Genomic DNA, 144179 nt, shown 5'->3' on the forward strand with positions numbered 1-144179 from the left:
ACAAAAACCACATCTCAATAGACACAGAAAAATCATTTGACAAAGTCCAACATCTTTCACGATAAAACTCAACAAGATAGCAATAAAAGGAAATGTCCTCAACATGATAAAGGTTAACTGTGACAAACCTAAGTTAATTTCATACTTGATGGTGAAAGACTGAAAGCTTCTCCCTAAAATAAGGAAAAAGTCCAGGATTTCTACTTTCACCACTTCTATTCAACACCATACTTGGATTTCTAGCCAGGACAATTAGTGAAATGAAATACAGTCATCCAGATTGGAAAGAAAGGAGTAAAACTATCTCTATTTGTAGATCTTATATATAGAAAATCCCAAGGAATCCACTAATCAACTATTAGAACTAATAAACAATCTCAGCAAGACATCCCTGGCAGTCCAGTGGTTAAGACTGTGCTTCCACTGCAGGGGGCACAGGTTCCATCCCTGGCTGGGGAACTAAGATCCTGCATACCACATGGTGCAGTGAGAAAAACAAAACCAAAAAAGCCCAATATCAGCAAGCTTACAGTATAAAAGCTTCATATACAAAGATCAATTGTATGTTTATGCAGTAGCAAGAAACAATCTGATAACAAAATTAGGAAACAATTCTATTTACAATAGCATAAAAATAATATACTTAGGTATAAATTTAATAAAAGAAGCACAAGAAGTATATACTGGAAACTACAAAACATTTGTGAAAGAAATCGAAGAAGATTTAAATAAGTGGAAAGATACTGTGTGTTCATGGACTGGAAGACTTAATATTGCTAAGATAGCAATACTTCCCAAGTTGATCTATAGATTCAACACAGTCCCTATCAGAATTCTAGCTGACTTTATAGAAGTGAAGTGAAAGTCATTCAGCCACATCCAACTCTTTGCAACCCCATGGACTATACTCCATGGAATTCTCCAGGCAAGAATACTGGAGTGGGTTGCTGTTCCCATCTCCAGGGGATCTTCCCAACCTAGGAATCGAACTCAGGTCTCCTGCATTGGAGGTGGATTCTTTACCAGCTGAGCCACAAGTAGAAACTAACAAGGTAATTCAAAAATTCACATGGAATCAGGAGATCCAGAATAACCAAAACAATCTTAAAAAGATCAAAGTAGGAGGACTCATATGTCCTGATTTTAAAACTCACTATGAAGCAATGGTAATTAAAACTGTGGTACTGGCATAAGCTTAGACATTATAGGTCATACGGAATAGAACTGAGAGTCCAGAAAAAAAATCCCTTTTTTATGGTAAAATAGGCCAATTTAAGAGCTTCCCTGGTGGCTCAGAGGTTTAAAAAAATCTGCCTGCCAATGCAGGAGACATGAGTTCAATCCCTGTGTCAGGAAGATCCCCTGGAGAAGGGCATAGCAACCCACTCCAGTATTCTTGCCTGGAGAATTCCCTGGACAGAGGAGCCTGGTGGGCTACAGTCCATGGTGTTGAAAAGAGGTGGACACGACTGAGCACACACACACATGCTGCCTCTCTAAATATATAGTCATGTAACCACATTGAGTGGGTTCAATTTAGATCATAGTGGCTGATTCTAGGGAACTCTGGGTCAGCGGGGGAATGGTATGTAATGACCTCTGTGCTTTAGGTAAAAAGTGTTCTCGGGGAGCAGCGAGCCAGGAGCACGAACTAGCAGTTCAGGAGGTCTCTACCCACAGGCACTGTCCACAGGACCCAGCCATGTACCAGGTGCTAACTCTCTGTGAGGCAGATGAATAATCAATCAGCATAGCCAGCCTGGCAACAAGCTGCCATCAGAGGTGGGTCCCAGGGGCATGTGCACTAAGCAGATGGTGACTTCTCTCAGCCAAGGTCCTGATGTCCAAAGGTGGCTTCCCTCCCTGCAAGATGGAAACATCTCCCAGCACCAGGTTGTCAAGGCCAGGTGACACACAGCCTGCCACTTGGTGCTGTGGTGTGCAGATCCAAGGAGCAGCATGGGGCTGTGTGGCAGAGACAGTATGCCTGGAAAAGCCCACGTCTCCGGACAGAAGGTTTCAGATGCCAGTAAAGTCAGCTATGATATGCTGACGGCTGGGACAGCGTGCCTCTCAGACTGAATCTGCTGTAAATTGCTCATCAGATTTCCCCAAGAGGGATGCCCTAGTCTAGCCCCCTGTACTCAGCTATTCTTAAATGCTTACAAATAAATAGGATGGTGATTCAACTGTGCTGTGCTTAGTTGCTCAGCTGTGTCGGACTCTTCATGACCCCATGGGCTGTAACCTGCAAGGATTCTCTGTCCATGGGGATTCTCCAGGCAAGAATACTGGAGTGGATTGCCATGCCCTCCTCCAGGGGATCTGCCCAACCCAGTGATTGAACCCAGGTCTCCCGCATTGGTGGCGGTTTGTTTGCCGTCTGAGCCACCAGGGAACCCCGGTGATCCAACTAGATCACTATATAAGTATATGTGTGTGTGTGCTCAGTTGTGTCCAACCCTTTGCAACCCCACAGACTGTAGCCTTCCAGGCTCATCTGTCCACGGACTTCTTCAGGAGAGCATGCTGGAACAGATTGCTATTTCCTCCTCCAGGGGATCTTCCTGACCCAGGGATCAAACTCGCATCTCTTGCGTCTCCTGCATTGGCAGGCGGGCTCTTTACCTACATATGCTCAAGTATATCTCACACACATATACACACACACAGCAGGATGTTGACTTAGCTAGCCTCCTATTACTTGTCCTTGCTATATTCTACAGTCCAATAATCATTACTGATTATAATAATGACCTAGAGGCTTTGGAATAAGTTCATGTTCTTTCTGACTCATCATTAAAAAAGCCTGTTACATTCAATCTAGCTTTAGCACTCTGTGCATGTCATGGAGTTTTAACTTCATGAAAATCAGTAAGCCATGCATGGGCTATGTAGTAGCCATTAAGCATAATACTTAATTCACTAGACCAAACTGCTTTATAACCATGGGAGAAAACGTAGAGTGAGTTCCTCCAACTGTCATCCCAGTTGGGGCCCCCAAACCTTATTTTCATGGATTTCCCCAGGATAGAAGGGAATACAAGGCTGGAGAGAGAAGGTGTCTGCCTCTGGATTTCCCACAGCTGCAGAACTGGGATTTGTCTGAGTCTTTCTCAAGCCCAGGTATTGTCCTGTTGTGTCAGCTGAATTTCCCCGAAATAAATGCAAAGGCACTAACTGCACTGCGAAGACAAGCACCATGTCTGTTACTCCTGGCTCTATCCACACTGCCTGGCACATAGTGAATACTAGAGAAATAATTGTTGAGTGAATAAATGAAATACCTCCTGTGGGGAAACTACTGACAAAACCCAAGAGGTAATCCCTTCCTTCCCACATCCCCATTTTCCTTTTTCATGCAGTCTCAGAGGAGAGGAGGTGCTTTCTCTTTTCAACTCTTTTCTCTTTTCTACTTTTCTACTTCTCTTTTCTACTGCTGTGGGTTTAACAGCATCCTTTTGGCCCAGCCAGCTGAGAACTGAATCGAGCTAGTTGGCAGTGAGTAACTGCCAAGGGACAAGAATAGAGAGCAGGCCAGGGAGACCAGGCCCTGAGTGGTCTGGAGCTTTGGTTCCTGAAGGTAAAGCCCAGCTGAAGTTGGCAGGATTCCTTTTCCCTATAGGCCTTGGCTAAGTAACACAGCACTGGGCCTTCTGTTCTGAAATGAAAGTGCAGGCCAACAGAGGAAAGCCATCTCAGCTTTGTACCAGGGACTGATGGCCCCTCACTGTAACCTGGGCAGAGGGCTCCTCAGTGGTACCCATTGCTGTCTTTCTAGCTTGTCCTTGGGGCCAAGGGAGAAATGCACACCAGCATCTGACAGGCAGAGCCAGGAGGCTCGCCCTGTGCCACTGGCTGAGAACACTGGGTGGCTGCTATTGAACCCAGCATCTGACAGTCCCAAAGGCCATACAACTAGGCCCTGCTGTGGACTCAAGGCCTTGGGGAGGTGAAGCACTGCAAACAGCAGGGATACCACTGTTGTCTGTGTGGCTCCTACATGGATAAGTGAGGCCCTATGGTAGAGACAGCCTGAACCCCCATCACTCTGCAGGCCCAAGGGGGCTCTCAGGAATCGGGGAAGGACCAAAAAGCCACGTCCAGTGTTTTTGGAAACCTCCTTCCAGGCTGCAACACCTCCATGAGAAATGGATTTGCCTTTGGAATAGCAGCAGGGTTGCAACATACAATGTGCTCAGTGGAACTGCCAGGACACAGAAGCCTGTGCCGCTTACTTGGTGCCATTGTTCCCACAGCAAGGAGAGTACTTAAGGACAGCACTGGCTAGGGTGAGATGACAGAAACACTTTGGCAGGCCGGGTGGGACTGGCAGAGTCACTCCCAGGGTCTTGTGAAAGTGGATCCCTTTAAACAACCGTCATTTCCACACCTGGTCCTCAGCTGGGTTCCAGGCTTTTCTTTCTGGCTTTCCTTTTCCATTTCTCCCTCTTGGTGCTGTTCAGTAAGAGGTATCACTGGATGTGATGACAGAGAAGAAGACCACAGGCGACAATGACAAGGTTAATGCTGGCCTTGGCATCCTTTGGCCATCAGAGGTTTGATAGTGCAGATGGCAGCTCAGTGCCTCGGCTCCTTCTATTCTAAGTCAGGTCCTATGCTTCTCTACGTAGAACCTCCTTCATGTGCCTTGAGGCCACTGATCCTTTCCTACATCTGTGTTTGGTGGATTGCCTTCTAATTCCTTTGGACAGGGGCTTCCCCGGTGGTCCAATGGCTAAGACTCCGAGCTCCCAATGAAAGGGTTTGATCCCTGGTCAGGGGACTAGATCCCACATGCCATAACTCAGAGTTCACATGCCACAACTTAAAAAAAAAAAAAAAGATCCTGCATGCTACACAAAGATGGAATATCCTGCATGCTGCAACTAAAACCTGGCACAACCAAATAAAATAATAATAATTCCTGTGAACAATGTGATGAGATGTAAATACAGGCTTGTCACCACGTTCGTGATGAAGAGATTATGAAGTGAGAGGGTGGGTGTGAGTGTACACAGCCCACAGGCTGCTGGTTCATCCCCTGGAAGTGTGTTTCTACTCCTCACTCTGCATCACAGGTAACCAGACTGCAAACCAAGACAGCCTTAAAGAGAAAAGAGGCAAGCAGCAAGGCAAGCGGATGGAGCCGTCAGCATGTGAGGAAGGCAACTCCTGGACAGTCAGTCTCAACTTCGGCCCACGATGTTTGGGTGCTGGGACAAGGCAGGCCTCGGGGGTAATACATGGAATGTCTGTTGTTTTGGTCTCCTCCCTCTCCTCCTACTGTGGTTCAGGACAGCAGTATCTGGACTGGGTTGATCTGTCCTAAGGCCCCTATGTGTTGCATCACCAGCACAGCTCTGGGTGATACACTGAGTTGCCTCACTGAGAAGCCTTCTGTTGGGGGCCAGCCCTTGACTCTGTCTGATTCTAGTGATCATTCCCTCCTATCTCTGAGCCTCTTGCTGGGCTTGCATAGCCCCTGCCTTCCATGGCCTTTTACTCCAGGCGGCTCTGGCAGTGCCCACTCTGATGAACAAAAGACAGGTTTTAGCTTCATTTTCAACTGAGCCAGGACATCTGTGCATCTCTCCTAGATCACTGTACCTCTAAAGCTTTGCCTTAGATCCCATGTGATTCTCCAATTGGTTCTATGGATTGCTCGTTTGCTGTTTTTATGTTATGCTTGTTGACCAACTCAGACACAATGTATTGTCACTGGCATCCTTTGTGGGACAGGCCTATATGAAGGCCAGCTGTCTTTTCCACTGGCTTGGGCCAGGTGAGACACAGTGGTGTATCATGGACTCCTGGTAAACCAGGAGCTGGAAGAAAGGGGTGAGCCTTCCTCCATGTCTGCAGGGTCCAAAGGGCCTCTGAGACACTGAAAACTCAGGCTGAGCCCTACCTGCCTTGATCATTGGAGGTGGAAGAGGCTGGCTGGCGGGCCTGGAGAAGACCATCTTCTTGGAATCCAGCAGGAGGCGGCAGTAGCCCGCAATCAGGCAGGCAAAGTTGGTGGCTTCGGGCCACTCCATCAACAGCACCAGAGGCTGGGGGAGAGACAGGAGAAAACGTGAGGAGGCAGGAGGGAGGGGAACAGGTGCATGTCCAGGAGAACAACAACAAAGACGAGATGACTTGCATAGTTATGAGAACATCCTTTCTGAACCCCACATTAAGGCACCTAGGCTGACAGATAATTTCTTCTGATTTGAGAATTTATTTATAGTCAACTCTTCCCCAGGTATCAAAACTAAATCAACCTTTAATTACACATTTAATGAACCACTTTTACTGAAACAGACTAAAATTATAGAACATCACATGACTGCCGTGTGGCTGTTTGGGTTTATTGAGGCTCGGCAGATGGGCAAGCCTGCTGAGAGAACAAGGCTGAACCTGGGAGTCTAGGCTAGTTTGGGGAAGATCCTTGACAGGAAGTTCCTCAGATGAATGAACTATCTCTTACTCAACAGTATAACCTGCTATGATACCCAGAACAGCTCCCCGGACAGGGACACTCTGAGCAATCCAGTCCTCACTGTGTCTTCTGGGCCACAAAATCTTTCTGGTCTGTAGTCCTGCTCAGACCTGCATGCTGTTCCCCCCATTTCCCTCTATTTCCCAAAGTGCCCTCACAGTGTTAACTTGTGCCACTTAAAAGAGTTTCTTAGTCAAATATGTATGTGAAACACTGAGTTAAACAAAGCTATGCACACAATTATACTTACGGGAATTCTCAGATCCTTTAATATATTAATGTGCGCTGTGAAACTTCAAGAGGAGGGCTTTAATACTGTAACTTTTCCCAAGTATTTGATCAAAAACTCTATTTTTATAGAACATCTCATAGTAGCAGGGGTGCTTTTTTGGGGGGGGGGTTGTTTCACTTAACCCACACTGGAAAATACTAGCATACTCTGTTGACTTCTGTTCCTGACCCTAAATCAGTCAAATTAATCTTGGGGTTAGCCAGCTAACTACTTCAAAGACCTGGCAATGATATACCAAAAAACAAACAAACAAACAAACAAAAAAACACAAAAAAACCCCCCAAAAAACATCAACAACTTTTCCAGAAAACTTCCCAATATCTGTATTCTTCAAGTGTGGCTTGAAAATAAATTTGAAGCAGACTGAAGCCAGCCATGAGAGTATTTTCCCTGCCATAGTGAAGTGGCCTCCAGGTAAAGACCACTGAAGACTAGCTGAAGAGGAAGCCATGGGGTCTGAGTCATCTTGTCTTTTGAGGGTTTCTGGACCAAGCATTAAGAGCAAAAAGAATTAAGAGGAGGCAATGAGCCTCCTCTGACTAGTGAAGAAACTACTCCAACAGTCCAGGTGAGGGGTGATTAGGACCCTACTAGGTGGTGTTGGAGAAGACTCTTGAGAGTCCCTTGGACTGCAAGGAGATCCAATCAGTCCATTCTGAAGGAGATCAGCCCTGGGATTTCTTTGGAAGGAACGATGCTGAAGCTGAAACTCCAGTACTTTGGCCACCTCATGCGAAGAGTTGACTCATTGGAAAAGACTCTGATGCTGGGAGGGATTGGGGGCAGGAGGAGAAGGGGACGACAGAGGATGAGATGGCTGGATGGCATCACTGACTCAATGTGAGTCTGAGTGAACTCCGGGAGTTGGTGATGGACAGGGAGGCCTGGCGTGCTGCAATTCATGGGGTCGCAAAGAGTCGGACATGACTGAGCGACTGAACTGAACTGAACTGAACTGAGGGGCTTTCTTGATAGCTCAGACAGTAAAGAATCTGCCTGCAATGCAGGAGACCTGGGTCCGATCCCTGGGTCAGGAAGATCCCCTGGAGAAAGGAGTGGCTACCCATTCTCATATTGTTGCCTGGAGAAACCCCACGGACAGAGGAGCCTGGTTGGCTACAGTCCATGGGGTCACAGAGTTGGACACGAATGAGCAACTAACACTTCTACTTTCATGGCAGTAGCAGTAGAAAGGCACATCACAAACACTTGATGGAACTTGGTCACCAACTTGACTAGCCCTATTTGACTGGACCATCATCTTGGGAACAATTCTGAATCCAAACCAGCCCAGCTTTTAGCTAAAGTTGTACCAGTCGGTTTTTTGCTATCTCTCAGGATCCTGAAACATAGCTTGCATTGAATATTTTCAGTTCATATAGACCAGGGATTGGCAAACTTTTTCTGCAAAAGGCTGCTGCTGCTGCTGCTAAGTCACTTCAGTTGTGTCCAACTACGTGCCAACCCATAGCCGGCAGCCCACCAGGCTCCACAGTCCCTGGGATTCTCCAGGCAAGAACACTGGAGTGGGTTGCCATTTCCTTCTCCAATGCATGAAAGTGAAAAGTGAAAGTGAAGTCGCTCAGTTGTGTCTGACTCTAGACAGTAAATATTTTAGGCCTGGGAGGCCACACAGGCTGTGTTGCAGCTCTGCTATTGCAATGTGAAAAAAGCCATAGATAATCTGGAGGCTAAACAAATGGTTGTGGCAGTCTTCTCCAAAAACTATTTCTAGAAACAAGTGCTGGTGGGTCAGGTTTGCTTCATAGTTGGCCACCTAATCTATGAGTAAAGCTACTTTCCAACTAAATACAATAGTCTGTATTCACATTCACACCTCTCAGCTTGTTTCATTTGTCAACAGTGATCTCATAGTCCTTTGAAATTCTTCTCTGGACTTGTTTCCGAGAGATGACACTGTGCTTTAGTTCTATAAGCTCTGACCACGTTTGTCTCTTTCTCTCTCTCTCTGGGTCTCTTCTTGTGTAACCTCCTTGAGACCTGATGTCTCAGGCTCAGTCTTCAGGCATCAACTTTCATTTTTGAGCTAGGGATCCCAAAGTCACTATTTCTAGTCCATTCCCCTCTTGAACTCTTCTCCTATCTCAGAGCTTGTACCGTGCTGGGTCTATATCACACAGTCTGGTGCTGGATCGAATCCTACCTTAAGTTGTTTAATAGTTATTGTTCATCCAATTATACTGCATGCCATAGTAAGGCATTTTGCATTCTGCCCCACAGGCAGTGAGTCAGTGATGCTCCTATGGAACTCATTCAACACCATCAGGAAAAAAAAAACAAAAAGGAACCATCTTTACCCAGAAGAGCAATGACTATTCTCCAGTGATAAAGGGACAAGGGATGAGACACTACCTTTGAATCACTGTTTGGAAGGGGTAGAGGAGATGTTTGTACCTCCAGTTAAGACATGCTTCTCAATCACCACAGAATGGTCAACTTTGTGTACAACAAAGTAGAGACAGAGGGGAATGGGATGGCGTGGTGAGGCAGGGGGAGCATAAGATCCCCTTCCTTTCTGCCTCACCCCCTGCCACCAACAGCAGAAGGATACATAGAGTGGGTGTGGATAACTGCTACTGCCATTACTGAGGCCTCTTGCCATTACTACAAGCTAGGCTGGCCTCTGGAGCATTCACAGACATCATGGCCATTGCTTCATTCTGGACCCTCATAATCTTCCTCTAAGACCAAATCTTCTCAAGGTACATGTAAATGGGTCACAAGTGTGCTGAGATCCTGAGCCCCTCAGCCTCTGGCCAAAACTGCCTCATCTGTTTATTCCAGTGGGCCATACAAATTGTGATATTTTCACGATTAGGAAAAGGTGAGGATACAATAACCTGAGGACCTTTGATAGCCTCCTGATTGGCCTGCCTTTTTTTGTTTGTTCGTTTTCCGGCTATGCTGCACAGCATATGGGATCTCAGTTCCTGACCAGGGGGCAAACCTGTGCCCCTGTAGTGGAAGCATAGAGTCCTAACTACTGGACCACCAGGGAAGTCCCGGCCTCTCTGCTTCTAGTCTCTACTCACTTCACCTCCATCTCGCTGCCTGAGCATCTGTCTAAAACACAACTCTCACTTAAAATCTTTACTATCTCATCACCTAAAATCTGCTGCCTTCCAACGTCACACAAAGCCTCTCGTGACCCAACCTGCAGCTCCAAGCACATCTCCCACTAACTCTGACTCCTCTCATCACTGTCCTTCACCATATGTTTCAGCAACACCACATCATTTACAGGGTGCTAGACAGGCCCTGTGTCTTTACCCTCTCATACCTTAACCTATGCCGTTTCCTCTGGCTGAAATGCTCCCATGCCCTGTCCACCTAGCAAGCCACTACACACTGGCTAAATGGCTCAAGGACCACACGACCCCCTGATAGATGCAGCCGTTCATCCTAGAGCAGGGCCAGCGTAGGTCCTGCCCTCATGGAGCTTATAATCCATCGGAAAATAAGACATAAATGAAGGGAACTTCCTCAGTGACTAGGACTCAGCACTTTCACTGTGGTGGTCTCGGTTCAATACCTGGTTGGGGAACTAAGATACCACAAGCCTCTCAGTGCAGCCAAAAAAAATAAATGAAGTAATCATACAAAGGAATATGATTGCAAGGTGTGATAAGCACTATGAAGGGAAAGTGTGTGTGCACGCTAAGTCACTTCAGTCATATCTGACTCTTTCCAACCTCATGGACTGTAGCCTGCCAGGCTCCTCTATGCGTGGGATTCCCCAGGCAAGAATACTGGAGTGGGTTGCCATTCCCTTCCCCAGGGGATCTTCCTGAGCCAGGGATTGAACCCTTGTCTCTATGTATCCTGCCTTGGCAGGCGGGTTCTTTACAACTAGGGCCACCCAATATGAAGGCAAAGTTGAGAGACCTATCATAACATAGAAGGTACTGGACTGGTGGGTAGGTGGGTGTGAATGTGTGCATGGGTGACTACTTTGGGTTCAGAAGCTGGAGAGAGCTTCTTTGCGGAAATGGCATTGACTGACAAATAGAATGAGAGGCCACTGGACCAAAGCACAGGCTGACTGACTGATGGACAGACTAGCTGGCTGCAAGCAGTCTGACTCACTGATGCCCTGACTGATGAGCTGGCTGCAGGACAGGCAGAATGCCTAACAGCCTGACATCTTGACTGGTTAGCTGGCTGGCTGGCCAATGGATAGATCAGAGGCTGAGTGCCTAACTGGCTGATTGACTGAACTGTCTGCCTTCAATGTCCCCTCTTCTCTCCTACCCCCACTATGGCCCAATGTCAGTAATAAAACAGTATGAAGCAAAATCTTATGCCCAGAGAGGGCCAAGCGTAGCCTGAGTTGGCTCAGCAAAGCACATCAGCAGCCTCTCATCTGCATCCCCATACAACCCAATCAGCTCCAGCATGGGCCAAATGTAGCTCGTGAAAGGAACACAGAGGCAGTTTTTGCCAGCAGGGGTAAAAAAAAAAAAAATCAAATCAGAGGCAGGCAAGCAGAGAGATTGGATAGGTTTTCTTAGAAACCTTCAAAAACAACATTTTATTTCAAATAGGATTTTAATGATCATGACGCCTAATGTAATGCTTGTCCCGACAGAAACCACTAGAGCAATAAGGCTCAAACATGAGAACAGGAGACACACTGGGCCACAAGAGATCCTTTGGGACTTTTGTGTGATGATTTCTTTCTCCCCCTTATAGGTTTCCGTGGTAATGGGGTATGGTAATGGCCCAGAGCCATCTCAGTCCCAGACTGCTGTCTCCTGGAGAAAGATATTTGCAGACTACCTCATGTTCACCTCACTCAGAGCAAGTAAACTGAGTGAAAACTGTAACTAAATAGGCCTAGTGAAAAAGTGAAAGTGACAGTCACGTCCAACTCTTTGCAACCCCATGGATGTAGCCTGCCAGGCTCCTCTGTCCATGGGATTCTCCAGGCAAGAATACTGGAGTGGGCGACCATTCCCTTCTCCAGGGAATCTTCCTGACCCAGGGATTGAACCCAGGTCTCCGACATTGCAGGTGGATTCTTCACTGTGTGAGCCACTGGGGAAGCACTTAAATAGGCCCAAGCCATCTTCAAATGGAAAAGAAGAGGAGAATGGAGTTGGAGGCATGGCCAGCCCTGAGAAGGTACAGCAGGGATTCATCGGACATGCTCTAGCACCAACTTCCTGGGGTGCCCTGGGAGTGTGAAGGCATCCAGCACTTGGGGATGCCAGTTAGGGAGGGGACTGGCCTTGGGGGAGCCTCAGCTCACACTAGCATCCCTGAAAACAGGAAAAAAATGGGAATTTAGAGGCCTGGAGGAGTAATGAACAAGATGGTTGTCCTTGAGTCCCAGGGGGCTGTCCCTTTGCATTCTTGCCTCCACAGCACCAGGAAAGGCTAATTGTAATAGTCAGTTAATTCGGGGGCAAGGCAAAATATCACTTTAAGGCAGTGGTTCTCAGGCCAGATGCACATTAAAATCACCTGGGAAGCTTTAAAAACTTATCTACTCCTGACCTCATCCTCAGAAATTCTGGTTTTTAAATGGTTTGAAAAGAAGGGTCTGGGCAGCCAGTGGTTTTTAAATCTCCATATGTGAATCAAATGTGCAGTCAGAGCTGACTGCCGTAAGTGGACAGTCTCAGTTATTAAGGCCCTTCCAGAATATTCCCAAACCAGAATAGCACATCTAGGGGGAAATGGCCAACTCAGGTTTCTAACTTCATGTTCGTTCTTCAGTAAGTTCAAAGAGTCTTTCCTCAGTGTACCTCATGCAGTGGTGTGCTGGTAAACATTGAACAACCAGGTCTCCAAAGTCCTGATTTGTAGCGTTTGCTAACTTCCCCGGCATACATACTCTCACCATGGCTGTGTTCCAGTTATCAACATGACCTCACTGAATGCAGAGCTGGGAGGGATATATATGCCCAATCAGCTCTTATGTGCCTGTGTGAGTTGGGTCCAGCACAACACTGGCCCTACAGAGAGACTCCTACTGAGCCCAGGAAGTCACCCTCCAGTGCAGAGCTTCCCAGACTGTCTTCCCAAATCCTCCTCCTTGTGCACATATATGGCAGAGGCATTGCTCAGTAACCACAGATACTGCTAATATAAAGTGCCTCCTGGAAGCGTCCTTAATCCCCCAGCCAAAATTAATTTTACCCTCCTCTGTATTCTAACATGGTCTTCCCATGTTAAGAACCTGGCAGCCAATACAGCAGACTCAAGAGACACAGTTTCAGTCTCGGCATCGAGGAGGAAATGGTAACCCATCCCAGTATTCTTGCCTGGGAAATCCCATGGACAGAGGAGCCTGGTGGGCTGCAGTCCATGGGGTCACACAGAGTTGGATGTGACTGAGCATGCATGCACTCTAACACGATCTTGCTACCTCTTCTAAGGTATCTCCTTTGGTGTGCATATAAAGGTGTACTTCTTTCTTTCCTACAAGACAGTAGGCTTCTTGACGGCTAGGAGCCATGTTTTCTTTTCTTTTTTTTTTCATCTTTGTATCCCCCATTGGGTTTAGTGTCCTTCCAAGCAACAGTAAATTCATAGTAAATGACTGTCTAATGAAACCTGGATCATTTTGTCCCTCAGCCTTCCTCTTTTCCTCCCACCAGTATATCACCAATTCTGCCAGTTTACCTGAAAAAGGAACACTTCCCTGTCCATTTCACAGGGCACTGACTTGTAAATAGAGATGCTCATGTCAGACATCTGTGAACACAGATGTGCCAGATTTTATGTTAACAGAAGTTGGGTTGTAGATGGAACATTTATCAGAGAAATGACACTTGAACGGAGTGAATGAGAGCTTCCTATTTGAAGGAATCTTAGTTTCCTGTTGCTTCTGTAACAAATTAAACTTAGTGATTTAAACAGTACATGCGTATTCTCTTATAGTTCTGGATATCAGAAGTTTGACACAAGTCTCATGGGCTAAAATCAAGGGTAGGCAGGCCTGTGTCCCTTCTGGAGGCTTTAGGGGAGAACAGGTTTCCTTGCCTTCTCTGGCTTCTAGAGGCTGTCCACATTCCTTGGTTCATGGTCCCTTCTTCCATACTCAAGGCCAGCCAGGTCGGGCTGATTCCTTCTCAGATCACATCACTCTGACCTTCTCTTCTGTCTCCCTCTTCCACTTACAAGGACCTTTATGTTGACACTGGGCTCACCTGGCTAATCCAGGCTAATCTATTTATTTTAAAGTCAGCTGACTGGCAATCTTAATTCCATCTATCACCACAATTCCCCTTGCCATATAACATAGTGTATCCATAGGATCTTGGGCTTAGGGCATGGGAATGTTAGGGGAGGTGTATGATTCTGCTTACCACACATGATAAACCTTTTGACAAAATGGAAACATTTTAATAGAAATTAGAATTCTCCCATGGTTTCTCATATGCATTTTATCAGTGCCTTTAAGTAGAGCCAATCTGATCTATCTACCACTTGACGGTTGTATCATCTACCTAACGATTTGCTGCTTCTCACTCAGCAAAGCATAACCTTCTCATACCCTCCTCCTTGCACCAACAAGATGTCCTGTTTACCCTGCGATGTAGTGTCTCACCACTTCAGCCAGCCATAGTGTGGACCGTCTGCGAGCCGTCTGCACGGCACCGTGCTTCAGTGCATTCAGTATACAGGCAGCAGGCAGCAAGGGGTAGGTATAAGACCTCTGCACTGTGTGTGTAACAGAGAAATGTGTATGGGGATACGCAAGCAAACTCTTAGTGATTCTATGTTTCACCCTCGCTCTTGCCCTTTATCACAGCTATTCCTCCAGTTCAGGCCCTGCCCTGGTCACGTTACCCTTGTACTTGCGCTACTTTCCCTCTCTGCCTCCCTGACTTCGCATCAGCCTTGCAAACATCCATCTGGTACGCTGCTCTCAGTCAGCTTTTGGCTTGTCATTCCTCTCTTCAAGGGCCTACAGTGGATTCCTAGTATTCAAACACATTGAATCTCAGTTCCTCAGACTGGCCTTTGAAACTTTTCACCAGCTTATTCTGCCCACCCCCAATCTCTCTCCAATCTCTTTTCTCATTATTCTCCTCTCCAGCCAAGCAACTATGCTTATCGACCCGCACATATGGCTTACTTATTTCCGTGCTTGCTCTCTGTCTGTGAACACATCCCACTTCTCCTTGCTAATCCATGCCTATCACTTCAAGATCCAGCTTCAAACACTCTCCTGTGGGAAGCAAGTTTTGGTTAACCCCTTCCTCTTCTTTTGTTCCAGATTCCACACCACACTTAACCACAAAATTGACTTCATATGAACTTTTCTCAATGCTGTTTTGCATTGGCAAAAATAACAGGTTGCATTTGTTGAGTACTTACTCTGTGTCAGACAGTGTCCTAAGACATTTTACCTCATTTTCTCATTTAATCCTGAATGACGACCTTTGGAGACAGGCTCTCCATTTTGCAGTTGAGGAAATCAGTGTTCAGAAAGGTTAAGACACTTTCTCAAGGCCACACAGCTAGGAAGTGGCAGAGCTGAGATTTGAACCTGGTCCGTCTGATTCCAGAGGTCCATACATGTTCTGATGTGGTATGATTAAGGCAGGTCATGTGCCTTTGTGAGTCTCCCCAATAAGAATGTGACCCCTCCTGGGCGGCATTCATGCCCACAACTGTGGCCAGATCACTCCTAGAAATGAGAGGAGGGTTCCTCATTCAGGCAACACCCAGCAACTCTGCTGGGGCTGGTTCCTCCCAGAACCACGGATGCAGAGGTCAGTGGTTCTCAAACTTGACTGTACTACAGAATCACCAGGGAACTGAAAAAGAAAGAAATCCTGATGCTCGGGCTGCAGCCTGACCAATTAAATCACAAACTCTGGGAACAGGGTTCAGTCATCTGTATTTTTTTTTAAAAAAACTCTAAAGGAAATTCTGTTGTGTAGCCAATGTTGAGAATCACTCGCCAAACAGAGGACACTCAGTTGGAAACCCATTTCTCAGTTTTAAACCCTTTTAATTTCTCAGGAAGCCATATCTTCCCTGTATGTCTTGTCTTTCCTCCCCCACTTCCCTGTCTGTTTGGCTTTTCACCCAACAACATCTGAGGAGGGCAGCAATCATTGGTCGAGGCCACAAGCCAATTAAATACCGGCTCCAGGAAGGTTCCTAAACCAATGGAAAGCCTGTGAATCACAGGTGGAAAAAAATTAACATATTAAAGCTTCCTGGGTTTCACAAAGACAAAAATAAATAATTTGCTCTTTTAGAAACAGCAAACATTCCACCTCTTAATCTGCTAACAATATCCCCCCCAGGGAAATCCTTTAAGATTAAGAAAGGAAACTTGCACCTCCTCTAACAGTTTCCCCCAGCTGGCAGGCAGGCCTGCCCCCCATCCACACTGGTCACTGGGTGTTCAAACAGGAGAGCCATAGAGGGGGGCGGCTGATCACGGCTGCCAGATTCTGTACAGGTGACAGCTGCTTGCCAGTCTGAAGGAGCTGATCTATGGGAAAGGTTGTAAGATCCTAGAAGAACTTGACTCTGGAAGGTGAAATGGGGACGAAGCTCTGCCTGCTCCCTGTCCCCCCAGGACCCCTTGGTTCTGTCCACACACTCAGACACTCCTCTCCTCCATGAATCCAAGTGTGTCCACATATGGCACCCAACTGGTGTGCACACATCCCTTCAGCCTCAGGGGAAGCCAGGGGGGCCTGGGGAGGCCAGAGTCCCAGGGGCTGGTCCATTTACCCCAATTCCCCACATGAATATCAAGTCCTATGTGTGCTGTGACATGAGAAGGATTGGGAAGAGATGGCCTGGGGGTAATTCCAAGTTCCCCAATCTCTGTGCCCATTGCTAAAAAACTCTCACAGGTAGATTAGACACTTTCTAGCCTTCCCTAGCATGGGCTGACCTTAATAGGGGGTCAAGGGCCTCCCTGGCGGCTCAGTGGTAAAGAACCTGCCTGCCAATGCAGGAGACTCCAGTTGAATCTCTGATCTGGGAAGATCCCACAACTGCTGAGCCTGTACTCTTGAGTCCAGAAGCTGCAACTACTGTGCCCTCGAGCCCATGTTCCACAATGAGAGGTAATGAGAAGCCCGTGCACCAAAATGAAGAGTAGCCCCCACTCATCGCAACTAGAGGAAAGCCCATGCAGGAAAGCCCGTGCAGCAGTGAAGACCCAGTACAGCCCGTAAATAAATAAATGCATCAAAATTTTAATTGCAAAGGTGATTTAAAAAAATGAGGTCAAGATAGCATGTCCCAGAGGGTTCAAAAGAAGAAGAAAGATAAGCCCCCAAAGGCCCAGGATCTGAACCACTTCAGAATCACTGAACCTCACCTCATGGGCTAAAACTGTTCGTCAAGTTTACTTCTTCCTCTCTTCCCCAGGCCTGTTCCTGGGAAGGAACCCCTCGAAGCTGGACTTACCTTGGCATCCATGATGCTGGTCTCCACCCGGGCCACACCCTGGTTCTCCCGGAACAGCTGGATCTTGCTGATCTTGCTGAACTCGGACAGCACAGTGGTGAGGTTGGTTTTGAGGTCAATAACATGGCTGATGCCGTGACGGGGTCCCACCAGGAGGGTGGTGGCTGACTGCTTCTCATCCTGGGGCCCCAGCGTGGTGCACAGCATTCGCAGAAAGAAGGGCAGAGGAAGTGGGGCAGAAGAGGTGGAAGACGGAAAGAGAAAACAGGCATTGGACTGGTTCTGCTGGGAGATCTGGAAATATCTGGAGCTCAGGGTCAGGGCAAGAAGACAAACTAGAGGGGAAAATAGTCTGGGATGCCCCTGTTCCCAGGACAGGGCCCTGGATCGTTGGTCTAAATGGACACATTAGCTTCAGTAGCAGGGAGAGTGAAGTGGGCAGCAACAGGGCTAGTTCTAGCAAAATCAAATAGGTGAGGTCTGTTTTGGTGCCTTTGAAGTACCCTTGTCCTACTAAACCCCAGAGATTTTCCCATTGGTTGCCTTGGGCCACTCAAGGCTCCCATGGTGCTCTGTCTGAACAGGTGGCATCCTGTGTTTGGTCATTACCCTCCCCCCCAACAGCTTGCACTTCTCACCTGGCGCTAAAAGCTAAACTGACAAAGTAACCTGGAGGGGGATCTCCCTCCCTAAGAAGCTATTTGCCCTCTATAATAGGCACTATGGGCTTCCCCAGTTGACTCAACAGTAAAGAATCCACCTGCAATGCAGGAGATATGGGTTTGACCCGTGGGTCAGGAAGATCCCCTGGGGAAGGGAATGGCAACCCACTCCAGTACTCTTGTCTGGGAAATCCCATGGACAGAGGAGCCTGGTGGGCTACAGTCTATTGGGTCGAAAGAGTCGGACACGACTAAGTGCACACACACGTAATAGTGACCACGGTAGTCTCACCCCAGAGGAATGATCTATAAGAATTTCAGCAGTAGACTTCCTAGGACCCTCAAATCCCAGTACGTAAATGGTCACCTCTGTTCCTGCGGGACTGGATTCCCTTAAGTGGTCCTGACAGGCTCCTTGGTGCTATCAAGCCTGAGCCCTCTGCCGGCCCATTCCCTGGCATTGGCATCACCCCAAGGAACCTCTTCCATCTGTTCTAGACACTTTGATAAGTGGCTTTCCATCAGTGTGCCCCATGAGCATGACAGCGTGTTCCCCAGAGCATGACAAACACCTGGATCCAGTAAGCAAATGATTTGAATTTCCTTTCACGGAAACACACGAGGGTAAACTAGCCTGGGGCACAGTCTTAGGGGGACCACTTATGCCCTACCTCAGAGGAGCATTCCTATACTGAAGGCCCTGGGTGGGGCTGGTGCAAGGGGCATCCAGGCTGGGGGATTGAGGGAATATGGGTAAGAACAATGAAATAGGGCAGGGGTTGGCAAATTCTGGCCCACAGGCCAAATCCAGTCCTCTGCTAATTTTTGTCCAATCCACGAACTGAGAATGGTTTTGTACATTCTTAAATGGTTGGAAACAATTGCAAAGAACCATATTTTGTGACACATAAAAATCATATGAAATTCACGTTTCAGTGTCCGTAAACAAAGAGCTGTTGGAACAGAGCCAGGTCCGTTTGTTTAGGCTTTGTTGACGGCCACTCTTGTGCCACAATGGCAGGGCTGAGTGCTTGCGACAGGGACCCCTGTGGCCTGCCTGCCAAGCCTAGGCAATTCACTTATCTGGCCCTTTACAAAAAGAGTTTGCTGACCCCTGAAATTGAGAAAAGGAGGCACAAAAGAGCCTGGAGGGATACTGAAAATAAATATTGTCTCCTCCTTTACATTTTATTTTTTGGCTGCACCACATGGCCTGTGGGATCTTAGTTCCCCAACCAGGGATTGAACCCAGGGCCTTGGCAGCAACAGCACCATGTTCTAACCACTGGACTTCCAGGGAATTCCCAAAAGTTTCTACATTTTACTTCATTTATTATTATTATTTTTTGCCTCCTACTTTAACCATTTTACCAGAGGTGGGACCAGAACACCACAGGACCCAATAGGGAAAAGGAAGAATGGGAGGGAAGTCTTTTAGAAATATTCACTGACAGGGAATGCCACCCAAAAGATCTAATGGAGTCCCTTCTGTCCCCCCAACCCAAGGACAAGTGCCCCTAAAGAGCTCCAACCCCCTCACTGGCCTCACTTACCAGGCCCACAGTGTTGAACAAAACGCCCGTGAACGTTGGAAGTTCATTCAGAATTCGAAGATACTGGAGTTTGGCCTGAATTGCAGAGCCCTGTGGAAACAACCCACCCAGAAGTGTGAGAAACTTGAAGTGCAGAGGAAAGGCAAACCCATGTTTTCAGGAAGGAGGCTCAACAGTTTTGGATAGGCACTAGTCAGACCAGTCAGCAAGCCCCACTGCGGGACCTTTGGGAGAAAAATCACAGGAAGGTTCCAGTTTGGACAGCTCTTGCCAGACTTTAGCATCCCACCTCCCTTCCAAAACCCTCCTGCTACCTCCAGGTCCTCATTCCTGAAGAATTGAGCTTACTCATTTTGTTCCTGGGTTAATCTCAATGCATTTCCCCAACTTCAACACCCCATGACATCTATACTTCTCTCCTGAGATCCTTGATGACCACTAGGTGCTGGCCATCCCCAACTCGATACCTTTATCCTGAGCACTCCTAACTCCCCACCCTGCTCTTCCTCTGGCAGAAAATTTCCAGCAGTGGTCCGGGCATTCCCTGGGCATTCAGGCCAGAAACCTACGAGTCACCAAGTCATCTTGATTCTACCTCTTAACTCCCTCTCCACCCTACATCCCTCTTCTCTTGCTCCATGGTCATTGCCTCAAGGTCTGCCATTTGCACCTGGCAGCCAGGTTACCTTTAGTACCAACACTCATTTCCCTTCACATCTTCAGTGAGAGGGAGCAGCCTAAAACTTAAACCACATCAGCTGCCCAATTAAACCCTTTGATGGCTCTGTGCTGCCTACAGGATGAAGGATAATCCCTCTTCACAGCACACGAGGCCCTCCACGAACAGGTTCCTGCCAACCTCTCTGGCCTCTTCTCTTGCTTGCACCCTACCCAGGAAGGTTTCTTGAACCTTCTCTACTGGTTTATGTCAGATTTCTCTGCCTGGGGATGTTCCTCCCTGCAACTCGTCTAGACAAACTCCTATCTGTCCTTTAAGACCTATCTCTGGCATTGGATGGCATCACCAACTCAAGGACAGGGAGGGCTGGCATGCTGCAGTCCATGGGATCTCAGAGTCGGACACGACTGAGAGACTGAACAACTGGCATCAAATGCACCAATTCCTGGCTTTTTTCTATCTCCTTCAGGCTGGGCTGGCTGTTTCTCCTCTAAGCTTCCAGGGAACCTGCATGGGTTGGATTTGTGACTGCCTCTGGTTTTCCCACCAGCCTATGCTTGACTCAGGGCAGAGACTCGGCTTTCTTCATCTTTATGTCTCCAGCCCAAGTGCTGGGGGGGCGGGCGGGAGGGGGGCGGCGGCGCTCTAAAATAATGTTTGCTGAGGAGATGGTTAGGAGCCCTGAAACTCTCCACTGGGAAGAAAACAATCTGATTAAATATGCACAGCAAGGTAGGAATGGCTTAACTCTCCGGGGAAATTTGCATCTTAAAAGAGAAGCTAGTTGGGCATGCAGGGAATGGGTGCGATATAAGAGGGCAACTGTGTCTGTGTCTCCATCTGCGTGTGGATTCTGGGGCCTCTCACCACTGCCTCTTAGGAGGCAAGTGGACTGAGCCTTACAAGTCAGAGAAGGGCCTTCGGGGCTGGGGAGGCAGGGAGTGGGAGTCCCTCAGAGGGCACCCCAGAAAGGGAAGGAAAGTACAGCAGTGACCTGAGCCCTCAAAGTGACCTGGAGTGCCCAGCAGTGATCTGGAGTCCTGTTATCCAGCTCAGACCTTGTCCCGTGGGGCTGGGCTTTTATCTCCCTGTACCAGGACTAATGAACTAGAAAGCTAATGGAGGACAGAGTAGTCGTTTCCATGGGAAATGTGTCTCCTCAGGTTTTGGGGCTTGTCCACACGACAGGTGCTTCACCAACAATGACTAAATCAGTGAAACAACCCAAGAATTTTTTCTGCCTGCATCTTGGTCCCTTTGCTTTGAGGATCCTGGGCTTTCCCAATGACTTGCCACTGAGCTGTCTCTGGGGGAGGCTCAGGCTTAGGGAAAAATCCTCTCCACAATCATCGTCCATATCTGGTCAAGCTGGATGTGTATCCAGGTCAAAAACAGTGGGGAGAGTCCCCAGAAGACCAGACTTGCTGGGAAACCACGCAGGAGTCCCCCAGTGCCACTAGTGCCCCAGCAGGGGGCCCCGGGGCCGACTCTGGATACCTTGGTGCCACTGGAAGGATGTGTTTGGTGTGCCTTCAGCTGCTGAGAGAGAGATTTCCGGAGGGTCTTTTCTTTGATGCCCTGTAGGAGGGAGGGGGGAAGAAAGGGTTCCAGGCCCCACTCCTTCCTAAAAGCAGAAGAAAAGTAGGAAATTAGAGAGACAAAGTGAGACAGGAAAGGAATATGGCAAGATAGAAACGGACTGAAATCGGAGACAGAGGTGGAGGAATGGAGACTAGGGAAGACAGGAGGCGGACAAGTAGAAGCTGGAGCTCAAGGGCATCTTGGTCTAGGGGTTGTGAGGAAGTCCAGTTCTCACTCTCATCCCAGGCCCATGGTCCTGAAAAGCATAGCACAGCTCAACCACTGTACCTTCTCCCTGCGTAGCTATGTGCCCCCCTCCTGAAGGGCCCTGGCACAACTCACTCCACATTCTTGAGTGAGATCTTCTGACTAGGTCGAGTAGCTGAGACAGTGATATAGATGTGGAGGGCAGCAAGGCCCAAAAGCATCTCCGGCTTGGGGTCCATTCCAAAGCGTTCTCGGATGACATCGTTCCGACTCTGCAAGAGAGGGCAGTCCAACCCATCAGTTAGAGATCTTTCAGCCACTGCACCACGGACTCACTTACATCCCAGAAGAGAATCCTGGTGTCAGTAAGCATCCCAGATCAAAGGGAAGAGGAAGGTTCTGCCCTTGGGGAAGAGACACTATTTGCTTCATTCAGCAGGTAGTTGACTGCCCCCTTCTCAGTGCCAGGTACACACAATGGCAAGGCACAAACAGGTAGAATGTCTAGGGCATTACAGAAGTGAGACATGGCACTACTCCCCTTCTTTCCTCCTGTTCCAAAAGACCTTTCTGCCTTTCTGCCTATACTCACCACTGTTCACCCCCAGCCATCTGAGGCTCCTCTACCAGTTCAGATAAGAACAAAATAAGAGAGGCACTGGGAGGGATTCTCTATAGGGCTCTGGCCCAGAAGCCCACAGTGAGAGATGGATGGCAGGCATGGGGCGGATATTCTTTTCCTTGGTGTCTGAAGATCAAAAGCAATAATGAGTCAGTCTCCCCTATGCTATCCTAAAAAGGATCTCCTGGAATTAATGGCCAAAGGTAAGACAACCCTCAGACCCTGAAGGTCAGAATCCCAGCTATCAAGGATCAGCCTAGGTTAGACCAGTTGCCCATTGTGTTGAGGTGGAACCAGAATAAGCTAAGAGACTAGAGAGCCACAGTGGTATCACTACAGCAGAGGAGAGTGTAAAAGGAATGCTTCATCAACGATCATCTATGTAGAAAATCCAACAGAATCAACACAAAAATCTACTAGAACTAATGAGTTAACAAGGTTGCAGGATATAATCAATATTTCAGTATCAACATAATCAATATACAAAACCAACCATATTTCTACATGTTTGCAACCATCAGAAACTAAAATTGAAAATCAAAACCATTTATAATAGCATCAAAAACATGAAATTATTAAGGACAATCTGTCAAAACATGTGAAAGACCTATACACTGAAAAGTACAAAACACTGTTGAGAAAAATTAGAGAAGACCTTAAGAAATATAGAAATGTACTGTCTTCATGGGTTGGAAGATTCAAACCAATGTATAGATTCAACACAATCTCGATCAGAAGCACAGCAGGTTTGAGATAGAAACTAACAAGCTAATTCTAAAATTCACACACAAATGCAAAGGTCCTAGAATGGCCAAAACAGTTTTGAAAAAGAACAAATTTGGAGGACAAACACTACCTGATTTTAAGACTTGTTAAAAAGCTTCAGTAATCAATAAGAATTATAATAATCAATAAAAAGCCTCAGCAATCAAAAAAGTGTGATGGTAGCATAAAGATCAACAAGCAGATCAACAGAATAGAATAGAGACTTCGGAAATGACCCACACATATACAGACAACTGATTTTTCACATAGGCACAAAGGCAACTAATGGGAAGAAAGGCTGCTCTTTTTAATAAATGGTCTGGAACAATTGGATATCCATATGGAAAAAAAAAAGAAATTTGATCAATGCTTTGTACCACATACTAAAGTTAACTCAAAATGGATCATAGACCTAAATGCAGAGCCTAAAATGATAATGCTTTTAGAAAAAAAACAATAGCAAAATCTTTGTGAACTTGGGCTCGGCAAAGATTTCTTAAATATGACACCATAAGCACAATCCATAAAATAAACCAAATTGACAAATTGGACTTCATCAAAATTCAAACTTCTGCTCTGTGAAAGACACTGTTTAGAGACTGGGATGAAATAATTGCAAATAACACATCCAATAAACAACTTGTATCTAGAATACACAAATAACTTTGAAAACTCCGTAATAAGTAAACAAACAACCCCAACTTAAAAAGTGGGCAAAAGATTTGAATAGATACCTCAACAAAAGAGATGCATGATGACAAAGAGGCACATGAAAAGGTGTTCAACATCATTAGTCATTAGGGAAATGCAAATGAAAACCAGAATGAGATACTTCTATACCCTATTAGAATGATGGAAATTTAAAAATACTGCCAAGTGCTGATGAGGGTGTAGAGAAACTGGGACTCTAGCATATGGCTGGTGTGAATGTAAAATGGCATGGCCACCTTGGAAAACAGTATTGGAATTCCTTCAAGAAATTAAGGAAAGATAGATCTACCATATGATCAAGTCATTCCATTCTTAGGTATTCACCCAAGAGAAAAGAAAGCATATATCATAGAAAGACTTGTATATGAATGCTCATAGAACCTTTATTTGTAGTAGCCAAAACCAGACAACCCAAATATCCATCAGCAGGTGGACTGGTTAACAAATTTTTGTATATCCATACCATAGAACAGTACTCAACAATAAAAGGGAATGAATTACTGATACACACAACAACATGAGTGGGCCTCAAAATCATGCTGAGTGAAAGAAGCAAGATCAAAATAAGTGTTTATACTGTATGATTTCATTCCTATAAAACTCTAGAAAATGCAAACTAATCTACAGTGACAGAGAGCAGGTCAGTGGCTGCCTGGGGATGGGGGTATGGATTACAGAGGAGACTGAGGAGACTTTTGGGGGTGTTGGATGTGTTTAATATCTTGATTGTGGTGATGGCTTCATGGATATAAACATATGTCAAAACTTATCAAATGGTCATTTTAAATATGTGCAGTTTGCTATGTGTCAATTAGACCTCACTAAAGCTAACTTCAGCATAAAAAGGGAATACAGCTGAACACATCATCATAAAGGGGAAAGGCAAGGTAGACAAGATCTTGTCAGCAAATTCCAAAATATCTGAATCAAACATCCATCTCTGCACCCAGCAAACATTCATTCATCCTTCAAGGCTAAGAGCATGCATCTATCCCTTCCACTGTGAAGCCTTCACTATGCCTCACCCAGGAAGAGTTGGCAAATTGCTTCCTGAGTACCCCTACTGACATTGTACCCTGCCATCCTCATACTGCCTGTCACACTGTCTTGTATTTATTTGTGCACATATCTGTCTGAGCTCTAGCAATCTGCGACAGTTCTTTGATCATTTTGATTGCCAGCACCTAGCACAGGGCCTGGCCCAGAGTAAGTGCTTCGCAAATGTTTGTGGATGAACTGATTTGAGAACTGTCTCCTTATTGGAGCTTAGAACTGAGGAGTGGGACCTCCTAGTACCCAAATGCACTTGTTAAACCAGGGTATCCTGTGAAGATGCCAGAGTTACCAGGGTTGCTTCCTCCTGAAAGTTGATGGGATCTGTCTAGACAAATAGACAAACAGACTGGTGCCCCAGACAGCCCAAGTTGCCAGGCCAACCAACTTGACCATGCCCTACCATGGTAGCCAAAAAGGAAAGAGCTACCTGAAGGTTGGCAAAATTTACAGAGCGACTCCATTGTGACAGCAGAGCAGCCTGCCTGCTTGTTTGTCCATTGATCTGTTCGTCTGGGTATCCCCAAAACCAGACTCTACCTGGATGTACAGGTACTCGAAAGCAGCAGGATCCCGACGCAGCAGCTCCACGGGGTCTTTGGGAAAGAAGCTTATCCGGAAGAGGCATTTCATTCCATGATAGTGTGTCCGCTGCACTACCTGAATCCCAGAAGTGAGAGGTGGGAGGAAAAGAGATGGGGAATCAGTGGCTGGGGTGGCAGGAGCATGCTCAGGGCCCCCTGGGCAGAGCTAGGTGCTATTTCCTACTCTGTCTTCTGCCTGGCTGATTTCAATTACCCTTGGGGAAAGTGATGAGGAGCCGAGTCTTTTTTTGCCCTTCTGACCCAAAGCGATTAGAATTTTTCAAACCACTGATCCATGACTTGGTCTTTATCAACAACCCAAGGCCCAGGACACAAGGTAGGAAGAAAGGGCTCCCGGCAACTTCTCTGACTCTTCTTGCTGTGGGGCCTTTGCCTTGCAGAGGGGCTCAGCCTCTGGCAGAGGAAGTTGCTGATGAGCAACCAAATCAAGGACTTAAAATCCTATTTGGAGGTGTAGCTGAAACAAGCTGGCAATATACCAGTAACTGCTGAAGCTGAGATGGGTAATGCGGATTCGTTATCCAATTCCTTCTACTTTGGTGTATGTTTGAGATTTTTTTTTTATAATAAAAATGCTTAAAAATCCCATTTGGAACAAGAGACCAATTGGATCCATAAGCTCCCCTGATGAGCAGGGAGGTGATTAGGCCTCCATCCAGGCAGGACATCCACCTTTTTTCCTTCATAGGTGGGAACCTAAGTCTCTGGACTACATTTGGCTGAGAACTACCCTTGAAGAATTCCTCTCTCTTAAATCCTTTCATTTTGGTGTGTCTAATTTAAGCTTTTGCTTTGCTTCCTTTAGACATTTCTTTCTGGCCGTCCCTCTCCAACTCCTTCTCTCCCTCTCTGAGAATATTCTTTTTTTAAAGCAAATGAGAAATTCTTTCTTTCTTTGGCCATGCCATGTGGCATGTGGGATCTTAGTTCCCTGACCAAGGATCGAACCCATGTCCCCTGCATTGGGAGAACAGACTCTTAACCACTGGACCGCCAGGGAAGTCTGCACTTCCTGGGAATACTGATTGGCCCTGGTTGCCTGTCTTCCTCTTCGTGGTGAATCACCATTAGTGAAACATTATCCAGCAATCCTGGATTTCACTGGCTTTTTTCCATAGGCTGGGAAGATAAGACACTTTCTCCTACTCCACTTTGAAACTTGGCATGGGTGTCACATGGGTGACATGGGTGACACACCGTCCATTCTTGGCTTCACTCAGCCCCTCCCCAGTCCACATGTGTCGGCCTCGGGGGTTTCACTAGACTCTACTCGCGGACGCTTCCATATTACAGCCCTAATCTGAAGGCTGAGTGTCCTCTCGGAGGCGGAAAAGTCTAGCAGGCAGGGACTCCATGAGATGGTGGAGTTGACACTGCTCTTCAGCTCAGCCTTCCACACAATGAATTGCCACTCCACGCCTTCCCTACTAGTGACCACCAAGACTAACAACCGTCATGCCTTTTTTAGGTTACAAGAGACATTTTACAGAATTTATTTATTTATTTATTTTGGCTGAGCTGAGTGGCTTGTGGGATCTTAGTTCCCCAAGCAGGGATTGAACCTGGGCTCTCAGCAGTGAAAACACAGGGAGTACTAACCACTGGACCACCAGGGAATTCCCAAGAGACATTTTCTTTAAAATTTTTTTTGGCTATGGACCATTTTTAAAGTCTCTATTGAATTTGTTATAATATGCTTCTATTATGTTCTGTTTTTATTTTATTTTTTCTGGCCATGAGGCATGTGGGATCTTAGCTCCTTGACCAGGGATCAAACCCACACCCCCTATATTGGAAGGTGAAGTCTTAACCGCCAGACTTCCAGGAAAGTCCCCCAAGGGACATTTTTAAAGGCCTCTGTGGGTGGTTGGGACAGACCTTGATTGAGAACTGGGACTTCTAGGAGCTGGCTGAGCAAATCATGATGAATTTTCCAGTAAGAGATTGCCTGGTGGCCTCTTGTCTACTAGAGGCCACTTGCAAAGCTATGAAGCTGTGACAGAGGAATTACTTACATAAGCCAGGGGCTGCTTGTCCTGGAGAAGCAGGAACTTGTGGTTCTGTTCTGGTCCGGCATACTCAAGGACAAGAGCAAAGTGCTCAATGTACCTCAGGGAAAGCCGGTCCTGTAATGTCACCATCACATCCTGTAAAGACAAAAGAGCCTTGAGAGAGAGATCCCTTCCAGCTCTAAGATACCTTCTGCACCCAACATGGCAGAAGGGGACTGAACATCAAGAGAGTCCTGGGGAGAAGGCTGAGGGTGGGAAAGTGGGCCAGACAGAGCCACTGGCCTTCAGGGTGGCCCAGGTGCAGGGCTACAGGATGAGAAGAGTGACCTAGGAGTGTTGCTCAGAGGCCTGGGCCCTGGAGAACACAGAAGGGGTGAAGGGAGGTCTTCCTAAACTTGGCTGGTCCAGGTAGATGGCAAAAGAAGGTCCTGGCCCTTCCTCCCCCTCCCCCCTCCATTCAACCAATGATCTCCTGAGCCTGTCCTTAGTGCCATGTGTGGGGTGGGTTCTTCCCTCAGCTTCTAATGTAAATGAGGATGTTCCCTCTGGTTTGTCCAGCAACTCTTTACTTAGGAATCAACAAAAGCCAAGGCCACAATTACATGATTTCAAAGGTACATGACTTCTGGATTCATAATCTAAATTGAATGACTTGCAGTTACTGGCAAAATATTCATCTCTGTCACCGGCTTTTAGAGATGATCAATTTAGCAACTTGAAAAATGTGTCCGTGCAGAGGAACAACATCACATGTTCTATGTACAGTCAGGAATCTGATGACTTCCAAGCTCCATCTGCTCTGCTGCCCTCCTTTTAATATTAGGGTGTCTGGAACAGATCTGTGGGGGCTGCCCACATGTCAGTTCTGACACTTCCCATCTATCTTCTGTGACTTCGGCATACACCGGCCTCTAACATGTGTGTTCCTAGAGTCAGTGTGGCTCAAGCCTCCAAGGGCCAGAGAGAAGCAGGCTTGGGAATGCAAAGCTCCCTTCTAGCCAGGGTTGCCAAACAAGCCCCTCCTCAGTGAACACTGAAAGCCAGTTTGCTATTCAAATGCTAGGCTGGAAACTGGCGAGTACTTGAGAGTATCTCTTTGTATTATGCAAGTAGCCACAGAGGCCCCAGTGTTGCTGGAGTGCTGGCACGGACAAATGAGGTCGTCTTTGCTGTTCAGCTGCAGTGGGACTGTGGATGGCCAAGCTGGTGATTGCCAAATTGTGTTACAAGTGTAATGGCCCCTGTGCCAGGCTGTCTATTCACTCAGGTACCTCTCCGGGACAAGTGGCTTGGCAGCCTGTCCAAGTTCCAATGAACAGCCAGTGCACCCTGAAGTCAGGGTATGGTCACCAGCCAGGGGCCACCATTGTTTTGGAAAGCTGGGGCTACCTGGAAGCACCGACGGTGGTGCCATTGTGAAGGGAGAAGCTACTCAGGCAAAAGAAAGTGGTAAATGCTCCAGTGTGGGAACAGATCAACAATGGCCATACCAGTCCATGATGTAACACACAGGAAGATTCTGACACACATGGACCCACTTCTTGGACTTGGACTTGGGAGGGCACTCGGACATCACTGGGTGGCTTAGTTTTAATGTCTGTCCCATAGATGGAAGCCTTCAACAGTCAAGAGACCACCTCAGGGCAGCTTTGGGAGTGTGTTTCAGTCCTAGGTTCCCTGGGGAATCCACCCAGGCCTAAGCCTTCCAAAGAAACTCTCAGTTCAATCAACACAGGTTAAATAAAGCCTAGAGTTTTGCAACTCGGCCGCTACTAGCACTTTGGACAGGACAATTCTTCATCATTTGGGGACTATTCCATTTCTTGTGGGACACTTGGCATCTCTGACCCTGAGACACTAAATGCCAGTAGCACGCCAAACCATGGGGATGACCCCACATACCCTCAGACATTCCCAAAAACTACCTGGGAGGGGGCAATGCTGACCCAGGCTGAGAATCGCTGGCAAAGGCAATTCTGAACACCTGGTAACTCCTCTTAGGGAAAGTTTCCTGGCCCACAGCTTGCTTTAGTATAGGGTTGTATTGGTCCCAGCAGGGGTACCTCAGGAGAGCCCTGGGCCAAGTGGGTTTTCTGGGCAGGTGCTGTAGCTGCCTGGCAGTCTTGTTCAGTCACTAAGTCATATCTGACTCTTGTGACTCCATGGACTGCAGCCTGCCAGGCTCTGGGAAGCATTAACTGCATGGAAACATTCACTCTGAGGATGGCATTCTCTTTCTGGAGAGAATCCAGAAGCAGCAGGAACAGATATTTCTGTCCCAGAGCAGAGTAGATCCTGGTGGTTAATGGTACATGCCTCTCCTCCTCAGGACTAAGGGAATCACTACAACTTCCAGATGCCTGGCTGAGCTGTTAAGAATCAGAGCTCTTTAGTTGCTCTTCCTGTGAAAGGAATAGCCAAAGGGACTGTTGGTGGACTTTTTTCAATCTTGGTTCAGTGCTTAAGAGCTGGTTGTTATTTAAAAAGCAAGGCATGGCTAAGCTAATCTCCTGAGAGATGGTTTGTTGATTTCTGTGTGTAAATTTGCATAGGTGTTATTGTATCAATACAAATCACTTTTGCTTTATAAATGGTTTAATGATCATCACACTCCTTAGCTCCTAAAAGTCATGAAGGACACAGGGTAACATGACACAAAGCAGTTTGTTAACAGATGTGTGCACACACGCATGCCTACACACATCCATGCACATGTACATGTATGCACACACACACACATTTACGATCACTAGCACACAGTTGGGCAGGCAACTTTCCCCCACCACAGTCATTCAAGGACTGTACGTTTTTACAACCAGGTACTTCCGGGAGCAGGAGGTCAAAGACCAAGAGCACCTTGCTCTGGCAGTGAGCAGCTCTGTGCAGACTCAGAGGAACTCCGAGACCAGCAGCTGTATGTGCTCCAGAGAGTACAGTACCAACCCGCGAGAGGAGACTTTGGGGGTACCTTAACAGTAGTCCGGCCATCAAATGTGAACGATTTGATCTGCCCATTTTCTAAGAAAACCTTCAGGACATTGGGGATGAGGAGGAGAGCTTCTTTCTTCATCATTTTCTGTGAAAGGACAAGGAGGGGGCTCATTTAGGAGGAGGGAAGTGGAAAGGAAGAGAAAGGAGTGAGTGAAGGAGAGGGAGCCAAAGGTGTGGAAGGACAGAGAGACAGACGAAAGAACTGATCAAAGATAACATTACACAGAGACCAAAAGCAAATTCTCCAAGAAGACAATGGGCCATATCCAAAGCTCACCCTTCATTTGATGTCACAGCACACCCACGGTCTACTGTGGCTCAAAGCTCCACAGCTCAGAGGGGGCTTGGCCAATAGAGACCACCACACACTGAAGGGCTGATGGGAAGTCTTAGGAGCCCACCTCACTCACCGGCTCATATCTCCTGCCTCCTTCCTTTCCACCGGGCCCTTCATACATTGAGATCACTTCCATGCCTTTGCCCTGCCAGTCTCCCTCCATCCAAGCACCTTAGGTCTTCTCTGACCTAGTCCACGCCTACTTCTCCAGTCATGTCTTATCATTCCTGGTACCCACACTGTTTTTTCATACCTGTACACCTCTAGTAACTCATCATTTGAGGACTGCCTCACTCCCTGAAGGACATTTAGCATCTCTGACTCTGAGACACTAAATGCAATAACAAGCCAAATCATTGGGATGACCCCAAACACCCTCCAGATATTCCCAAAAGCTCTCTGAGAATGGGCAGTACTGACCCTGATTGAGAACCACTTGCAAAGCCCAGTTTTGAACACCTGACAACTCCTTAAAGCTTTCTTGGCTTAGGCATTTCTGTATTTATAGAGTGGTTCATGTTAGGTTCTTGATAAACCTTTATTAAATAAAGTTTGTTCCCTCTGCCTCCCTCTTTTGATACCTGGAAAACTCCTACTCATCCTTCAAAACCCAGCTTAAATATGAATTCTGTAAAGCCTGTCTAATATCATCAGGTACTTGAACCTGGTGTTCCCACGTTGTTCCTTTAGCAACTTATACACACCTATCAGTTGTTGTTGTTCAGTCGCTAAGTCATGTCCAACTCTTTGCCACCCCATGGACTACAGCATGCCAGACCTCCTTGTCCTTCACACACCTCTCTAAGTGCTCTTAAGTATTTCCTTATGCATTCATTTTTTTAATTTTTTTTTTTAATCTTTTGGCCACAATGTGTGGCATGTGGGATCTTAGTTCCTTGACTAGGGATTGAAACCACATCCCCTGCATTGGCTGCATGGAGTCTTAACCACTAGACTGCCGGGGAAGTCCCAGTGCTCTTTTTGAAGAATGTGTGTCTTTTGTAACCAAACAGTTAATGCAGCACTGTGACTATGTCCTATTCAATCTTTGTGGCCCTGACATTGAGCAGAGTTCCCAGCACACAGATGGTGCTCAATAAATGGCTGCTGAACATATGAGCAGGAGGTGCTTAATATGTGCTCATTGATTAGACTCATTATGGAAATCCAACCATTTCCTTGGGCCAACATCATCAGTTCTAGAGGACCTGAAAAGCTGCCTCAGATGTGCAGTGTCCTGAATTCTCTGAGCCTCTGCTAAACACTCAGCACTATATTAAGCCTCATGGGGGTACAGCAAAAGCAGAGGACCAGGGTCTAGCCTTATACTGTTTTAAAAAAATTATTTATTTTTGGCTGTGCTGAGGTTTTGTTGCTGCAAGCAGCCTTTCTCTAGTTGCTGGTGAGCAGGGGCTACTCTCTAGTTGTGGTGGCTTCTCTTGTTGCAGAGCATGGGCTCAGTAGTGGGATGTAGGATCTTCCCTGACCAAGGATTGAACCTGTGACCCCCGCACTGGCAAGTGGATTCTTAACCACTAGACCACCAGGGAACTCCAAGCCTTACACTCTTACAGTGACATGGCACACACATGATCGACTAGAGAACAATAAAACCAAAACAAACCAAAAGGTATAAGTTAAGGTCTCCTAGATGAGGTGAATTGCATTTTGATTGTAAAGGAGATGGCAGGCGTGGACTATCAGAGAAGCCAGACAAGAACAGTCCAGATCTAGGGACTGTCATGGACAAGTACAAAAACATAAAGCAAGTCCTCTTGGGTCAGGGTGTGGTAGAAGGAGGGGGTGGCACTGTTGTGACATCAGGTCATTTCCTGATGGAGTCAAGCCACAATGGGGAGTGATGGGATCTAAAGTTGGAAAAGTGACTCCCTGGTTCTCTCCCTGATCCCAAGATGCTTTGCTCCCACCAAGCCCAGAGGCCCCAGATTCCCAGGCTGATGATGCTCTGTGGTGGCAGGTTTTATTTAGCACACTGGTTTGGACTCAGATAATTACTTAATTGATTTTGCTTAAAAATAGAGTTGGCAAGGAATGCCCACAGGATTTATTTTTGTTCTTGTTGCTTAATAAAGTCTGGAACACCAAGAGAAAGGGATTCTGGAGTCATCTGGGCCTGGACACCCTGCCCCCGCCCCCCAGACCTAAACAATGGGGAGGCTGCTATGGTCCATGCTGGTGGCAGCGGTGGTGGAGGGGAGTGTTGTGACATCAGGTCATTTCCTGAGCACAGCTAGGGTGGGAAGGTTGATGTCTTGGTCTCTCCCAAACAAGAGCCTCCCACCACCCGTGGTTTACCTGACCAGGAGCAACACAGTAACCTGGGGTGGGTTCTAGCCACTCTGGGGCATTTCTGTCTAGATTGGTCTGGAGTGGGGGCTTTCTTCTGCCTGTGGCTAGATGTGACATATGGAGAGGCGAGTCATGGTGGAGGGGAGAACACAAGGGAGACGAAGAAAGGGGAGGAAAAAAGGGGGGAAAGAATGGAAGGGGGAGGAGGGATACGATTCTTCACTGGGTGACCAGGCCTTGGTGGGTTTTTCTGTGATGTTGATAGCTCAGTTGGTAAAGAATCTGCCTGCAATGCAGGAGATCCAAGTTTGATTCCTGGGTTGGGAAGATCCGCTGGAGAAGGGATAGGCTACCCACTCCAGTATTCTTGGGCTTCCCTTGTGGCTCAGCTGGTAAAGAATCCACCTGCAATGTGGGAGACCTGGGTTCAATCCCTGGGTTGGGAAGATCCCCTGGAGAAGGGAAAGGCTACCCACTCTAGTATTCTGGCCTGGAGAATGCCATGGACTGTATAGTTCATAGGGTCGCAAAGCATTAGACATGACTGAGTGACTTTCACTTCACTGAGATGGGAGAAGCTGCACCTGTCTATCATGTGTGCTAAGTCTCTTCAGCCCTGTCTGACTCTTTGCGACCCTATAGACTGTAGCCCGCCAGGCTCCTCTGTCCATGGGATTCTCCAGGCAAGAAAACTGGAGTGTGTAGATCTTCCTGATCTACACACTCCAGGGATCAAACCATCTCTCTTATGTCTCCAGCACTGGCAGGCGGGCTCTTTACCACTAGCGCCACCTCGACTCTCCAAATTCAGGTCTCATTTCCTTTGGGTGTTCAGGGCTCAGGACACAAATGTACCCTTAGTGACTTGTACCTCAGCTGATACACAAGGACTCCACACAGCTCCCTTTCCTCTCTGTGGCCCCTGCTTCTCCTCAACCTCTTCTGCTGAGACTGACATGGAGCCCAGCCACCAATTATTCAGATGGCTTAGCCAGTGGGGCCCAGTTGTCCCTTGGGCTTCACAGTCTTTCTCAAATGGAGAGGGAGGAGGGCCTTGGCAGAGTTTGGGGATAAAGGTCAGGGAAATTGAGTCATAAGACATCTCTGACCTCTATCCATCCCGTCCTCTGGGTGGCTCTGCCTCAAAGAACTAGAGGGGTGCTGGTGCCCCACTGATTCTCCACTCAGGCTTGTCCTCCTGCCTTGTCTCAGCTGCAGCTGTGCTTCACTACAGAAATGTCATGGGCCTCCCGAGAGCCCAGTCCATGACAGCCTTGAAGGCACACAGCACCTGTTAGCGCTGCTGGCCTCCTCCCACCCGCCCCCGTGGGATATCACCAACTTCTGCCGACTCCTGGAGGACTTGGAGTTATCATCCATGGCTGCCTAATACACATCTTTATGTGCTCTACCCGCCTCTTCTCATTTGCTTATCTGCAGCAGACAGCTCAGTTCATGTTAACCCCATAAGGCAGTGAGAAAGACAGTGGGCTGGCCACGACCCCTCCAGATTGGCTGCTACATGACATGGGTGGTCAAACACCACCTGCTCCTCAAAACCCCATCACCCAGTGGTGGATTCTATACTGTCTCAATCTGAGTCGCCTGTCCTCCCAACATCACTGAGAGGAATCCAGAGGCAGGGAACAGGTATCTATTTTGCATCCCTTGTAGTGCTGGGAACACAGCAGGCATCTAATGTTAATAAAAGTTCTGTGACTTAATGAGAGTCTATATCATTTCCCCTAGGCTGCTTCGCCCTTCACTGCCCAGTCTTCTCTAGTTGAGACCTGGAGTTGCAGGATCACTTCAACATGCTGAGGGCTCAATTTCGCCACATCTTCAGAAAACCACTACTTCCTTCCTGTTTCTATCAAGTAGCCAAATGATGTTTATGGAGCACTTGTTCTGAGTACTGTGCTAGAGATGGAAATTTCTTGAAGTACCATGAGGCTTCTGAGTGAACTGATATATATTCCTTCTCTCCACGATGCCCAGGGCTTCTCTGGATGCCACGCACCCCTCACTCGCTCCCCACCCAGAGCCCCAAGGTCCCCCCTCTGACCCCTTCATAATGCTGTCCACCTTGAGGAGCAGCAGATGAGCAACTGGCCAAAAGGGATACTTCGACAGCCTGGCTGACTCTGGCCAAGGGCTGAGGGGAGGAGGCGAAAGCTCACTTACTGCATCTGTTTCTCCAACTGCCACCTGCTCGGAAAATCGGACCTTCACAGGATTGGATCTCAGCTTGGCCTTCTTTGCCGCACTGATGAAGGCAGATTTGGGGGACTGGAAAAAACAGAGAGGGCTCATGAGTTCACCATACTTGGAGAAAACCTGACATTTGCTGCATGGAGTTAAGATGTCTCAGTACGGGTACCCCCCTTTGCCTTGTGGATCAATAAGCCAATAAATAAGTATTGATTCCCTACTAGGTGCAAGACAATGTGCTAAGTGCTTCCTTAGATGATTGGTATGTTCTGAGTAAGCTGGGCATGAATCAAATTTGAGTAAATTGAATCCCATTATTAATGCTCTAGGCCTAGGGGAGTTTGCAAAAATTCTTTGTAATAACGTACACTGAAATTTTATATATTTGGTTTCCTTAATGTGAGATATACCTAAATGGTGGTTTTTATTACATCTGAATATGAACATTGCAAAGGATTTACGGAAATAATCTTATTCATTTCAAAGATATGTCCTGCCCCTAGGAAGGAGGTTCATAGAAAATATTATTTTAGATGCAGAAGAAAGGAGGCTTAGCACGCCAAAATGATTTATCCACAGTTTCTACACTATTTGACAGAAGAGATATTAGCAATTTTACCCAGGTGTCCTGGCTTCCTAGTTCTAGGCTTTCTACTACTTTGTTCATCCAACTCTGTAGAGACACTCAAACAATCAGCTAGGGTCTCTCGTTTTTGAAAACTCCCACAAATTCAGCAGGATGCATGGTTAGCAAATGCTGGAAACTGAGTCTTTCCTGGGTGCACTGTGGATTTGAGAAAACGCAGGAGTCCTAGTGAGGGGCACCCTCATGTCTCTGGGGCATTTATTCATTCGTGTAACAAATTTTTGGAGGGCCCACTCGGTGCCAAGCACTGTTCTATGTGACGAGGATCTAGCAGTGAATAAGACGGACAAAACTTTCTGGCCTCAAGGAGTGCCTATCCTAGCAGGGACAGACAGACAGACAAGAAATAGAGAAACACCTCTCAGGAGGCAAATAAGGGCTATGAGAACAAAATGAGCAGACTGAGGGACCACAGCAGAGATTGAAGTCATGAGGGTGAGAGTGGTGGGGGTGTTATTTTAGACAAGACAGGCGGGGAAGACCTCTTTCAGGAGGTGACATTTAAGCAGAGGACTGAAGGAAGTGAGGGAGAGACAACCATCAGGATATCTGGAGAAAGAGCCTTCCAAACAGAAAGAACAAGACAGTGTCTGAGGTGGGAGGAGGACTGGGGTGCATGAGGAACAGTCAGGAAGCCAAGTGTGGCCACAGCTGAGTGAGTGGGGAGCTGGGGGCTGCGTCAGGCAGGGCCTTGTGCGTCCATGCGTGCATGCTAAGTCATTCTGGTCATGTTCGACTCTGTGTGACCTTATGGACTGTAGCCTGCCAGGCTCTTCTCAGGCAAGAATATTGGCATGGGTTATCATGCCGTCTTCCAGGGGATCTTCCCAACCCAGGGATCGAACCTGCGTCTCTTATGTCTCCTGCATTGGCAGGCAGATTCTTTACCTCTGGTGCCACCTGGGAAGCCCAGGGCCTTGCAAGCCATGGCAAAAACTTTGGCTCTTGCTCCAGTGGAAGGCTTTGAACGGTTTCGCTCAGTCATGTCTGACTCTGTGTGACCCCATGGACTGTAGCCTGCTAGGCTCTCTGTCCATGGAATTCTCCAGGCAGGAGTATTTGAGTGGGTTGCCATGCCCTTCTCCAGGGGATTTCCCTGACCCAGGGATTGAACCCAGGTCTCCCACATTTCAGGCAGATTCTTTACCATCTGAGCCACCGGGGAAGTCCTTTTCCTCATCTCAGTAGATGGCATCTCCAGTCTTCCAGTTGACTCCTTTCTTTTTCTCACCTCCCACAACTGATCCATCAACATAACTTCTTGGTGCTATCTTCAGAATCTAGCCAGAATCCACTTACTTGTCATCATAGCACCATTATTACCATCCTGGCGCAAGCCTCCATCATGTTTTAACTGTATTCTTGCAGGAGACTCCAAACTGGTCTCCCTCCTCCGGCCGCCAGTCTCTGGTACTATTTTCCACACAGCAGACAGAGGCGTCCTTTTTAAATGCAAGTCAGACCCTGTCTGTTCAAAACCTTCCAGTGGAACAAAATCCAAAGTTTTTGCCTTGGCTTACAAGGCCTGGACTTCCCAGGCAGCACTAGTGGTAAAGAATCTGCCTATCAATGCAGGAGACGTAAGAGACGCAGGTTCGATCCCTGGGTTGGGAAGATCCCCTGGAGTCGGACACGACTGAAATGACTTAGCATGCACACACGCACAAGGCCCTACCTGACGCAGCCCCCAGCTGCCTCTCTGAACAGGACCTCTCCAGTAAGGAAGGAGGAAATCAGGTTTGGGGCTCTTTCAAACCACCACCACTACCAGCCTCGCCACGCAGCCTGTGAGCCCTATAATCAAGCATTTCTTTGTGTTCCCAGCCCTGAAGGGTCCCTGCCAGCTGGGAAGGCAATACATTAAGCAATTTTCTGCCATTAATGCTGTAGTTGAGATTCATTTACCAGATCAGCCACAGGAGGGCAGGGCCCTAAGATAAAGACACACCAGAAACAAACGTCCTCATCAGCTCTTGGGCCCTGGTCCCAGCTGTGTTCTCTTCCGGAGCCAACAATCTCATTCCCCACGGAGGGCAGATTGCAGAAAGCCACCTGTTCAACCCGAGTCCAGCCGAACCTCAGGCAGTGGGTCTCCGTCCTGGCTAGAGGGCAGAAATACCGGAGGGAGGAGCTTTACAAAGCACCAGTACCCAGTCCCCGCCCCCGATCAATGACATCAAATTCCTGAGGATAGGACCCAGGTATTAAGCTTCGAATGATTTCAAAATACAGCTAAGGTTGGGAACCACTGCACTAAAGCAATCTTAGACTTCTCATCCCGAGCCACAGGGACAATTTGTAGGCAGCAGAGAATACAGCACAAGGAAATCCAGGGCTGGAGATGGTTGCAGAAAGTGATTATGGTGCCGATTGTTCACAGGAGTCCAGGAATGCCTTTGTGTTACATAGCTTGGTGCTCAGATCCTGGGGGCGGGGGGTGGGGGGGCATGGGCTATGGCAGGAACAAGGGAAGGGGCGAGGCAGAAAGATCTGTAGTTCTGTTCAGGCAGCTCTGTTTGACTCGTCTCCACAGTAGTCCCATTTCCACTGGAGGTAGAGGAACTCTTTGTTCCACCCGACAGTCACCCTGTCTTTTCCCTGTGATCATCTGTCGTCCTCGAATATCCTCATGTACAGTGTGGAATGAGGCATCTCTAGAGACCTGAATGGGCCATGTAGTCCGCCCTTCATTTTTACATAGGAAATGGAGCCCAGGGAAGAGGCTATGGTTTATTCAAAGTGTCAAAATAATTGAGTAGTGGAGCAAAACCCAGAACCTAGATTTTCTGAGTCTTGGATTAGCTATATAATCCCCTGCAGTGGACTGAAGCTGGAAGTCCATTCCTGGTCTTTTGTTCAATGGTCTGGTTCTATCTTGGTCCCAGTGAATGGATTTGTGCAAATAAAGAACCCTAACTGGTACCCTATAGGCAGAGGGGACAGCCTCTTTGCTATCTCTACCAAAAGTCCATGATTAGATCCTGTCCTAGAGATACAACAACAAAAAAACTCAGATATTTATAGGAGCAAAAGCAGCAAGCAGGATTGGCAGTATTTTCAAGGATTTTAGTCATTTCCAGTGTCTGTTGCACGGCCATTTTCAGCTTGCTTGTGCCTCATTACTCACTGACCCCTGCCTGTTGGTTTCTAAGACTCCATCCTATTCTCAGTCTTCAGCCTCGATCACTGGCAGTGACTCACTCATCGCCAGCTGGTCTCTGCTATATGTCATGGAGTCATGTCTAACCTTGTGCTTTGACACAGATGACGCCTGCCTTGCAGTGTGACATGAGTGACTCTCAAAGGTTGCCCTGTCCCAAAGCATCTTCAGAGTACAACTATGGGGCCTGAAGTTTTTGATACTAGAGTGGCCCATCTGAACTAAAGTATTAAGAATTGGGAAGGCCCTGGCCCAAATTCAAATGTAGTACCTGGAAGGAGTAACGAACACACTTCAGAGGCCAGCAGATTATGGGCCTGTGTGGGCCAGCTCCTGTCTACCACTTGTTTTTTGTAAATAAAGCTTTATTAGAACACAGCCATTCTCTTCATTTCTGCATTGCCTATGGCTACTTCTGTACTACCACACATGGTCTGCACGCATGTGTGCTAAGTCACTTAATTTGTGTCTGACTCTTTTGTGATCCCATGGACTGCAGTCTGCCAGGCTCCTCTATCCATAGGATTTCCCAGGTAAGAATACTGCAGTGGCTTGGCATTTCCTTTTCCAGGGGATCTTCCTGACCCAGGAATTGAACCCACGGCTCCTGACACTCCTGACACAATGCCTCCTGCATTGCAGGCAAATTTTTTACTGCTGAACCCCTGGGGAAGCACAAAGCCTAGAGTATTTACTTTATGGTCCTTTACAGAAGTTCACAGACTCCTGCACTAACTTATTAGCATACTCTCACTCACTGTTTCTAAACCTTACCTGATGCATAAAATCACCAGGAAATGCTCATTAAAACACAGATTTCTTTGGGCATTCCCTGAAGTCCAGTGGTTAGGGCTCTGCACTGTCATTGCCAGGGCACAGGTTCAGTCTCTGGCCAGGGACTAAGAACCCACAAGCCGAGCGGCATGGCCAGAAACAAAGCAAACAGACTTCTCAGCCCATTGCAGGCTTCAAAGGTCAGGCTCTGAGAGGGCAGGGCCCAGGAATTGCTGAAAATGTCCTAATCCACAAAGCACAGATTAATTGAGCACCTTAAAGCTGGGACATCTAAGCTCCTGACTGACCCCATTTTTCCTCTAAGCAGCTGGAAGTCTCATTTTGCAACAGGCACCCTTTCTGGCAAAAATGAATTTTGGCTTGAAACACGGGACTAGAATTTCTAAGCACCTCCAGGGCCATTGCAAGCCCCTTGAAGTAAATATGAAGCCAGCAGCTTGGTGGAATAAGCAATAGAGGAGAGAGTCTGCCTTCTCCTTCGGGGCTGAATTCAGCAGCTGGTGATTCTTCGACCATTTTTTAATTTGGTGGCTCTATTCGTACAGATTTCAGGGTTGTGTTCACATATCTTGGCCGAAGACAGGTATACAGCCGAATGTTTGAAGTGTACGACAGGGCCCCACTTTGATAATTGTGAAAGGATTTGAAGAACATGGAGCTCAGGTTCCGGAAGCTTTAACAGCCTCCTGGTTTCCCCTTCTGCTGCCTCATTTTCTCTGACACCAGAACCTACTTATAAGCAATTCCCGTAGCAATCATTGTGGGAGCCTGGGACTATGGAGGGCCATCCTGATCCCAGGGGCCCACTGATAAGGGACCTGGGGGTCCTTCCTTCCTGCATTCAGGACTGCCTGCAGGGGAACATGTCCTCTCCCTGGATTTCAAGGCCCCCCAACACCACACATAACCCTCACTCCCCATCGATCCCCTAGTCAGTTATTCTGCCCACAGCTTCTTCCCGTTTCTGTGCCTACGTCATGCTGTCTCTTCACCATCCCCACCCTTCAGGGCTCCCTGGTGTCCCTCTTGCTCAATAAATGCCATTTCCAAAACCCAGCTCAAATTCTACCTTAGTCCTGAATCCTTTCCCAACCTTGCCATTCCCCTCCCTGGATTTCCTGTAGTCCTCTTTTGTGAATCCACATAGCCATCACTCATCCCTCCAACTAGGTTGTAAAAGAAGAGGTGACATTTTGCATTACTGTGTCTCCCCCAGCACCAAGCACAGAGGAGGCACAGAAGACAGTCGTTGATTGCGGGGGCTAGTATTGAATTAATTCATCAATCCAGCAAATAGGACTTGAGTACCTACTGTCTGTCAGGCCCTATACTCAAGAAGCTCTGTGGAAAACCAGTTCTTCTGCAGTAGTTCCCATGATTTTGGCTTTTTTTCTGGACGGGTGGCTTCAAGCAGAGGGGACTGAGACTCTCCGGGTACAGGCTGTTTTCAGAACCAGAAAACTAGTTTCATTTGAAGGGACTGTCTGCTTGCTTTGCCAGCACTGTTCTAGGTCACTAGTCAGTACTTTATTTTAAAATATTTATTGAGGACAAATGACGTGGCAAGGTCTAAGGGTACTGAAATTAATGCAAATTCAGTCAATCATGGGGAATAGTTGATCATTCAAAGATTAAAGAACATTCTTAAATATATATAGACTTAATAAGTGGCTTCCTATGCAATACTGTTTGAGGATCCCTGGGAAAGGATCCCTATGGCTGCTCAAAATACTCCCCAATGGTCTGCTACGGTAAGAGTCACTCTCTTAAAAAGAAAATGCCATCTGAAAAAGACTACACATTAGACTGTGCACCTTGGCTACATATCAGAATCATGCAAAAGATCAATACCTGGGCTCCATCCCCACAGCTTGTAATTCAATTGGTCAGGGCTAGAGCCCAAGGATCAATATGTTTAAGAGTTCTCAGAAAGTTCTAATGTATAGCCAGGGTAGAGAACCACTGTATTAGACTATTGCCAACTATACAATGTACAAGTGGCAGGACCCTTAAAGACAGTCTGGTTCAATGTTTCCCAGATTCTGCTGAGCATCAGAATTATTTACTTGTGGCTCTTATTAAAAGTACAGATTCTTGAGCCACAACGTGAACCTATCAGGAGGAGACTGTCTTCTGAGAGACGGTCAAGCCTGCACATGAGAGTTTGATAAGAAGAAGCAGTCTTCATGCACCCATGAGATATCAAGTGCTACCTTGTTATGTGATGTAGGAGCTACAGCAGTAACGTCTGCTGGGGGTGGGGTGCGGTCTTCAAGGAGCTTTCACTTCAGTGTAAGAGAGAAGATTCTCTCACTTGATTTTGTTATTCACAGTTGTGTTAACACTGAACTAATGAATACTGAACAACTGTTCCTAGGGGGATTGTGTGTGTGTCTCACATAGATTATAATCTTAAATTCTAAAAACAATTCATCCTGGTAGATTCGATTTTATTTCGCCAGGGGAAAATGAGGTTCTGAAGTGTTAAGTGACTTGCCTGATGCCACCCCGCTAAGAGGTATCAGAGCTGGCATTCAAACCCCATCCCACTGTCCCCTAGCTGGAGTTTCCTGGACTACACTGCACTGCCCCCTACCGTCTCCATCCTCAGGGCGACTCTGCATGACAACTAAAATAAGACAGAGCATCATTCTGCCTGACCTCAGCTGGGAACAGGTACATTGGGAGACTCAAATGTTTCATGCTCCGCATATGGCAGCAAACAACCAGGAAAGCGCTGTAAGTCTGGATTTTGGAGTTACAAATAAATTTTAGGAAGTGGGTAAATTTGCAAATATGGAACCTATGAATAATGAGGACTGACTATACATGTTTTTTTTTAACTTTTTATTTTTACTTTATTTTACTTTATAATACTATATTGCTGACTATACATGTTTGCAAGGCTAACATTTGGTCGGGACGTGCTGGGATGGCCATACCTGTTGTAAACCATTGAGGGATTTTTGCTCACTGACTGATAAGTAGTCTGTGTCCTAAGCTTTTTGGGTGCCACCTGATCTCTCCCCTGGAACCTCTTTATTAAAGATCAACCAACAAAGGGTTAACACTTGGCACAGTTAGGTGGCCTGCAAGACTCTGCTCCACCGCCCGTGGCTGGCTTACATTCTCATTGGAAGGCCCTTCCTGTATAGGTTGCTAACTGTTTTGACTATCACTTCTGTGTATATGTGCTCTCATACTTTTCTATGTTTCTAGGGTTTAGAGGAGCTTCTCTGGTGGCTCAGTGGTAAAGAATCTGCCTGGAATGCAGGAGACCCGGGTTCGATCCCTGGGTCAGGAAGATCCCCTGCAGAAGGTAATGGCAACTCCAGTATTGTTGCCTAGAGAATCCTCATGGACAGAAGAGCCTGGTGGGCTATAATCCACAGGGTTGCAAAGAGTCAGACATGACTGAAGCAACTTAGCAGGAGCAGCAGGGTTGAGAGGGCACAAGGCCAAGAACTAGAATGTAAGCTCTCCAAGGGTAGGAACCCTGTTTGTCCTGTGTGCTGCTATATTCCCAGCCTGGAAGAGTGCCTAGAATAGTGGGCATTCAGTAAAGGTTTGATAAACAAATTAATGAACTAGAAACTTTCACTGAGGTTAGTCAGGCAAAGATGTTTGGAAGACATGAGTCTTAAGGCAGGTATTCAAGGAAGGAGCCATGTGTTACAAGAGATGTGGATTACAAGAAGGATAGAAGTCTACAGGGTGGTGAGAACTAAGAAATGGACAAGGAAGAGGAGAGCACCCTGGCCGTGACAAAGAGGTGTTGGGGGCACTGGGATGAGAGTTGGGACAGAGATGGGGGAATGTTAGGCTCTTTATTCTGCACCTAAGTTTGGACGCTTGAGTTTGATTTAGGTTTCCTTTATTCCAACAAATACTGAGCATCTATTCTGTCAGATACTGTTCCAGGTGCTAGTGATACAGCAGTGAACCACAGTCTACTCTCATGGAAAGCAGTCTGGCAGTTTCTTAATAAACTAAACATACACTCAGTATATGGCTGGACAATCACACTTTTGGGCATTTGTCCTAGAGAAACGAAAACTTATGCTCACAAAAAACCCTGTACATGAATGTTTATAGCAGCTTTAATATCACACTAGCCAAAGCCTGGAAGGAACCAAGATGTTCTTCAATGGGTGGATGACTAAACAGTAGTACATCCATACCATGGAATACTACTCAGCAATAAAAAAGGAGCAAACTATTAATACAAGCAATGGCTTGGATGAATTTCGAGGGCATTGTGCAGAGTGAAAAAATCCAGTCCCCAAAGGTTACATACTTTATGATTCCATTTATATAATATTCTTGAAATGATGAAATTACAGGAATGGAGAACAGATTAGTGGTTGACATGGATTGAGGGTGGGGAGTAGGTGCCCCATAAAAGGGCAACATGAGGCATCCTTTCAGTAATAGAACCCTCCAGTATCTTGACCGTGTTGATACATGAACCCACACATGTGACCAAGTAACACTGAAGCATTCACATCATTGTACCAACGTCAATGTCCCAGTTCTGATATAGTACTGTTAGGTATGTAACATGTAATCACTGGGAGAAACAGGGTAAAGGATACCCAGGGATGTCACTGTACTAGCTTTGCAACTTCCTGTGAATCTACAATGATATCAAACTAAAAAGTAAAAAAAAGTCAGGGATTCCCTGGTGGTCCAGTGGTTAGGACTCCATGCTTTCACTGTGGAGGGTACAGGTTTGATCTCTGGTCAGAGAACTAAGATCCCACAAAGATTACTACGAGGATGTGACCTAGCAACAGACACAGTGCCTCTTGATTCCAACTTTTGAGAAGGGCCTAGGGACTTCCATTTTTAATAAATAGTCCTGGTGACTATTATGATCAGGCAAGCAAGGGGAACACTGATCTAGTCTAAATCCCTCAATTCACAGATGAGGAAACAGGTTCAGAAAAGGGAACTGGCTCCCCCAAGGTCATGTAGGCAGTTAGTAACTGAACCTAGACAAAGATGAACCTATTTGTCCAACTGTATCTCCCCAGCAACTTTATAGCAAATCCTCCACATACAGGGTTGTGTCTAATACACCGTAGGCCATTTAGTATATACCTGTGTAAATGAATGAATAAGATTAGCACCCACAGTCTGCAAGGATTAATGGAATTGGACACTGGACAGGTAAATTTTGATGGGACACAGCAAAAAAGAGGTAGATAATATGTGTGGAACTAGGGCAGTGGTGGAGTAGCTTAAGTGGGGAAAGCAGAGCACACAGCACTATGGAGCCCTTCAAATCCTCAGGCCTGGGCTGTGAGCATAGACAAGATGTGCAGAAGGCACGATTTTCGGTTCACTCCTAAATCCTTGGCTCACAACAATGCTGGTCCTAGTCTCTCCCGTCTCCCTCTCCCATCACTGTCACTTTCCAATGTGGGGATGCTCTTGTCTCAATCAGGAGGAAGGGTGGATGGCAAAGAGGCTCACTCACCTGATGAGTGTGCAGAACTGTAAGAACGATGAATTCCTTAGCGCTCCTACAGAGAGAAGAGGGAACAGGAGAGTCGTGTATCATGCACTGGGTATTCATCTAGCACAAGAAGGAACACCAGAATTCTCCCCTGGGCTGCATTCAGGTATATGGATTAGGACAGAGGGCAATCTAAATATCTGCATGGCTGCCTCGCCTCCCATCATTTGTGGCAGCTGACATCCACCATCCATAGAGGTTCACACAGGCTTCTGAAAATGGTATTATCATTACCTCTGGGGTTGTCATTTTTCAGGTCTTCTTTTTATATTCCTTCTCACATTCTCTCTATAGAAATCCTCCAACCCTAGGAGCAATTTTATCTATACACAAAAAAGTTTGCAAGGAAAACCAAAGACCTGAATTAAGGAACTCAAAGGGAGCACAATCAGAGTCCTGGGAACCATGTACTGTGATTATTGGCAATTTGGTATTTAAGTAAGAGGAGAAACTCAAAGGAAAAACCCAAAGGAGGTCATTTGGTCATCATGACTCATACTCAGCAGATTTGTTTTAATTGAAGGACCAAAAAAAAAAAAAAAAGAGAGAGAGAGAGAGCCAGAGAGCAACAGATGGAAGACAAGACTCTCCAGATAGCAAACATTCAAAAGGATGAAGAATTTGAAACTCTTTAGACAAGAATTATGCCAATGATCCAAAGCTGTGAGGTATGAAAATTCTCTCCCGATTGTACATCATCCTTTACAAGAACTAAAAGAAATGGAAAGAGTTCGCCTTGAAGGAGCTTCCCCTCTCTTTGCTGGTCTTTTTTCAAATGTTTCTGGGAACGAAGGTGTTTAGGAAGCAGAGTCAAGACACCCTTGATTCTGGGTATTCAAGAAAAGCCCAGGGCCCCTGCTCGAGGACTTGGACTGGTACCATATTCAATGAGGCAGAGTCAGGGATGTTGTCAGCTCCTGGGTCTGGGAAGCTCCTGGAGTAAGGAAGGAGCTGTGTTCCAAGGAAAACACCTGGAAAGTCCTGTCTCTTGGCCAGGGCAGGGAACTAGTATAGATTGAATTATGTGACTCCTCTGTTCCAGCCCCTGCCACATCTCCCCATATCATGTAGAACAAAGCTAAAGTCCTTGCAGTAGCTACAACTCCCCCCTTCCTTACCCCACTCCATACGTGGGCTTCTCTCATATTCCCCAAACACATCACACACGCTCCTGCCTTAGGGCCTCTACACTGGGTTCTTCTTGCCTTCTCTGATATCCTCATTTCCTTCACGTCTTTCTTCAAATGTCACCTCGTCATTGAGGCCGACACTGGCCATGCTATTTAAAGTTGCACTCTGTATCCCTGTTCCCAGCATTCCTGATCTTTATCCTGACCCCCTTTCTATTTATCAAAAACATTCATCAACTTCTAATATACTGTGCAATACTTATTTATCATGTTTACTGCTTATGATGTGTCTTCTTCCACTAGAATGTAAACTCCAATGGGCAAGGATTTTTGTCTGTCTTATTCACTGCTGTATATTCAGTGCCTAGAACAACAACTGATGCACAGGAGACACTCAATATAATAAATATTCACTGAATGAATGAATGATCTGCCAGTCCCAGAGATTATCAAATGTGTGAGCTCTGACTTGACCCAGAAGGTGCTCTGAGCAGTCTCACAAAATTGGGCTACCTTGGTTCAGGGTACAAAGATATCCACAAGAAGCAGAGCAAAGACTTCTGAGGGGTCAGCCTGAAAGAACCCCTGAACATGCCCTGATGGGGTTGAAAGAATTCACCCCATGGTGACATGGTGGTGGACCATGAAGGGTGGAGAGTGGGGGAATGCAATGGACAAACTGAACTTGGAGAAGAGCCAAACTAAGGGTCATTAGGGACCAGACACATACCAGGATATTGGGCTGGAAGGGGAGCCTGTGGAGGAAGACCTGCTCTGGACTTTAGGAAGGGGCAGTGCAAACCCTTCCAGGAGTAGCAAGGGGGCATCACTCCTCTGCCTTTGAAGGGGAGGGAGGGGCCCTGGAGGCAGGTGGGCTTTGGGAGAACAAGAAAGATAAGCGGAATGGAAACACTCCAAATGGAGAAGGGTTGAAGGAGATGGAGGCAGAGATGGAGCAGACTACGCCAGGCAGAGAGAGAAAGAGAGCAAGCATGTGAGGATAGATAGCTTAGGTCCCCCAAACTGAGGTTATCCCCTAGAATTTAGAGCTGAAAGAATCTAATTCCTTTCTCTCACTTCTATTGTCTCACTCCTTATCAAAGTGTCTATGCAAGGGGGCGTGGGGTGGTGTGTGTGTGTGTGCAGGTGATAGGCGTGTGGGGTGGGGGAGTATCTATGGCACAGGTGTATGTGTGTGAGCATGTGGTACCTGTGGGTATGGGCGTGCTTTTAGTGCATGGGGTGTGTGTGTGGTGTTGTGTTTGTGTTTATGTGTGTATGGTATGCACGGGGCTGTGTGTGTGTATGTGGTGTGTGGTGGCATGGTGTGCAGGGGGAAGAGGTATGTAGTGTGTGTGTAATATGTGGTGGCATGGTATATACAGAGGTTGTTATTGTTTAGATGCTCAGTCGTGTCCAACTCTGAGACCCTGTGGACTGTAGCCCGCCAGGCTCCTCTGTCCATGGGATTCTCTGGCAAGAATCCTGGTGGGTTGCCATGTCCTCCTCCAGGGGATCGTCACCACCCACGGATCGAACCTGCATCTTCTGCTTTGGCAGGTGGGTTCTTTACTACTGAGCCACAAGGGAAGCCCCATATACAGAAGTAAAGGAGGGGAAAAGTCAGTGTGATGACTCCATGGACAGCGGTGGTCCTCCTCACGTTCCTTTCTCTCTCTGACCTGCCCCCATCTGGGGAGGGCACTAAGGGGTCACACACACTGTGAGCAAAATCCAACATGGCAGGTTCCATGCCTCAACCTGCTGGCCAGGCATTTGGATTTTATTCTCCTTGTGGTTTTTCTTGGTGGGGAGGGGGGTAGGGAGTGGCGGGTAGGAAACGATGTCTTACTCACATTGTGCTTATCTCAGAATGTTGTTTGAATGGCTTGTTTGTTTCTCGTTCTTTACTCACTTGTTCTCAGTGGTCACTGCACAGTTAAGTTGAAAACCAAAGGGCTTAGGTGAGGGGAGTTGTTGGGTGAAGGGAGGTGAGGTGAGCTCTGCCAGGAGGCTGTTCTTTGTGTCTCCTCACATCACTGAATGAGGCTAAGCCAGAGTGTGTGAGGGCCCTCAGGCCCCGGAAGTTCTGGGTACCCAGGAGCCCTGGCTCGGGTTGCTCTCCCTGGCAAGACCCCTCTCTCAGCCAGGGAGGGCTGTGGCAGCCATAGTTACACTGCTGGTGGGATGGGGATAGCCGTGCTCAGCTCAAGGCCCAAGAGGCTCCTATTACCTGATGAGTTCTATGAACCTCTCCCTGGGGGCTTCACTCACGTCCTCCTCATTAATAGCCACAATCTGGTCACCAGCCAGGAGCTTGTCCTCAGAGGGGCCTCCTGTGGAGGAGAGGAGAGAGGCGTGAGGCCTGGGTGGGAGGGAGTCGCCAGCGCCCAAGGGAGTGGCTGCAGGCACTGAGGCCTGCAGGAGATGCGGGCCAAGTGGTGCCACTGACAGGGCTACTCTTCGAGCCCTGGGCCACTGTGGCCTGTAGCAAGTGGAGGGCAGAGGGCTGGAGAAAGAGAATGGAATGGCCCTGCTTAGGCTGGGAGTGGTGTGGTAGCAAAGGCCTGGTGCTCAAGCGAGGTTCACCAGTGATTCCCAGCTGGGACCTAGTGAGGAGCACAAACTTCAGTTTCATCAGGAGGGATCTGCTTGGGCACAAGGCATGGCTTCCAGACTACTGGAGGGGTTACAGGTGACAGGAGGGGGTGAGGAATCTTCTTACTTGAACATAATTCATACTCACTGGTCTGGAAGGATGTAGGCATTCACTTCCCTGGAGACAGGGGGATGAACTACAGGACCTAAAGTGAAAGTGTTAGTGTCCGACTCTGCAACTCCAGTAGCCTGTCCACCAGGCTCCTCAGTCCATGGAATTCTCCAGGCAAGAATACTGGAGTGGGTAGCCATTCCCTTCTCCAAAGGCTCTTCTCAAACCAGGGATCAAACCCAGGTCTCCTGGATTGCAGGCAAACTCTTTACCATCTGAGCCACCAGAGGAGCCTAAAAGGCATTTATTTTCTTTCACCTAAGAGATGTGCTGCTGTCTGAGAAATGAGAGGAACGAGGCACAGACCCTAAATCACTGGCAGTTGGAAATTTGCTTTCTCTCCTTCTCACGTCTACTGTTGAGGTTTAGAAAGCAGACCTGCCTGAGGGCCCTACCTTCCTGATGGTGGTAAAGGGTGGGTTGGAGGGGCGCCCTGGGCTGTGATGCCTCTGGTGCTTAGCAAAGATCTCCTTGGAGAAAAGGATTTTAGATATTTAAGGAGAATGACAAGTAGAACTCAGCTTAACTCAAACCCCAAATAGGACATGTCTCACTCTCAACCCAGGCTGGATGCTTGTTGGGGTCCACTTGAAAGAGTCAGATCCCAACTGTTCCTCTCTCTGCAAAAAAGCGTGCTGTGTAAATACGACAAACATGAACAACATCCAGGTCACCATGTCAGTTGAGCATCACGCTATGGCTCTGGAGAGTGGGGCCTGTGCGCTGAGGGTGAGGCCTGTATGCTCAGCGAGCAGGATTCCCCACTCCAACTGCAAAGACCCTCAACCCACGCTTCTGACAGCACAGGGATGTCAGAAGCAGGAAGCCTGGTGGTGAAGAGACCATTCTTTGCAGCAAGTCAGGCTGGGACGCTCAACTCAAATCTACAACTCAATGGCTGTGGGACCTTGGAGGAAACATTTCATCTCTCTGAATCTCTCTTTCCTCATCTAAGAAATGGAAAAATAACGGCAGAAGAATGTTGGGAGGATAAATGGGATGATGGATGAAGAGCATTTAAAACAGTTGATTGATGTTGGTAAGAATTCAATAAGTGGTACTTATTACGTCTTCCAAGGGACAGTTCCTTCCACTCATTTCATTCCTCCTATTCATTGTTGTTTAGTCGCTTGAGTCATGTCCCACTCTGTGCGACCCCATGGACTGTAGCCCGCCAGGCTCCTCTGTGCATGAGATTCTCTAGGCAAGAATACTGGAGTGGGTCGCCATTTCCTTCTCCAGGGGATCTTCCCCACCCAGGATCAAACCCACATCTCCTGCATTGGCTGTACCGTGCTTATTTACTCAGTTGTGCCCAACTCCCTGTGACCTTTGGATTGCAGCCTGCCAGGCTCCTCTGTCCATGGGATTGTTCAGGCAAGAATACTGGAGTGGGTTGCCATTTCCTCCTCCAGGGGATATTCCCCAATCACGATTGAACCCATGCCTCCTGTGTTTCCTGCATTGCAGGCGGGTTCTTTACCTGCTGAGCCAGGTAGATTCTTTACCACTGAGCCACCAGGAAAGGCATTCCTCCTATCTACTTCTACCAAATATGCCAATCTTTTAGGTACAGGCCACTCTACCTATTCCCTCCCTCCCTTCTTTCCTTTCTCCTGTATATCCATTCATCCCTCCATCCTTCTTTTTTTTGTTTGTTTTTTGGTTTTTTTTTTCCATCCTTCCTTTCAATGGAGGAAGGTCCTCATAGAACTTGGCTCTCTGATGGCAGTGGTAAGCTCAGTCTACTTACTATTTTCATGGAATGGTTTGTTGGCTTGTTCAGCCTTAACTGTTCCTTTATGCTGCTGCTGCTGCTAAGTTGCTTCAGTCGTGTCTGACTCTGTGTGACCCCAGAGATGGCAGCCCACCAGACTCCCCCGTCCCTGGGATTCTCCAGGCAAGAACACTGGAGGGGGTTGCCATTTCCTTCTCCAATGCATCAAAGTGAAAAGTGAAAGTGAAGTTGCTCAGTCGTGTCCGACTCTTAGCGACCCCATGGACTGCAGCCCACCAGGCTCCTCCGTCCATGGGATCTCCAGGCAAGAGTACTGGAGTGGGGTGCCATTGCCTTCTCCTGTTCCTCTATAGGATGCATCTTATCTTTTCTTGTGGGCTCGCACTGGATGGAGGGGCACCTGGGTTGGAGGCAGGTCTGCAAGCAGCCTGCTGGCCCCATGGCCTCCTGTGGTCTCCCTTGTAGCTTTTCTTCTCTCCACTCCTCCAACCGCTTCTTCATTTTCAGACCACCTGCAGCAACCCTGTGAATTCTATCTCCTCTAAAGTTAAACCAGGGTCTCCTGGTGATCTGTTACTAAGTTTGATCTGGTCCCTCTTTCCCAGGATAAATTTGATTTTGGATCAGAGACTCAAAAACCTTTTGCCAAACTGCATGACTACCTCAGGAGCCTTAGGTCAGCCACAAACTCCTGTACTGAATTGTTTTTTTACTTTATGCCCTCCAGTTGAAGAGCAAGCTTACAAAAATCTTTTTCTTTTCCTTGGAGGATTGCAAAATTCATCAAATTTCTGCTACACCAGTTTGTACTCCGGCTGCTCCTCTTGACTGAGCAAGAAACTGTTGTAAACATCTAAAGCCTCAGGCCCAGCAATTCAGGAATAGAGCTCCTTTCCGTCTGTCTTTTCTTGTCAATGCCTAGCAAGATTTGGAACAAAACAGTGCTCAGGCCCTTTCCGATTTCATTCATAATGACAGGCTTTCACAGTTCTGGTGGGATCACGCTTGATCCACCCTGCATGGTCCCATTCAAGCCCTGCTTCCCACCCCACCCCCTTCAGTGGCATCACACAGGCACAGGTGCAAATCCTAGCTCTTCTACTTCTTAGTGGAGTGACCCTGGACATGCCATTTCTCTTCTTCTCTGCCTCAGTTTTCTCATCTGTAAAATGGGAATGGTATTACTTACCTTGTGGACACAGCCACAAGCACTGAACAAGATGATGTAACTTTGTACAGTCTAGGGGGCTTCATCAGTGGTAGGTGTTGTATTGCCACTGTGGCTTCAGAGATTTCACTTCCTCTCCCCTTCTCTGCCACCTATGGTCTATATCCTGACTCCAGCCCTCACTGGATGACCTATTTGGTGAGTGTGTACTCATCTCCACAGCCTGATGATTAGATTCCTGGGGTCAGGAATTCTGTCTTGTATATCCCTATAACCTTGCTTAGAGTAGGCAGTCAATACATACTTGTTGAACTGAATCAGATCAGTATGTCTCACTCAAGGCAGTATGGCTCTTCTGTGAAGGTGCTATGCAAAGGGAAGTTTTGTTAAGACCCAGACCCTACTAAATTATCAACCGCAGCCTCAGTGTTGCGTGTGGATAAATCTTTAAAAACCAACTCCCTCACACAGTTATCGGCTGGCAAGTCTTCACCCACTCTTCATGAATTCCTTGGCAACACAGTATACTTGGGTGCTCTTTTCTCTGGGACGATGTGTGGGTGTTTGGGGGGGTGGGAGCCAGGGCCAGGGGGACACTGTGGGTGACACCTACCTGGCCTCACAGATCGCACCACCACAGGCCTCTCACTGCCAGCCACGAAGCCAAAGCCATAGATAGGGTCCCGGTGAATGGCCACTTGTCGCAGCGTCTCTGCCGGCAGCTGCTCACATTCCATATCATTTGTGTTCTCTTTCTGCATCACATGGCTGCGGGGGAGGGGAAGACGGGAGCAAAAGAAGACGCAAAGGCAGCTAAGCCTTAGAGCAGCTGCGAGGGATGCTGACAAGGGTGCTGGCCATGGCGCCTGGGAGTTCACGCACATTGCTTCCTACATCCTCTGGCACCAGCAGAAGGGATGACCGATGCGTATTTCGGTCCCTTCTTTCACTGGAGAAAGAAGAGTCTACAAAGGAGAAGCCACTTGTCTATAGCCAGGGCCAGCAGAGGACATGGGTGCCATGGAGCCTGACATTAGCGTCTGTCCTTTCCTTAAGATACTGGGACTCAGAAGGAGCCTAAAAGCAAATGTGTTGTTGGAAGGTTAACCAGTATCACCCATGGAATTGGCTATTAACTCCCTGAGAGAAACCAAAACCTTGAGGGAAGGGACTGCAAAACAGGCAAGGCCGTGGGGAAGGAATGTGAAGTCATTTCAGAGTGTGGAGCACCTTCATGAGGTCCTTGTGTAATTTTAAACTTTAATATCCCTTAGGTCATATATAAAAAGAAAATATTGAGATGCCATATGAAAACAAACAGGCTCACATGGGGGACCAATCCCTTATAACAACTGTGCATAATGCTAACTTCCGTTTGTTGTTTTTTGGCCACACCAACAGCATGTGGGATCTTAGTCCCCCAATCAGGGATCAAACCTGTGTCCACTGCAGCAGAAGTGCAGATTCTTAACCACTGGACCACCAGGGCAGTCCCAATGCCAACTTATTTCAGTTAATGGGACAGCTGGAGAATAGCTGCCAAGGGCAAGTAGGAAGAGCCACCGCTGGAGGCTGTCAGCAGACCTGAACCCAGGTGAGCTGGGAGAAGAGAAATCGCTGCCCTGATACTTGGGAGAGTTATAGATGGCGCTCCAAAGCCCGTAACAGATCTTACTGAGGCTTCAGAATTATGCCAGGACTTTACAAAGGGTTAACATCAAGGGCAGGGGTGAAACATATTGCAGGCAAGGATGGGTCTGAGCTCAGTATTTGAATGAAGAGCCCTAATGAGTGAAGGCGTGGGGACCCTGGGCTGTGTGAAGGCACTGGGTTCAGGGGCAGAAAAGAGGAGAAAAGGGAAATGAATGACAGGGAGGCAGGATAGGGAAGGTGGAGGTGGAAGAGAGGGGACCAGAGCCAAGAGGCTTTCTGGCCTAATAAATGAGGTTGAGTTTCCTAGTCTTGCTGTGTGTTTCTGAAAAACCAAGGTTCCAGGCAGGGCCCTTCTGAACAAGATACAGAGGGCCAGGAGCTTATTAATCAAATTAGTGTAAGATTTGGAAAAGAAGTGGGAGGTTCTGACACTAGGAGAGTGATTGTTGACTAACTAAGAACACCAAATTCCTCAGGAGCAAATGGTTGTAAGCAATTAGGTTGTTTATCAGGACACAGATTTGCTAATTAGAGAGGAGCTTTAGGACTATCAATGGGGGGAGGGTGGGAAGATTTAGAGTAATTGTGTAAAAGAGAAATTCATAGTCCCAGACTTATCTCTCTCATAGAAGAACTCAGGAAGAAAGATGGACCGTGGCTGATTGGAATCTGACCACATCAACTATGGCTGCTCCCGAGCTGACTTGGGCTCTGTCTGCTGTCCCTTAGGGAGGTGGAAGGGGCTGCCAGGGCTAGGTCAAGGCTCCTGAAGATGAGTTCAGGAACTGGCTCCTTCCGTTTCACACTGGGTAAGACAAATGGTCACTCTTTGACAGAAAGTTAGTTGGGAGCTGGAATATGGCTAGTTGGTGTTCTAGAGAGGTACCCTTCCAGGACAAGGGCTCAGCGAGGGTGGCCTCAGGCTGGCCCCTCTCTCATTTCTGCTCCTGGGGGCAGGCAGGCACTTGAAGGCTTGAAGGGAGCTGAGATCAGGAAACAGCAGGCCAAGGGCTCATTTGGGAAGCAGCTACCACAGGCTACACAGGCTGTGGCGTGGGAAGCGGGGACACCACAAAGAAGACCCACGCATGCATGAGAGCGCTCGATACTGTGGCCTGTGCTCAGGGCCCCCTGGTCACTGAAGCCTCCCTTTTGCTGCCTTTTTCTTTTTCTAAACCTAGGGACACTCCAGTCTCCACTGGGCCTTGAAGTACCACCAATCCTCATGAAAAGAGACACTCCTGGTGCCAGGGGAGCCAACAAGCTAAGAGCTTTTTGTGACCCAAGTGTTCTGCTTTACCGTTTGGACTATGTTAATCCATCAACAAGTATTTATTGAGTGCCTACTCATACAGTTGGAGATTTGGGCAGGGGGCACAAGAAGTTACAGACCTCTGCCTTCAAAGATCTTCCAGTCTGGGGTTGGGGGAGGGGGAACAGACAAGTGAACACTGAACAGGAGAACAGAATAGTACGAAAAGTCAAAGTGTTAGTTGCTCAGTCGTGTCCCGATTCTTTGCAATGACTGTGGCCTGCCAGGCTCCTCTGTCCATGGCATTCTCCAGGCAAGAATACTGAAGTGGGTTGCCATCTCCTTTTCCAGGGGATCATCCCAACCCAGGGATCAACCCCAGGTCTCCTGCATTGCAGACAGATTCTTAACCACTGAGCCATCAGGGAGCCCATGAGAATAGTATATGAAGTTCATAATTAAGGTCCCAATAGTATGTTCATAGAAGGGAGTGGAGGACTGAAGGGCTCCCTGGAGGAGGTAGAACCTATGCTGGGTAGTCAGAAAATGGCACTGATGGGAAGAGAGACAAGAGGGTAAGCTCTGTCCATGGGTGGCCCCCAACTTTTCACAGGGGACCCAGCTATTTCTCCCACAGCCACAGGCATGTCTCCAGGTGTGACTGGAGCACTTGGTCCCTGGGTTGTCTCTGGCAGAGCTGGACTATCTGTCCCTAATTAGTTCTTCCTTGTGCTCAGTCGTGCCCCCATGGGTATCCATGGGCGACCCCATGGACTGTAGCCTGCCAGGCTTCTCTGTCCATGGACTTCTCCAGGCAAGAATACTGAAGTGGGTTGCCATTTCCTTCTCCAGGGGATCTTCCCAAAGCAGGGATCAAACCTGTGTCTCCTGCACTGACAGGCAAATTTTTTACCATTACCACGGTGCTAACCACTAATTAGATCCTCCCCCGATTCTGCAAGGAGTCCTTTTTTTGCACTGCTTGGGCCTTCCCAGCATCTGTGGTCAGAGAAGAAACCCCTCTTTTAACACACTGGAAGGCCATTTTGCAGTGCAAATGGCAGCTGTCCCCACCCTCCTGGGGTTGGCATCTTTCAGTGTCTGAGGCTCAGTCAGTCCCTCCGAAATTTGCTCAGTGCATAGAGACTTGGGAGTGACATTGAAGGCCAGTGGTGACGGATGACAGCAGCTCAGCTGTCCACGGGCCACGTGACTGCCCTCCTGGGGGAAATACACACTTTGACTTTGAAAGATGTTTGGCTTCTGGTCTCATCAAACCGGGCAACTCTGAACAAAATTATGAAGCAGCCACAGCTTATGGTCCTCTCTCCCCGCCCTCTGCCCAGCTTTGTTTCTGGGATTGGCCATTTTGTTCTTCAAACCACACAGTGCCTTCAATCTGTCCTGTTCCTACCCAAGGTCCCCAAAGGTATATCCCTTCAGCCTGCACCAGGCTTGCCCTCTCTGGTCAGTGACCTGGGTAAACGTCTAGCCTTTTCTTTTCTGCCTAATGAATACAACACTTTATAGCCAAGTGGTTATTTCTTTTTTCTTCTTAAACCCATTACCTCATCCAATGAAAAGGTCCTTTCACATCCATTATCACCTCCCAGTTGCCAAACAGACTAGGTCTCTGCTTCTCCTCCAGCCCAGACTCCAAGGTGGAGGCCAATGAGGGACTCAGCTGGAACCAGATTTCTTGGACAGGACTCACAATCCCAGCACCCCCATCTATACCCACCCAGGGTCCCGGACCTTCTGGCTATTTAGTCTCCATTGCAGGATTGGCCTAACCCTGCAGCCAGCAGCTCTCCACATCCTGGCCAAGTCTGACGGGCCAGCCCTCATCTTAATTCATCTGTCTTGGATCCCATTCACTCAGCGTCATTGGGAGAAGGAAATGAGATCATAGTTACAGCAACACATTAGAAGGTTAAACATATCATGTAGATGTAGAGGTGGTGATCTTACCAGTGGCATCATTTGGGGTGGCAGGCAGAGCACAGAACAAGGGCTGAAGATAAACTTCGCTTTCTACAGTCCGGGCCCTCCCCTCATCAACTCCTGGCCTCTAAGTGGCAGCCCCAAGAGGTGCTCTGCCCCCTTTTTTTCCAAGCAACTGTCCCCACTATCAGACGACCTGGCTCCCTATGGACACCCTGGCTCCAGTTCCTTTGTGGGCTAAACTGATCCCCTACACCACCACCACCACCAACTCCCACCCTCCCCCCCAACATCTCTGTCTAAAAAAGAGCTGGTGGCTGGAGCTCATGCTGACAACTGTTGCTAGGCAGGATGTGGTTGAAGGACAAACAGGTGAACTGAGAAGATGGACTGATTGTGAGCTGCTGCTCTTTCCCCTGAACTTCTGGGCAGGAAGACAGAAATGTTAACAGCTTAACTCCCAGGCATCAGCTTTGAGTTCCCCACCCCTCCTTGCCTTTGGCTCCTTCTTCTTTACATTTATTGGCTTCTTGGGGAGTCTTGTTGCTCCCTTCGAAACTGGCAGGCTGTGGAGCCACGTGGGGCCAATTAGCCCTCTGCTTCCATTCACAGAAGGCTGATTCTCCTGAAAGCTCCAGAGATCCCACATGGCAGCTGGGACACCAGGAGATGCCATCTTCTCCTCGTGGCAGGAATGGGAGATCCTGGGTGAAGGAGCTGCTCTGGGTGCCCTCTTTTCAGGAGCTTGAACACAAAACCCTTGTTTTGCTAAAGGAGCCCTCACTTGGGCTCACTTATTCTAAGCAGGGTGGCTCACCCTTGAGTGTGTAGTTGTACCACCTAGGGATAGTACTAGAATGATTCTGATGCAGTAGGTCTGGAGTTAAGTCTAAGATTCTAGCAAATTCCAGGGTGCTGCCCAGGTGGCTTGTTCATGGACCACACTTTGAGGAGCAAGATATAAAAGAACACCTTTGTCAGACAAAGGGAGGGCCACAATCAGGTGGGAGGGACAAGGTGCTTTCATTCCGTTGGTTTATGGCATTGAAGGCACAGTTAAAACACAAATGCTATCTTGGGGAAACAATACAGAAAGCCATGCAAACAAATGACTGACTGGCTGAATCAGATTTACCCCAGGAGAGAATAGGGAGTGATCTATAAGGATAAGAAGTGACAGGTAAGGCTGAATTAGGGGAAAGGAGAGAAAGATCTGGAGAGATGGGGCACCATTTACCCTGAAGAGTCTGGTCAGCCAAAGAACAGCCTGAGGTCTCACACAACATCTGGGAGTAAGGCGAGGACAGTACTGAGAGAGGACAGTGCTGAAAACAACAGCTACCATTTATTGAGGACTTGTGGTGTGCCAGGTACTATGCACATATTGCCTCACGACAACCCCATGAGTAGGAGATGTTATCACCATTTTACAGATGAGGAAACCGAGATTGGGGAAGAGAGATTAATTTACTCCACGACATCCACCTATTTACACTGTGGTATAGCTACAATGTCAACCCAGGTCCGTCCAACTCCAGAGCCAATTTTCTCACACGATTTGGGCCAAGAACCTGTGGGTAAGTAACGGGCATGAAGAGATGTTGGGGGAGAGTCAGCAGACTGCTCCTCTGCCAGGGCACAGAAGGCCACGCCAGTGCAGTGTGTCAGAGCAGCCTCCCCTGAAGCCACCACAGCAGAGGGGACAGGTGGGAGACTCCAGCCCCAGAACTGACTTCCTACCTGCCTCTAAGTCCACCCTCCTACATGGGAGACTGAGCCCAGGGGGCCTCCCATGCCTGTTAACCTCAGTCACCACCAGAGAGAAGTCCACTCAACTCTGGTCATCCCTCAGAACCCAGGGGTTCTCATCCCCGTGGGCATCTGTTCACCCTCTAATGCCACCCTTCTCTTCCCTTCAAACTCTTCTGCAGTGCCCTCGGGAATTCTCGGTCAACAGCAAACTCCTCTGTATCTTTCACTGACTCTCTGGAAGTGCCCTTTCGTCTCTTTCTCAATGGAAGCCAGCTTTATTCCTTGAGGACATCACTTGCCCACCAAGCCCTCTCAACAGGAAGCTGGAGACTAAAATGGAGGATCTTTAGTTTCTTCTGTCAATGGCAGATCTGCTCGGTTATGCCCTAGTACCATAAAGAAGACTCTCGTTGTCTCAAAGACTTCCCTCCTTTGGGCATTCACTCTCTTCCCTAAGTCATCAATCTCTTCATCTCTCCAGAATCATGCTAGCATACTGATGGAAATCATCTATCCTTAAGAAAACTTGCTTGCCAGGAGACACCTTCTGCCCCAAATCCTGCTCCCTTGTGGAATACGCCTGCCACCCACCTCTACCTCTCCCTCTCCGTTGCTGTCTATGATATCCCGGGTAGTTCCCACAGTGACATTGATTTATGTTACTAGTCATATGTGATCTTCCCCTCTGCTCTAACTTTTTATTTTATCATGAGAAAATGTGTCTAACATAAAATTTACCATCTTGATAATTTTTAAAGCATATAGTTCAGTGGCATTAAATACACTTACATTGTTGTACCACCATCATCACCACCTGTGTCCAGAACTTTTTCATCATCCCAAAGTGAAATTGTGTACCCATTAAATACTGACAGCCCATTTCCCCACTCCCCACAGTCACTGACAACCATTATTCAATTGAGCTGGTTAAAAGTTTGTTTGAGTTTTGCCATTACATTATATGGAAAACTCCGAATAAACTTTTTGGCCAGCCCAATACCGTCTCCACTGTCTGGCCACCACTTTCTCACTCTCTAAGATGACTATTTTATAGCTCCTCCTCTCCTCCATCTGCCCCACCTCCCCATTTATCCCAATGAATCTCATCTGATGACCTTGTCTTGTATGTTATTGAGAAAACATAAGACATCAAATGGGAGCTCCTTTATCTTACCACCACTAAATCTATACACCACCCTGTCTGCATCTGTACCTGTGACTCTGTTTTCCTTCCTACTAAAATGGAGGATCTTTAGTTTCTTCTGTCAATGGCAGATCTGCTCGGTTATGCCCTAGAACCATAAAGAAGACTCTCGTCGTCTCAAAGACTTCCCTCCTTTGGGCATTCACTCTCTTCCCTAAGTCATCAATCTCTTCATCTCTCCAGAATCATGCTAGCATACTGATGGAAATCATCTATCCTTAAGAAAACTAACAGAAACGACCTGGTTCCACTCCATAATCCCCTTACACTTCCTGTTCCCTCTCATGGAAAAATTGCTCAAGAGTTTTCTATAAATATTTTCTCCATGTGTTCATCTTCTACTTGCTTCTCAATCCACTCTAATCTGGTTCCTACATCTCTCAACTCCACAGAGTCACTCTTGTTAAGGCCACCAACGGCCTTCATGGTTCTCTCTCAGTCCTTATCTTACTCAGCCTCTAACCACCCTTGGACACAGTTGACCACTCCTTCCTTTTTGAGAGGCTCTCCTCCTCCGATTTCTGCGACTGTTTCCTGACTCTCCAACTACCTTTCTGCCCAATATTTCTTAGTCTCCTTTGTGGGCTTCTCCTGCACCAAATCACTGGATACCACAATTCTTCCCAACTCAGACCTTCTTGCCAACTTCCCAGACCTTCTCTTCTCTCTAGGCTCTCTTTCCCAAGTGATCTCATCGGTCCCCTGGCTTGAAATACAATCTATGTGCAGACAACGCCCAAATTTCCATTCTATCCACACCTCTTCTGTGAGCCCCCAAACTCCTACATTCCAACGATCTACTTTGACATCTCTGCTCCCATGTCTCAAGGGAACTGTAAATTTAACATGTCCAAAACTAAACTCAATTTTTTCCCCCTCAAGCCTAGGCCTCCCTCAGCCCTCCTCATCTCAGTACATGGCACCATCATCTCTTCAGTGACTCAAGCCAGAAACCTCAGAGTCATTCTTGTGTCCTGTCTCTCTGTTTCCCTCACCCCCACCTCTAACCTCTCAGTAAATGCTTGCAGCTATTCCTTCAGAATCTGACCAACTCTCTCAATCTCCATGACTGTCACCCAGTTCAAGCCACCATCATCTCTCTCCTTGATTGCTGCAGCAGCCTTCTTTCTGGTCTCCCTATAGACATTGCTGCCCCCCTTTAAGCCTGTTCCCTATAGATATTGCAAAAGCCCAAATCAGATCCCGTCACTCTTCTGCTTAATACCCTGAAGACATTTCCCACTGCAAGTGAAGAACATCCAAAGTTCTTTTCCATGGCCTATGAGGCCCTGTTGTGATCTCTTCCTTGCCAAACCTCTCTTGTGCGTGTGAGCTAAGTCAGTTCAGTCATGTCTGACTCTGTGTGACCCTATGGACTGTAGCCTGCCAGGCTCCTCTGTCCATGGGATTCTCCAGGCAAGAATACAGGAGTTGGTTGCTGTGCCCTGCTCCAAGGGATCTTTCTTACTCTTGCCTAGAACAATCTGGTCCCACTAGCCTCCTTTCAGTTTCTGATCAAGCTCTATGCTACCTTGAAGCCTTCCCAGTTGGTATTACTTTCTTCCTGGAAACCTCTTTCCCTATTCTTCACGTGGCCAATCATCCTTCCTTCAAGTCTCATGTAAATATCACCTCCTCGTGGAGGTCTTCCCTGAAAACTCTGCCCCGTGATAGTCCTAGCACTGTAAACTGATCTGTTTCCTTCATGATACTCATCAGGATCAGTAATTATAGCCTCATTTCTGTGATTATTTGCCTGTAAACCTCATAAGAGTATTGATTATGTCTTTTTTGTTCAACAGTGTATCTCCACCATCTAGTGTGTACGTGGCACATAGTGGGTGCTATAATAAATATTTTATAAATGGCTTGATGGATGGATTTTGAGGCATAAGGATTAGAATCCTCTGGCTAGTCCATGTAATTCATTATCAAATGCCTACTGGCTCTGCCTCAGGTTTCTAAATGGGGAGTCTGGTCCATGGAAGAAATCTCTCAACATCTCTGACCAAAGACAAAAAGAGGGAGAGAATGGAGTAAAAGCAAGCACACAAGGAGGGCTACAGTTTAAGAAGAAATGGCTACAGTTCTTTGAAGAGTATCAGGGTGGGAAATTAGATGACTGTTCCTTCCTGGGACAGAAAAGTCTCTTTAAAGGGCAACAACTCTTGTTTCAGAATGGCCAGAGGCCCAGGGGTGGGCAGGATGACTTCGGATAGTATTTTCCCTTCCACGAGCCTCTAGGCAGACAATTCAATCAATTACTGTCCCAGGGCTGCCTCTAGGGCTTTCTGCCCTCTTTCCCTTCAGGTCTTCATGGCCCTGACACTTCTTTCTCAGCTGAGACTGGAGAGGCATCTTCTGGAAAACTTGCTGGTGTCTGGATTCATTTTCTCATTGTCCAAACAGTTGTTCTTCCCCAGAGGGCTGGAATGGAGACAGCTGTCACCCATTCTAGCAGGTCACAAGGGAGCAGGTAGAAAGACCAAAGCTGTTGGTCCTTCCACAAATACCTGGGAACCTGGAGTCACCTCACAAAAGACCATCCCCATGATCCGTCTGAGAGGAGGCTGCAGTGGACCCTCTGGGCAGCTGCCTCCTCCCCTCCCTACTTCTCCCCCTCAAGGGCTACACACCCAAGAAACTCAGACATGATGTCTAATAGGCCCAGATATGCTCCTCAGCCCTCCCTGCCAGCCCAGTGACAGATGTGAGGGCTGTGCCAGCTGTGAGGCTGGTACCATATGGCACCATGGGTCACAAGGTCTGAAGCTGCTGCCACTGAGCTGTGGCGGAGTTTGTGGGGAGATCCTTGCATTTTAGCCCCCACTCACCTGTCATTGGCAGAGGCAGTGAGGGGGAACTGGAGCTATGAAATACTCATGGGAGCTTGCAGGAATTGTCATGTCACTCCAAAGAGCACCCTGGCCCCCACCCTCCACTTACACATGAAGTATTTCTGAGGAAGGCTGAGAGAGAGAGACTGACCGAGCCAGTGCGGGAGAAGTGAGGAGTGGAGGGGAAGACAGGCGTGGGGGCCAGACAGAGCCAGGAGGGAGAAGAGAGGTGAGGTGAAGCCGAGAAACCCAGACAGAAGCGGAGATATGAGACAAGAGGAGGGCTTTGGAGAAAGTGAAGGAGAAAAGACAGGGCTGAAGAAGGCAAGCCTGGCAGAGAAACTGTGCCCGCCAACTCATTTGCCTTAGCTTTTTGGAGACCCACTTCTGTGCCTTGCCTGTTCTCTAAATACCCTCAAGCTGCTCCCAGCTCTGTCCTCAGGCTCTGGCAGTAGGCCACACGGTAACGAGAGCCCTCTGTTATAGGACTTCCAGCGCTCCATCTCTTTGGGGAAGGGTACTGCTTTTCTGCCACACTGACTGCATCCATTTCATGGGTGGGGATGCGGGTGAGCGAGGGGCAAACCTGAAGTAGGCTGAAGAAGAAAACCCAGGACACTGTCCCAACTGGGGCCAATTCCCCAGCCACAAAAAGCTGTATATTTTTGGGGAAAGAGATCAAAAGGAGAAAATAGGATGGAGAGAACATTCCAGAAGGTGGGAGGGAATGGTCATGATGGGAAAAGTGGAGCTGGCAGGGAAGGGAGCAGCAGGCCTTAATTCTTCCCCTCAGTGAGCATACATCTCTGAGGCCAGGCTGGGCTGCAGAGCCCTGGCACAGAACACTAAGCTGGGAGAGGGTCCCTGGCCACCCAGATCTTTCTCTTTTCTTAGATCGTAGCCTCTAGTCTTCCCATGGCTGAACTGTAAACAAGGCTTGGAGGCCAGAGAGGGGGAGCAGGTGTGAACAGGGGCTGCTGGGAATATCCCCATAAGTAGCTACCTCCAGCAGCCAAAGACCTGGGACTCCAACAGCGGCCCTGTGGGGTCTGCTTGGCAGGCACCAGCTGCACAGGGCTCCAGGCAAAACCTCCTGAAGCCAAACGAGGGCCTGCTCCTCGGCAGGCTGGCTGTGCCATCTCCCTCCCCTCTGTGAGCCTGCCAGGCATCCATGGCCTGGGCCACCAGCCTGAGGGGTCCCAGCCTAACTCCGATTAAACAGCTGGAAAATCTTGGAGTTGCCAGGGCCCTGGGAAGAAGTTATTTATTTCACCTTTATTCACTCTCTGAAGATTTGCAGAATGACAGGGGGAGGCTTTCTGGAGAAATCGCAGCTGGGGGGTTATAGGAGGGGCCAGATTTGGACCCTGAGATGGAAGCAGGTGGCGAGGTGCTGTGGCAGGAGGCAGAGGAGACAGCCCAAGTGCAGGGGCGCTGGGGAGAAGTGAGCCGGGGGAGCAGGCAGCTGGAGCTGACCCAGGGAGACAGTGGGCAAACTTTGTCCTCCCTCCCTTGCTCACGTCTGGCTCTGCTGGGGCATTACGTCCTCTCTGCAGTGCCCTCTTAGGGAGCCAGTCTAGTCGTGGCTGGACAGAGAAAGGCACATCCTTCCCACTATTTTGCCTAGATGGCCCATCTGCCCCCTCCTTGCCTGAGATGATGCAGGTGGTAGCTGAAGCCCAGGCACCAAGCCCAGCAGGCACCAGGCTCACCTCTTGTGAGAGAACAAACTGGAGCAAGCCCCGGCTTCTCCCACTGTGCACTGGCTCCAAGCTCTGTCCATCGGGTCCATGGCGGGAGGGGTGGCAGGGCAGAAATCAGGCCAAGAAGCAACTCAACAAAAGAGGTTATGTGAGCAGAGGCCTGGTAAATTCATGTTACCCCATCTGGAGGCATCCAGAGATGCCATCTGCAGCTTCAGGGCAAAGAGATACCTTTTATTCTGCCTAATTGCACCGTCCTGCAGAGAGTGAGTAAGAAATTAGAAGGTTTTTCCTAAAGCAAAGAGAAGATTCTGTGGGGATCAGAGAAAGGGGAACAAGGTTGGTGAACCCTCCACCTAAGAATAAAAGTAAAGGGCAGGTGCTCCCCTGGTGGCTCAGTGGTAAAGAATCTACCTACCAATGCAGGAGGCACAGGTTTGATCCCTGGTACAGGAAGATCCCACATGCCTTGGAGCAACTAAACCTGTGTGCAACACTACTGAGCCTGTGTTCTAGGGACTGGAAGTTGCAATTACTGAGCCCATGTGCCGCAACTACTGAAGCTGTGCACTCTAGAGCCTGTGGTCTGCAACAACAGAAGCCATCACAATGAGAAGCCTGTGCACTGCAATGAAGAGTAGCTCTGGCTTGCCACAACTAGAGAAAAGCCCGCGGAGCAGTGAAGACCCAGCATAGCCAAAAACTAAAAATGAATACATGAAATTATTTTTAACAAAGTTAAGGGCAAGGGCAGGTGCCGATCTCATAAGGCGTGAGTTAGCCAGCACCTCCTCCACGTTGTGAGCTGGTTTCCAGGATGTGAATGGCAGTAAAACTGCAAAACTCAAAGGGCCTGTAGACGTGTTTTTGAATGGCTGTGGGGGTGATAAGGAGATTACACCCAACTGTGCAACCAGGCTTGAGGGAGACAGGATCCTAAGGAATCCCAAGAACCCACAGGCTGCCTACTTGGCAACACTGCTTCAGTGATGGACCCCCCAGACTCAACTTGTTATTTCTGGCTTTAAAACTAGACCCAAACATTGTAGAAAGAACCAAAAAGGGTAAGAAAAATAACTTTTTTTAAACCTAATCCTCAGTTACCCAGAACATTCTATTAACCAGAAAAGTCCTTCCCCAAGCGTTCCAGTTTTGGCATTACAGGGTATTTGTATTTTTTTCAGTGATTCACATATGCAGAGCTGGGACTCTTTGTTACATCATAATGCCAGCTCTGCTCCCACCTGCCCTCTTGTAAGAGGAATAATAGCAGAGCTATTATTATTAGCTATTATGTGCTCAATCACTCAGTAGTGTCTGACTCTTTTTGACCCTATGGACTGTAGCCCATCAGGCTCCTCTGTCCGTGGGATTTCCCAGGCAAGAATACTGGAGTGGGTTGCCATTTCCTCTTCCTGGGGATCTTCCCGACCCAGGAATCGAACTTGCGTCTCCTGAATTGCAGGTGGATTCTTTACCACTAGTGCCACCTGGGAAGCCTTATTAGCTATTCTCCTCGTTGTAAGTCAGGGGCTCCCTCCACATGCTCTTACATAGCATTCATTCATACATACAATGAAAATTTACTGAGCACCTCCTATGTGCCAGGCACAGTGCTGGGTACTGACGAAAAACTAGGGCCAGTCTCTCCCCTCAGGTAGGTTGCAGTCTCAGGTGGGGGCAGGTATGTCAACACACAAATATAAAACCATGTGTCACCTGGCACCACAGGGGGCAGCAGGGGATGCCATGGGAAAGAGAGGAGGGCTCTTCCTCCAACCCTATGACTCCCACTAGAGCCCCCTCACCCCAAGCTGAGTGGTGAAGGTGAGGAGTCCAGCAGATGGACAAAGCAGAGAAGGGCATTCCAGGAAGGGAAAAGATTCAGTAAAGAGGGAAACCTCTAGCTACTGAAGCTGCTATAATGAAAAAAAGAACTCATAGAAAAAAATCAGGCATAACTCAAGTCAGTCTTTAATTTCTAGGTATGGGAATGAGGGCGGAGGGCTAGTGCTACCCAGTGGCCCCTTTCATGTAGCCTTCTGAGATGATGCACTGAACTCAGAAGAGGTCACAGACACAACCAGGGACACAGCCCAACACTGGGTTACCAGCCACATATCTATACACCAGCCAAAAGGTATACACAGAAGACCCCTCTCTCATGGGAAGAGGCAGAAAGGGTGGCCCACTAGTGGATGCACTGAAATCCAGCCATAGTAATGGAGACAGACCAAAGCTGCAAAGCTCAAACGCCATTATGCCCACATGGCAGCAGGTCTGGGGAAGCCAGTTCTGTGAACAAGACAGGGCTAATAGTATTAAATGACAAACATCCCGACTGCAGGGCCACCTGTGCCCCAGGAAGAGGCCCTCCAAACCTGGCCACATTTCATTCAGTTCACAGGGGCCATCCTGGGGGAAGGAGGGACAAAAATCAATAGAAACAGCAATATTTCTACGTAAGCTACAGTCTCAGTTATTGAAGTCCTGCCAGAAAAAGAGGCCCCCTCTCCCTCCCTGGGAGGTAGAGAGATGACTGCTCAGCACTGCAAATCAGGCTCTAAAAACTTTTTAGAAAACAATTCTGAACAGAGGTACTCAGATAGAGCCATAATGTCAGATTAACAGCTCCAAACCAGCAGACCAGACACTTGTCTAATTAATAAAACTTATAAAGCATAACAACTTATTGATGTTACAGGCCCAGCACTTAGTACAACAACAAAACCCAAATCCATGCAGAACGCTCCATGTTCTTTAGGAAACCCTTTCTCCACCAACATGTACAATCCTTTCATCAATGCAAACAGAGGGCTGGGGAACGGAGGGCACAGTGCAGTTGTTCAGCCGCTCAGTCGTGTCCAACTCTTTGAGACCCCATGGACTGCAGCGCACCAGGCTTCCCTGTCCTTCACCATCTCCCAGAGTCTGCTCAAAGTCATGTCCATTGAGTCAGTGATGCCATCCAACTGCTTCACCCTCTGTCGCCCCCTTCTCCTCCTGCCCTCAATCTTTCCCAGCATCAGGGGCTTTTCCAGTGCTGAGCAGAGCCCTGGGCAACTGGCTGGGGAGGAGATGGCTCAAAGAGTTGGTGCACATCTGCCAAAGGTCTGGTCCAACCTGGACTTTGGAGCCAGGGGATCTGGGCTGGAATCCAAACTCTGTGGCAAGTTACTTAACGTCTTGAGCCTCAGTTCCCTCATCTATAAAATGGGGCTCATGATAGTACCTACTTCAAAGTACCTACATGAAGATGAAAGGTACAAAGTAAGTGTCAATTACTAATGGCTATTAGCAATGACTGTTATCGTTATGTTTAGATATTAATAGGATCTGCTTCCTCTCACCACAGAATGTAATGAGGATGATTTGGAAATTGTTTCAAATCTCTTTGGACCTTGGGCCCTGACTTCAGATCTACAGAATAAACAAGCTTTGCTATGGGGAAAACAAAGCCTGTATTATTAGTTCATTAAAGTCAAGTTCTCATCCTATTTCTAGCCATTAACAGTGGGAAGTGAAGATCATGGTGGGAGCAGGGTGGGAAGCCCAGCTCTGCTTCTCACTAGCTGTGGGACCTTGGGCTTTTCCATCCCTCAGTTTCTACCACCTCAATCTCCTCATGTGTAAAATGGGGAAAATATCAGGTTTTATCTCACAGAGTTGTTCTGAAGATTAAATACAGGTAAAGCACTTACAACAACTGTGTCCCCATACACAGAAAGCACTGAGTGAACACCAGCTACACTTCTTATTGTACACAACTTCTCATTACTACCTAAAGAGCTTAGCACAATTCTTGGCATATAGTAATAGTAACTACTATGATCGTTGGTTCTCTTGAACTCACCTTTGTGATTTCACACACTATCCTCCCCACCCCTCAACTGTACATAGCTCAAGAAAAAAAAAGTGACAGGTACGGGCCTACATATTCCCGCCTGCCAAGCTTTCTACAAGTAACCATCATCTCGGGTGGTCTCGTTTCTCAGCCTCGCAATGCTTCCTGAACGCGAGAGGGCAGGCCAGCCTGGGTGCATCCGCCCTTGGGAAGACTAGGTGCTGTGAAGAGGGCGGCTTGAAGTCCCCATCCTCATCCCCCCCACCCCCCCCCCCGGGCAGTTCAGACAGACACCCGGCTCCCTCCTAGGGGCTGAGCTTTGGGGGCGGGGCGGCAGCAGGGAGGGCGGGGCCGAGTCCCCCGGAGGGGTCGCCCCTGCCCCCGCGGGCGTGTGCGTAGCGGTTTCCAGCTCTCCTTCCCAACCCCCACCCCCCCCCCCGCGCCGGCCACCCGCACTTCCAGCGGAAAACTTCCCGCTTGCGCTGCCACTTTTCCAGCGGCATCCAAACCCTCAGCCCCGCGCATCTTGTCTTCCAGTTTCATAGCGAGTGGCTCCGCGAAGAGGCACGCGGGTGGCCTGTCGATCCGAAGGGTTCCCTGGGGACCCAGTATGGGAGGAGGAGGGATGTCGGTTCTCGACGCGCCAACTCTGTCTCCTCGTCCATCGACTGCTGGCGCCCGGCGGACGCACACCCTGGACCAGGGACCCATGCCAGTGCTGCCCGGAGTCGCTGCGTGGCCGGCGAGGACCCCCAGCACCCGACTCCCCCAACCGCACAGACACCGGCCTCATCAGCTGGGCGCCCCACTTTCTGGTCCTTTCCTAGGCGATCTCCAACCCGGCTGCTCGGAGGGCGGTACTTACTGTCGGGGCCCTCTTTGGGCCGGGGCTGGGCAGCTGCCCGGCCCGGGGAACCCTCTGGCCACCCTCTGGCTGTCTCCCCTCGCGCTGCCCCCGGCTGTGCCCAGCACCGACGGTAGCACGGTAACGGCAGCGGCGTCTGTAAGAAGAGAAAGATCACGCCTGCCTTAGAAACCCAGCCCCTGCTGTGACCAGAATCTTAAAGACGGAGGCGACTGGCTCGGCCCCAGAGCCGCGGCTGAGCTGAGGTGGCGAACTAGCGAGGCAGCTGGTAAACACGGCGTCTGCTGCCTCTCACCCGCCGGCAATTCGCTGCGGAGGAGCTCCCCCCTCATCCTCCCCCTTGGATGGGCCCCCGCGGGGGAGCAGAGGAGGGGGGCTCCAAGTACTGTGACAGGCAGATGATCCAGCTGCCGCTGGGTGAGCACTTCCTAAGTGCCGGGCACTGTGCTTTCCAATCATCTTCTCATCTCAGCATCCTCCCCATTGTACAGAAAATAAAACCGAGGCTCAGGGGAGCAAAACAGGTAGACCCAAATGCAGCAGCTGGGAATAAGCGGTGGGAAGCCAAGTTCAGAAACAGGAAGGATGGCAAATTCACTGCTACCTGCCTCAGAAGCCACGGTGCTGCTGCAAAGCACTTATTTGAAGGTGTAATACCCGTGTCCCCACCTCCTCTTGCCCCATTTTCCAGACAGGACTAGGGACAGGTGGCAACTCCAGGCCAGTCTGCTGGTGGAGGTGGGGGGTAGAGGCCCTGGGAGGTAGGATCCGGACCATTGTGCTAGTGTCCAGGAGTGGTCATCCCTCCTTACCTCAGACAGTTCACCTGCTAGTGCCAGGCCTTGTGGAAGACAAAAAGGTCGAGGAGGTAGTCTCCAGGTGTGATTCAGGAGACAGCCAGTGAGTCTGCGAGGTGTGGGTTATTCTAGAAAGATCAAAGGTGGCAGGGGCAGAGGCCCTTAAAGGAGCAAGTAGCCAGTGTTCTCAGACACCCATGGGAGGATCTTAGGGAACTGCTGGCAGGGACCACACCACCCACTCCTCTTTAAAGAATGCGTGGAAGGCAGCCTTCTGGGGTGACTGAGCCCCGTAGATTCTTAATAGGAACTACCCTAGTCTCCCTGCCATGGCAGTGATATCTGTGAAATGAGAAAGGTCTCTTATTCCTTCCTTCCTGGTTAAAATGATGAAATAACACAGTATTCTTGCCCTTCTATTCTGATCATAAAAAAAGAGCAGTTCAAGAACTTGTATTCTTCCCTCCCTTGCCCTGCTTATTCACTCAGTCATTCATTTGGCAAATGTTTATTTGCATCCACTATGCACCTCCACAGTTCTGTGGGGGAGTCTACATGGGAAGTGGACGGCACATAGGGCTGGTAGTTAGGAAACACATTTAAAGTCCTAGTTCTTTCGACTAAATAGCTGTGTGACCCTGGATGAGTCATGTATCCTTTTGGGACCTGTTTTCTTGTTGGTCAAACAGGGATAATAACACCTTCCCTTCCTACTTCACGGGGGTGTCTTGAGGCTCAATGGAGATAATGGATGTGAAGGAGCTTTGAAAAGTATAAAGCCACTAGACAAATGTCAGGGATTAGTCTGTCTCCAAGGTGGGAGGGGGCTGCTGGGAAGAAAAGCTTAAGAGAAATCCTGGCTGACTCTCCCAATTGATTGCACTGAATTCCGTCTTCCCCGAATCACTGATTCTGCACTCACAGGAGTCTCTGCTCTGTGAAACAACGTCTTCCATCAGCAGTGCCCATGACACCAAGGTTAGTGATGACCTGGTCTTAAGCCAGGGAGATTGTTTGGGGGACTTGAGTGGAACCGGGGTGGGTGGCAGTTTTGCTTCTGGGTCTCTCATTCCTGGCAATGGCAGTATCCTCCCCCTCCCCTACCTCCACTGAGCCCACCAGACATATCTGGGTAGAAACCATTTGAGGCCCCCAGAGACACCCTTTCAGGAAGCAAAGGGCTCATGTCACACAGCAGCGGTGGCCCTCAGGGTGAATGCTCTACACTTTTGGAAGCTAGGCCTTCTGGGTTCAGTCCAGCTGACTGAAATCTACAACAGAACTAGTGGAGCCCCTGGGAGGGTCTTAAATTTGCTCAGTTCTCTCCTGCAAGTGCCGTAAAATAGACAATAGTACACTTGCTATGCAATACAGTTACAAGACATATCCCCAAATTTCCAAAAAGTACTCTCCCCTACCCTCTGCTACCCCAAGTAAACACACAGACTAAGGAAACACGGGGTCTTTCCAGGCAAACCATTTCCAGAAAAATCTGCTAGCCTCTTTCCTTCTTCCCATCAGACCGTCACCCCAAAGCTTCTTCCATATAACAATACAGAACCAATGCGGAACGGGGAGGCCTCTGGGGACCATGGCTGGCTGAGCCCAGAGCTGCACCCCACAGCTCTGGGGCCAAACCAGGATGGAAGTCAGAGCCAGCGATACAAAGGAGCCTGGCCTTGGGCCAGGGCACCTTCAGTCAGCAGGTCCGTGGGGGAGGCACAAACTCTACACCCAGCCTTCTTTGGCAGCCTTGAGGCCCCACGCAATGTCTTCACAGATTTCTTGGTCACATCCATTTCACCCAGGCTGCTCCTCTTAATAAAGTGTTCCTGCGACCACTCCAGACAGCCTGATGTTGTCCTTCACTCTCCCACCCTTCTCCCCAGCATGGGCCACACAGCAGTGATTCAGGCCTCCTAGGTTACAATACAGTTTCCTGGGGAAACGCTTCCTGAGCACCCAAGCCAGGCTGTGACAAAAGCTTTGGATGTGGGTGTATCAAATACTCCTTCCTTGCCCCCTCAGGGTGGCCTGGGCCCTGGACTGAATCTCAGCCCGAGTTCCCACACCTATGCCAGTCTGCATCCTCCTCCCTGAGCTGGCTGCCGCTGGTCTACCCCCAGCTACATAACCTGAATCCAATTTGCAAAGCCTTCCCTTGCTCATTGTCAATAAATCCCCCATCTATATCCTCCTGAAAGACCAGAAAGCTTCAAGATCTGAAGGAATGAATCACCGATGGTGAAATTTCAGGCACAGTGACAGGCAATTGAGGAGACATATTTGATCACATCATGTTTACCTATGTGTGAGGCTGGCCCTGAGAATATTCTGGCATTTTCCCTCGACTATAATGAAGACTTGGAATAAAAGCAAAGGAAAACATAGAAAATACACCAGGCTGGGAGCACAGACATCTTCCTGCTCATCCCAGCTCCATTAGTAATTAGATGTATGGTCCTATACTTTTCCTTCCTAGAGCTCCATTTCCCCATATGTCAAAAGAGAGCACTGGATTAGCTGATTTCCCCTTTGTGTTTAACAGGCTCAGGTTCTGGGTGATCTGGCATGGAGATAGACTGATGTTCCCTCCAGAGTGGGCCCCTACTAGGAGGACACTGGGCAGGGTACTGTGTATGCACGGGCATCAGAGGGGCAAAAGGGTTGGTACTGTGTGCATAAGCTTGGTGCTGCTATTCAACAATGTAGCCAGTGTCTGACCCACCTTTGCTAGGAAGCAAAGAGAGGATTTCTTCATTGCCCCCCACCCCATCTTGCCGCCAGGATCCCTCAGGTTCCTAGCTGCATCTTTCTGCCTGTGAACCCCCACTATACCTCCCAGTACTTATTCCAGCTGCCCTGGGATCAGGATTGACATTCTCCAGTGAACACCTGTGCCCCATCACACGTTCCTGATTGAGTGATGGGTAAACACTGCCCCAAGTTTCCTGAGTGCCCTCCAACTGTCTCCACTACCTTTGGATCCAGTGTCTGTTAGTTGCTCAGTCATGTCCAACTCTTTGCAACCCTATCGACTGCAGCCTGCCAGGCTCCTCCATCCATGGGATTCTTGCCATTTCCTTCTCCAGGGATCCAGTAACTAAAGGGTTAATGCTTGGCCCAGTAGGGGGTGCTGACCATTTTGCCTGTTCAGCCATACAGGTGATATAAAAAAAATAAGTTTTTCCAGCCTCATTGGTATGTGGAATCTTAGCTCCCTGATCAGGGATGGAACCCGTGCCCCCTGCAGTGGAAGCACAAGGTCTTAACCACTGGATGGACCACTAGAGAAGTCTGGCAATAGAATATTGTTAATATCACTCTACTCTAGGATTCCACTCTAGTCTAACACACCAGCCCCTTCCCAGGCCATGTCTCCATGAAGATGTGTCAAGGGCTTTCTGGATTGAGGAATGCCCTTTGCTGCCTCAGTCAGGTGGGCCCTGATTGCTTTGCCAGGAAGGAAGAAAAAGTAGGAAATAGGGGGTGGGGGGACTGGCTCTGTACTTAGCAGCAGCTGACCTGGTGACTCTGTCCTGAGGTTTGGATCTACTTGCCAGAGGATGAAACCAAATGTGTTGAAACTGGAGGGACACTCCTTTTGGCTATAACCCGAACAGGGCGTTGATTCTGCACCCCTCACTGGTCTCCCCGCATCCTCGCTGCCTCCCACTCCCCAGCCCCTCCCTGGCCACCTCCCACCAAGGGCTGTGGGCACTCTTACCTGCTCCTCAGGCCCACCTGGGGTGCCTGCCACCATTTTCTTTGCCTCCTTCATAGCCGACCCCATCCCTTCTGCTCTTAGCCACGGTGAGCCTCCCCAGCTTTGAAGACCACCCCCCCACTTGGCCTGTTCCCCCTCCCTCTGCTCTTCTACTTCCTCTCCCTGCTCTGGTCTGGCTGCTCCAATGGGTGCTCTGCCCCTGCGGTGCGAATGTTCTGTTCTCTCAGGGCCCAGTATTAATTTGCTCTCATTTGTGCGCTGCTTTGTTACTGCGCACGGCCTTTTCTTGATGTGCCATGCTGCTCCCGCTGCCTCTATTACCTCCCCACCCACACCCTCCTTAATCTTGTGGTATGGGGCCCTTCCCTGTGGAGAGGGGGCTGGGCTTCCTCAAAGCTCTTTCTGGTACAGTCTTTAGTCGTTCAGGACCTCTTCGCAACTACCTGAGGAAGAACAGCGGGTGCGAGTACTGATCGCTGGGGGAAACCAAAGCTCGGAACGCTTGCTTGTCTACATGGAGATACAGAGTGATCACCGTGCAGGCCTAGAACATGGCTCTTTCCCACAGGACCCCGCATGCTTATGGTTTTCATCTTCAGCACTGTTCTTTGAGGCCCTAACCAAGTCCCCAGAAAAGTCCATATACACACACACACCCACATGCACTTTTGCTTATGAATTTGTGAGGGGTCATGGAACCTCAGAGGGTCAAGCCCCAGCACCAGTATTTTTTGAAGCTGCCCAGGTAATTCTAATGTGCTGCCAGGGTTGAGACTCACGGCTTGAAAGGAAGGTGCAAAAATGAGAGATGAGAGTGTAAAAGCCTCAAGAAGCCAAGAGCTTTCTTATAAACATTGGGTGTCCCCGGTAAGAACTCAGTGTAGACTAGGATGGGAACTTACGATCTAGCTTCCCTGCCTCAGTTTCCTCCTTTCTGCCTGAAGGAAACCATTCTGCAGGCCTTTGTCACCCCTCCCCAGCCCTGGACAGGCTCTGTAAACCAGTCAGCACTGATTTTGTTATGTGAAGGGATATTAAGAAAGAAATGTACCTCTCTCTCCAAATACACAGGCTGGCTAATTGCTAGGTAAGCACACCTTTAGTTTCCTCTGCCTACAAGGGTGGGGCTGAATTCCCCTGAGTAAGGCATTGGGTCTCTCTCGAGGTGAAGGATAGAGACTCCCATGTCAATCATCTAGAATGAGGTACTCCTTAGGTAACAGGCTGGAACTCCTAATAATAATCATATGGATAGCTATTGTGGATCACTTCCTACATTATAGGCAAGAATACTGGAGTGGACAGTCATTTTCTTCTCCAGACCTTGCCCTAGTGAATACATTTACTCTTTTGGGTCTGGCCCTATAGACATTTACGCCTATGAACCCTTCACCCCACTCCTCTGCACTCCTCTTTACTGTGGGGAGAGGGAAGGCTGAGTATCCCAGTTTGGGAGAGTACTTGTTAGTGGTTGGGACTATAGGTGTTCTCTGGCCCATGGAGGTGTGCTGCGAGTTAGGAAGGAGGACCCCAGGGACACCAACAGTGAAAGATGACTGAGAGATATTATCTAGGACCGACTGTCTAGTCCAGCACCCTGGCCCTTATCTGTGAAATGGGCATAAAGGTGGTAACAGTACCATGTCTACCTCATGGGCTTATTATGAGGATTAAAATGAGAATAAGTGGACATACACATTTAGAATCATGCCTGGTTCAGAGGAAGTGCTCAAAAAACGTTAGCTATTTCATTCTTCCTCTTCTCCATGTTGGTTTCCCAGAATTTTGTCATCTCCTAAGCTTTTTAAAAAATATTTATTTCTTTACTCTTGGTTGGGCTGGGTCTTTATTGCTGTGTGCAGGTTTCTCTAGTTGCGGTGAGCAGGGGCTGCTACTCCTCATTGCAGGGCACCAGCTTCTCATTGTGATGGCTTCTCTTGTTGTGGAGCATGGGTTCCAGGTGCACAGACTTCAGTAGTTGCAGCACGCAGGCTCAGTAGTTGCAGTGCACAGGCTTAGTTGCCCAGTAGCATGTGGAATCTTCCCAGACCAGGGATCAAACCTGTGTCCCCTGCATTGGCAGGTGAACTCTCATCCACTGCACCACCAGGGAAGTCCTCCTAAGCCTTTGACATATGAAACTATCAGCCTGGTCTAAACAATACTGTAAACTGTTACTGATAAAAGACTCCTGCAATGGGTCAGTGTTACAGGGGAAGATGAATCTCACAGATGCTTCTTCTCATGGAAACCATCTCATTCTATTGCCAACAGTGGAGATTCTGGGTGACATTTTATTAAGGGAGATGACATTTCCTTGCCTTGTTCATGGGACCACATCAGAAGGCCCTCCACCCCCTTGTCTACCTGGCAGTCTCCTACACATCCTTCTGAACTCAGCTCAAATCACTTTATCTGGGAAACCCTCTGTGAGCCTCATCTGCCTCCCCAGGTGGAGTTAATTTCAAAGTCTACCCTACACTAGAATATAAGCTCACTGAAGGCAAAGGAGGGCACGACTTGTCCACTGGATCCCCAGTGCCCAGCACAAGTATCAGTATGCAGTAAATGCTGGTTGGATGAACTGGGAGCATGGGGATGTGGGCAAAAGAAAGGTTCAAGCCACATTTTGGGGGGATTCTCTGGCTCCCAGCATACCTTCTAAGTCTGATTCTGCGTGGCTCCTTAACTTCTTCAAACCATTACCAAACCATCACTTCATGGCAAATAGATGGGGAGACAATGGAAACAGTGACAGACTTTATTTTTGGGGCCCGAAAATCACTGCAGATGGTGACTGTAGCCATGAAGTTAAAAGATGCTTGCTCCTTGGAAGAAAAGTTATGACCAACCTAGACAGCATATTAAAAAGCAGAGACATTACTTTGCCAACAAAGGACCATCTAGTCAAGGCTATGGTTTTTCCAGTAGTCTTGTATGGATATGAGAGTTGGACTATAAAGAAAGCTGAGCACTGAAGAATTGATGCTTTTAAACTGTGGTGTGGGAGAAGACTCTTGAGAGTCCCTTGGACTGCAAGGAGATCCAACCAGTCCGTCCTAAAGGAAATCAGTCCTAAATATTCATCAGAAGGACTGATGCTGAAGCTGAAACTCCAATACTTTGGCCACCTCAGGCAAAGAACTGACTCATTTGAAAAGACCCTGATGCTGGAAAAGATTGAAAGCAGGAGGAGAAGGGGATGACAGAGGATGAGATGGTTGGATGGCATCACTGACTCAGTGGATATGAATTTGAGCAAGCTCTGGGAGTTGGTGATGGACAGGGAGGCCTGGCGTGCTGCAGCCCATGGGGTCATAAAGAGTTGGACATGACTGAGCGACTGAACTGAATCATCCCAAACTCTCTGTGCCCTTCCCAGACCTATTTTAAGGCTTACCTGTAAGGTAGATGGATGGGACTGTTTTGTGGAGCCTTCCCAAACTTTCACTATGCCCTTGCTCCTTTGAACAGCCCCTCACTATGAGGGATCCATGGGCTTCCATCCCCTAGGCTCTTTAGGGTGTCCCCAAAGCACTGAGCATTTCCTGGCGCATCCCTCTTGAGCATCAAAGCTGAGATGCTTTATGTCCGCATAAAACATGTGAGGCCTTGCTGTCCCACTAGGTCTTCCTTCCCAGACAACATATTTGAGTCTCCAGTGCATCCATCCAATGGGGATTTTGAGCCCTGAGAGGCTAGCTGGGGAGCTACTTCCACGTGAATAGGGTTCCAACACTACTACAGCTGGGGTGAGATTTGTACCCTCAACCCTGCCACCCTCCATTAACAAAAACACAAGGCCACTCTGGAGCATGCTTGCAGCTCTGCTCCACAGTTTTCACTCCTCCACCCCAGGTCACTGTGGCCTGGGTCACCATCTCCCACCCCACTGGAACTTCCCCACCCATTTCCTCTGGATGATTGAGTTCCTTTGCCAGGAGCAACCTGTCTTTGTGCAAAAACAACTTGAAAGCCATTAACAGAAAAAAGCATATTTCAGAAAAGCCAGATGATTTTAAAGCATTAATGGACATCTTTGAGATTCCATCTCAGGAGGAGTTAATGTCTTGTAAGGTGGCACTGGGTGGAGGACTGCTTGACACAGCAGCCCTCCAACACTGAAAAAACATGCTCTAGAACCCAAGATTTTGCCAGAAGAGCCAGGTGAGATCTGAGGAACAGTGAGAAAACCCAAGATGAGAGCTCCCACAGAGTGTGGAGCCCAATGCCACACGCGTGCATGTGGGTACACACACACACACACACACACACACACACATACACACACACATCCAGAGACACAGGTGGGGCCACCGTTGGCACAAAAACACCACCCACACTCTTGCTGTAAGACCCACATGTGATTTGCCAACAAATTGCAAATTAACCTCCTAGTGAACAGATTAATGGTATTCATGGTAATTTACACTCCAAGTTTCATAGCAACAGACTTTGAGCATTCTGGTTGCATAAGAATTCAAGGATTTTCAAGTTCCTGGAGACATTGTAGTAATTAACCTGATAAGCCTATGCAAATTAGCCCCAATTTGACACTGTCATTTTTGAATCCAATATCCAAGGTATTTGCCCAGAAGGTTGCCCGTCGCCTCGCGTCACTGATCCAGCTCCTTGGCTTGAGGTGCTAAGCTGACAGATGCCAGTCTGCATTTGTCTATGCAAATGAGGCCCCAGAGCAGAACTCCCCATCAGGCTGGTGAAGGGACTGGACAGTTACAAATGGGCTCCTTGCACAGTGATGAGAATTGAGTTAAGGCTTCCAGAAGCAATGGAGAGGGGGCTGCAGTCAATCTACGCATGACTGACTGAGCTATTGTTTTAAGATCCTTGTTTGAGGACAAAAAATCCTGATTTGCACAAGAGTTTGAGCTTTCCACCTGAAGGTTGGGAAGAAGCCTCTTTGTGGTCTGTGGCTAAGTGCCACTGGAGTTTTTTTTTTTTTTTTTAATCCTTCCAGAAAGATCAGCTTCTTAAAATAGAATCAAAAGCTGGGGTTCCCCGCTTCTTTTCTAAGAAGGTGAAGTTTAATTGGTTCTATTTCCCATTTTGAGCAAAAAAAATCACAGAACATACTCAACTCCCTCATCAAATCAATCAGCCTATGGGCACAGAGTGCATGCTCTTTCCACAGGTTGACTGGTTTCTGTCTAATAATGTTTGGCTTCAGTGGGTGGCCACTCTACCATCCCCCAACCCAGAGCTCCATCCTTGACTTCCTTCTTGTTTGAGCCCTTGAACCACCAGAAGTCAGTGAACCCCCTGGGTATCTGCCCTGTGCTTCCTGCTCTGCAAGGCACAGTAATGAAGTGCCATGAAGGACATATTCCTGACCCACTGGCTACCCACTGCCGCTTGCAGCTCAGCTCTCCCCAGGACCTCAGCTGGTTGCTTGTGGGCCCGCCACCCCTAGAGATTATTTTGGAAATGGCTTTCTGGAGCCCTGGTTTGGGGGCAGGGGTTGAGGACGGAAATACTGCAGAGAAACTGTCCAGGTCGCCCAGATCCAACCTACCACTCAAGGGCTGCCATCTGGTACTCAGCATTCTATGCAATACAAGGCCAGGCAGGATAAGGATCAGAGCAGCCTCACCACTCTAGAAGAGCTAACACTTGGAGGTGATAAAAACTTGAATCTTCTACCAGGGACATTCAATAATAACTATCTTTATCTGTATTCCTGGGCAACCTTTGGCTAAGTCAGGATTTCAGAAGTATTGGAAGGCCTCCATTGGCTTCTTCTCTGAAGGCATACCTTGAGCCACCATTCCAAGATGATGCCTGGGGCCACTCTCTCTCTTGTCTACCTTCCCCTTCTCACCACGACCATGTCTCTATTCATCCTGCTACTGGCCCCTCTTCTTTGACTGCCAACAAGACTTAGTGCCCACCGCACTGGCCCCCAGAACTGTGAGCTCAGGACCTCTGGGCTGCAGCACACTGCCAGAGGAATGCACATCCATACACTATGAAGCATAACGTGTGGATACGTCAGTCAAAAACCTACAATGATAATGATGATGATGATGATAAGAATTTCCATTTGGGGAACATTTACTACATTCCAGACACTTTACATGAGTTTGACATGCAATATCTCATTGCATCTTCATCACTACCTTGCGAGCCTGGTACTATCATTAGCCCCATTTTGCAGGCAAGGACACTGAAGCAAAGGTTTGAGCAACTTGCTCAAGATTACATAGGTAATACTTAGAAGTGCTGGAAATTAAACCCTGGCTGACAGATGCCAGAGACTAGGCCTTTAAGCACCATCCTAAAATACCTCATACGTGTGTGTACCACCATTTGATGTGAGGCAGATGTCGTAATGAAATTCCTTTTAAAGTATCATATATTCAGATTTTCTGGTCATTATATATTTCTCAATCAATGGATGCATGCATGTATGCATGCTAAGTCAATTCAGTCATGTCCAACTCTTTGCGACCCTAGGGACTATAGCCTGCCAGGCTCCTCTGTCTATGGGATTTTCCAGGCAAGAATACTGGAGTGGGTTGCTATTTCGTTCTCTTGGGGGTCATCTCAACTCAGGGATTCAACCCACGTCTCTTACATCTCCTGCATTAGCAGGTGGGTTCTCTACCACTAGTGCCACCTGGGAAGCCTGATGTCTTTGTGTTACCAAGCAAAGTCAAAAGAGCCCAGGTCTAAATAACTGTAAGAAGGGTCCAGAATATGGGTCCTTGGTTTTAGCCAGATTGAGAAGTGTGCAGACAGACTGCATAGACTGTGAGAACTGTGGGTATTTTGTGCATGGAGTATTCCATTTCATGTCCTCTCAGCCATGAAGGGACACATTCTTTTATCTGCTCACCTTCTGTTTTATTTCAAAAGACCTGTGTGTCTCTGTAGCTGTGACAGGGTAGGGAGCCATGTTGAAAGCTATCTTCACAGTCCCATTAAGCAAACATTTATTGAGCTCCTACTGCCTGCCAGACATTGTTCTAGATCTGGGGGGACACTGCAGTGAGCAAAATAGCAAAAAAAAAAAAAATCCCTATCCTCATGGAGCTTACCTCCTAGTGACAATATACAAATAAATAAGTAAAATTACATCATATTTTAGAAAGTGAGAAAGTGCTTTGGAAGGAAAATTGAAGCAAGGAATTGGGAGCGAGTGGCTGCCATTTTCAATAGGGTGGTCAAGAAAGGCCTGTATGCGAGGGTGAGAGTCTGTCTGCACAAGGAATAGCACAGGTGCCGGCCGGGGGATGGAGCTTGCTTGAGGTGACCAAGGCCTGACAGGGAGTCAAGCTGGTGGAAGAGTTTGTCTGAGAGAATGTTCTATGTATAGAAGTGGATTCAGAAATGGGCTCTGCCATTACCTCTCCAAGTGGCCAGAAGGGTCACCCTAACCTGGTTTGCAGAACTAGCTCTAGGCAAAATTATGAGGCAAACACTTCTGTCTCTCCTCAACTCCCTAGTCCTTTCTTGTTGCCTCCTCGGGAGCACATTTGCTCCTCTCTCCCCAGTCTTTGGTGCCTCTTCAGTGCTTTCTGCCAGCAAAGCCAGTCCCATAGCCTCAGAAATAAAGAACACAGCTTGGGGGTCCAACAGGTCTGGGCTCGACTCCAGGTTCCACCTCTTACCAGCTGTAGGACTTCCTCTGGATAAGTCATGTACTTCTATGAGCCACAATTTTCTTATTCTTAAAACAGAGGTAATAAAGTATTTGGGGGTTTCCTTAAGTGGCTCAGATGGTAAAGAATCTGCCTGCAACACAGGAGCCCCACGTTTAATCCTTGGGTTGGGAAGATCCTCTGGAGAAGGGAATGGCTACCCACTCCAGTATTCGTGCCTGGGAAATCCCATGGACAGAGGAGCCTGGCAGGCTACAGTCCATGGGGTTGTAAAGATTTGGACACAACTTAGTGACTAAACAACACAATAAGGTATTGGGAGGATTAAATGAAATAAATGCATGTGACCTGTTGAGACCAGTGCTGGGCACATAGTCAGTGCTCAAGAAACAGTAGCTGCTACTATTCATTCACACCCACGTATAAACTCTAGAGACAACTGTGTGCCTGGGGACCCCGTGAAAAGCCTGTGGATTTCCTTCAAGGAAAATTCTCAAATATACCAATTGTGGGTTGTCAGTAGAGAGAGGGGGAAAAATGCAAGTAGAATCACCATCGTGAGGAGTGTCTTACATTTTTAACATTACAAATGGGTAGTGATATTGGTTTGGCCAAAAAGTTCATTCAGGTAATATCATACCAAAAGACTCGAATGAACTTTTTGGCCAACCCAATACTTAGAAAGCCAAGCAGTGCCATCAATTGGCACTGCCAGCATCGCTGAGAAGGTAGGAAATTCAAATGAAGCCTTGGATCTTCTGAAGAGATGTGAGGAGGTGTTTCCATAGTTTCTCCCCTTTACTCTGTTGCTTTTGTTCATATGGGTGCATGGGAGAGATCAGAATCATGGTTCCAAACCCAGAACAAGCAACCTCTATGGTTGGCAGGCCCTCCAACCCAAGAAGCCTAATAGTGGGAGTGTCTTCTGCTTTCACACATATCATCCTGCTGGTCCTACTACATCCTTTTCCTGTACTCTGAACAAAACTTCCTGGCCAGCCAGAGAAAGTAGCCTCTGAGGAGGTGCTTGGTAACGACATCCAGGAAACTTCAATGACAGCTTCACCATGACCTAACCAGAGCTTGGGCATGTCAGCCCCTTATTGTGTGGAATGATTGCAACCTGGACAAGTTTCTCAGAAATAAAATCTTCACATATCAAAGCCTATTTTCCATTTAACTTTTAACATAAAATTGAAGATGTGTTTCTCTGAGAAAAAAAATGAGGCCCTGAGACTTAATAAAAAGCATGTTTATGAATGCGATGTAGCAACACACTTGAAAAATCACAAATGTGAATGGCAAAAAATGAGAATTTTCTTATAAAATATTAACCGTGCCCCCAAATGAGTGGCAAGATCTGAATACAAAATAGCTAGTGTTATTTTAATGTCTGGCACAGTAGCTTAAAGGCCCCAAAGAAAAACAATGACAGCTTAACTGAACAGAACACATCGGACTGAAAAGTTGCCCAGCTCCTATAAAACTGCCTTTTTAATGTTCTACAGCGGGGTCCAGGCACATTATTTGGAGGCTCAGAGCCTGAGTTCTAGCACTCTGGAGAAGTTGCTGGATTTCAGAAATGAACAGGTTGATCTGGCCCAGAGAATAGACAAAGTGGCACAGCTGAGGCAAGGTTTAAAAATTCCCCCAGGAAATGAGTTAATTGGGGCCATGGAGGTAATTGGAAGGCTATCTGATAACACAAGACTTGAAACTCTGTAAAAGTGAGACTTTGGGTAATGTATAATGAATCAGTCCCCCAGTCTCTGTCGCTCTGGCGAATGTCTTTCCATGGAGTCTCTGGACAATGAGAAATTCCTCTGGCTTTCCACTCTTGGCACTTCCCCCAAAGTATGCTGCAAGGAACACCAATCCCAGAAGAGGCTCCATAGTTTAAGAAATGCCTAGGACTCCAAATCAGTACTTCTCCAAATTTAATGCGCCTACAGATGGACTGAGGATCTTGTTACAATGTTGATTGTGACCCAGATAGTCTGGGGCAGAGGCCTGAGATGTTCTATTCCCAGCAAGCTGCCAGTCCTCACACAACACTTTGGTGGCAAGGCTCTAAATGTCCTCTTGGAGATTCATGATTCTCATTAGTATGTTAAGGGCTCTGTGAGACCCTGTAGTAAAGTTTAGCTTATCTAACCCAGCATTTATCAAACTCATTTGAACCTGGAAACCTTTCTCTTCCCATGGTACCTATTAATCCCACACACTGTGGAAGCCAACTGGGGAGTGCTGTTCAGGCTAATACTACTCTACCTGGAGTGACTTCACATCATCTGAGAAGTCGACATTTTGGGTTGTGGCCACAAACTTCATCTAGGGCTGGTTAATGGCCCTGCAGAGACAAAGGTATGCCAGGGCTGTGAATTGCCATTGGTTTTCAAAGATTCCAAGCTCAATGACAGCGAAATATCATAAAACTCTATTTACCATCCTGCCATACTCACCACTTTCCAAAGTGCTTTTACAACATTAATGTGGCTCAAGCTGAAATGAAAGCAGGGAAAAGTGAAGAGATTTGGAACAGAGAGGAGCAGGCATTTTCGAAAGAGCAATGAAATGAGATGATGAGCAAATGGCACTGAAAGCAGACAGGAGGTAAGGGACTCAGGGCTTAGTTGGGGTGAGGAGGAAGGAATAGGCATCAGTAAGTGATGCTAGTGGGCAGGGTGTCCTGGAAGTGCAATGAAAAGAAAATATACAGTCTATAAAATCCAACCTTGGGACTTCCCTGGTGGTCCAGTGGCTAAGACTCTGTGTTCCCACTGCAAGGCACCTGAGTTTGATCCCTGGTCAGGGAACTAGATCCCACATGCCACAACTAAGATGTGGCACAACCAAATAAATAAATAGATTAGTTATTAAAAAGAATTAAGTGGAAACAGTGGCAGACTTTATTTTGGGGGGCTCTAAAAATCACTGCAGATGGTGACTGCAGCCATGAAATTAAAAGATGCTTACTCCTTGGAAGGAAAGTTATGACCAACCTAGACAGCATATTGAAAAGCAGAGACATTACTTTGCCAACAAAGGTCTGTCTAGTCAAGGCTACGGTTTTGCCAGTGGTCATGTATGGATGTGAGAGTTGGACTATAAAGAAAGCTGAGTGCCAAAGAATTAATGCTTTTGAAATGTGGTATTGGAGAAGACTCTTGAGAGTCCCTTGGACTGCAAGGAGATCCACCAGTCCATCCTAAAGTAGATCAGTCCTGGGTATTCATTGGAAGGACTGATGCTAAAGCTGAAACTCCAATACTTTGACCACCTCATGCAATGAGTTGACTCATTTGAAAAGACCCTGATGCTGGGAAAGACTGAAGGCAGGAGGTGAAGGGGACGACGGAGGATGAGATGGTTGGATGGCATCACTGACTCAATAGACATGAGTTAGAGTAAACTCTGGGAGTTGGTGATGGACAGGGAGGCCTGGCGTGCTGCAGTCCATGGGGTCACAAAGAGTCGACCCACAACTGAGCGACTGAACTGACTGAAGTCTCAATAAAGCAGGGAGGAAAAAATAAATAAAATACAGTGCAAATAAGAAAAAAGAATTGAAGGTAATAAAAAGAAAAAAAACAACCTCAGAATGAGGAGGAAGACAATACAAAGAGTCATCTTGATTAACTGGCTTCCACCTGTACAGGTCTCAGCTATGTATTTTCTCAAAGTTCTGTGGCACAAAATGTTTGGCCACGAGGCCCTCTCTGGGCAGATCTCTCTTTCTCATGGCATTGGCTGCCAGATGGAAAGGGTCTGGATTGTCAGTTCATGCAGGAGGTCATCTGCTCACACCCACGGTGGCCTGTCACTCCAGCCCCTCTCCCAATTAGCACATGGATCCGAGAGGGCTCTCCAATGATCAGAAGCCAGATGGTGCTTCCAAACTGGAAAACACAAGAGATGGGAACTCCTGCCCTGGGGGGCAGATGGAGGCCACACCACAGCTCTGTTACTCTGTGAGGCCATGGGATAAACAAGCTCATCGAAGCCTCAGTTTTCTCCTCTTTAAAACAGGGTTAAGTACACTCATGGCCAATTCAAGTCAATGTATGGCAAAACCAATACAATATTGTAAAGTAAAATAAACAGAAAAAAAAAAAAACAGGGTTAAGAATAGGATCTTCTGTCTCCCAGCAACTTCGTGAGGAAATGATTAGGGTGATCCTGGTAAGCTGGTCAGGACAGTGCCTGCCACAGAACAGGAATCCAGTAACTGTTAACTGCTATCAGTTCAACAGTATTCTTTTATTATTATTATTAAAAGCTTTTTAGTGCAATTACTTGGCACAAAGAAAGCAGTTGACAAATGATAGCTGATGTGATGACAGGATGACAATGACCAAGACAATGAGGACAGTGATAACCTTGCTCTTGAGGAGGAGGGAGCTTGCTTTGCCTCAGCCCTGCTTTGGCAGTAGCATCGGAAGGGGGTGTGGTTTGAAAGGCTCTGGGGTCACACAGTCCTGGGTTTGAATCCTGGCTCTGCTATTGACTAGTAGGTGAGCCATTTTGCCATTTGTAAAATGGGGATGAGAGTTCTACTCACCCTTCCCTTGTGAGGAGGGAAAGAGACGATGCGTGTGAAGTAGCAAGCCTAGCGCCTGTGCCCTGCGAGCACCAATACCTGAGAACCTGCTAGCTAGCCAGCCAATGTCTGAGGATTTTCGAGAGTTCTGGAAAGTAAAGTCATAAGAGTCAAGGTGCCCTTACAGTCCAACATGAAAATCACGGACAGGCCTGTAAAAGGCATGATGTGCCTTTTCACTCATCACCATTTCACACACACAAAAGGGAAATAACTTGTTCAGGCCCGTGTGCAGAAACCCACCCCTGAGCTGAAGAGAATATCCAGTGTATGGAAATTCCTAACTCAGTTTAACCTGTTTGTTTTTCTTTTTTAAAATAGTGCTTTTTTGTTCAGGAATAGTAGTTTAAAAAAAAAAAAAAAAAAGATGACTAAAAGCCTCTAGACTGCCAGCAACAGGCATGCAGGTTTGGGTCAACATCAAATCCAAAAAAACACCTAGTCCAGTGGCTGGCAGACGATGGTGCCCAATACATATCCACTGAAGAAAATATTGCATTTTTTTCATCACAAGTAGTTTTGTAGCAACAGTATCTATCTATTTTTTTAGGTCATGAATCAAGGATGCTTTTCTCAGCACTTGGGAAAGTCCCGTCAACTCTGCAAACGGGCCAAATTTGAATATTAGCCATAAGGGCTAGACACCCACAAGTACACAAAGACTCCCTCAAGTGCACACACAGACAGTCACTCTACACATGCTGTGCCAACTTGGGGCCTCCCCTGCAAGACGTGGGCCCTGCTTCTCTGGATGGAAATAGCAGAGTGCACGTCTGCAGTGGTTCTTGGAGCCGGAATGAAGGGGCCATTCAGGGTCCTTGTCAAAACCAAATGGATCTGGGGTGAAATTTCAATCATCTCATCAGCTGGCACCAGATCCCTCTTAAGGAGAGAACTGGGACTGCCTTTAGGAAGAGATGTTGATAAGCTACTTGCCTTGACAGCATGGGTAGGCAGCAGTCAAGGCAACAGAAAAGGGAGTGTAATGCCGGGTGGGGAAAGTGAGCAGAACTTGGGGGGGGGGGTTGCTGGGGAAGCAGAGAGTAGAGGAGTAGACAGAGGAAAGAGAGGGGGACTGGGGAATAGGCTGGGAGGCTAGAGCCTGACTGGGAAAATGACCAAGGCCTAAGGCCCAGGATTCCCAAGTTTACGTTTCCGGTTGTTTGTGCAAGCTACCAGACAGAATCCCCTGAGGGAGCTTTTTAAAACCTGGGATGGCCCTGGGGCCTCCCTTCAGAGATTCTAATGTAATTAGTCTGGGGTGGGGCCTGGCATCAAGGCTTCTAATAGCTCCCCAAGTGATTCTGCACAAGTCAAAGCTTAGAACCACTGCTCCAGATGTAACTCTTTCAGGAGAACCAGGTGCTTGGGGTGGGTGGGGGGTGAGGAAAAAGGAGGCCTTTCCTGGAAATGCAGGGGTCTGGGAGCATGGCAATTTGGAAGGATCTTTTGGGCAGGGAGGACCTGGATTAGACGGATAACTGATGCCAGTTGTTTGATTTGCACCTCAGCTGCCCAGTCCTTCCTCCCTGCCCAAGTAATTATGACTCCCAGCTCAGCTAGCCCATTATGCTTCTCCTAATTGCAAACATAACTTCTCTCCCCTTCCCATCAAGCATTATTTGCCCTGGATCCTATTTTGTTCATGAGCCTGCTTTTGACAAGTAAAGGCCAGTGAATCTGATATATAAAAACTTTTCTTGGACCCCCCCAAAATAATTGTATAAGGTCTTCAGAGGACAATGCCCAGACTCACAACAATAATGACAAAGCATGGAGAACATATTGTGGGGTGAAAGGGACCTGTGTGTGTGTTAGCTGGTCGGTAGTGTATGACTCTGCAACGCCAGGCTCCTCTGTCCAAGGGATTCTCCAGGCAAGAATACTGGAGCGGGTAGCTGTTGATCTTTCCCACCCAGGGATCGAACCTGGGTCTCCCACATGGCAGGTGGATTCTTTACCGTCTGCACCACCAGGGAAGCCCAACTTCAAAGCACACTTTGTGAGTAGATGGCTAGCCATGAAGCTAATGACTGGAGATGCACGTAGAAGAAATGTCAGGAACAGCTGGGCCCATTCTTCAGGCGGTGACTGGAGACGGCACCCAGGAAAGGTCCAGCCATCCTCCAGCGTCACGGGGCTCTTCTGGCCCCCAGCCACCAGCATCTTCCTCCCTACTTCTCCACCGGCCCTTCTAGCTCTTTACCCCTTCATTGTTTGCTACAGCTCTGAAGAAAATAAGCTCGACAGGCCAAGCTACCCTGTTAAAAGCTCACTCCATCACGGACATAGCAGGACTCAGCATTTTATTGGCGCTTTAGCCTTCGCCGGGGAAGACAGGCAGAGAAAGGCAGATTGCAGGTGCCAATTCCCCGGTTTTTATAGGTCCAAGCCCGAGGGATGGATCATCCTGTCACACCTCCCGAAGCTAAATGTGACAAATGAGCACTTTCCAGTGGGAAAACCATTAAGCAGGATGGCGCCACGGAGGAACGGTCCTCCTTCCCCTAAGCCCCTCCCTCCATGCGCTCCTGCCCTCCACACAGGGAGAGTCTGAGAGAAGGTGATGCTTCCAGAGACCCTTGGGCCTCAGAGGCTACCAGAGACCTGTCTTCACAGCTGCTTTTCCCAGGCTGACTGATTCAGAGGCAGGAGCTCGAATGGAACAGGTTGCAAACTCTACGTCAGAATCAAACCTGTTAATTTGCTGACCCTTTCCTTCACCGAACTGGGCTTCCTGTCTTATCAAACACAGAACTTGAATGCTTTTTCAAACCTAGTCAGTTCAGTTCAGTAGCTCAGTTGTGTCCGACTCTATGACCCCATGGACTGCAGCACACCTGGCTTCCCTGTCCATCACCAACTCCCAGCTTGCTCAAGGTGATGCCATCCAACCATCTCATCCAGAGGTCAAATTGCCAACATCTGCTGTTTCGTAGAAAAAGCAAGAGAGTTCCAGAAAAAACATCTACTTCAAACCTAGTAAGCCCAATAAACCTGGGAAGGAACCCACATATTTTCTAACATTTGTTGTTGCGGTTCAGTCGTGTCTGACTCTTTGCGACTCCATGGACTGCAGCACACCAGGCTTCTGGCCCATCACCAACTCCCAGAGCTTGCTCAAACTCATGTCCATTGAGCTGGTGATGCCGTGCACCCCCTTCTCTTGCTTTCAATCTTTCCCAGTATCAGAGTCTCTTCCAATGAGTTGGCTGTTCACATTGGTGGCAAAAGTATTGGAGCTTCAGCTTCAGCATCAGTCCTTCCGATGGATATTCATTTCTAACATTGAAAAAAATTTAAACAGCTAGTACATCTGAGCAGGAGTAAGCATCTAAGTTGGCCCAGGATTGTTCTCCAAAGACTGGAGATGCTTGTTTGTGAACTCTCTACTCTGCCTCTATCTTTCTGTCTGCTCCCCTGCCCCGCATCTGTCTGGTGTCGCTGTCCCTGTGATTCCCACCCCTGCAAAGAAAATCTCAATTGACCAGTTCCTGTAGTTGAGACCCCCTCAAGGACTCAGCCAGCCCTAAACCAGATCCCTCAAGACCTGCCTTAGCAGCAGAGGAACCCAAGTTCCATGGCACAGGGAGTCCTCCCATCCCAGGGAGTGCTTGCCTCTTTCCCTTCTCCTCACCAAATTACTTGGTTGGCTAAGCCCATTGGCATGACTAAATTAGAACATTCTTCTAGGAAGAAACAGGAAGCAGACATTTCTGACTAAGGGCAAACTGAACTAGGGTTCCCTCCACTCTATAACTCTTACACCTTGGGATGACCAGATCTTTGGCCTTCCCAATTAGTGAAACATCTCCTTGGGGATTTGCTCCCACACCTGGGGAGCAGACTGAACTCTGAGAAGTCTGGAAGGTTGAGGATGGTGCTGAAGCAGGCACTGGGAAAACCAGCAGCTTTGATTTCCCTGAGAGGCAGCAGCAGGACTACTGTTGAACTCTTCAAAGCCTGGGGCCCTGTCCAGCTGGTATCCACCTAGAGTTGTACTTGCCCTGGTTTGTGCATTTCCTAAAGGTCCCGGGCTTGCTGGGTCTCTATGCACCCTGGGCCAAGACCCCCTCCTTCTGCCCTGGCCCTTGGTTCTAAGCTCCAGCACCTGCCTGTACCCCATCTCAATCCCCCTGCTCCTCACGGCAGGGACCCGCACCCAGCTCCCCTCCCTCTTGCCCCAGGGGAGCCAGCTGGAGCCAGCGATGACGCAGCTTGTCAGGGCAGGAGATTGATGGCAGGCCCTCTGCTTTCCTTCCCCGCCCCTTCTTCCACTGTCTGGTTCCTTCCAGCTCTGGGTTTTGGAGAAGGAGGGAGGAGGCAGAGAGGGAAAAGGCTTAGCTGTTCCATTCACATTCTTGATTCAAGGGCTTTTGTTGGTCCTCACTTGAAGGGGCTCAGCTGAGAGGACACTTGTCTCTTGTCAGAGTGGAGAGGTTTGGGGAACTGGGCTCCTTCCCTGTCGCCTCCTCCACCCCCGGGGTCTGGCCCCAAGCTGGTCCTGATCCAAGGCCCCTTTCTTTCTCCCAGAAGCACTTTGGGCAGTGGGCTTCAGGCCCATCTGTTCCCATAATCCCCTGGTCTCTGAGAGGTCCCAGGGAGCTCATTTGGGAGCCTTGGGCCTGGGCCTCCAGGAAGTGGGGAAGGGGACACTTTAAGCATCATGAGAAGGAGCTGCTGGATCCTAAGGACTAAGCTGTCTTCCCCACCCAACCCCACCCCCAACCACGCAGGTTTCTACCTGTTCCTGGACCTGCCACAGGGAGGACAGGGAGATTATCTGCTGGGATCTGGACAGGCACTATGTGGGGATGATAAAGCCCTGCAGCTGAGAGCCCCTGGCCACCGTTGTCCTCCCTGCCCACCTCATACACTTGTTCTTCCACAGAGAAAAGCACCAACAGGAGGCCTCTGTCCAGATCAGCAGGCAGGCAGGGAGCAAGAGTGAGCTGGTGTGCTGGAGGTGAGCCTCACCTGCCCCAGCATCAGTGCCCTACAGGCTGAGGGGCTGCGTTCTGGCTGCAACAACTGATTCCAGAGGGGGCAGCTGGGAGGGCAGGGCACAGAAAACAGGGGACACAGCAGTCAGAGTCACGATTCAGACAAACAGTTGGCACCAGACTGGCAGGAAGGGAACGGGCATCCAAGATGTGGTAGCTGAGCCAAACAGGTGGGCAGAGCACAGGAGCAGAAAATGCAGGGCTGAGAGAGCTGCGAAATCTGGGAGTGTTCCTGAGGCGGGCCCCGGCCCCAAGAGGCCTGCCTCACTAGATCTCCCACCCTCGGGCTCCGAAGGTGGCTGGCAAGAACAAAAAGCCTGGGACCAGGGGGTACACTGGGAGGAGAAGGGCCTCAGGGGGGAGCTTGGGAACCCAAGGGCGGGTCACCATGGAGCACAGGAGCCCATGGCTGATGGCAGCCAGAACCACAAGTAGTCTATTCAGTGCTTTTGTGTATAAAGCTTAAGAAAAGCTACTTTCTCTGGGTAAACACAGCCCCATGAACATATGGCTTTGTCAGATGAAAAATGTACCCCTTTATCCAGGTAGACTCAGCCCTCCAGGAGGACACATGATGTGGGGAACAGAGCATGAGCGGGATTTCCTCTCCTACTTATTTTGTCTAGTAATCACCTTTATGCAGTTCACAACCTGCACAACTGTACATGGCAACCCAGACTATAACAAATAACTCCCCTCCTCCTCCATATTGAGGTGCATGGAGACTGAGCTGCTGAAAGCCTTGCCTGCATCCCATTCTCACTGGGTTAGAAGGAAAGGGATGGGCCTATGGACAGGGAAAATGGTGAACCTGGCGGGGTTACCAGACCAGTGGGAGGCTACACTGTGACGTGGAGGTAGATCTTTTCATTTTTGAGGGAGTTATTCTCTAGGTCCTTCTGCCCATAAACAACTTTGCAACTTTTTGTTTTTACTGTGTTTTTTTCTGTCATAGAAGCAATACAGGTATCATGTGTGTATGAGTGTGTGTGGTTTTTTAGAGGTCAAGATTTTTGGTTTGGGAATTATATTATACTTTTTAAACTTTTAATTTTGTATTGGGGTATAGGTGATTAACAAATAATGTTGTGATAGTTTCAGGTGAACAGCAAAGGGATTCCTCCATACATATACATGTATCCATTCTCTCCCAATTTCCCCTCCCATCCAGGCTGCCACATAACATTGAGCAGAGTTCCCTGTGCTGTTCAGTAGGTCCTTGCTGGTTATCCATTTAAAATATAGCAGTGTGTACATGTCCATCCCAAATTCCCTAACTATCCCTTCCCCCCTGGCAACCATAAGTTTATTTTCTAAGTCTGTGAGTCTCTTTTTGTTTTGTGTAAGTTCATCTATATCATTTCTTTTTAGATTCCACATATAAGGGATGTCATATGATATTTCTCCTTCTCTGTCTGACTTACTTCACTCAGTATGACACTCTCTAGGTCAATCCATGTTGCTGCAAATGGTGTTTTTTCATTCTATTCTTTTTAATGGCTGAGTAATATGCCATTGCATATATGTACCACATCTTCTTTAGGGTCAAGATTTTTAATGCAATACACACCCACAAAAACCTATATTTATTCTAACACCAACACTTATTTAGGAATTATTTTATATATTTTTTTATTTTTTTAATTGTGGTAAAGTATACATAACATCAGGCTTCCCTGTTGGCTCAGTGGTAAAGAAGCTGCCTGCCAATGCAGGAGATGCAGGTTCAATCCCTGGGTGAGGAAGATCCCCTGGAGAAGGAAATGGCAACCCACTCCAATATTTTTCGCTGGGGAAATCCTACAGATAGAGGAGCCTAGTGGGCTACAGTCCATGGGGATAGCAAAGAGTCAGACATGACTTAGCGACTAAGCAACAACAACAACAAATATCTAACATCAAAATTATCATCTTAATCATTTTAAGTGTCCAGCTCAGTGGCACTGAGTACATTCATATTGTTGTGCAATGTACATATCTTTTTCACTTACCAACCTCTCCCTTGCATTCCCCACCCCCAGAGCCCTCCACATAACCTCCCTGCCCAAACGTGCTGGCATGCAAGCCAACTCTCTGGGGACCCCATTCCCTCTTGCTCTGCTCTCAAGTGGAACCTAAATTGCAACAGCGCCCCTCAGTTCCAATATCTATACAACGGAGGCAGATCAAGGTCCCTTCCTGTTCGGAAGGTCTGTAACTTTGAAAAGCCTGTCACACCTCCTGTCACAAGGTTTGCTTCCTGGCCCCTCCCCTCCAGCAACTCAACAGAGGGCCCTGAGGCCGGAATTTGGTGAAAGTGAAAGTGTTAGTCGCTGAGTCACGTCCAACTCTTTATGACCCCATGGACTGTAGCCCATCAGGCTCCTCTATCCATGGAATTCTCCAGTCAAGAATACTGGAGTGGGTAGCCATTCCCTTCTTTAGGAGATCTTCCTGAAAGCTGAGGTGGGAAAAAATATGAGCCCCAGGGCAGAATCTGGTCAACCCTGTGCTCAGAGTTGAAGGTAAAAGTTGGGCCAGGTACAGCAGAGATCAAGGGCCTCAACCTGGGACCAAGGGAGATAGCTGAGCCTGTAGTCAGCCAGCGGCTACCTGCTAACGAGCACTTCACTGACATTACCTTCATTCCAGAGCGGCCTTTCCGGTAAGTCTCTGCTGACAAAGGCATGGGAGGGGGAGCGGGCTGGAGACAGAGTGAGGACCTACTGGAGCTTGGCCTGACTCCAGAGTACGGCTGCCTCGCTGGGTAAGACAGGAAGGGAGGAGGGGCGGGCCTCTTCCAATTCCTCGCAGAGATGTTTGAGAGAATAAAGAACTCTCAGCTCATGCGGGTTTTGCCTGCCAGAACGTGTGTTATGATTTATACACAGCAAACTGGAATAGGATTCAGGGGCTGGACTAATTAATTAGCGGGGTGGTCTTGGGTAAGTCCCTTCCCCTCGCTGAGTCTCAGGTTCCTTCTGTGTACTGTTCGGAAGGAAACTGAGCTAATCTATCATCTCCAGCATTCTAGCCAATCCTGCTCTGTCCAATCTCCCACCCGCGTTCATTTGTTATGACGACACTGCGTCAGGCCCTGCTTACAGCCTGATTTCTTGCAGCTTCAGTCCCCATGACTTTGGAGCATGGCCATCAAACATGACGTGGAAGGGAATCCAATTTTCCAGAGGCTGAAGTGAGAGCTCACTGAGGATTCATTCTGGCCAGCTCTTTTCCAGACCACCTTGCTCCCCTGCCACTAGGCCCTATTGCTTGCTCAAGCGCTTTCTCTCTCTGTCTCTCTATCGTTCTTTCTCTCCCTGGCTTGCTCCATTCTCTTGGTGGCATTTATCCATTATGGTGATTAATGTAGACACCAGGCAAATGCTGGCCAAGGGAAAATGCAAATTAAGTCCCTGTCCCTTTCCTTTGTGACTTGAGAGGAGCAGTCAGAAGACCTTCTATCCTTGTATGCTGGGGAGGGGTGAGGCCCTGGTGGGGCTGAAGTGAGTAGGTCAAGCAAAGCAACACTGGGGATGATGTGACCCTTACAAATTACAGCTAGTCAGGACTTCCCTGGTGTTCCAATGGTTAAAACTCTATGCTCCTGATCCAGGGGGCATGGGTTCCATCCCTGGTCAAAGAACTAGATCCCACATGCCTCAACTAAAGGTCTCTTGTACTGCAACTAAGACCCAGTGCAGCCAAATAAATATTAAAACAACAACAACAAATTCCAGTTTGTCCTGTGTTTGGGAGGACCAGATCCCACCCTAATGGCTCTCTTTGTTGAGTTCTGAACTGACCCTTAACCCCTGCCAGCAGTGAGACGGATGGCACCTTCATACTCCAGGCAAGAACATCTGGAAGGTTCCCCAGCACTAGATCCTTCTAGATCCTTCTCTCTCATCAGTAAAGGTTCAAGTGGCTGACAGAATACTTGTGACTGAATCACAAGTCTTTCCTTTTGACTTCTCCTCTCACCTAACCTTGGACCACCAAGCCATTATGGATTAACTTTCAGCAAGCCATTCTGACGGCCACCTAGAGGATGTATATTTTGATAAGATTTCAAGAGTGGTGAAGAATTGCACAAAACCAACCAAAATGAACTGATGACGGTTTCAACAGCTTCTATTTCTCTGTGTCAATCAATCAGGGAAGACTCACAAGCATGCCCATGGTCCAGAGGGAGGGGTAAGGCAGAAACTGGACAGCTGGCTTCTGAGTAATTCAGAGCCCTTGAGATACCTGTAACTCTGAGCTGTGTTATGTTGCAATCTAGGGACTCTCTACATAACAACTTTCCTATCACATACGCCACATGACATCCAGAGTAGAAAACTGCCATCTTACCTGCCAACTAACTAACAATGGCCAACCACACAGCAACTCATTCATTGTCTCCACTCCATCATGGGTTCCAAATTGCACTGTGCCCATGAGGCCCATGACTCCTCTCTGGTACAATCTTTGGCTGCTTCTGACAATCATGTGTCCATTTCTTGATAAGCCTACTCACATTAAGAGTTCTATTATAAATATTTATAGAGAGCTGCTAAAGCAGCCCTAAGCACAATAAGATAACCACCTTTATATTCATCACCTAGATTCAACATTTATTAATATTTTTGCCATTTTGCTTTATCTCTGTATGTATATTTATACATATTATTATTGCGGTAAAATATCACACATAAAGCTTACCATTTTAATCATTTTTAAGTGTACAATTCAATGGTTTTAAGTACATTCATACTGCTGTGCAACCATCACCATCATCCATTTTTATACCCATTAAACAACTCCCCATATTCCCAACCCCTATTTATATCTTTTGAAATGCTGTATCAGTTTAAAGTTTCAAACATCATGATGCATCGCCCCTAAATACTTCATCATTCATCTCCTAAGAATGAGAATATTCCCACATAATCACAATGTCATTCTCACACTGAAGACAATTACCGATCTGCTACCCAGTTGTCAGGGTCTTCTTAAATAAGCAAAGGGTTCTCTACATGTAAAATGAGGGGAATGAGTCACATCCAGTCATTTCATAAACCATGGAGTGCTGGATAAATGTGAGGCATTAATAATCTTATTAGATGATCTTACAAATTTGTTTCAGCTCTAAAATTCAGTTCGTGTTTATGATTTTCCAAAAGGTTCCACCTCCAGATCAGCTGATGTGCCAGAGGCTGCTCCCCACCCCCTCCCCAGTGCCCCAAGGCAGCAAGACACTCCTGGAGGGTGAGAGCCTTCATTCCAGCCCTGCCTCTTCTACCCTTACACCTGATCAACAATCAACAAATATATCAAATCTGACTTCGCTGGTGGCTCAGTGGTAAAGAACCTACCTGCCAATGCTGGGGACACAGGTTCGATCACTTGTCTGGGAAGATCTCACATGCCTCAGAGCAACTAAGCCCATGTGCCACAACTACTGAGCCCACATTCTAGAATCCGTGCTCTGCAACAAAAGAAGCCCCACAATGAGAAGCCCACACACCACAACTAGACAGTAGATTCTAGTCGCCACAACTAGAGAAAGCCCATGTGCAGCAACAAAGACCCAGGGCAGCCAGAAAAAAAAAAAAAAAAACACCTCCCCCACAAATATATCAAATAAATCTGTACAAATCCAACGACTGACTCCACAAAGGAGTAAAAAGGACATATAAAGTAGGTTCTCGAGACTTGAAGCATGAGAGAAGCCATGCCAAGGAGGCCTTTATCAGACCACCAATGTGGCCACTGGCCCAGGGAGCAATAGGTCCCAAAGAAAGCGGGGTGTCTAGGGCCCTCCCTCCCCACCTCTAGCATGCTCCCACCTCTCCTCAAACCAGATTCTCAGCTCACTCAAATATTTGAGCTCCTTGGTGTCTGTATTTGTCTCTGCCTTCAGATATCTGTGCACAGTCACCAATCATTTGAGTTTTTGGCTGCTTTTTTCCCAGCCATCTTAACAATCAACTTTGGTATGATTGCACAGCTTGGCTTTGCAGTCTAGCACAACCAGGCACTGAGTCAAACATTTTCTTTTTTCTTTATTTATACTGTGTCTTGTTTCAGAAAGGATTTAAAACGAGGAGACAAACATTTAGTAAACACCCTGGACCAGATGCTTGAAACTCTGCTAGGTGTTGTGGGAAATGCAACAGAGTTTTTTTGGGGTTTTCTTGTTTTGTTTGTTTTTACCCTCAGTCGAGTTTACAATTCACTTGGGGAGAAAAGACTCTCTAAGGAGGCAACTAACTCACAATAGCTCTGGCCCTGGGAACTGGGAACTTGGAACACCTGGGTTCTTAACTTCAAGCCTGGCCACTAGTTAGCTGTGTGATCTTGGACAAGTTGCCTCATGTCTCTGGGCCTCAGTTTCCTTACAGATAAAATGAAGAAGCTGTATACGAGTGTAGAGACAGAATGAAGAGATTGGTAATATTGGTTTTCTGAGGAGATGGGATTAGAGGGGCAGAAGTGGGGGATAATTTTTTTTTCTAGAAGCTTCTCTGGATTTTTTTTTTACTTGTAATGAGCATGCATGACTTCTGTGGTTAAATACATCTATGATTTACAAGTGGGAATGGATGGAACTTGCTACATTCTGGTTTAGCTCTAACCACGGTCTGTGAGTATTTGTGGTTTGGACAATTCTTAACCTTTGGAGTTAGGAGACAGGAAAGCTCACCGAGGGCCCTGATAATCAGGGAGAGCTTCCTGGAGGAGGGGAGACTCCAGGCGGATCTGAAGGACTTGCATGCTTTGGATTAGTAGAGACATGGAGAGAGCATCCTTGGCATGGGGTGGAGATGGGCAACAAACGAGCTGAGGCCATAATAGAAGATGGAAGACCAAGAGTAGAATAACTTTCCCGAGGCCCAGAACCATCTTAGGTTGGGGATTAGGGTTAGCATCCCAGGCTGGGGAGGGAGCCTGAGAGCAGGAACAGTCCAGCTCAGTCCCTTTCCGGGGGCAGCCCCCCAGGCCCACCTGCCATCACAGCAGCTGTGAAATCTGAGTGGCAGAATGTCTGGAGGCCCCAGCCTGGTGCTCTTGGATCACGGAGTAAGCATAACACTTGGGTATTAGCTAATCAATCTCGTAAATTCATCTCTCTTTTACTGGGATCTGTCAGGAAGCTGATTAAATGCTGTGCGAGTGGGATTTGGCTCAGATGCTAGCCGGGAGCTTGGGGCTGAAGTTTTTCAATGTTCAACTCATGCATAAAATTCATAGTTTATCATTATCCAGACTTGCTTCTCTAGAACTATCCAGATGGGACTATTTCTATGTGACAGTCCTATCCTGGGTGAGCTGGTTGCCTGGCCTCTCTCCCCACAGTTCCCTCTGCAATAGGTGCTGCCCCTACCCCCACTGAGCTCTGTCTGTAGAATCACAAGGCCAGGATGCCAAGGGCCCTGGGCACTCAGCTGGCTCTTTCTCTTTCCTGGGTCCCCAAAGGGATTCCCTGGGACAAAGCCAGCACCCTATACCTCCGGTATCCTTGGACAAAACTGGGGAGGAAGCTGGATGTCTTTAAGGAGTGACATGTGTATGCCACCCCTACCACCTCCTGCCCCCATCCCTGGCTAGATGCCCTCTGGTTGTCTTTCTAGCCTGGGTGCCCCTGCTCGTCCCTGCTCTCCACTCTCAAAATCCCAAATTCTCCCAAGTCATCTAGGCCTGGGTTCCTTCCCCAGAGGCCAGTCCCTCCTTTATCCTCAACCCTCGGTCTAAGCAGGTGAAGTAGTCCCAGCTAACAGGCAGATGGGAAAGGACCAGGGAGGAGATGGAACCCAGACCACAACCTTCTTCAGCTTTTGCCTCTCCGTCTTCCTTTCCCCCATCTGCTCTGAAGGGATGGTGCTTAGATTTTCCACCGGTGTACTGCCTCTGACCTTGTTTCCTCATCTGTAAAGTCTCTTCCAGCTCTGCTATTCTCCTTGCTATGACTACAATACAATTCTAGCAGTCCCAGTGGAACTGGTGATTCCATGTTTATTCCTAGTATCTTCTCCAGTTTTTAGGTAGCCCCCAAAGAAGAATGATACTACGACCAGCAACTACCATGTGTTAAGCACTCACTGAATGTCAAGCCCTATATTTGTCCAGATCTCAAAGCAGGGATTCTGTCTGAACCTGCAGCTTGGCCAGTGGTGGAGGGATGAAGGCATCAACAAGGCACCACTGTGAAAGATGACTAAGCATTGGGTAGGTGCTTGTGACTGAACTGGAAGGAAGCTAAGGGGTTCAAATGGTGTGCAGTGGATATAGTGTGTATCCTCAGGGGTTAAAAAATGGGACAAATGGTGACATTTCAGTCAACAAAAGACCAATCTTCCAATGCATCAGTGATCATATACATTTTTTTCTTCACTTGGCTGTTTGGAAAAAAAGGCAAAGGATAATGAAATAAAGCCAGCATGAAGGAAAGATTCAAGTAAGTAATTTTCAGGAAATAGTCTGGATTCAGGATTTTCACCTATATTTTCTCCATCCTATAAAAATAACAAAACTCCATTTGACAGATGAGGAAATGAAGGCTCTAATAGGATAAGCTATAGACAAAAGTCACACTGCTAGTGGGTGTCTACATCGGAAGTAGAACCCACATCCTCTGACTTCTAGAAATCAGTGTTCTGACTGATATACTATACTATCTTCCTGTGACCCCAAACATCAGGGCTGATATTTAGAAAACAAAGTCCTTAGTCATCAAACAGAATCCAGTTCACTGAGCCTTACATTCTAAGGCAAGAAAAGGGCCTCAGACTTTGGAGAGAATGTCAACAATGAATCAAAATAAAAATCCCCAATCCACCAGAAAACTGCATTATTATCTGCCCATTCTCAAATATTCTGGTCAACAGAGGTTTCGCTCCTTCTATGAATAATTCTCTTTTAGGCATCTGGAAACAATGGCTGAGCTGACATCTCATTGGCTCAGAGATTCTTCTCAAACCAATGACTGCTTCCCCCTTTGGATGTTGTTGAGGAAATAGCAGCTCAGGCTAAGGTTGGGGCAGAGGAAAAAGGAACTGCAAAAAACAAAAACATATTCCCAGCTGGGGCCCCTCTTCCACAGAGCAGAGCAGACACCTGACAGAGCTCGGGGGGAAAGGGAGCTGAGATGAAATGGCCTTCACAGGCCAAGGAAAGATCCTCTGTCCCCTGGATAGCAGACAGGGTGCATAATCCCTTTCACATACACTCTGTGTGTTATCCATGGGTGTGCAATGCGTCTATGTACAGGGAGAGGAAATGTTCCTCTCTAGGAGCACACACAGATGTGTGTGTGTGTGTGTAGAGAGAGATTCGGTAACAGAGCTAGCCCTACTTTTGGTGGAGGTGGGCCTGATAATTCTCTAAAATAAAATTCTGGAATATACACCCATTCTCTTTGGGGCATCTCCTGTATCAGGTTTTGATTTAGTCAACTTGCAGAAAGTCTCTATCAGCTCCCCTGCCCTCTATCCCCTTCAGGACAGTTTAACCTGTTGCAGCCTTCGTAGGGGTTTCCCAGGTGGCGCTAGTGGTAAATAACCTGCCTGCCAATGCAGGAAAACAGAAAAGACAGGGGTTCCATCTCTGGGTTGGGAAGATCCCCTGGAGGAGAAAATGGCAACCCAGTCCAGTATCCTTGCCTGCAAAATCTCATGAACAGAGGAGCCTGGCAGGATACAGTCCATAGGATTACAAACAGTTGGACACAACTGAAGTGATTTACATGCACACACAGCTTTTGGATACTGACCCTTCTGCTTTTTTCCCTTTTCTTTACTTCCTGCTATTTGATTTTCTTCAATCTCATGTGCACATAGGAGGCACTTTACAAATGCTGCTCATTAGTGCCAGCAGGGCCAATGGGTGGATGGGGGAGAAACCACTTTCTCATCAATCTCTAATAACATCTGCCCTCTGCAAGCTACCCCTCCCCCCAACAATATGTACCCTAAGTGAAAACCATGTGTAAAGGCAGCTTCCAGACAAGGCCCCTCAACTCTCTACCCATGAGACTGTTGCCCCTCCGTGTTCATCCTGTATGACCATTGCGGAGGCCACTCTTTGAGGATTTCTCTGCATTTTGCAACTCTATTCCTTAATTTTCCACCATTCCTCACATCTCTCACACTCCACTCTTTCTTCATTTTCTCTTCCCTTTCCCTTAGCCATTCTCTCAATCCTTGTGCTTTCTATTCTCTGTCCTCTTTTGACCTCTCTGATCTGCATATTCCTCACCTTGCCTCCCTCTCTCTCCAGACCAAGCCTCAATTCTAGAATCTTCTCCATTCTGTATTCCTTGCCTCAAGTACCAAAGCTTTCCAGCACTTCCCTCTTTGCAGCAGTGCAGATAAAGGAGAAGAGGAGTCTATCCTGAGCTTACTCAGGGCCCCACCGCAGGGACCGCGGTTTCCCTTGGTAACGAGGGGAGGGATGAGGGGAGTGCATCTCTCTGTGACAATGACTGTGCTCTTAGAGCTTAGCATTTCGAACAGGTCCTCAAAACACATCCGCATTCGCTTCCCCATTTCTTCATCTCAGAATGTGTTTGAAAGAAAATTAGCTATTTGGTAGAAAAGTGTGTGTGTATTTTGGGGGTGGGGGTGGGAGAGTGTTGCTACACAAAGGAGAACCTCTACTCCTGGTTTAGGCATGTGGAGATGGAGTAGAAACTGCACTGCAAAGTCAAGTTTGTGGGGCTCCAAAAGGTTGTATAATCTGTACCCCAAGCCTTCCTTCGTCTGGTTATCTATCCCCATCATGTCCTGAAATTGGTCTAAGGGCCAACAAACTGTGGATAGGATAGAAAAAAGGGCAGATTTGGGAATATGACCTGGATTACGGTCCCAACTCTGCTACCTGTTATTAGCTGTGCACCCCTGAGCAAATCACTTCAGCTCTCTGAACCTCAGTTTCCTCCTATGTGAAATGGTCAGTGTGCCTAATCCACAGAAATCCATATAAAGCCCTGACCGGGAAGAAGACACTTACACTCAGAGAGGTTTTCTGATTGGGTTGGGAAGTGGGGTCTTGTGTTGTGAGAGATCTGCCTCATTTGGGTTGGGTGCCCTGGGTCAGAGCCAGGTATATAAGTAACAGCAGCTACCATTTACTGTTACTTTCCCTACAGGAGCTCACAATATCTCACAGCAACCCTGCAAGCTAGGGACAATTCATCTCCATTTTGCAGAGGAGGAAATGGAGGCACTGAGAAATGAAAAGACTTGCCCTAGGTCAGGAAATCAGCAAGTGGTAGAGCCAGGATGAGAACACAGAAGCCAAAACGGAGGAGGAGGCACTGGCAGATAGTTGCTACACGCACCACTACTGACTGAGCCCCTACCCAAGGCCCAGACCCATCACACCCAACGGAGCCCACAGTCCGAGCAGTCCTTCACTGTCAGCCAAGCTCACCACCCTGCAAACAGCGTCTTGGAGCTGACATGGCTGCAGTGGCCTGTGGGAGGCATCCAAGGGCTAGCTCAGCAGAAATGACAAACCCTCCTGCTTCAGCCCCTTGTGTGAGGCTAAAATTAACAACTTTCCCCACTGCAAACAAATGCAGTTGCTGAACCTGCATTCCCCTCTCTTGCTTCGGCTGCCACTGGGCTTCCTGGACCTTGTCCCAGCTCCCTCTTCTCTCCCTGGCCACGCCCATAGAGAGGGCCTGGTGGGCAAGGGCAGGGGTGCTGATACCACTGGAAACATTTGGGCTTGGAGCAGAGGGTCCCGGGACATTTGGCAACCCCAGTTGTGGATCAAACACCTCCTAGCTACCACCCAGGCTACTTTTTTGCTCCTCCCTTTGCCTCTTTGGTATGCAATATTTCTGGCCACCACTAAGTCCAGTAACCATTTTATGCTGACCCTGAATTGGCCAGGATGTTCCAAGTTTCCACTTCACTGAGGCCTTTTTATCACCTACCATCAATCCTCATCCATTTATGGTAGGCAACCTCTACAATGGCCCAAATAATCTCCACTTTCTGATACTTACATTCTGTATATCCACTCACCCTGAGCTTGGGCTAGATCTCAGGGCTCACATGTAATGAACAGAATATGGCAGAAGTGATGGGATGTAACTTCTGAGATAAAGTTATCAAAAGACTGTGGCGTCTGCCTTGGACTGGCTTACCCTTGGTCACGTACCTGCTCTCTCTGATCAACTGTACTGGAAGAAGTAAGCTGCCATGTTGTAAGACACCTAATGGAGAAGCCAAGAGGCATGACAAGGAACTAAAACTCTAAGTCTGCCAACAGCCACATGAGTGAGTTCGGAGGCAGATTCTTCAGCCTCAGTGGAGTCTTTGGCTACCACAGCCCTGACCCATAGCTTGACCAAAACCTCAGGAGAGGCCTTGAGCTAGAACTGCCCAGCCAAGATGCTCCCAGATTCTTGACCCACAGAAACTATAAGATGATCACTTTGTTGTTTTAAATGGCTCAGTTTGGGCCATTTATCTAGCAGCAAAGGATAACTAATATACCATCTTGTGTCCCATTCCTTTAAAGCTCTGCTTTATTCCAGGTAACAGTGGCCAATGAGCTAATGTTTTGATTTTTTTTAACAGCCAGACAAGAAGAAACTCTAATTTAGTTAAAAATGCTTGAGGGACTTCCTTGGTAATACAGTGGATAAGAATCTGCCTGGCAGCATAGGGGACATGGGTTCGATCCCTTGTCCAAGCTGATTCCACATGCTGAAGAGCCACTAAGCCTGTGCACCACAACCGACCCACGCTCTAGACCCCATGCTCTGCAACGAGAAGCCACTGAAATGAGGAGCCTGCACACTGCAACTAGAGTAGCCCCCACTTGCCTCAATTAGAGGAAGCTCATTGCAGCAAAAAAAGACCCAGTACAGCCAAAAGTAAATGAATTAATTAATTTTTAAAAGTATTTTAAAAAATGCTTGAGCCTCTAACTCACCACTAAAGAACAGTGATGGTTTTAGCTACTGGTACGAGGCTAACAGAAAAGATTATTGGGGAAGAAGTCCCACATTTACTTTGTATACATTGGGCCCTGAGCCCAGGCAGTGCAGGGCTGATCAAATTGTGACCAGAATAACTCAAGGTTCATGGCAACATCCACACTGTACCTCTTCATACCAGTCTCGTCCTTGGATAACAGTAGCTAAGGTCGAAGCACTTCATATATTGTACAACACAGGAATATAGCCAATGTTTTATAATAACCATAAATGAACTATGATCTTTAAAAATTACGATTCACTACATTATATACCTGTAACTTAAATCATACATCAACTATAATTCAATCTTTTAAAAAGTCTAAGCACTTCATAATGATTAATTCATTTAATCCTCACAATAACCCCATTCTACAGAGGAGGAAACTGAGACATAGAGGAGGTAAGTAACTTACCCAAGTTCAAAGTCAGTAAGTGGCAAAGCAGAGATATGAGCCCAGGGTCATAACCATGTGCACTAGGGGAGCCCACGTGTACTGGGCAAAAGGATGGATTCTGGTTACTCCAAGTTGTCAGGATCTTTCCTTTTTTTCCTCTATCTTCCTTTCATTCAGTTCAGTTCAGTTCAGTCACTCAGTCATGTTCAACTCTTCCTAACCCCATAAACCGCAGCACGCCAGGCCTCCCTGTCCATCACCAAATCCTGGAGTTCACTCAGACTCTTGTCCATCGAGTCAGTGATGCCATCCAGCCATCTCATCCTCTGTCGTCCCCTTCTCCTCCTGCCTCCAATCCCTCCCAGCATCAGAGTCTTTTCCAATGAGTCAACTCTTCACATGAGGTGGCCAAAGTACTAGAGCTTCAGCTTTAGCATCATTCCTTCCAAAGAAATCCCAGGACTCCTCTCCTTTAGAATGGACTGGTTGGATCTCCTTGCAGTCCAGGGGACTCTCAAGAATCTTCTCCAACACCACAGTTCAAAAGCATCAATTCTTCGGCGCTCAGCCTTCTTCACAGTCCAACTCTCACATCCATACATGACCACAGGAAAAACCATAGCCTTGACTAGAGGGACCTTAGTCGGCAAAGTAATGTCTCTGCTTTTGAATATGCTATCTAGGTTGGTCATAACTTTCCTTCCAAGGAGTAAGCATCTTTTAATTTCATGGCTGCAGTCACCATCTGCAGTGATTTTGGAGCCCAAAGAAATAAAGTCTGACACTGTTTCCACTGTTTCCCCATCTATTTCCCATGAAGTGATGGGACCGGATGCCATGATTTTCGTTTTCTGAATGTTGAGCTTTAAGCCAACTTTTTCACTCTCCTCTTTCACTTTCATCAAGAGGCTTTGTAGCTCCTCTTCACTTTCTGCCATAAGGGTGGTGTCATCTGCATATCTGAGGTTATTGATATTTCTCCTGGCAATCTTGATTCCAGCTTGTGCTTCTTCCAGCCCAGTGTTCCTCATGATGTACTCTGCATATAAGTTAAATAAGCAGGGTGACAATATACAGCCTTGACGGACTCCTTTTCCTATTTGGAACCAGTCTGTTGTTCCATGTCCAGTTCTAACTGTTGCTTCCTGACCTGCATACAGATTTCTCAAGAGGCAGGTCAGGTGGTCTGGTATTCCCATCTCTTTCAGAAGTGTCCACAGTTTATTGTGATCCACACAGGCAAAGGCTTTGGCATAGTCAATAAAGCAGAAATAGATGTTTTTCTGGAACTCTCTTGCTTTTTCCATGATCCAGCGGATGTTGGCAATTTGATCTCTGGTTCCTCTACCTTTTCTAAAACCAGCTTGAACATCAGGGAGTTCACGGTTCACGTATTGCTGAAGCCTGGCTTGGAGAATTTTAAGCATTACTTTACTAGTGTGTGAGATGAGTGCAATTGTGCAGTAGTTTGAGCATTCTTTGGGATTGGAATGAAAACTGACCTTTTCCAGTCCTGTGGCCACTGCTGAGTTTTCCAAATTTGCTGGCATACTGAGTGCAGCACTTTCACAGCATCATCTTTTAGGATTTGAAATAGCTCAACTGGAATTCCATCACCTCTACTAGCTTTGTTCATAGTGATGCTTCCTGAGGCCCATTTGACTTCACATTCCAGGATGTCTGGCTCTAGGTGAGTGATCACACCACCCTGATTATCTGGGTCATGAAGATCTTTTTTGTACAGTTCTTCTGTGTATTCTTGCCACCTCTTCTTAATATCTTCTGCTTCTGTTAGGTCTCTACCATTTATGTCCTTTATTGAGCCCATCTTTGCATGAAATGTTCCCTTGGTTTCTCTAATTTTCTTGAAGAGATCTCTAGTCTTTCCCATTCTTCTGTTTTCCTCTCTTTGCATTGATCGCTGAGGAAGGCTTTCTTATCTCTTCTTGCTATTCTTTGGAACTCTGCATTCAAATGGGTATATCTTTCCTTTTCTCCTTTGCTTTTCGCTTCCCTTCTTTTCACAACTATTTACCTTGCTCAAAAACTGACAGCAACTACCCACTGCTTACTGGATCAAGTCCAAAGTCCTCTTCACAGCCTTTACCATAATTTGGCCCCGGTCCACATCTTTTTCTATTCTCCACGATGTAACTTCTACTTTTAGCGCCAATAAATCCTGATTTTCTCCCACTGATAAGCTATCTTCCTGTTTTGTCTTACCTGGAAAGCCTCAATATTTATAGCTGGAAACTACTAGGTGTGACATAGAAAGGTTTTTATACTCAGATCATCTGGGAAAATCCTGAAGACCCTTCCTCTCTCAGATTCCAAGATTAGGAATACTCTACCTGGATGTAAGTGCAGCTCTCAGTGGTCAATGCTCTGTGCCAAGCATGCCACCCAGCCAAACCCCATCTCCTCCTGAAAGCCCTCCCCACTTTGTTCTGTTGGTAGGAAGTCTCTGTCTGAAACACACAGCATGGACTCTGCTCAAGCTATTCCATTTTGAGCTTGAACATCACCTCTGCAAAAATGCCTTTCCTGTTACTCCCCATCCCTGCCACTGTTAATTTCCTTCCTGGCACTCACTGATACAAGTAGTTCTTGCTTATTTGTTTGCTTTCAAAATGTTCCCATATAGCACATGAACTCTGCTCAATGTTATGTGGCAGCCTGGACTGGAGGGGAGTTTGCGGGAGAATGGATACATGCATATGGATAACTGAGTCCCTTTGCTGTCCACCTGAAACATAGTTAATCAGCTATACTCCAATACAAAGTGGGCTTCCCTGGTGGCTCAGATGGTAAAGAAGAATATGCCTGCAATGCAGGAGACCGAGGTTTGATCCCTGGGTTGGTAAGATCCCTTGAAGAAGAGAATGGCTACCCACTCCAGTATTCTTGCCTTGAGAATTCCATGAATAGAGGATACAGTCCATGGGGTCACAGAGTTAGACATGATTGAAGCAACTTGGAAGGAATGATGCTAAAGCTGAAAGTCTAGTACTTTGGCCACCTCATGCGAAGAGTTGACTCATTGGAAAAGACTTTGATGCTGGGAGGGATTGGGGGCAGGAGGAGAAGGGACAACAGAGGATGAGATGGCTGGATGGCATCACTGGACTCGATGGATGTTGAGTCTGCGTGAACTCTGAGAGTTGGTGATGGACAGGGAGGACTGGCGTGCTGCGATTCATGGGGTCACAAAGAGCTGGACACGACTGAGCGACTGAACTGAACTGAAGCAACTTAGCATACAATACAAAATAAAAAGTTTAAAAAACCAAACGTGTTCCCACTGAAATGTATATACCACGAGGAATGAGATTTCATCTATCCTGTTCACCATTGTGTCCCCTGTGCCTAAAACATAGTGAGACACATTGGTGATACTCACTGAATATTTGTTGGTTGAGCAAAAATGATGTTTCACCTGGAATTTCTTTGTTTTTTTCCCAGAAGTAGTTGAGAACAAGTGTCCTAAGGGCAAAACCCATGTCACAGTCTTCAGTTTTCCATGGCATGTAGTATAACNGTTATTTTTTTCCTTTTTTTCCCTGTGGATGTTCAGTTAGTCCCATACCATTTGTTTAAAAGGCTATCCTTCCGGAGAGAGGGAAAGATGGCAGAGGAATAGGACGGGAAGATCACTTTCTCCCTCACAAATTCCTCAAAAGAACATTTCAACGCCGAGCAAACTCCACAAAACAACTTCTGTAGGCTGGCAGAGGACATCAGGCAACCAGAAAAGCAGACCATTGTCTTCAAAAACAGGTAGGGAAAAATATAAAAGACGAAAAAGGAGACAAAGGAGGTGGGGAGGGAGCTCCGTCCCGGGAAGGGAATTTTAAGAAGAGAGGTTTCCAAACACCAGGAAACACTCTCCCTGCGAGTCTGTGGCGAGCCTTGGAAACACAGAGGGCAACATAACAGGAAGGAAAATAGATAATAATTAAAAACCAACAGATTACAAGCCCAACAGTAACTCCCCCAGCGGAAAAGCAGCACAGACGCCTGCATCCGCCACTGGAAGTGGGGGCAGGGCAGGGACGCGCGGGGAGGCGGGCTGCAGAGCTTTGTAAGAATCGGGCAGGAACGCCCACGCGCAACCAGAACGATCTAACTTGGGCTAGCAAACCAGACTGTGGGATAGCTACCACGCGAAAAGCTCGAACATAAGACACCGCCAGGACCGAGCACAGAACAAAGGACGGAACGGAAAAAGCCGGCTGCAGACCATCCCGCCGGGGACAGGCAGCCAGAGCCGTAAGGACTGGAAAGGGGCAATTGCAGACCCGGAGAGACTTTACTTACCTAACTGCAAGCAGGCTCCTTTGCTAAGACTTCTGGGGGTGCTGGACAGTCACAGTCTGCCTCACGGGGTGCACCAGCGGTCCACCCAGAGAGCTGAGCGGCAGCGGCGGAAAAGGTGACAAGCCCGCGGCGATCGCGCTCGCCAAACTCCTGAGCTACTCGGACCTGGGAAGGGCACAAAGCGCAGTCCCAGCGAATCTGTGCCTCTGAGGGCTGCCTGAGCGCCGAACCTGAGCGGCTTGGACCGGGGAAGTGCACGCAGCCTAGGGCCGGCCCCAGACGGTTCCCGGCTGAGCATCGTAGAGCCGGAGCGGTTTGTGCGCCGCGAGAAAGGACAGGTCAAGTGGGGCTGAGATGCGGTGTGCACACGACAGTGCTGTTTGTTTGCAGCATCCCCCTCCCCACAGCGTGACTGAACTAGTGAGCCTAAAAAAACCAGCAAACAGAAGAAGTTAAACAGAGGGAACCACCTTGGAAGTGAGCCCACACGGCCCATAACATCAGAGAAGGGCTAGATATTTTTAATATTTTTAAAATCATTCCTTTTTTTTTTTTTTTTGCTTTTTTTTTTTTTCTTTTTTTTCTAGTTTTTTTTAATTGTTAAGTCTTCTATTTTCCTCTAATTTTTATTTCTATAACCTATTATTACTATTTTTTTTTAAGGCAAACACCATATATACTCTTTGGATGGTTTTGGTGTTTTTTTTTTTTCTTTTGTTTGTTTGTTTGTTTTTTAATAATTTTTTTCTTTCTTCCTTTTTCCTTCTGCTTTTCTTTAATATTGTATCTTTGAAAATCCAACCTCTACTCTAGATTTTTAATCTTTGCTCTTAGGTTTTTGTTGTCAATTTTGTACATTTAAAAACCCAAACTTCACTACCCAAGTTTACCTGAGAGCGAGATTACTGGCTTGACCACTCTCTCCTCCTCTGGACTCTCCTTTTTCTCCACCAGGTGGCCTCTGTCTCTTTTCTCCCCCATCTCTTCTCTATCCAACTCTGTGAATTGAATCTCTGTGTGTTCCAGACGGTAGAGAACACCTAAGGAACTGGTTACTGGCAGGATTTGTCTCTCTCCTACTCATTCCTCTCTCTTATCCTCCTGGTCACCTCTGTCTACTTCCTCCCTCTCCTCTTCCCCGTATAACTCTGTAAATACCTCTGAGTGGTCCAGACTATAGAGCGCACATAAGGAAGTGACTACTGACTAGCTTGCTCTCTCCTCTCTTGATCTCACTGGCAATCTCATTCCAGTTACCTCTAACTACCCCCTCCATCTTCTCTTCTCCTTGTAACTCAGTGAACCTCTCTGAGTGTCCCTCAATGTGGAGAAACTTTTCATCTTTAACCTAGATGTTTTATCATCGGTGCTGTATAGATGGAGAAGTCTAGAGGCTACTGTAAAAATAAAAACTGAAAACCAGAAGCAGGAAGCTTAAATCCAAAGCCTGAAAACATTAGAGAACTCTTGAATTCAGGGAACATTAAGCAATAGGAGCTCATCAAATGCCTTCATACCTACACCGAAACCAAGCTCCACCCAAGGGCCAACAAGTTCCAAAACAAGACATACCACGCAAATTCTCCAGCAACACAGGAACACTCCCCTGAGCTTCAATATACAGGCAGCTCAAAATTATCCCAAAACTTTTGATGTCTCATAACCCATTACGGGTCACTCCACTGGCACTCCAGAGAGAAGAAACCCAGCTCCACCCATCAAAACTCCAACATAAGCCTCCCTAACCAGGAAACCTTGACAAGCCACTGATAGAACCCCACCCACAGTGAGGAAGCTCCATAATAAAGAGAACTCCACAAATTACCAGAATATAAAAAGGCCACCCCAAACGCAGCAATATAACCAAGATGAAGAGACAGAGGAATACTCAGCAGGTAAAGGAACAGGAGAGTTGCCCCACCAAACCAAACAAAAGAGGAAGAAGTAGGGAATCTACCGGAGAAGGAATTCCGAATATTGATAGTGAAAATGATCCAAAATCTTGAAATCAAAATGGAAACACAGATAAATAGCCTAGAGACAAGGATTGAGAAGATGCAAGAAAGGTTTAACAAGGACCTAGAAGAAATAAAAAAGAGTCAAAATATAATGAATAACGCAATAAATGAGATCAGAAACACTCTGGAGGCAACAAATAGTAGAATAACGGAGGCAGAAGATAGGATTAGTGAAATAGAAGATAGAATGATAGAAATAAATGAATCAGAGAGGAAACAAGAAAAACGAATTAAAAGAAACGAGGACAATCTCAGAGACCTCCAGGACAATATGAAACGCTCCAACATTCGAATTATAGGAGTCCCAGAAGAAGAAGACAGAAAGAAAGATCATGAGAAAATCCTTGAGGAGATAATAGTTGAAAACTTCCCTAAAATGGGGAAGGAAATAATCACCCAAGTCCAAGAAACACAGAGAGTTCCAAATAGGATAAACCCAAGGCGAAACACCCCAAGACACATATTAATCAAATTAACAAAGATCAAACACAAAGAACAAATATTAAAAGCAGCAAGGGAAAAACAACAAATAACACACAAGGGGATTCCCATAAGGATAACAGCTGATCTTTCAATAGAAACTCTTCAGGCCAGGAGGGAATGGCAAGACATACTTAAAGTGATGAAAGACAATAACCTACAGCCCAGATTACTGTATCCAGCAAGGATCTCATTCAAATACGAAGGAGAAATCAAAAGCTTTACAGACAAGCAAAAGCTGAGAGAATTCAGCACCACCAAACCAGCTCTCCAACAAATTCTAAAGGATATCCTCTAGATAGGAAACATGATAAGGGTGTATAAACCCGAACCCCAAACAATAAAGTAAATGGTAACTGGATCATACTTATCAATAATCACCTTAAACGTAAATGGGTTGAACGCCCCACCAAAAGACAAAGACTGGCCGAATGGATACAAAAACAAGACCCCTCTATATGCTGCTTACAAGAGACCCACCTCAAAACAAGGGACACATACAGACTGAAAGTGAAGGGCTGGAAAAAGATATACCACGCAAACAGAGACCAAAAGAAAGCAGGAGTGGCAATACTCATATCCGATAAAATAGACTTTAAAACAAAGGCTGTGAAAAGAGACAAAGAAGGCCACTGCATAATGATCAAAGGAACAATCCAAGAAGAAGATATAACAATTATAAATATATATGCACCCAATATAGGAGCACCGCAATATGTAAGAGAAATGATAACAAGTATGAAAGGGGAAATCAACAATAACACAATAATAGTGGGAGACTTTAATACCCCACTCACACCTATGGACAGATCAACTAAACAGAAAATTAACAAAGAAATGCAAACTTTAAATGATACATTAGATCAGTTAGACCTAATTGATATCTATACGACATTTCACCCCAAAACAATGAATTTCACCTTTTTTTCAAGTGCTCATGGAACCTTCTCCAGGATAGATCACATCCTGGGCCATAAATCTAAACTTGATAAATTCAAAAAAATCGAAATCATTCTAAGCATCTTTTCTGACCATAATGCATTAAGATTAGATCTCAATTACAGGAAAAAAACTATTAAAAATTCCAACATATGGAGGTTGAACAACACACTTCTGAATAACCAACAAATCACAGAAGAAATCAAAAAAGAAATCAAAATATGCATAGAAACTAATGAAAATGAAAACACAACAACCCAAAACCTGTGGGACACTATAAAAGCAGTGCTAAGAGGAAAGTTCATAGCAATACAGGCATACCTCAAGAAACAAGAAAAAAGTCAAATAAATAACCTAACTCTACAACTAAAGCAACTAGAAAAGGAAGAGTTGGAGAACCCCAGAGTTAGTAGAAGGAAAGAAATCTTAAAAATTAGGGCAGAAATAAATGTAAAAGAAACAAAAGAGACCATAGCAAAAATCAACAAAACCAAAAGCTGGTTCTTTGAAAGGATAAATAAAATTGACAAACCATTAGCCAGACTCATCAAGAAGCAAAGAGAGAAAAATCAAATCAATAAAATTAGAAATGAAAAGGGAGAGATCACAACAGACAACACAGAAATACAAAGGATCATAAGAGACTACTATCAGCAATTGTATGCCAATAAAATGGACAACGTGGAAGAAATGGACAAATTCTTAGAAAAGTACAATTTTCCAAAACTGAACCAGGAAGAAATAGAAAATCTTAACAGACCCATCACAAGCACGGAAATTGAAACTGTAATCAGAAATCTTCCAGCAAACAAAAGCCCAGGTCCAGACGGCTTCACAGCTGAATTCTACCAAAAATTTCGAGACGAGCTAACACCTATCCTCCTCAAACTCTTCCAGAAAATTGCAGAGGAAGGTAAACTTCCAAACTCATTCTATGAGGCCACCATCACCCTAATACCAAAAACCTGACAAAGATGTCACAAAAAAAGAAAACTACAGGCCAATATCACTGATGAACATAGATGCAAAAATCCTCAACAAAATTCTAGCAATCAGAATCCAACAACACATTAAAAAGATCATACACCATGACCAAGTGGGCTTTATCCCAGGGATGCAAGGATTCTTCAATATCCGCAAATCAATCAATGTAATTCACCACATTAACAAATTGAAAAATAAAAACCATATGATTATCTCAATAGATGCAGAGAAGGCCTTTGACAAAATTCAACATCCATTTATGATAAAAACTCTCCAGAAAGCAGGAATAGAAGGAACATACCTCAACATAATAAAAGCTATCTATGACAAACCCACAGCAAACATTATCCTCAATGGTGAAAAATTGAAAGCATTTCCGCTAAAGTCAGGAACAAGACAAGGGTGTCCACTTTCACCGCTACTATTCAACATAGTTCTGGAAGTTTTGGCCACAGCAATTAGAGCAGAAAAAGAAATAAAAGGAATCCAAATTGGAAAAGAAGAAGTAAAACTCTCACTGTTTGCAGATGACATGATCCTCTACATGGAAAACCCTAAAGACTCCACCAGAAAATTACTAGAGCTAATCAATGAATATAGTAAAGTTGCAGGATATAAAATCAACACACAGAAATCCCTTGCATTCCTATACACGAATAATGAGAAAGTAGAAAAAGAAATTAAGGAAACAATTCCATTCACCATTGCAACAAAAAGAATAAAATACTTAGGAATATATCTACCTAAAGAAACTAAAGACCTATATATAGAAAACTATAAAACACTGATGAAAGAAATCAAAGAGCACACTAATAGATGGAGAAATATACCATGTTCATGGATCAGAAGAATCAATATAGTGAAAATGAGTATACTACCCAAAGCAATTTACAAATTCAATGCAATCCCTATCAAGCTACCAGCCACATTTTTCACAGAACTAGAACAAATAATTTCAAGATTTGTATGGAAATACAAAAAACCTCAAATAGCCAAAGCAATCTTGAGAAAGAAGAATGGAACTGGAGGAATCAACTTGCCTGACTTCAGGCTCTACTACAAAGCCACAGTCATCAAGACAGTATGGTACTGGCACAAAGACAGACATATAGATCAATGGAACAAAATAGAAAGCCCAGAGATAAATCCACACACATATGGACACCTTATCTTTGACAAAGGAGGCAAGAATATACAATGGAGTAAAGACAATCTCTTTAACAAGTGGTGCTGGGAAAACTGGTCAACCACTTGTAAAAGAATGAAACTAGATCACTTTCTAACACCCCACACAAAAATAAATTCAAAATGGATTAAAGATCTAAATGTAAGACCAGAAACTATAAAACTCCTAGAGGAGAACATAGGCAAAACACTCTCAGACATAAATCACAGCAGGATCCTCTATGATCCACCTCCCAGAATTCTGGAAATAAAAGCAAAAATAAACAAATGGGATCTAATTAAAATTAAAAGCTTCTGCACAACAAAGGAAAATATAAGCAAGGTGAAAAGACAGCCTTCTGAATGGGAGAAAATAACAGCAAATGAAGCAACTGACAAACAACTAATCTCAAAAATATACAAACAACTTCTGCAGCTCAATTCCAGAAAAATAAACGACCCAATCAAAAAATGGGCCAAAGAACTAAATAGACATTTCTCCAAAGAAGACACACAGATGGCTAACAAACACATGAAAAGATGCTCAACATCACTCATTATTAGAGAAATGCAAATCAAAACCACAATGAGGTACCACTTCACACCAGTCAGAATGGCTGCGATCCAAAAATCTGCAAGCAATAAATGCTGGAGAGGGTGTGGAGAAAAGGGAACCCTCCTACACTGTTGGTGGGAATGCAAACTAGTACAGCCACTATGGAGAATAGTGTGGAGATTCCTTAAAAAATTGCAAATAGAACTACCTTATGACCCAGCAATCCCACTGCTGGGCATACACACCGAGGAAACCAGAATTGAAAGAGACACATGTACCCCAATGTTCATCGCAGCACTGTTTATAATAGCTAGGACATGGAAACAACCTAGATGTCCATCAGCAGATGAATGGATAAGAAAGCTGTGGTACATATACACAATGGAGTATTACTCAGCCGTTAAAAAGAATTCATTTGAATCAGTTCTGATGAGATGGATGAAACTGGAGCCGATTATACAGAGTGAAGTAAGCCAGAAAGAAAAACACCAATACAGTATACTAACACATATATATGGAATTTAGGAAGATGGCAATGACGACCCTGTATGCAAGACAGGGAAAGAGACACAGATGTGTATAATGGACTTTTGGACTCAGAGGGAGAGGGAGAGGGTGGGATGATTTGGGAGAATGACATTCTAACATGTATACTATCATGTAAGAATTGAATCGCCAGTCTATGTCTGATGCAGGATACAGCATGCTTGGAGCTGGTGCATGGGGATGACCCAGAGAGATGTTATGGGGAGGGAGGTGGGAGGGGGGTTCATGTTTGGGAATGCATGTAAGAATTAAAGATTTTAAAATTTAAAAAAATAAAAAAATAAAAAAAAAAGGCTATCCTTCCTCCACTGACTTGTTTTTGCAACTTAGCCAAAAATCAGTTAAACATATTTGTGTGGGTTTATTTCTGGGTTATCTATTCTGTTCCATTGATCTGTGTGTTTATCCTCTGCCAAACACCACTGCCTTGATTAATGTAACCATATAATGTCTTCAGAGAGCCCCTTGGACTATAAGGAAATCCAACCAGTCCATCCTAAAGGAAATCAGTCTTGAATATTCATTGGAAGGGCTGATGCTGAAGTGGAAACTCCAATACTTTGGCCACCTGATGTGAAGAACTGACTCATTGGAAAAGACCCTGATGCTGGGAAAGATTGAAGGCAGGAGGAGAAGGGGACAACAGAAGATGAGATGGTTGGATGGCATCATTGACTCAATGGACATGAGTTTGAGCAAGCTCCAGAAGTTGGTGATGGACAGGGAAGTCTGGCGTGCTGCAGTCCATGGGGTCACAAAGAGTTGGATATGACTGAGCAACTGAACTGAAGTCATAATGTCTTGAAACCAGGTAGACTGATTCCTTCGTCTTCCTTCTTTTTCAAAATTGTTTAGCTACTCCACAACTTGTGCCTTTTCATATACATTTTGAAATAGTTTTCTGATTTTAGCTCTGATAGGAACTTGAAAGTGATCACCCCCATCCTTTCAAGAAAACTGGACAGGTCAGTTTCGTCAAAAAAAACAATGACTTTTCTTGGACCTATCAGAGAACTGAGGTTGTAGCAAAAACCACCACCCCAAAATCTGAAACTTTAGGAACATCCAGAGAGATACAGATGTAAATTTACTTACCTGGAGAAGACTCTGGAATCATAAACAGGTAGGAACACCTAATGTGGTACTTTTGGCAAATTGCTAGAGGATGAGTGTGGACTACTGGGAGAGTGGAATCTTCTGAGGACTGAAGGCACAGGGCTACCCCCACCCCAATTTCAAGAAATTCACCAAATCTCACAACAAAGATCTGAGTAAGATCCTGTTGTGAATCTGGCAGGGGGAGGAAAATAAAAATCATTGTGAAATATGCCTAGAGTCTTCTCCACAACTCTACAAGGAAAAAGAGTTTGCTGGAATCTTATCCCAACTACAGAAGGGTGTTTTTCTCACTCCAGCCTCCCTCTCACCAACTTTAGAAAACCAAATACCAAGACAGCATCTTTAAGGAAAACAGAGTGGGGGGAACACTTTACATTGGTGCAAGCATAAAAATTACATGAGACTTCTTGTCAGAAACCATGTAGACAAGAAGAGAGTAAAGTGGAAAACTTGAAGTGTTGAAAGAATGATTGATTACCCACTTTAAGTATAGCAGTGTGGACACATCCATCCCAAACTCCCTAACTATCCCTTCCCTTCATCCTTTCTCTGCCAGCAACCATAAGCTCATTTTTCAAAGTCTCTAAGTCTGTTTCTGTTTTCTAAGTAAGTTCATTTGTATCATTTCATTTTATATTCCACACATAAGGGATGTCATAGGATATCTCAGAAGAGATCTTCTTAAGTTTGTTTCAGATTAAGAGATGAAAGAGAATAAGAAAAGTAAAAACAGAGAAGTCCAAGAAAGAAAATATATCTAAATGCCATTTCTTCTGCCTTAGCAAGTTCAGTTCAACAGGTTCTCATGCCTTCTCTCTTGCTTCCTTTCTATTTTCTTTCTTTAAATCACAAAGTATTTAGCTTTGTTACTTTCATTAGACACAATCATTAATGTTAATCATAGGATCAAAAACTCAAGTGCCTATTGGGAAATACAACTTGACCAAGTTTTTTGTTTTACACTCTCACAATATGAACACTAATGTGGTGATGGATAATTAGTTTATCCAAGATCATCGACCCCCACTGTACCTTTTAAACACCTATCAGAACTAGTGTTGATGAATGGAAGTACTGTCTTCAGTTTTAAATAGACATTGTGGCATAAATAATCTAACATCATTCCAGTAAGCAGAGGCCAAGCCAAATGGGCTCCACAAGTATAAAAGTGAGCCCTGTATTAGGGAGAGTTTGAATCACATCTCATTTGTGTGAAGGTTTTCCATTTGACAGAAGTAGATTTAACACAGTCCATTCAAAACCGTCTCATTGCAATTCACTGGGGGCTTTAAGAAAGGGGAAAAACTTTAAACAGGCACACTTTATTCTAAAATCCCTTTTGCTGGATACCTGTACACATACAAAGGCAACAGTCAATAACAAGAACAAAGGTTTTATCTCATATCCACAGTACATTTTCCTTAATATGCCTCCAATCAGCAATGCTCTACCTCTGGAATTCCAAGCTCAACTTGCATCTAAGCACTGCCAAATGAAAAGGAGATAATAAAATTACTAGTGTGTTGCAAGGTAAGATTAAATTTATATAATGATACTGGATTTGATTAAATGCCAGATTCCCCCTCCAAAAAATTACCAGTAGAGGCATTAAATCTTACAGCCACACACACACACACACTTACTGCATTTACACTGCACCCATAGAAGCTCCAGTTTATCTTAGCAGAGATTACTGCCATCCTTCCATAGGAACACAGCATGGAGGTAATGCCTGGGAGCTTATTCAGTGGCTCATGCAGCTGACTTGCAGAATAAATATCAGAAAAATGTGAGAGAGGTAGTTGTAGTACTCCTCCAGAGAAAAGACCATAGCACAGACTCAGAGGCAGACTCTTCTACTCCACTGAAAATGGAAAGGCTTCTTAAAATGCTATGACCCAGCAATCCCACTGCTGGGCATACACACCGAGGAAACCAGAATTGAAAGAGACACGTGGACCCCAATGTTCATCGCAGCACTGTTTACAATAGCCAGGACATGGAAGCAACCTAGATGTCCATCAGCAGATGAATGGATAAGAAAGCAGTGGTACATATACACAATAGAGTATTAGCCATTAAATGAATACATTCGAATCAGTTCTAATGAGGTGGATGAAACTGGAGCCTATTATACAAAGTGAAGTAAGCCAGAAAGAAAAACACCAATACAGTATACTAACACATATATATGGAATTTAGAAAGATGGTAATGATAACCCTGTATGCGAGACAGCAAAAGAGACACAGATGTAAAGAACAGACTTTTGGACTCTGTGGGAGAGGGAGAGGGTGGGATGATTTGGGAGAATGGCATTGAAACATGTATACTATCATGTAAGAAGTGAATCGCTAGTCTAGGTTCAATACAGGATACAGGATGCTTGGGGTCAGTCCACTGGGATGACCCAAAGAGATGATATGGGGAGGGTGGTGGAAGGGGGATTCAGGGTTGGGAACTCATGTGCACCTGTGGCAGATTCATGTCAATGTATGGCAAAACCAATACAGTATTGTAAAGTAAAAAAAAAATAATAATAAAATATAAAAAATTAAAAAAAAATGCTATACAAACACTTTCTCCCCAGACTCAAGGCTTTCCTCCCATTCACAAACTTTAAGGAGCTCACCATGGGCTTGTCCTTCCAAGAATACACTGATGAGGACTGAGGCCACCATGTGCCAGATTTGAAACCATTCCTGTCAAATTGGTAAATTATGCATGTTCTCGCCCCTTAAAGATTATCCCACACCAAAATTGCTTAATGGGGTATTTTCTCATTGTTCAGTTGCTGCACGACTCTGAGGATGGCAGTCTTTGAAATAAAAATATTCACACAAACAAGCAAAAAGCCAAAAAAAAAAAAAAAAACCAAAAAACCCAAACAATCATTACAGTTTTAAGAGGCACCAAAGCATAAGGCACTATGATACAGATTTCAGAATATCTGTCATACCTGTGGATTACACACCAAAGTGCTCTTAAACATCATTTGCCCATAGACCAAGGCATGGAAAGGGACTGGTACTGGCTCAGAAAAGAAATGCGCCTTACCACTTTTCAGTGGAACATTAAGAAAAGGGACGTTCAGTATGTTTGCTGGGTCCAAACTCCTTCAGTCAGAGAAAATTGATTACTTCTCTACCATGACTGATATGAACTAGTTGTTTCTCATATTTTTAGCTTCAGTTAACTGAGTCTTGGCTAGGGAAGTACAGACATCTAATGTCTACCAAAACTCTTGGTGTTGCTCAATGTTCTACACATCCATCCCTCTCAAGGGATCCTACTGTTTGCTACCACGTGTGCATCAATCCCTTGTTAGTCATTTACTGAGATTTACAGATAGGCTTCCTCCATGGCTCAACAGTAAATAATCTGCCTGCAATGCAGAGACACAGGATCCGCGGGTTCAATCCCTGGGTCAGTAAGAGCCCCTGGAGGAGGAAGTGGTAAGCACTCCAGTATTCTTGCCTGGAGAATCCCATGGACAGAGGAGTCTGGTGGGCTTCCAGTCCATGGTGTTACAAAGAGTCGGCATGACTGAGCGACTAAGCATGCATGGTCTACCTACAGCTTGCCTACAGTGTACCTGCACTACACTCAGTGAAGGTAAGATTCAGGTTTCAGGTCAATGCATTATTGTTAAGTGGTAAATAGTTAACCACAATTGTGGCAAGCAGGTTGCCTCAGCAACCTGAAATAATAGTTTAACATATGTCTGACCGACAGTACTTACAAAATAACCTTTTAAAAAGTGCCATTATTGGGCTATTTTTCAAGAGTACAGCAATTTGAATAATAAAAGACCAAATTTCCAATTGTCAGCACAAAGTGAGGTCTATAAACTAGTGGATTAACATTTTCTAGGCATCTGTTATGGCCCTTAAAAATATGTGTGAGCACAGTAAATAAATAGTTTTAAAGGACACAGGATGTCTTTTAGTATTTCAAAAAATCATATTTGTTAGTTTTATAATAATCATTTGGAAGGCTAAAACTAAAATTTGTTTTCGTGCAAAATGGTTTTTCTTTGTCACACCGGTTTATTATGAAAGAGTTGATGTGAGTCATGAAACTGCCTTGTTATATTTTTCTTAAAAAAAAGAATCCCCAGGGAACTAGGGAATTAAATTCATAAATTTAATTTCAATATCTGGTAAGCTGTAAGGACAATTATTAAGGCAGTCATTTATGAGTATCTAGGGGAAATCCAAGTGATAAACAGTAGTCAATATGGATTCTTCCAGCACAAATCATACCAAACAAAGCTAATTCCTCTTCATGATAGGATGACAAGCTGAGTGGGGAAAGAAGATGGAGCAAAGTTAACATATCTTAGAGAGAAGCATCTGATATAATTTAATCTGACATTTATAGGAATATGAGAGAAAGACAATAAATAGAGCTAGTAAAAGAGGAATTTAATGGAAAAGCAAGAACAGGTTTAGGATAAACTTAAAGTGAATGGAGCCAATGACAGAGAAGGATACATTTTAAATGCAATACCGCCCAGATCATGAGCAACCACTCTTCAGTTATATCAACGTGAATTATAATCTTAGTCAATATAATCAAAGTATATGTAGCTACATACACTATCGGGGAGAGAAATAAATTAAATGCATTATTGATATAGTGGAGCTGTTTAAGTCAATTACATGCGGTGTGTTTTATAAAGTCAAGTACTTCCCATATAGGGAATTTTCATCAAATGAATATGACTGTAACTAGAAGGTATTTGTCTATACAAAGAGGCCACTGAGAAGCACAGGAACTGTGATGATAGGGAAAGGATTCCTCTTTGTTTAGGGGAAGGTAGTAATTCAAAAATTCTTTAGTCTACAAAGCAAATTCAAGCCCTTAGCCCAGTATCAAGGCTATTCATAAATCATCAGACTCATATCTCCAGTTGTATCTCCAGACCAATTGCCATTCCCCTAGGTTTTCACACCCCAAAGGGTGTGTGGTTCCTCAGCCTAAGCTATCTTTTTAAAGTGCCATTAAAATATCTTCCTGTAACAGCCTCATCAACCCTTTAAGACCAAGTTTATTTGAAACATAACGTTTCCATATTCCCTAATTAAATTTAATTTTCCCTCCTCCAATACTCCCATAGTACCTTGTTTAAACCTCTGTATATACCTTTATCATTGCCTTCCTTGTATGAGAACTAACAGTGTACATGTTGATTCCCCTGTTAGACTGTGAACTCCTGGAGGGTGAAAGCCATGACTTAGTCATTCTTTATCTTTTTCACAATAGGCATTCAACAAGTATCTGTTGAATAGAATTGGATTGGAACTGGAATAAACGCTTCATCTAGACACTTATTATTGAGAAAGTCCCACAATTCCAGAACGATTGCTAACAGTATTACACAGGAAGAACTGTGGGGCTTCATAACTCCTTTTCAGCTTGAATTGTAAGCGGGAACTTCTTCTGCCCATCCATGATCCCTCCCATGGTTTAGCTCTTAAGACTATGTTATTCCAACATGAGAGAATTCAGCATCACTCTCTTGCACATAGCCTGGCATGCACATATTTAGGAAGTGTCTGCTGTGGCCTGTTCTGAAAGAATCGCAGGCTCACAGATAAACTAGGGATGCTCTGCAATGACTGGCTAGCCAAGAAGTACTTGCTGACTTAAGGGAGACATTACATGTGCTGTTTAAAAGCACTGCTTCTAGGGTCAGATAAACCTGGGTTCAAATACCAACTCTTCCACCTACTAGCTGTGTGACCTTGGACCATGTCCTTAACCTTTCTGTGCTTCATCTGTCATTTGGTAATAATTATTGCACATCGCTCAAGAGTTTGTTATGAGGATTAAAGGAAAGGAGACATATAAGTCTGATGTACAATAAGTGTTTAAATAAGGGTGAGCTAGAATGAGAAGTTCTTTGACTGAGTACTCAAGTTGCACATGAGCAAATGAAAATTAGTAAGGATCAGTTCAGTTCACTTCAGTTGCTCAGTTGTGTCCGACTCTTTGCGACCCCAGGAATCACAGCATGCCAGGCCTCCCTGTCCATCACCAACTCCCGGAGTTTACTCAAACTCATGTCCATCCAGTCAGTGATGCCATCCAGCCATCTCACCTTCTGTCATCCCCTTCTCCTCCTGTCCCCAATCCCTCCCAGCATCAGGGTCTTTTCCAATGAGTCAACTCTTCACATGAGGTGGCCCAAGTATTGGAGTTTCAGCTTCAGCATCAGTCCTTCCAATGAACACCCAGGACTGATCTCCTTTAGAATGGACTGGTTGGATCTCCTTGCAGTCCAAGGGACTTGCAAGAGTCTTCTCCAACACCACAGTTCAAAAGCATTAATTCTTCGGTGCTCATCTTTCTTCACAGTCCAACTCTCACATCCATACATGACCACTGGAAAAACCATAGTCTTGACTAGACAGACCTTTGTTGGCAAAGTAATGTCTCTGCTTTTGAATATGCTATCTAGGTTGGTCATAACTTTCCTTCCAAGGAGTAAGTGTCTTTTAATTTCATGGCTGCAGTCAACATCTGCAGTGATTTTGGAGCCAAGAAAAATAAAGTCTGCCACTGTTTCCACTGTTTCCCCATCTATTTCCCATGAAGTGATGGGACCAGATGCCATGATCTTCGTTTTCTGAATGTTGACCTTTCAGCCAACTTTTTCACTCTCCTCTTTTACTTTCATCAAGAGGCTTTTTAGTTCCTCTTCACTTTCTGCCATAAGGGTGGTGGTCATCTGCATATCTGAGGTTATTGATATTTCTTCCAGCAATCTTGATTCCAGCTTGTGCTTCTTCCAGCCCAGTGTTTCTCATGATGTGCTCTGCATATATGCTAAATAAACAGGGTGACAATATACAGCCTTGACATACTCTTTTTCCTATTTGGAACCAGTCTGTTGTTCCATGTCCAGTTCTAACTGTTGCTTCCTGACCTGCATATAGGTTTCTCAAGAGGTAGGTCAGGTGGTCTGGTATTCCCATCTCTTTCAGAATTTTCCACAGTTTATTGTGATCCACAGAGTCAAAGGCTTTGGCATAGTCAATAAAGCAGAAATAGATGCTTTTCTGGAACTCTCTTGCTTTTTCAATGATCCAGCAGATGTTGGCAATTTGATCTCTTGTTCTTTTGCCTTTTCTAAAACCAGCTTGAACATGTGGAAGTTCATGGTTCACGTATTGCTGAAGCCTGACTTGGAGAATTTTGAGCATGACTTTAGTAGCGTGTGAAATGAGTGCAATTGTGTGGTAGTTTGAGCATTCTTTGGCATTGCCTTTCTTTGGGATTGGAATGAAAACTGACTTTTCCAGTCCTGTGGCCACTGCTGAGTTTTCCAAATTTGCTGGCATATTGAGTGCAGCACTTTCATAGCATCATCTTTCAGGATTTGAAATGGCACCACTGGCATTCCATCACCTCCACTAGCTTTGTTCGTAGTGATGCTTTCTAAGGCCCACTTGACTTCACATTCCAGGATGTCTGGCTCTAGGTGAGTGATCACACCATCGTGATTATCTGGGTCGTGAAGCTCTTTCTTGTACAGTTCTGTGTATTCTTACCACGTCTTCTTAATATCTTCTGCTTCTGTTAGGTCCATACCATTTCTGTCCTTTATCAAGCCCATCTTTGCATGAAATGTTCCCTTGGTATCTCTAATTGTCTTAAAGAGTTATGTCCAAATAAGCAAGAACTTTACAGTTGATGAGGCCACACCAGCTGAAGCTGAAGAAGAAACTCTCATGAGAAGGAGGAATGAAACTGTCATTAAGTGTTGGGACAAGTCCTGGGGAGTGGTTTGGTAGTTTCCTAGGCCAGAGCAGAAAAATGGTGTGTGGGCAGGGAAACTGATCAAGTTAATTTTGATTTCCCTGAAGCATTTTCAGGCCACTGGAATCCTTTAAGTATCAGAATGCATAACCAGGTAACACCCTCAATATAGAGAAGAGGTAAAAGAAACCTGAGGACAGTGAATGAAAACTGAGTTTATACGTTCAAACTGGCCATCTTTAGTGTCCTCTGTAGTAAACTCATCAAAACCACAGGGCTTTCCTAAAGTCATGCTTCAGCCATGCAGCCTTAAAGGGAATCAGCAGGACTGCATGTGCTGACATGGCAGGCACAAGATATACATAGAAGTGAATTGACAAAACTGTTTCTAGCTCCAGTCAGTGTTTCCTGATAAAACATATATGGTATATATGAACCTATATGTATATAGATGCATATATGTATACCTACATACACTTATATGCATAGAAAAGTTCTGGAAGGATACATAAGAAATTGTTACTGATGAGTATGTTTAAGGATTGAGACTAGTGGCTTGAAGGGGCTCTTCATTTCACAACCTTTTGTACTGTTTGCATTTTTACCATGAATATGTATTACATTCATAATTTAAGAAAGAACAAGACCAGAAAAGAATAACTAAAAACTCAGACAATTGTATGGTGCTTTGCATGAAGTAGAACCCAGTAAATGCTTGAATGAATGGATGAAAGTCACTCAATTGTCCCATCAGTTAGTAGATGAGAAGGGAGAAAATGATCTAAAAAGAAAAGACATAAAAGGGGAGAATATAGAGATCACAGAAGCAGCCTGGAGCAGAAGAGGAAAACTAGAAGGAAAGCTACCTAAGGAAAGAGCCGACAAGTACCTGCCCTACCCTAGAGGCACCTGTTGGCCAAGATTCCAATGTACTTGGCAAATACTGTCCACAGATCTATGCAAGGATGTAAACAGATGGCTCTTTTAGGAGCTTATCAAAGCTAAGCTGTGTTCCAAACAGGGAAGGAGCAGATCAGAGTTTAAAGCCCTTCTTGTAGCCACGAATGATGCTTTGCCATGAGGATGCATCTCAATAAGGAGCCCAGGGGCTCTGTGGAAAATACATTAAAACATCCCATATTGGTAATAATATTAATATATGCTGTTTGCAGAACACTACATTCCCAAATATGAGGTTTTATTTTTAAATGCCATCCCACAAAGAATAGTACAAATTAAAGGTAGAAAACCCTACTAGGGGCTTACCTTATGGTCCAGTGGTTAAGAATCCGTCTGCCAATGCACGGGTTTGATCTGGGAAGGTCCCACATGTCGTGGAGCAACTAAGCCAACGCACCACAACTGTTGAGCCTGCACCCTAGAGCTCGGGAGCCACAACTATTGAACCTATGCACCACAACTACTGAAGCCCACGTGCCCTAGAATCCATGCTCTGCAACAAGAGAAGCCACTGCAATAAGAAGCCTGCGAACCGCTGCTAGAGCATAGCCCCCACTCGCTGAAACTAGAGAAAAGCCCCACGCAGCAACAAAGATCCAGCACAGCCAAAAAATAAATGAATAAAATTTAAAAAAGAAAACCCTATTAGGTCATCCGCTCTCTCCTAAAGGCCTAAAGCATGCTATATTCTGCCATATAAATCTTAATGCTTTCAGTGATCTATAAGGAGGATTTACACTTAACAAATCCCAAATGGAAAACACAAGCACAAAGCAGCAATCCTGAATGCAAAGGAAAGACAGTTATCTTTCCTGACTCATCCTGAATTGCAGGCATGTTTTTTCATTAATATTTTTTCAAGGAATTACAACTTCATTGTAGGTTTAATGGATGGAGCTATCAGTCAAGTTAAAACAAATGAACAAATATGCCATTTTCATTGATCAATTCAATTTAGTATACTCATGGGAGACAACTAAATTCCTCAGCAAATAAAGGGAGAAACAGGGAGATCTGCTGAACTGTGATCCAAGTGTGCCTTTATTTTAACAAGGACAAATACTAGGGTCAAGATGGTAAGGCGGTTGGACAGGGCCATGGTTTTCTTGCCATTAGGGAAGCCCCTAGAAAAGTTAATTCTCTCGTTAATGAAACTCATTTACACTGACTGTCTTCAACTTTGTGATTGATCAGTGAGGGCTCTTATAAATGTGTTTTTCTATTTTATTTTCTTTTACTTTACCACTCAGACTCTTCTCTTTTCCTTCCTTCTTATCCAGCTGGGAAAAACATTTCCTAACTTTGGGACAATGACTGAACAAATGACCCACAGAAAAAGCATAAGGGGAATCTGGGCTTCTCTTTCCTTCTCCTTTCTTCCTTACTTATTGTGTGACAATCTGAATGCTCAGCCTGACTGCACCACCAGCTTGCTGTGTGGCCTGGAGAAGGACTTCTCCTTTCCAGGGCTCATCTGTACCATGGCAAGCGAAACCAAATGAGTGGTAACTGTTAATGGCATTGAGTCTAGTAAGTCTGAGTGAAAGGAACCTCAGAAGTCCCCTGACTCCATTATCAGCCCGAAAGAGCTGGAAGCCCTCTCTAGTCAGATCCCTAACCCCTGGTAGAGGATGCCTGGCCTTCGGTGTTCTCGTCAGGGGAGTAAAACTTCTCGGGTGCAAACGTGAGAGCCTTTCAGTGAAGCTTTGGGTTGACCTGTCAGGGATCTGAGTTGATCACGGTGGTGCTGGCCAACTTCCAAGGCACAGTAGATACTCACTCAGCAGACACAGCAGAGACTCAATACTTTGTGACTCACTGACAAATTTGGTAAAAGAACTCACAATGGCGACTCACTTAAGGCTCTCAACGATCCTGCAACTGCTCTGCTCTAAGCTACTCTGCCATCTTTATGTGTCTGTTTCAGTCAGGATTCTCCAGAGAAAACAAACGGACAGGATAGGTAGATATTGATGTGTATATACACATACCTATTAATTATTTTTTATAGTAAATAAATATACACATGGAAACATATACATATATATATATATATATATATACATGTATTTGGTTTTGTGTATGTGTGTGTGTGTGTGTGTGTATGTATATGTATGTACATAGGGGGTGATTTTAAGGAATTGGCTCATGTAATTGCAGGGGCTAGAAACCTGAAAGTCATACTGCAGGTCAACAGGCTAGAAATTCAGGTAAGAACTGATGCTGTGGTCCTGAGCTCAAAATCTGCAGGGCAGACCAGGCATGTTAGAAACTCAGGTAAGGTTTCTATATTACAGTCTTGAAGCTGAATTTCTTTTTCTTTGGGAAACCTTTCTTTCACCTTAAGGCCTTCAACTAATTGGATGAGGACCACCCACATTATGGAGGGCAATTTGCTTTACTCGAAGTCAATAGATTCAAATTTAAATCATATATAAAAAATACTTTCATAGCAACAACCAGATTAGTGTTTGACCAAACAACCGGGCACCAAGTTGACACATAAAATTAATCATCACAGTGTCAAAATGCAGCCCACCTTTGTTGTTCACCTAGGACACTTACCATTCTCCTTTGAATTGGTTTACCTTGGGCTAGCTGATAGTGGCCTTGTACCCTTTCCCTGGTCCCTAAATCCTGCCAAACCTTATAAGAATAATCCCTCACTTTTGGTCTGCTCTTCTTCTACCCTATTAACTGCTTACAAAATAGCTTCAGTCCGAGCTGCTAGACCAGCAACCTTAAGTGTTAACCAAAAAGAAGACCGTTGGCCCTGTATTCTAGCTCAGGAATTTCCTCTCCTTCAAACTTCTCTGTGCATCAGCTCTTATGGCTGCTCAAAGCCCTCAGCTCTGTATTGTCTCCCTCGTCTCCTCTGGCTCCAGGTCATGCCATGTGCCTTATTTCTGACCTGCTCTTCCCTCAGAACACTGATCTCAGTCTGCTGCCCACCAATGCTGGGCAAGAGGTTCCGTGTCTATGGCCCCCACCCATCTAGGAAGGAGGACCCAAAATCTGTAAGATGCATCATTGGTTCTTAAAACACTTTCACATCCACTGTCCACTAACTGATATTCTTGATGCCACCCTGAGAGCTTATGAATGAGCAAAGATATTAATATGAGCTCCACAAAGCCTCATTTGGCAGATGAGGAAACTGAGGTTCAGAAAGAATAAGTCCTCAGCAAAAGGGCATGTAGCTAGCCAGTATGCATGTGCTTGCTATGGCAGCTGGGATTCTGGGCTATTTCATCAAGCCAGTTGCACCTTTGCAAGGAGTTGAATACTACTAGGCTGACTACTAATAACAATAACAGCCTCACCTTAACCTCACGTGCAGATTTGCTTCTCGACAGATCACAAGGACATTTTCCACTTTTCACCTAAATATCTCTTCCTGGCTCAAAAATTTCCAATGGCATCTCTTCTCCCTACCATAGGCTACAGAGATTCAGAAATTCTCCCTCATTGTCCATCTCATACTTTTAACTTCAATTTATCCTACCAAGTCATTGACTGAAAAGTTTTATAAGGCTGTTTGTTAACTGGCACATACTGGTTGAATCTGCACACAATAGTTTCCATCCTGAGGGATGAGCCCAGGTAGGAAAACCTGGCCCAAGAAATGCCCACACAGACTTTATAGGTTCTAACTGGACATCAACTGATGTTGGGACAGACCAGTGTGGGGAGGTCCAAGACCTAGAGACCAGATGGGCCCAGGAAGGCTCTGAGGGTAGGGTCTCCAGTGACAAATGAGAAGTAGAGGCTAATAGTATCAGAAAGGCCCAGAAGTGGGTGAGTAACAGGGTGATGTCCCCACAAAGCAAATAGAGACACCTTATGTGGGTTTTGTAATAAACAGTAGTCAGAGGACCAGTCAAGGCAGGTAGCAGCCTCAGTGAGGGCCACTAGCAGGCAACCAGGGGCTGTGTGAACAGTAAGGAGGAGGCACGAGCTATAGGTGAAGATCTCTGCAGGCGGATATCAAATCCAGAAAGTTCTGGCAGTGGTCAAGCTCAGACCTGAAGATTGAAAAGAATTGTAGTCTTCAAAGGAAAAGGACACCAAGTATGAAGCTAAGACAGAGACCTCATCTCTCTGATAAAAGAAGGGTGGATAATAAACAAGGAATGAGCTCTTGGGTATGGAGAAGAAGGCAAGAGGTTAGTCATAGGAAGACACCAAGAATCTGTTTATTGCAACTAAGGCACAGGATCTGAGAAGAACTTACAGCTACACTGCCTCAGTAACCCGAGACCCTTTACATTTCCCTTGAATACAGACAGGATAGGGCTCAGGGCCTTACTCAGTGCAGTGACAGCAGTTCCCTGACCAGAGGAAAGCCTGTAAGGAGACCCCCAGTCGTACATGCCACCATCTCATTAATCCAGGGATCCCACAGTGTGACTCTCTCTCTCATTCCACAGGACCTCGTAAGTACTCTCCAGAGCCAAAGTGGGGATAAACTTAACCCTAAATATCCCAGAAGCCTAGAATGGGAGAGCTGGAACAGTTCAGCCTCCAGCACTAAAAATATTTAGAATCTGAGACCCAGAATCCCTTTCAAGACCTGACTGAGATCGCATCATGACTTTAATAACAGAGGCCGTGACTCTGGTCTCCTAATTCAGCTCGATATTCCAACAGCTGTGCAGATCTGAAGATAGCATTATGATAGCCCAATTTCCATCCATTCGATGGACAATCAAGCTGATTTAGCACATTTGGTTTCATAATACACATTTATAGATGTAGATCAAGGGAGTAGTAGCCATTATATACAATAAATTAACTTTCTTTCCAGAGCCTGGCTTACATTGCCATTTAAAAAATAAAGGAAACACCTACAATATGCAACTCCCCACAAAGTGTGCTATATTCAGTAAATTTCAGTAGCATGTTAATCTCAAAATTCCAATATTTTCCTGTTGCTATCATTATGGCATCCGGTTAAATCAAAGTTGAGTTGCTGTGGGCAATGCAAACCCTGATCCCAGCCAACTTTATGCTTAGTTTCTAATGTACTACAAGGAAAATGGGAGCAAAACAGTTACTTTCTCTCCTTACCCTTTCCCAGGAGCAAACTACCTTGGCTTGTCTGGGTTAAAAACATGTTGACTCCGCAAGTAGCACTGAGACAACTGGAGCCAGTGAGTCCCAATGTACTGACTTAGGGATCCAGGCAGCTTCAGGTCTATAGTTGGGAGTTTCTGGGCTAATATGCCAAAGTTGTACTCTGCTCAACTAGAGAATTTTTATGGCTAAGTATATAATTGTCCCCCATATCCACGTGGGTTGGTTCCAGGACTACTACCCCAACCTGTACACACCCAAATTCAGGGATGCTCAAGTCTGTTATGTAAAATGGTGAAGTACAATTGGCCACTTGCATCCATGGGATCCACAACCTCAGCAGATACGGAGGGCTGACTGTGGCTGGATTTTTACAAACATGTACCATTTGAGGACACTGGGCTTCCCTAGTGTCTCAGCGGTAAAGAATCCTCATGCAATTCAGGAGACATAAGAGACACGGGTTCGATCCCTGGGTCAGGAAGATCCCCTGGAGGAGGACATGGCAACCCACTCCAGTATTACTGTCTGGGAAATCCCACGGAGGGAGGAGCCTGGTGGGCTACAGTCCATGGGACCGCAAAGAGTCAGACATGCTTAAAGAGACTGACAGGACAAGTGGGATTTTTAAATAGAGTCATCACTTTGAGCTACACAGCCTGCCATTTTGAATTTTCATTTTGAACTATTGTTTGAGAGCTTGTTTTGCATGCTTTACATGAGAGTTTTCTTACAAAGGTTTCTTAGGTCTAAACACTGGGCCCATTAATGGGCGCTAACCTCTCTATGTAGACCTCTATTTCCCTTACTCTGAGTAGTGACTTGGTCTTCAAATGTTATTCTGAACATTTACAGGCCATGATAAACATAAGTGAGAGAGTATTTTCAAAGTGTGACAATAAAATCAGTATCGTACAATTTATGGCATGGATTGGTAAGGGTAGGCTCTCCTTTAAGATTGGAACAAAGAGGTAGGCCCATTTTTTAAAAGGCATTTAACAGGATTAAAAAAAATAATCTTTTCTCTCAAATGTTAATTTTATCTCAAAATTAGGTATGTTTCATGAGTACATATTTTTCTGGAAAATAGAATCTATATCTATGTCCTCAAAATGGTCCCTCCATTCTCCTCCTTTGAGAGGGATGCCCTCTTAATGAACCAACATGCACTGCTTTCTGGTAAAATGATTATAGAGCTTCTGTGTTGCATTCATTTCTTCTGGGCTGGCAGACAGAACTATGATAAGTAACTCTGCCTTTAAGACTGAAGACTCTGGTCACGCTGCTAAGTCCTCACTTAGTTCTCATGCTCCTAAGTCCTCACTTAGTCTTCAGGCTGCTAAATGGCTCTGAAGTCCATCCCAGAGACAGAGCCAGGGGCTGGACCTCTTGACACAAGGCAGGTGGCTCCTCTCAGTTACTGTAGTTTCCACCAGGAAGCCCCTCAGCTTGATAGGGACCTAGCTTCATGGGAGGTCTGCTCCTGTGGCCTCTGGGGGACTACATAAGTATGAAATCTGGAGATTGGCATCCTTTAACTTTTTTGGCAGAAAGTGAAGAGGAACTAAAAAGCCTCTTGATGAAAGTGAAATTGGAGAGTGAAAAAGTTGGCTTAAAGCTCAACATTCAGAAAACAAAGATCATGGCATCTGGTCCCATCACGTCATGGGAAATAGATGGGAAAACAGTGGAAACAGTGTCAGACTTTATTTTGGGGGGCTCCAAAATCACTGCAGATGGTAATTGCAGCCATGAAATTAAAAGACGCTTACTCCTTAGAAGAAAAGTTATGACCAACCTAGATAGCATATTCATAAGCAGAGATGTTACTTTGCCAATAAAGGTCCATCTAGTCAAGGCTATGGTTTTTCCTGTGGTCATGTATGGATGTGAGAGTTGGACTGTGAAGAAGGCTGAACACTGAAGAATTGATGCTTTTGAACTGTGGTGTTGGAGAAGACTCCTGAGAGTCCCTTGGACTGCAAGGAGATCCAACCAGTCCATTCTGAAGGAGATCAGCCCTGGGATTTCTTTGGAGGGAATGATGCTGAAGCGGAAACTCCAGTACTTTGGCCACCTCATGCAAAGAGTTGACTCATTGGAAAAGACTCTGATGCTGGGAGGGATTGGGGGCAGGAGGAGAAGGGGATGACCCAGGATGAGATGGCTGGATGGCATCACTGACTCGATGGATGTGAGTTTGAGTGAACTCCAGGAGTTGGTGATGGACAGGGAAGCCTGGTGTGCTGCAATTCATGGGGTCGCAAAGAGTCAGACACGACTGAGCGACTGAACTGAACTTTTTTGAAAAAAAAAAAAAAAAATCCACAGAATGCCTTCAGAGTGTGTGCCACATCTCCAATAGCCTAGACTCTTCTCAATAGCTCCCAATTTTGAACACTCGAAAATTCAGGTACCCTGCTCACATGTCAGGAGGAATTCGACCATTCTGAATTTCTGTTTATACTGATACTGTAGTAGTATGATTACATCAGTAGGTTCATCACACAATAATATGAATTATTGGCCAATATTTCCATTTCTACCTTAATATCTTATCAACATTCCCATGTTATTAAAACATTCAGTGTACAAATTCTTGCCATAAAGGGGACTTATCCTCACTGATATTCACATCAATTCAAAACTAAGAGTGACGTGAACTGCTGAGTCTTTGGTGAATGTGGCAAGAATGCTTCGGAAAGCAATACAAGAATCTTCAAAACTTTCTCATATAATTCTATACCATTTGAATATATTTCAGAGTGAAATATAATTTGTTGACAGTGGTTAGTGAGAAGGTCATAAAAGAGCATCCTTTACTAGCTGGCCCTTGCTTGTGTTAAGGGAACATGTGGTACAGTAGAAAAGCACTGAATTAGAAACCGGAAGTCTGGGGTTAGTCTTTGCTCTGTTAGTGACCCACTGTGGAACACTGGGCATGTCTCTCGCCTCTTCAAACCTCACTATTTCCACCTGTAAAACAATGGACTTAGAATAGCTCATCTCTGATGGCTTTTCCTACCCCAGAGTCTGTGGTTTCCTAACGTCTTCATTCCGCCCATCATGATGAGAGTGATCTCTAGTTTTCTGATAGCCCATGTTAATGGTATCACTACCACCCTTAAGTGGTTCAAGGCTTAAGCTTCCGAAATTATGTTACCAGACTGATCCTCACTATTTCTCCCTCAAATACTTTCATATTATTCTTTTCCAAGTTGCTTTTAATATGAGATTCCTTTCGTTTAGCTTATCTGGACCAGTAAAAAATCACGAGGGAAGATTTTACTTCACAGGTAGCCTTTTGTGCCCTCACAGATAATAGATGGATAGAAAACGGTGTCTTTCGATGACCAGCAGAAGGAAATTTTAATGTTTACTCTAGACAAGAGAAGACATAGCTGTTTGTGAAATGAAGACTGTTTGGAACTATGTGAAGAGCTTTCACATTGGCCTTTCACAGGATTGGCCTTGGCCCATGTGGCCCCAAGGAGTTTAATCTAGGATCAAGTAGTAGAAGATACTAATTGATGATTTTGGTGCAGCCTAAAGAACTTTCTCATAGAGCAACCTGTAGATGAAGTAAGCTGCCTGGAGCTTTAGCTCAACCCTGTCACTGGAGGTGTTCAGAGAAGAGCCAGACCATCACCTGTAGGGATGAAACTGTTAGCTGAGGATAATCTCTGTAGTGTTTTCCAGCTCTGAAAATCTGTGGCCTCATTTCCCACCTCCCTCCACTCCCCTTCCTCCATCATCCATCCTCTCATTTCTTCCACTTACCCTCCCCACCTACCCCAAGTAGTCGCCCATCAGACAGGCCATCTAAATGCCCCCCTCCTCTCTGCCCACACTGTCCCTGCCTGGGCTCAAGTCCCCATCTTTTCTCACTTGGGACCCACAAAAGCAACAGCTGGTAACTGGTCTCCAACTTTGCACTGGTCTCCCACTGTGCACTTGTCTCCCACTTTACTGGTCTCCCTCTATCAAATTTCCACACTGCTGCTTTTACAAATTCTCTAAAAATTTGAAAACTGGGACTTCTCTGGTGGTCCAGTGGTTAAGACTCCATGTTTCCACTGCAGGGGGCATGGGTTCAATCCCTGGATGGAGAACTAAGATCCCACATGTCACATGGGGCAGCCGAAAAAAGTCTATGATAAGTTAATAAAATTAAAAAAATTGGCAACATCACTTCTATGCTTAAAGTTCTCCAGGGCCACCTGTTATTTTACAAGAAAAACAACCCAAATTTCTTAGCTTAGAATATGTTTTCCAAAGCTTGTCTTTCAGCTATTTTTCCAGCCACATACTTCATGCCTCAGTCAAAATGGACTGTTTACCTTTTCAGAAAATGCCAAGGCAGTTCTGAAATTCTGCACTCTTCTGATATTTTCCCTCTGCTTCATATGCCTTTCACCCTCTTGTCCATCTGAGAAATTCCCAATCAGACTCCCAATCATCATAGTCTAGCCCAATGTTCTGTTGGAATTGATCACCTCCCCAGATAGAATTAGTTATTCCTTTACCTGTATGGTGGCTCAGATGGTAAAGCATCTGTCTACAATGTGGGAGACCTGGGTTCGAGCCCTGGGTTGGGAAGATTCCCTGGAGAAGGAAATGGCAATCCATTCCAGTACTATTGCCTGAAAAATCCCATGGACAGAGGAGCCTGGTAGACTATAGTCTATGGGGTCGCAAAGAGTCGGACACAACTGAGCGACTTCACTTTCACTTACCTGTATGATGCTATCATTTTCTAAATACCTCAAGACACCTTACTCTGTGAAGATGCATTTGGTGGACTGTGTATGTGGCCACATGTAGGAACACAGAATTCGGATGGGCCCTAGATGAATTCCCAATCAACTAGATTTAATCTTCAACATGACATTGCTCAGTTTATAAACTATTTAGTTTCTTCCATAACACTTCTCTATGCTTTGGTTTCAATTCAATTTCTGGATGCTTAGGATGGAAAGGCTTTAATATTATGACTTTTTCTGAGAATGTTAAAACATTAGTTGCCAGAGCATCCTGAGGAGAAAGATGTTGTTGTGAAGAAAAATGCAAATGGCTTGCTCATGGAATACAGTGAGTCAGTAGCAGATGAACAGATGTAATTTAATTTTGCTGGGTTAGACAACATACAATGGAAGAAGAAACTAGAAATGGGTTTCTTTTTCTTTCTTTCTAAATGATGACTCCTACTTCTTCTTGTTCCAGATAAGGGTCTTACCAGTTCTGGGCAGCAGGTTGAGAGCAGATAAGAAGTAGGGAATGATGAAGCCACAACAGGGTAGGAGAGCTGGTTCCAGAGAAAAGAAGAGAAAGCAAAAGGACACAACTGGCAATCAGAATCAGAGGATAAGCCCCACGTATATGCAGATATCTACATTTATGTTTATGCATGTACAGACTCACTCTGGAGGGAACCCCAAGAAGGTGGTTGTAGCACTTGCCTCTGGAGGAGGGACATGGGTGACATAGGATCACTAGGAGAAGGGGACTTACATTTCACTGAATATGCTTATTTTATTTGCATTTTTATCATGTGTTTTCTTTTACAACAAAAAAGCACATAATAAGTACCGTGTGTGCTAAGTTGCATTCTACTCTTTGTCACCCCATGAACAGTAGCCAACCAGGCTCCTCCAAGCAAGAATACTGGAGTGGGTTGCCATGCTCTCCTCCAAGGGATCTTCCTGACCCAGGGATTGAACCTGAATCTCTATGTCTCCTTCACTGGCAGGCAGGTTCTTTACCACTAGTGCCACCTGGGAAGCTATAATAGCGATACAAGTCAACAACTATGAAGAGTGAAAATGTTGAAGGAAAAGCACAAGGGGCCAGAAAATCAGCAAGGTTGTCTGAGTTAAGCAAACAAGGCAGCCAGAGAACAAGTCAAGACCCTTGCCCTTGACTCTGATCCTAAATAAATACCTGTGTTTATTCCCTTCCTTGTTGTTGTTGTTTAGTTGCTCAGTCCTGTCTGACTCTTTTGTGACCCCATGGACTGTAGCCCACCAGGCTCTTCTTCCATGGGATTCCCTTCCAACCTTGTTGCAAATTAATTCCAAGCAGCCTGATCTAGATGCCTACAGGTCTAACTGAAAATATCAGGCTAGACAGAATATGAGGCAGGGAGAAAATAGGGTTTCCTGGCAGTGTGATAGTTAATTTCATGTGTTAAATTGACTGGGCCATCAGATGATATCTGATTAAACGTGATTTCTGGGCTGGGTGTATCTGTTGAGGATGTATTGGGAAGAGATTAGCATCTGAATGGGTAGACTGAGTAAAGAAGATGGCCCTCCCCAGTGTGGGTGGGCATCAACCGAGCCAACGAAGGCCTGACTAGACAAAAAGGTCGAGGGGCATTGAATTCAATCTTTGCTTGACTGAACTGGGGCCTCAGTCTTCTCCTGCCTTCAGTGTCCCTGGATCTCAAGACTTCAGACTCGAACTGAAATCTACACCACTGATGTTCTGGTTCTCAGGCCTTCAAACTACACCTCCAGCTTTATGCATATCTCTGACTTGAATGCAGAAGATCACAAGACTCCTCCTATTGGTTCTATTTCTCTGAAGAACTATACTACAGAATGCTTTGATAATTGGGTTCCTTGGTGTACATTATGTTCTTGCATACGCTATTGCAAAAGGTCTGATAAAATTTTCTAAAAAAAATCATTACTGCAACAATGCTGGCTTAAACAGTGATGGTTACTTATGCCCTATGTGTTGACTGAATCCCGTCTTAGTGACAGATACAGTACATGCCATGTGACCAGAGGCCATAAGCCCTGGTGATGGTGTGGCCAGGCCTGCCCTAGAAGCAAATCACCATCACCATCTACAGAAACACCTTAAAAAAATGATGTGTTGAAAGGAAAGGCCTAAGTGCCTGCTTTGAATATAAAAGTCAACACACCATTATGGAACATGGGAGGGGAACTGCCTTTTTCTCAGCAATTACATGGCAGGCACCACGCTTAAAACAACTCTACCAAGTTGTGATTATTATTCCCATCTTTACAGCTGAGAAAATTAGACTCAGAGGGATAAAACTAGCAAGTATAATAGAAGACTCCCTTCAAAGCCAATTATTTCTGATTCCAAAGACTATGCCTTTTTTTCTGAGAACCTAGATCTAGAAATCATATTCTGTGCAGGAAAATTCAATACAAGGTGGAGAATCTAACAGAAAGGATCAATAGAGCTATCAGCTAGGTCCACCAGAAGATGGTAGAGGACCAGGCATGTCTGCCCAGGACAGGACTAGGTTACATGGTCCCTAGTTAAGGGCTGCCAAAAATAATTCCAAAAGACAGGGCATGGGTAGCAGAAATCTGAGGTTCATTCATCAACAGGGTCATAATAGCTGAAGTCAAAAGTTAGCAAGGCAGAAGACCAAACCCTGATGTGAGAGGTACCTCCTTGCAGCTGCAGACATCAGACTGACCCAGGGATGAGCAGAGGCAAACATAATCTGGCTGGCAAGAAAGGGGTTGGACTGGACCTAGATGTTGGCTCTGCTCCCATTGTTCCTTAAGGAACAAGGTCATGGCCCAGCTTGGTAGAAACTGAGGGAAGACTCTAACAATAAGCAAAATGACATTCTGGTAACATAAGTTTATCCATATATCTAATATACCACCATCATTCATTTATGTACTTAATAAACATTTATGGAGGTGCTAGTATATATACTAGGCATTGTGACAGCAGCAGGGACATTGGCACTGTCCCTGTGGCCACATGTGTGGCTCAGAGTTGGGTATTTTTGGAACATTCAGTGCATTTGTAATGATTCTTTCAACAGTTGCCTTCACCTGGGAGAGCCATGTACGTAGGGAGAGACCATCTGGGAGTGGAGAGGCGGTTGAAAGTCTGTCAACCAAATCAGAGTACAGTGAAATACAATGTGTCACAAGGATGGAGATAAGCCAGGGGGAGAGGTGGCTAAGGGGGTTCAGAGGAAGGCAACTAAATCCAACTGGGATAAGGATGGTCAAAAACAGTTTTCCAGGAAGGAGGGGTTCCTCACACTGAATTCAAAAGAGTAAGTAGAAGCTAGCAAAATAAAGAAGAAGGGAACTGTCCCAGTGGTCGGAACAGCAATGCCACTATTTTTACTGCATGTGCTCAGTTGCTTCAGTCATGTCTGGCTCTGGGCGACCCCATGGACTGTGACCTGTCAGGCTCCTTTGTCCACAGGATTCTCCAGGCAAGAATACTGGAGTGCGTGGCCATTTCTTCCTCCAGGGTATCTCCTCAACCCAGGGATCGAACCCACATCTCTCATGTCTCCTGTAGTGGCAGGCAGGTTCTTTACCACCTCTAGTACATATTCGTTACCAAAGGAATGAGGGATAGAGAGATGAATAAGAGAAAAAGATAAACATGACTTACAAGAGGCAGTTGTTACATGTTTAGAGAACTTCAGATAAATGAGTATACTTTTCTAAATACAACAGTACCCCTGGAAAGCTAAGCAGAATTGACCATTATTAATAACCATCGTGGGGTAGCAACAGGTGGTGATCAGAAAGTAACAGTGGAGTCTAACCATGTTCTCTACCTTAAAGTCCAGCTGTCCAATGGCTTTCCCTTTATCCAAGATCTCTGATTTTTTGAGCTCTCATGATACGGCCCTAGTCCAATTACAATTAATATGCTTTTCTATTTCTTCACTTATAAGATCTTTGCCCTTTCCTGGAAGTGATTAACTCCAGAAAGACAAGCTAGAAACTTGGAGCAAGAGATTAATTACCAACACGAACCACTTCCAAGTTTGGCTTCAGAACTAGATCCACCTTGCAAAGTATGCACACGACTCTGCCTCCCAATGGAGAGATGTGGACTTTGATTCTAAATGTAGTAGGTTTGACTTCCCTTACTTTTAACTGCCTAATATTTAGCCTGAAATCCAATCAGGAGACTATTGCTTTCTGCTTCTTGGAAATCAAGTCACAGCTGAAAGAACTGCTCGGGGAGAACTGGGTGGGGTTAGAAATCAGAATCTTGGCATGACTTTTACGAATCTTCTTGCCCATTTTACTCACCTCCTTCTGACTCTGATATTATCAGTAATTTCCTGAGACAGAGAAAACCTAGACTTCCTCAAAGAGTTTGACTATGCTGCTGCTAAGTCACTTCAGTCATGTCCAACTCTGTGCGACCCCAGAGACAGCAGCCCACCAGGCTGCCCCATCCCTGCGACTCCCCAGGCAAGAACACTGGAGTGGGCTACCATTTCCTTCTCCAATGTATGAAAGTGAAAAGTGAAAGTGAAGTCACTCAGTCGTCTCCAACTCTTTGCGAGCCCATGGACTGCAGCCCACCAGGCTCCTCCGTCCATGGGATTTTCCAGGCAAGAGTACTGGAGTGGGGTGCCATTGCCTATATGCTTCAGCAAAATCCAAAATGGGGGGAGACTAGCTGAATGGGAAAGACTGGAGATCTCTTCAAGAAAATTAGAGATACCAAGGGAGCATTTCATGCGAAGATGGGCACAATAAAGGACAGAAATAGTATGGATCTAACAGAAGCAGAAGATGTTACAAAGAGGTGGCAAGAATACACAGAAGAACTATTTTAAAAAAAGATCGTAATAACCCAGATAATTATGATGTGATCACTCACCTAGAGCCAGACATCTTGGAGTGTGGAGTCAAGTGGGCCTTCGGAAGTATCACTATGAACAAAGCTAGTGGAGGTGATGGCATTGCAGCTGAGCTATTTTAAATCCTAAAAGATGATGCTGTAAAAGTGCTGCACTCAATTATGCCAGCAACTTTGGAAAACTCAGCAGTGGCCACAGGACTGGAAAAGGTCAGTTTTCATTCCAATCTCAAAGAAAGGCAAAGCCAAAGAATGTTCGTACTACCACACAATTGCACTCATCTCACATGCTAGCAAAGTAATGCTGAAAATCCCCAAAGCCAGGCTTCAATAGCACGTGAACCGAGAACTTCCAGATGTTCAAGCTGGATTTAGAAAAGACAGAGGAACCAGAGATCAAATTGCCAACATCCATTGGATCATTGAAGAAGTGAAAGAGTTCCAGAAAAATATCTACTTCTGCTTTATTGGCTACACTAAAGACTTTGACTTTGTGGATCACAACAAACTGTGGAAAATTCTTAAAGAGATGGGAATACCAGACCACCTGACCTGCCTCCTGAGAAACCTGTATGCAAGTCAAGAAGCAACAGTTAGAACTGGACATGGAACAATGAACTGGTTCCACATTGGGAAAGGAGTATGTCAAGGCTGTATATTGTCACCTTGTTTAACTTATATGCAGGGTACATCTTGTGAAATGCCAGGCTGGATGAAGCACAAGTTGGAATCAAGATTGCTGGGAGAAATATCAATGACCTCAGATATGCAGATGACACCACCCTTATTGTAGAATGTGAAGAGGAACTAAAGAGCCTCTTGATGAAAGTGAAAGAGGAGAATGAAAAAGCTGGCTTAAAACTCAACATTCAAAAAACAAAGATCATGGCATCCGGTCCCATCACTTCATGGCAATAGATGGGAAACAATAGAAACAGTGACAAACTTTATTTTCTTGGGCTCCAAAATCACTGCAGATGGTGACTGCAGCCATGAAATTAAACAAGGCTTGCTCCTTGGAAGAAAAACTATGACCAACATAGACAGCATATTCAAAAGCAGAGACATTACTTTACCAACAAAGCTCCATCTAGTCAATGACCAACTGGTTTTTCCAGTTGGCATGTATGGATGTGAGAGTTGGACCATAAAGAAGGCTGAACATCAAAGAATTGATGCTTTTGAAATGTGGTGTTGGAGAAGATTCTTGAGAGTTCCTTGGAGATCAAACCATCAAGGAGATCCAACCAGCCCATCCTAAAGGAAATCAGTCCTGAATATTCATTGGAAGGACTGATGCTGAACTCCAATACTTTGGCCACTTGATGCGAATAACTGACTCATTGCAAAAGACCCTGATGCTGGAAAAGATTGAAAGTGGGAGGAGAAGAGGACGGCAGAGGATAAAATGGTTGGATTGCATCACTGACTCAAAGGACATGAATTTGAGTAAACTCTGGGAGTTGGTGATGGACAGGGAAGCCTGGCATGCTGCAGTCCATGGGGTCACAAAGAGTTGGACACAACTGAGCAACTGAACTGAACTGAACTGAGCTGATCCACAGAAAGCCCCTCCTATGTTTGTGTCAAAGGAGAGGCACACAAAGGCAGCACACTCGCTGAGTGCTTTCATATCTGCCTTCCTCTCATTGGCTAAGAAGCAAAGCCTGTGGTGATTCTGCGCAGCCCATCCAAAAGCTGGAATGAACAGCACACTCTTCCAGCCAATGAATACATCGCACAGGAGAGAGAATGCTAAGCTACTTCTGATGTCGTCAAGGCACGAGCTCTCCAGCAGCAACAAAACTCATGAGGTGCTGTGCACAGGGCAGAGGAGAAAGCAAAGTAGCCTTATCTTAAGACTTCATTTCCAAATGGCACATGTGTTCAATGACCAAGCCTGGCTCTTTTTACCTAGCAGTGAACTTGGAGTCAAGAATCTTGGGCTCTAAAATCCTGCCTAGGTTGTGGACTGATTCTGTTATTCCAGACCAGCCCCTTCCCCTCTCTGTGCTTAAGTGCCCTCATCTGCAAAACAGACAGCACAGACAGACAGTGTTTAAGGGCTGGAAATTACAAATGCAGTCAAAGGTTCATTACCCAGGAGTAGATTATCCTGACTACAGGTTCTCTGTGGGTTGCTTTGCCTTCCACCTATGGACAGTGCCATTTCTGAGGAGTACCTTCCCTACTTAATTAAGGCTCTGCTGCCAGGTCAATGGGATTCCCAGGTGACACTAGTGGTAAAGAACCTGCCTGCCACTGTTTACAATAGCTAGGACTTGGAAGCAACCTAGATGTCCATTGGCAGACAAATAGATAAGAAAGCTGTGGCACATATACACAATGGAATATTACTCAGCTATTAAACGAATGCATTTAAATTGGTTCTAATGAGGTGGATGAAACTGGAGCCTATTATACAGAGTGAAGTAAGTCAGAAAGAAAAACACCAATACAGTATATTAATGCATATATATGGAATTTAGAAAGATGATAATGATGACCCTATATGCGAGACAGCAACAGAGACACAGATGTAAAGAACAGACTTTTGGACTCTGTGGGAGAAGGCAAGGGTGGGATAATTTGAGAGAATAGCATTGAAACATGTATATTACCATCTGTGAAATAGATCACCAGTCCACATTTGCTGCATGAGACAGGGTGCTCAGGGCTGGTGTACTGGGATGACCCTGAGGGATGGGATGGGGAGGGAGGTGGGAAGGGGGTTCAGGATGGGGGACACATATATACCCATGGCTGATTCATGTCAATGTATGGCAAAACCCACTACAGTATTGTAAAGTAATTAGCATCCAATTACAATAAATAAATTTAAAAAAAGAAACTGCCTGCCAATTCAGGAGATCTTTACTTTGTATTCATAAATGTCCTTTGAAATCCACACACTTAAGGACTCCTTTGTTGTAGAAGTCTTAGAGAGCAGTTCTTTTCACTTCAAAAGAACTAACAGATGAGGAGTATATATTCAAATGTAAGCACAAAAGCACAATCACCAAGTAAGAGGGGCTGCATATTAAAATGACTGCATATTAAAATGACTGCATATTAAAATGTCAAGACTTTACATGGGTCATTCTAGTCCTTGCAATAGCAATAAAGGTACCAGCTACAGTTGGTGATGAGAGTCACATGCTGTGCTGAAGACTCTGAAATATATATTCTGTGACAGCAAATACTGCATAGCACATACTTCCTGCCAGGCCCTATTCTAAGTGCTCCATGTATATTAATTTATTCAATATTCACAGTAACTCCACAAAGGAAGAGATATTACTAACCCTGGGTTACAGATGAGGAAACCAAGGCACAGAAAGTTTAAGTAACTTGCCCAAAATCATAAAAGTTAATATATAACAGGAAGTAAAAGGGTTAGTTGCTCAGTCGTCCCCAGCTGTTTGTGACCCCATGGACTGTAGCCTGCCAGGCTCCTCTCTCCAAGGAGTTCTCCAGGCAAGAATACTGGAGTGGGTTGTCATTCCCTTTTCCTAGGGATCTTCCTGACCCAGGGCTTGAACCTGGGTCTCTCGCATCATGGGCAAATTCTTTCCCGTCTGAGCCACCAGGGAATCTCTAATAAATAACAGAGCTAGAAACAAAATCCAGAAAGTCTAATCCATACAGCCTTTCACAGAAGATGATGTCCTATGCCCATAGGAAGGCTTTTAGCTGTTGACTAAATGACAAATGAACCTCAAAACTCCATTGGCTTCTCATGATAACAGTTCACTTCTCACTAATGCTACATGTTCACTGCACTTTGATGAGGCTCTGTGCTCTGCACCGTCTCCTGGGGACCCTGACTCATAAAAGATTTACCATGAGGAGTGCTGCCTTCTGCCACAACAGGTGTGGAGAGCACATGGAGATGGCACACGTGTTCCTCTCTACTTCAGCCCAGAAGTGACACGGGTCATTTTCCGTCATAGCTCCTTGACCAGACCTAATCACACAGGCTTGCCTCACCACAAGAGGGCTTGGAAATTAGTCTTTTGCATTCCCAGAAGGGGACAAACAGATGTTAGT

The 144179-nt window shown here is 46.1% G+C and overlaps 1 protein-coding gene across 1 annotated transcript; it reads right to left on the reverse strand.

The window, feature by feature from the left end:
* Positions 1-5911: 5911 nt before the first annotated feature.
* Positions 5912-74054, reverse strand: FRMPD3 (FERM and PDZ domain containing 3; the record flags this gene model as incomplete). Its single annotated transcript, XM_018044100.1, is given in 15 exon segments — positions 5912-6056; positions 17196-17375; positions 19411-19500; positions 21587-21713; positions 22013-22149; positions 25569-25688; positions 27649-27780; positions 30614-30721; positions 35468-35572; positions 45578-45623; positions 48980-49082; positions 53036-53190; positions 69093-69208; positions 69421-69612; positions 74001-74054. Coding segments are annotated over 15 exon segments (1810 nt in total), but the record flags the coding sequence as incomplete, so codon positions are not given.
* Between the last annotated feature and the right edge of the window lie 70125 nt (positions 74055-144179).

Source organism: Capra hircus (genome assembly GCF_001704415.2).
Source record: "Capra hircus breed San Clemente chromosome X unlocalized genomic scaffold, ASM170441v1, whole genome shotgun sequence".
NCBI classification, from domain to species: domain Eukaryota; kingdom Metazoa; phylum Chordata; class Mammalia; order Artiodactyla; family Bovidae; genus Capra; species Capra hircus.